The 144,179-nt window shown below is 39.2% G+C and overlaps 1 protein-coding gene, 2 long non-coding RNA genes and 1 pseudogene across 3 annotated transcripts; 3 read left to right on the top strand and 1 right to left on the bottom strand.

Moving 5' to 3' along the window:
• Window positions 1-28,884: 28,884 nt before the first annotated feature.
• Window positions 28,885-32,083, top strand: LOC139438359 (testis-specific Y-encoded protein 2-like). The gene is made up of 6 exons (XM_071213439.1): window positions 28,885-29,545; window positions 30,484-30,561; window positions 30,690-30,798; window positions 30,897-31,042; window positions 31,151-31,233; window positions 31,890-32,083. The coding sequence occupies exons 1-6, from the start codon at window positions 28,991-28,993 to the stop codon at window positions 32,032-32,034; spliced, it is 1,116 nt and encodes a 371-aa protein (XP_071069540.1). The 5' UTR covers window positions 28,885-28,990; the 3' UTR covers window positions 32,035-32,083.
• A 13,523-nt stretch (window positions 32,084-45,606) lies between these two features.
• LOC139438358 (uncharacterized) lies at window positions 45,607-46,672 on the top strand. Its single transcript, XR_011648041.1, has 3 exons — window positions 45,607-45,722; window positions 45,833-45,918; window positions 46,557-46,672. It is a non-coding gene; the product is annotated as an uncharacterized lncRNA (long non-coding RNA).
• A 15,023-nt stretch (window positions 46,673-61,695) lies between these two features.
• LOC139438284 (lysine-specific demethylase 6A-like) lies at window positions 61,696-120,693 on the top strand (annotated as a pseudogene).
• A 9,448-nt stretch (window positions 120,694-130,141) lies between these two features.
• LOC139438357 (uncharacterized) lies at window positions 130,142-131,207 on the bottom strand. Its single transcript, XR_011648040.1, has 3 exons — window positions 131,092-131,207; window positions 130,896-130,981; window positions 130,142-130,257 (listed from the first exon to the last, which is right to left on the bottom strand). It is a non-coding gene; the product is annotated as an uncharacterized lncRNA (long non-coding RNA).
• Window positions 131,208-144,179: the final 12,972 nt, after the last annotated feature.

The raw sequence follows: 144,179 nt of genomic DNA, 5'->3' as shown, positions 1-144,179 counted from the left end.
TGAAGATGTAACTAGAAAAAGACCTTGAATAAAAGGGTCAACTCAAATCAGCAGATTATCTCAGCCTTCATGTAATATCTGATGTTACAAACTGCTTTTTGACCTTGAATAAAAGGGAGAAATAGAAAAGACAAAGGAGTTTATATGGCTATGAGTCTCCAAAAAAGAATTGGGAGGTCATCAGAGGGGCCACAGTTATGCATGCCCCAGCAGGGTCCTGGAGACAGCCAAAGTAGATACAACCCCATGTATTGGTTCTTCTGAGAGCTACAGAGACCCACATGTTCTATGGTCATGACAGATGGCTCTGGAGTTCAGTGCCATGTCAGTTAACCCTCTTTGGAGTTTGTGTTCATGAGTGTGATGGAGTTGGATTCTGATGTAATCTTTCTACACATGTCTCTTCTGTTACTTTTATAGGACCTGTGTTTGGTGCTGGGGTTTGTGTATACTCAGGTGCGGTGGCTTGCTCGGTCGGTAGAGGTGGGGTCTGGCTGTGGACAAGGGGTCGGTCCAGCTCAGGACAAGGGGTCTGTCCCGCTTGGGACGAGGGTTCGGTCCGGCAGCAGACGAGGGGTCAGTCTCACAGGGGTTGTGCGGTTCGGCTGACGGGGTCGCCCGGCGAAGCCGGCGACGAAGGGGTCGCCCGGAAAAGCAGGCGATGAACTGGGGACAAGGGAGGCCAGGCCCTTGTCAGGGGCTCTCAGGACTGGAGGGCGCACGGCAGAAGAACTACTGCGGAGACAAGGTAAACACGCAAGTCCACTTTATTGAGGGAGAGGCAACAGTTTTATAGGGGCTGGGGAAGGCTGATTGGTCGAAGCCAAGCCACACCCTGTTCTGATTGGTTGCCGGTGAAAGGTCAGTGGGAGGTACTGGACGGGGGAGGGGTGGTGATTAGGGATTGGCTGTTGCTGTTTCTGCGGGAAGTGGCAGGGCTTAGTGATTGGTGGCTGCTGTTGCTGGGGTAGAGGGCAGACTTGAGTTTCCCGCCCACGCCTGGCTGTTGCTGCTGATGGGGGGGGGGAAAGGGCAGACTGGATTTTTCCACCCACGCCTGGCTGTGGCTGCTGTCGGGGGGAGGGGAAAAAGGCAGACTGGATTTTTCTGCCCACACCTGGCTGTTGCTGCTGTCGGGGGAGGGGAAAAGGGCAGACTGGAATTTTCCACCCTGCGCCTGCGCAGGGAGAAAGAAGAAGAAGGGTGCTGCCCCACAAGGCATCGTGTGGCACCATCCGGGAGGAGGGGCAGCCGTGGAAGCATGGCTGCCGAGAAGGGGAGACCCGAGGGCACTCTACGCCCATGCCGAGCTTCCTTCAGGGGTGGCGGTGGGCCCGACCAACCACCCTATTATGGGGGCAGCAGAATTAGGCCTACCGCGGCTGCTCCCCTCGCCAGGCCAGCAAACCACACTACAGCCCGAGGGGTGACCGCATTTCCCCCTTCTTTTCAAATAAGGGCCAGGATGGCAGCAGTAGCAAGTAGCCGAGGCCCAAGAGGCAGCAAGCAATGAGAGAAGCAGGGCTGAAGAGGGAGGTGAGTATGCCGGGGATATAAATGTACAATTTGGGGGGTGGTATCTTGCCATTGCAAACAAGGGTGGCCAATGTCCAATTCTCGTTGATCTCAGCGGCTATAAGGTCCATCTGCTGTTAAAAGTCCAGGGTGACAGCGTGTTACAGGTTGTTGATCTCTTCTTGGTGGCGAAGAGCAGCAGGGGCAGACTGTGTGATGGTCTGGAGGATCGCAGCGGTAAGGACAAGTCGCGTCAGGGCACCAGCAGCGGTGGTGGCGGCAGCATCATGAGTGGTGGAGATGTAGGCGAGGACAACAAGAAGGCCAAAGTATCCACTGGCTCGAGGGAGGCTGACATTGACGGGGCGGACCGACATGGGGCGGCCCAATCTGCAACGCAGTGGGGGTTCAGGCAAAAAAAAGGAGGGGGGCAGCGGACGAGAAAGGACGCTTTGGATGGCTGAAAAGAGGAGTGAGGTCGAGACAGGAGGAAGCTCCACAGAAGTATGGGGAGGCAAAAGCAGAAACGTTATTAGATGCTAGAAAGCAGGCCACGGGCTGGGGAAAGCGGGTTGCTGACTGTTTAGTGGGGCTGGAGCTGCTTGAGAGCGATGGCGGCATGGGGGGCCGCGGTTACCGAAGACTTTGGGCTGTTTCAAAGAGATCTTACACCAGTGAGTGTCTAGGAGACCGGCAAGGGCCTGAACTTGTGGGGCTTGCTTAGCAGACAGGATGTTACCCATTGCTAATGGCCTTTTGGAGCCGATAAGAAAAGGGGCCCTTACCTGGAGAGCACGGTGATGGGAGCCAAGGTGTGCGGTGAGACGAGGGGTCAGAGGCGGTGGGGCTCCGACGGTGGTCGCAGGCCAAAAGAAGGCCCCGACGAGGGGAGGGTGGAACGACGAGCAGTGAAGCAAGGCAAAGGGGAGCAAGCGTGGAGGGGAGGAGGCAGAGGTGAAGGCAGGGGTGGAGGTGCTCAGGCACGGGCTCCTGAGAGTTTTATTGGTGCCTCTTAATCATAGCGGGTCGGTATAAGCCCCCGACATGGAAAGAGAAAGCCATCCAGCGATTCTCCCAGACCGCCGTGGATCGTATGAGGTCACCAAGGTTCAGGAGCAGCAATGCAGAGTGAAAAGATAGGGGTGAGAAGAGAGGAGAGCGTAGGGCTATGGTAGGGTTACTTCAGACGTGCAAGGGCACGCTCCCGAGAAATCCAAGGCTCCTCTTAATCATAGCGGGTCGGTATAAGCCCCCAACATGGAAGGAGAAAGCCATCCAGTGATTCTCCCAGACCGCCGTGGATCATATGAGGTAGCCAAGGCTCAGGTAGCAGCAATGTTGCACTAGAGAAGCCCCATGGTGAGAAGGGGGGGGGCCGCCAGGTTATGGAGTGAGGCTGTGGTGGAGTTGCCAAGCCCCATGTTGGGCGCCAACTGCGGTGGCTTGCTCGGTCGGTAGAGGTGGGGTCTGGCTGCGGACGAGGGGTCAGTCCAGCTCAGGACGAGGGGCCGGCCCCGCTTGGGACGAGGGGTCGGTCCGGCAGCAGACGAGGGGTCGGTCTCACAGGGGTTGCACGGTTCGGCTGATGGGGTCACCCGGCGAAGCCGGCGACGAAGGGGTTGCCCAGAGAAGCAGGTGATGAACTGGGGACAAGGGAGGCCAGGCCCTTGTTCGGGGCTCTCAGGACTGGAGGGCGCACGGCAGAAGAACTACTGCGGAGACAAGGTAAACACGCAAGTCCACTTTATTGAGGGAGAGGCAACAGTTTTATAGGGGCTGGGGAAGGCTGATTGGTCGAAGCCACACCCTGTTCTGATTGGTTGCTGGCGAAAGGTCAGTGGGAGGTACTGGATGGGGGAGGGGTGGTGATTAGGGATTGGCTGTTGCTGTTTCTGCGGGAAGTGGCAGGGCTTAGTGATTGGTGGCTGCTGTTGCTGGGGTAGAGGGCAGACTTGAGTTTCCCGCCCACGCCTGGCTGTTGCTGCTGTCAGGGGGAGGGAAAAGGGCAGACTGGATTTTTCCGCCCATGCCTGGCTGTGGCTGCTGTCGGGGGGAGGGGAAAAGGGCAGACTGGATTTTTCCGCCCACGCCTGGCTGTTGCTGCTGTCAGGGGAGGGGAAAAGGGCAGACTGGAATTTTCTGCCCTGCGCCTGTGCAGGGAGAAAGAAGAAGAAGGGTGCCGCCCCACAAGGCATCGTGTGGCGCCATCTGGGAGGATGGGCAGCCGCGGAAGTATGGCTGCCGAGAAGGGGAGACCCGAGGGCACTCTGTGCCCATGCTGAGCTTCCTTCAGGTGTGGCGGTGGGCCCGACCAACCACCCTATTATGGGGGCAGCAGAATTAGGCTTACCATGGCTGCTCCCCTCGCCAGGCCAGCAAACCACACTTCAGCCCAAGGGGTGACCACACTCAGGAGACCAGAATCACTGGACTGTCCATGTGACAGCCAGGCCCTGCACCTCAGCAGACTTGCAACTCCTACCCTCTGGTTTATTGGACTTAACCCAGCCAGGGAACAGGGAGGTGAAGAAGGTCAACCACCACACCATGGAGCCAAGAGTGCCTACAACTGCAAGTAGAATTGCATCCATCATCCATGTAGAATATAAGCCCCATCTCAATATAGAGGTGGAGTGGATATAACCGTCCCTGGGTCCACAGGATGCAGGAATACAGTACAGATTAGAGTGGATTTAATGATAATTTACTGTGGAATTATTGTGATTAGTAATGGAAGAAATTGTAGCATTTATGTGGAGAATGTGGCCACAATAGCTGCTGAGGAGAGGGAAGAAGAGATATGATGTGGGGCATTTTCAGGGCTTTGAGTTGTTCTGGGTGGTACTGCAGAGACAGGTGCTGGACATCATATGTCCTGCCATGGCCCACTGGGTGGACTGGGGAGAGTGTAAAGTACAATGTAAACCATTATCCATGTGGTACAGCAGTGCTCCAAAATGTAGTCACCAAATGCAATGATGATGTAAGAAGTTGTTGATTTGGAAGGAGTGTGGTGAGGGGGATGGGGGTGTGTGTGGGGACCTCTTATTTTTTTTAATGGAAATTTTTTAAAAAATAGAGAGAAATAGATACTTTTCTGTTCATCCATCCTATTGTTGACAGTTAACATTTGTTGTACTTTGTTACAATTGAGGTGAGAATGTTAAAATATTAGTGCTACTATAGCCCATACTTTGCTTTTGGTGTATTTTTCCATATATACCACCCTATTATTAATACATTGGGTCAGTGGCATATTTTAGAACCTTCTTGTGCTTTTATTATTAAGCACAGTCATCCACAAGAGGGTTCACTGTGTTATATAATCCTATGGTTTGTCCCCTAGCTTTCCTTGTAATTATAGCCATAACCAAAAACTTGTGTCAACCACATTCACATAAATACTTCATCACTGATCATTTCACTCACAATAATGTGCTACCATCACCTCTGTCCATTTCCAAACAGTTTCTGTCAACCTACTTGTAAATTCAGAAGCAGTTAAATATCAGCTCCCATTTTCTTCCTCCATTCTATCTCCTGGTAACCTATCATCTAGGTCCTACATCTAATAATTTATGACAATTAGTTCACTAACCATAAAGTTTTTGAGATTCATCCATGTTATATGTGTTAATACTTTGTTCCTCCTTATATCTGAACAATATCCCATTGTATAAATATATACTCCATTTTGTTTATCTATTCCTTTCTAGATAGACACTTGGGTTCCTTCCTTCTTTTGGCAATTGTGAATAATGCTTCTATGAACATTAGTGAGATAATAGTTTCCTGAGGAAGTGCCAAACTGTCTTGCACAGCAGCTGAATCTTTTTGCATTCCAATCAGCAGTGAATGAGTGTTCATATTTTTCCATATCTCCTCTAACATTTGTAGTTAAATGGGACGCATGAATAGTCAGCCTTTGTGGCACTACTCACCGCTTTTCCATTAGATGACCTAAGTAAGTGAAAGGAAAGTATTTTTGAACATTTTCTGGAGCAGTTTGCAATCCCCACTGTGTAAGCAACTGTTGGATATCTGCAAAAAGTGAAAGTTCTATATTTAGCTTCCTTAGGAACTGCTAAACTGTCTTCCACAGAGGATTGCACCGTTTTACATTCCCATCAACAGTGAAGGAGTGTTATTTCTTTTTTTTCCAAATTCTACTCAATTTATTCATTTTTTAAAATATATTACATTAAAAATTATGAGGTCCCCATTCACCCCCACCGCCCCCACCCCACCACTCCCTCCACAGTAACACTCTCCCCCATCATCATGACACATCCATTGCATCTGGTGAGTACATCTCTGGGCATCACTGCACCCCCATGTTCTGTGATCCACACCATAGCCCACACTCTCCCACGTTCCAACCAGTGGGCCATAGGAGGACATACAATGTCTGGAAATTGTCCCTGGAGCACCACCCAGGACAACTCCAAATCCCAAAAATGCCTCCACATCTCATCTCTTCCTCCCATTCCCCGCATCCAGCAGCCACCATGGCCACTTTTTTCCACACCAATACCACATTTTCTCAATTATTAACCACAATAGTTCATGAATAGAATATCATTAAGTCCACTCTAATCCTTACTGTATTCTTTCCTATGGACGTTGGCTTGGTTGTGTACATTCCAAATCTATGTCAAGAGGGGGCTTCGATTCCATATGGATACTGGATGCAATCCTCCTGCTTTCAGTTGTAGGCAACCTAGGCTCCATGGTATGGTGGTTGACATTCTTCAACTCCATATTAGCTGAGTGGGGTAAGTCCTATAAATTAGAGTGTAGGAGCTGAAGTCTGTTGAGGCTCAGGGCCTGGCTATCATATTGTCAGTCCAGAGATTCAAATCCCTTAGATATATCTTAAGCCCCAGCACAAACTACAATTCCAGTAAAGTAGCAAAAGTGATCCCATCTGAGTCCAGCTCCATGATGCAGAAACGCCAGCTCCAAAGAAGGGCCAACTGACATGGCAGTGAGCTCCATTTGCCATTTACCATGACCATAGAACCATGGGTCTTTTTAGCCATCAAAAGAACCAATACCTGGGGTTATATCTACTTTATCTGTCTCTGAGACTCTGCTCTGATGTGCATAAAGGCAATCCTTCTGAAAACCTCCAGACTCTTTTTTAGAGACTCATAGCCATATAAATGATTTGTCCTTTCCATTTCCCCCTTACTTTGGGTCAAAAAGCATTTTTAACTCCTGTTATTGTATGTAGACAGGGATATTCTGCTGGTCCATGTTGAACCTTTAATTCAAGGTCATTTTCTAGTTATGTCATCAGCTGGTACTTGGTAGTGATCCCTCGGTGCCAGGGAGGCTCATCCCCAGGTGTCATGTCCCACGCTGGGGGCAAGGCATTGCATTTACATGCTGAGTTTGGCTTTGAGACCAGCCACATTCGAGTAACACGGAGGCTGTCAGAAGGGAACTCTTAGGCACAGTGCTGCTCTAGGCCTTGTTCTTATTTCAGGTGTATAGGCTCACAAGCATAGTCATTAGTATCAGGGGCTCACTGTTGGAACCTCATTCCTTCCTGGTCCTTACAGTTGCACCTGGGGGAATTCTGCTGCTCCCCTAGGGACCATGACAGAGCCCCCCCCCCTGGCCAGGAACCCAGTACCACCCCAGCTGTTGTTTTTAATTGTTTCCACTATGAGTATATCCAAATATTTCCATGCACCCTGGACACATGCCCTGTATAACTCCCTGTCAGCCATATATCACCTGTCAATAGCATTCCATACCAGTATTCCTCCGCTGCCATTGTTGAACCATTCTGTGATCCAAAACTTCCTGAAAAGTAAAGCTCAATATAATGTCATGTCCCTTACTAGTAAAATGGAATATAGCGATGAGTTTAAAGGTTAGATATAGAATACATACTGATTTGGAAAAATTCTACATCCTATTTTTTCTTTCCTTTTTTCCTCTAATTATTGAGCTTCTCTTCACAAGAGCCTTAGATCACAGTAATTCATATATACAATATACAGAATTCCCACATATCCAATATAAAACCCTTTCCCTTCCACAGCAATAATCTTTTAACTTATTCATATCATATTTACTGAAACTGATGTACAGATATTGAGACAATAGCTTTCAAACAAGTAACATTTGTGTTTACCTTGTGGTTTATACTTTAGGCTATACAGTTTTCTAGATTTTTTAGTTATCCTATGTTTTACATTATGGTTTTCATTATTAGTCTGTCATCCCCTATATGTTTTTGGTGTAATATTATATGTTTTATATCCATCCTTATGTACTCTTGTGAAACACTTCTTTTGCCCTCACATTTACTTCAGTTCCATCTATTCAATACCTATTTCCCCCTCCCCTTGGGGACCACAGTGACAGTCAATCTTCATTTCTTGAGGAGCCATGTTCAGAGATACTTGCAACAGTGTTGAGGGCTTGACTTGCTCAACTGCCCTAATGCCCTGGGAGCCAAACTTTCTCTTGAGAGATACAGTTCCCTCTATTTGATGGCATTAGTCCTCCCCAGGATGTGGATATACCTTCACTCTCATTATATGGGTCTCTACCCAATGGTATAACCCACTCTGGCAAAATGAGCAGGAATCTGTCCTGCGTCAGATTATCCCCTTTGAGTATCTTAAACATTTAACTTTCCTAAGTATATTTTGAAAAGGTTTTCTAAGCATTATACTCTCAACTAACACCTGACAATCTCCTATGTTTGTATTTTGCCCCACCCTCCCCCTAATTTCTTGGGCAATATTACACATCTGCCCACCCCTAGCCACCCTCAAACCCGCAAAGCCCCAACCAAAGGTAACCCTATGCCCCATTTTATCTCTTCCATGTGCACATACTTACCGCCAGCTTATCATAGATTTCACCCATGTAGATGTCAGCTTACATCCTTCCTCTACCCCCCGATTTCCTGTAAGCCTATCTTCCAGTCTCTAGCTCTCTGAGGCAGCTTGCTTATTTCATATTATTGAGGTCTTGTAGTATTTGTCCTTCAATGCCTGGGTTACTTCACTCAGCATAAGGTTCTCAAGATTCATCCATGTTATCACGTGTGTTTGTAGTGTATTTGTTCTTACAGCCGAGTAGTATTCCATTGTATGTATATACCACATTTTATTGAACCATTCATCTGTTGATGGGGACCTGGGTTGATTCCAACTTTTGGTGATAGTGAACAATGCTGCTATGAACATTAGTGTGCATATATTGGTTTGTGTCCTTGTTTTCAGTTCTGCTGGTATATACCCAGCAGTGGTATTGCTGGGTCATATGGCAAATCTATGGTTAGTTTTTGGAGAAACTGCCAAACTGTCCTCCAGAATGGTTGGATCCTTCTGCATTCCTACCAACAGTGGATGAGTGTTCCCATTTCTTCACATCCTCTCCACCATTTGTATTCTTCTGTTTTTTTCATAGCTGCCAATCTTATGGGAGTAAGATGGTATCTCATTGTACTTTTGATTTGCATTTCCCTGATAGCTAAAGATTTGGAGCATTTTTTCATATCCTTTTTAGCCATTTGTATTTCTTCTTTGGAGAAGTGTCTGTTTAAATCTTTTCCCCTTTTTTTAAAAGGGTTGTTTATCTTTTTATTTTCAAGATACAGGAGTTCTTTATATATGCAAGTTATAAGTCTCTTATCAGATATATGGTTGCCAATATTTTCTCCCATTGTGTACGTTCCCTTTTTACTTTCTTGACAAACTCCTTTGAGCTGCAGAAGGCTTTAATTTAGAGGAAGTCCCATTTATCTATTGTTCTTTTGCTGCTCGGACTTTTGGTGTGATGTTCATGAAGCCATTCCCTATTACAAGGTCCTGTAGATGTTTCCCTACAGTGCTTTCCAAGGTCTTTATGGTCTTGGCTCTTACATTTAGGTCTTTGATCCATCTTGAGTTGATCTTTGTATAAGGTGTGAGATGGCAATCCTCTTTCATTCTTCTACATATGAATATCCAGTTCTCCAGAACCATTTGTTGAATAGGCCATTCTCTCCCAGTTGAGAGGGTTTGGTGGCTTTATCGAATATTATATGGCTATATATATCAGGTTCTGTATCAGAAATTTCAATTCGATTCCATTGGTCTGTGTGTTTCTCCTTATGCCAATACCATGCTGTTTTCACTCCTGGAGCTTAGTAGTTTGTTTTGAAGTCCGGTAGTGTGATTCCTCCAATTTTGTTTTTCTTTTTCAATATGTCTTTGGCTATTTGGGGCTTCTTTCCTTTCCAAATAAATTTCATAGTTAGTTTTTCTAGTTCCTTAAAGAAGGCTGTGTTGATTTTTATTGGGATTGCATTGAATGTGTAGATCAGTTTTGGTAGGATAGACATCTTAATAATATTTAGTCTTCTTATCCATGAACAGGGAATATTCTTCCATTTATTTAGATTCTTTGATTTCCTTGAACAGTCTTGTATAGTTCTCAGTGCATAAGTTTTTTACATCTTTAGTTAAATTTATTCCTAAATATTTGATTTTTTTATTTGCTACTGTGAATGGTATTTGTTTCTTGATTTCCTCCTGGTCTTGCTCATTATTGGTGAACAGAAATGCTACTGATTTTTGCACATTGATATTATAACCTGCAACTTTACTAAACTCATTTATCAGTTCTAGAAGTTTTGTTGTAAACCTCTCAGGGTTTTCTATGTATAGGATCATGTCACTGCAAATAATGAGATTTTAACTGCTTCCTTTCCAATTTGAATGCCTTTTATATCTGGTTCTTGCCTCAGTGGTTCAGCAAGTACTTCTAAGACAATGTTAAATAGAAGGGGAGACAGTGGGCATCCCTCTAAAGTTCCTGACTTTAGAGGGAAGGATTTTAGGATTTCTCCATTGTAAACGATGTTGGCTGTAGGTTTTTCATATATACTCTTTATCATGTTCAAAAAATTTCTTTGTATTCCAATCTTTTGGAGTGTTTTTATCAAGAAACGGTGCTATATTTTGTCAAATGCTTTTTCTGCATCTATAGATATAATCATGTGATTTTTTTCCTTCAATCTGTTTATATGGTGTATTACATTGATTGATTTTCTTATGTGATCCATCCTTGCATACCTGGAATGAATCCCACTCGGTCGTGGTGTATAATTCCTTTAATGTGTTGTTGAATATGATTAGCAAGTATTTTGTTAAGTATTTTTGCATCCAGGTTCATTAGAGATATTGGTCTTCTATGATGTCAACCTTACCCTAGTAATGCTTTGGTACTAGGGTAAGGTTGACATCATAGAAGGAGATAGGCAATGTTCCTTCTGTTTCGATTTTTGGAAGAGTTTCAGTAAGATTGGTGTTAGTTCTTTCCAGAATGTTTTGTAGAATTCACCTGTGAAGCCGTCTGGCCTTGGGCTCTTCTTAGTTGGGAGGTTTTTAATGACTGATTCTATCTCTTTACTTGTGATTGGTTTGTTGAGATCATCAATGTCTTCTTTTGTCAATATAGGCTGCTTATGTGTTTCTAGGAATTTGTCCATTTCCTCTGAATTGTTATTTTTCTTGGAATATAGTTTTTTAAGTATCCTCTTATGATAGTCTTTATTTCTGTGGGGTCAGTGGTCATATCTCCTTTCTCATTTCTTATTTTATGTATTTGCATATTCTCTCTTTCTTTCTTTGTTAGTCTCACTAAAGGTTTGTCAATTTTATTGATCTTCTCAAAAAAACCAGCTCTTTGTCTTGTTTATATTTTCAAGTGCTTTCTTATTTTCTCTTTCATTTAGTTTTGCTCTTATCATTGTTATTTCCTTCTTCTTCCTGTGGGATTACTTTCTTGTTGTTGGGTTGGGTTTTTTTTGTAATTCCTCCAAATATGCAGTTAGTTCTTCAATTTTTGCTCTTTCTTCTCTTTCCCTCTCAGTACTGCTTTGCTACATCCCACAAATTTTGGTATGTTGTGTTATCATTATCATTTGTTTCAAGGCAGTCATTGGTTTCTTTTGAGATTTCCTCTTTGACCCACTGGTTTCTAAGAGTGTGCTGTTTAATTTCCATATCTGGGTGTGAAATCTGGGCCTCTGGCCCTAGCAGATTTCCAGCTTCACTCCACTGTGGTCAGAGATATTACTTTGTATGATTTCGATCTTTCTGAATTCATTAAGCCTTTCTTTGTGGCCTAGCATATGGTCTATCTTGGAGAATGATCCATGTGCACTTGAGAAAAATGTAAATCCTGCTGTGTTTGGGTGTAATGATCTGTATATGTCTATTAGATCCAGCTCCTCTATTATATTGTTCAAATATTTTGTTTCTTTAGTGATTCTCTTTTGAGGTGTTCTGTCCAGAGTTGATAGTGGTGCATTAAAATCCCCCACTATAAATGTAGGTGCATCTATTCTTTCACTTAGTTTTTGCAGCATTTGCCTCACATATTTGGAGGCATCCTTGTTAGGAGCATGAACATTTATGGTTTTTCATTCTCTTGACAGATTGTCCCTTTCACTAATATGTAGTATTCTTCTTTGTCTCTCACAATTGTTTTGCATTTAAAGTCTATTTTGTCTGATATTAATATAGCTACTCCTGCTTTTTTTTTTTTTTTTTTTTTTTTGGTTATTGTTTGCTTGTAAGATTGTTTTCCAACCACTCACTTTCTGCCTGATGAATCTCTGGGTCTAAGATGTGTCTCTTGTAGACAGCATATAGATGGGTCATATTTTCTTATCCAATGTCCCAGCCTGAGTCTTTTGATAGGTGATTTTAATCCATTGACTTTCACTGTTATTACTTTCAAGGAATTGTTTGCGTTAGCCATATTTTGATTGGAGTTGTGTTTGTCATATTTTGGTGGGTTTTTTTTTTTTGCCTTTTTTTCTTCTCTCTTTGTCTTTTTTGTTGCTCTTACACTCTCCTCTAACTCTGATTTTCCTGTTTTTCCTTTCTTCCTGCAGAACTCCCTTTAGAATTTCTCGAAGGGGAGGTTTCTTGTTGGCATACTCTTTCAATTTCTGTTTATCAGTGAATATTTTGAACTCTCCATCATTTTTGAATGCTAGTTTAGCTGGATAGAGTATTCTTGGTTGGAAATTTTTTTTCTTTTAGTACCTTGACTATATCATACCACTGTCTTCTTGCCTCCATGGTTTCAGATGTGAAATGAGCACTTAATCTTATGGAACTTCCCTTGTATGTGTTGGTTTTCTTTTCTCTTTCTGCTTTTAGAATTTTCTCTTTGTCTTGAGCGTTGGATAATTTGACAAGTATATGTCTTGGGGTGGGCCTGTTGGGGTTTATGATGTTTGGGGTGCACTGTGCTTTTTGGATATGTACATCTGTTTCTTTCAGTAGATTTGAGAAGTTTTCAGCCATTATTTCCTGCAACACTCATTCTGACACCTTTCCCTTCTCTTCTCCTTATGGGATGCCTATAATACGTATGTTTGTGTGTTTTGCATTGTCATTCAGGTCCCAAAGTCCTAGCTGGATTTTTTGTATCTTTTCATCAATCAATTCTACTGTTTGATTTCCGATGTACTGTCTTCCACATCAGTAATTCTCTGCTCTGCCTCTTCTAATCTACTGTTATTTGCTGCAAATGTATTTTTGATTTCTTGAACTGTGGTGTTCATTCCCATCATATCTGTTATCTTTTTGCGTATGTCTACAATTTCCACTCCAAGTGTTGTCTTCATATTGTTAACCTCTTCCTTTACTTCATTAAATTTGTCTGTCATATATATTCTGAAATCTTTAATTACTTATGTGAAGTTCTGCTCCCCTTCTTGGTTTTTACTTTGTTCATTGGATTCAGCCATGTTTTCCTGATTACTGGTTTGGTTTGTAGATTTTTATTGCTGTCTGGTTATCATTTTATCGTGATGGCTTTAATCAGTTCCTTAGCTTCTTTGTCTATTCTTGGGGATTAATTAGCTGTTGCTTTTGCATATGTGTTATATCTTCTCTTTGTCACTTTGTTCTTCTTATTCTAATTTCTTATTGCTGGCTGATTTCACTTTGAAGCAAGTATTAGGCCAGGGAATGGCTATTGTTTAAGAAAGGAAAATGTGTAAAGTAGTATTGGTAAAAAATGTTAACAGAGCAACAATATGAGACCTGGGAGGATGGATATTAGATTCATGTAAGTTGTGTAGGGTTATAGCAGTAGGTAGAGTACCTATAATGAGGTAGTTGACCTAATATGGGAGGATATGGTATGAATTAAAAAGCTATTTTTTTCATGAGAGAGGGAAAGAGAAAAGAAAGGCAATAGTTTCAAGAGTGGGTAAAAGACAGAAAACAAAACAAAGGTATTAGAAATTAAGAGTTAGACAATGGGGGTCAAAGAAAGGGAGGTAGAATATACAAGAGACAGTAGTTGATGTATGATATCAAAATGTGGGGGAAAGGGGATAGTGTAGGTAGCCTAAATCAATTCACACAGAAATGAGGCAATGGAGGATAAGGAAACCCAGCAAATGTGAAGTGTTCCCTGCATCACCTATTTTATAATTAAGATAAAATAAAATAAGAAGAGAATGATCAACAAGAGTAAAAAAAAAAGGGAAGAAAGAAAGAAAGAATAAGGAGATGGGTAAAGGGATGGGAACAAGTAAGAAAAAGAAGAAAAGATATAGAACAATCACAACAGCAACAACAACAAAAAAACCCTAAATAACTGAAAAAAAAAAAAAAGACATTGTGAGATACAATGGGGGAAAAGACTAGGAGGTAATACAATGTTAGCAATCAGACAACAAAACAATAAAATAAAAATTTAAAAAAAACAAAACAAAAAAAGAAAAAACACAAACTTTGAGGGCTAGGATATTCAAGGACCTCAGATGGACCTCAGGGCATGATGGATTCAGGGATGAAAAGTCTGTGATATTGCAGATTCAAGAGGTGTGAGTCTCTGGGGTGTGGGCCACCAGGGTTAGGGGACTCAGACCTGGCACCCTCAAATCTGATTAACAGGGAGTCTGGGAGCACTGCAGTGCAACACAGCCTTCACGGATCCCCACAGCTGGGTGCCAGCCCTATGGAGGAGGTCACATCCGCAAACTCTGACCTATGTGTCAGAATCCCACAATTCACCCTCTCACTTGGGTCTCTTCTGTGGCTGTATCACCAATTCCACTTCAGGACACCTCCCACCCTGTAAGCCCCCAAAATGGGCACCTGGGGGTGCCTCTACCCTGCAGCCAATTTAATGACTCTGCAGATCAGTAGCCAGGCCCAGGGGGTTGGTCTCCAGCCAGAAATGCTGATATCAGAGTCCAAAACTGAAATTCCAATGGTTCACAAAATATTCCCCTAATCGGCTTCCAGATGACTCCACCCTGCCAGTCCCTGAAACAGCCTCCTGGTGATGTCTATTTATTGTGACCAATTTAAGGCCACTGCAGATTGGCAGCTGGCCTTACAGGTGGGGCTCTAGCCAGAAGCGCTATTATTTTTGTCCGCAATCAAAAATTCCCCGCCTCGCAATAAAACTCCTGTCTGTCTCCCCAAATCAGTCTGTGAAGGCCTCCTGCCCTATTAGCCCCCCAATAACCCACTCAGGGCTTATGAATTCCCCAGTACCACAGTGCCTCCAGGAATCACCGCAGCGGTGCTGGTGCCGTGGCTCTGCCCACCCCAGGAGGGAGCGTCCCACACACAGCCCCCACCTCCGTGTAATAGAACCTCAATTTTATCTTATACACAAATTTTCTCTGTTACCTTCCCACCAAATTGATGTCCAGACACCTCCTGCCCTGCAAAATCCCAAAACGGCCTGGTCCCGAAGAGTTTCCAATGCTGCCCAGCTCCTTCTTTGCAGGAGAAATTATCAGGTGCACTCACTCAACCACCATCTTGCCCCGCCCCCATCATCATTTTTGTTTATGTGGAGTCAATTGTAACTTCTCCACTTTCATTTCTGATTGTATTGATTTGCATCTTCTCTCTCTTTTATATTCTAGCTAAGGGTTTACCATTTTTATTCATCTTCTCAGAGAATCAGCTTTTGGTTTGGTTGAATTTCTCTACTGTTGTTTCTTGTATTTTGTTGTTGTTGTTGTTCTCAATTTCATTTATTTCTGCATTATTCTTTATTATTTCTTTCCTTCCATTTGCTTTGGGATTGGTTTGCTGTTCTTTTTCTAATTTCTCTATAGTTGTTCAGTTAAATCTTTGAGTTTAGCTCTTTCTGCTTTTTTAAGATAGTCATTTGGGGCCTATAAATTTCCTTCTCAAGATTGTCTTTGCTATATTACATAAGATTTGATAAGTTGTATTCTCATTTTCAGTTGTCTCAATATATACACTGATTTCCCTTGCAATTTTTTCTTTAAATCACTGATATTTAGGAGTGTGCTGTTTAACCTCAACACATTTGCAAATTTACCTTTTTCCTGTCTATTCTTGATTTCCAGTTTCATTCCATTTTGAAATAATAAAGTGCTTTGTGTAATTTCAGTCTCTTTATATTTATTGAGACCTGCATTGTGCCCTAACATGTGATCTATCCTGGATAAAGATCCCTGGGCACTTGAGAAAGATGTATAACCCAGTGAATTTTGATGTAGCTTTCTCCATAGGTCTGTTAGGTCTTAATTCATTTATCATATTGTTCAAGTTCTGTTTCTTTGTTAATGTCCTTATTGTTCTGTCTAATGATGTGAATGGTGTGTTGAAGTCTTCGCTGATTATTATAGAGATTTGTATTCCTACCTTTAGTTTTGCCAGACTTTGTCTCATGTATTTTGAGGCACCCCAGTTAGGTGTATAGATATTGATGAGTGGTCCATCTTCCTGGTCAACTGTCCATTTTATTAATATATAATGACCTTCTGTATCTCATTACTTTTTCCATTTAAAATCTGTTTGATCTGATATTAGTATAGCTATATCTGCCCTTTTTTTGGTTACTATTTGCAATGGAGTATCTTTTTTCAACCTTTTACTTTCATCCAGTTTGTATCCCTAGGCTTAGGTGAGTCTCTTTAAGCAGCATATGGATGGCTTATATATATATTTTTATCCATTCTGTCAGCCTGTATCTTTTGATTGGTAAGTTGAATCCATTCACATTCAGTGATATGACTGTAAATGCCTTATTTACTTCCACCATTTTATTCATTAGTTTTCTGTCATGTCATATTTTTGTCTGTGTTTTTACTCTTTTATTATGCTTTTACTCTTTTATTATGCTATTTTTTCTTCTATACTCTCCTTCAGCTGTATTTCTCCTGTCTTTTTCTTCCAAGTCCTAAACCTTCCTTTAATACTTCCTGCAAGGCGGATTTTTTTTTTTTTTTACAAACTCTCTTAGTTTCTGTTCATGAATATTTTATACTTATTTTAATATATGAAGGACAATTTTTTTCTGGATAAAGAATTCTCACTGGCAGTTTTTCTGTTTCAGTGTTCCAATTGTGTCATATCACTTTTCTTGCCTCCATAGTTTCTGATGAGAAATCCACATTAAATCTTACTGGGCATCCCTTATACGTGATGGTTTGCTTCTTCCTTGCTGCTCTCAGAATTTTTCCTTTGACATCAGACATTGAGTAGTATGTCTCTTGGATGAAGACTATTTGGATTTATTCTTATTGGGGTACAGTGCACTCCTCTGACATGTAAGTTCATTTTTTTTATGAAAATGGGAAATTTTGTGCTTTTATTTCCTCTAATACTTTTCCTGCCCCCTTTCCCTTGTTTTCTACTTCTGGAAATGGTAAGAAACACATGTTGTACTGTTTCATGATGTCATTCAACTCTCTGAGCAATTGCTTAATTTTTTTCCATTCTTCTCTCTCTCTGTTCTTTTTCCTCTTTAATTTTTGCTGTTTATCTTTAGTATCACTTATTCTTTCTTCTGTCATTTCCAGTCTGCTCTTATGTTCCTTTAATGTGTTTTTAGTATTTTACTTTTATTTTTTATAGATGCTTAGATTACATAAAGGTTGCATTAAAAGGTAAGAGATTCCCTACCCCTCCCATACTTTCCCACATTAACAACATGCTTCATTAGTGTAGTACATTTGTTACAATTGATGAACACCTATTGGAGAATTGCCACTAAATGTGGATGATAGCTTACATTATAGTTTAATCTCTCTCCTGAACATTTTTGTAGGTTATCACAAGATATATAATAACCTATATTCATCACTGCATTGTCATTCAGGACAATTCCAAAGTCCAAAAAAAATGCCACCATATTACCTCTATTTTTATTTTAAAGTTTCTTAGTTTGCATAAATGTTACATAAAAAAATAGGAGATTCCCATATGCTCTGCTCCCCACACCTCCCACATTTTCCCACATTAACAACATCCGGGGCTGTGCCCGGGCCTGCCTGGGCCGGCACGCTAAGAAGCCCACAGGGTCAAGCAGCCGGGACAATTTCTGGGATGGAGAGTCCTTCGGGCCACCAAAAGACATATTGGACAAGACATATGCTTCCAGAATGTGAACGTGGGTTCCTGTGCTTCCTCCAGAACCCTGCCCAGGGAGCCACACTGGAAGGGCAAGCCAGTGGAACTTACAGGAGGTAGAGTTCCCAGGATGTTGACAATATCCAAAAGAGGAATTCTGTGAAAATGATATGCTCTGTGAAAGAGTCTCTATAACAGCCTTTCCATTTAAACACAACAGTTTTTCTCCTCCTGTACCAGACACTTTCATGCATCTGCTCTCCAGGAGAGAATGGAGTGCCCTCGCTTGGGGGGCCCATGCAGAGGAAGGCAGATTACCCATGACGAGGGTCACTCACCCGAGCTGGACACACAGCGTCGATGCAGCAGGTCCCTGTTTGGGCACCACTTGTTGAACTTGAAACCTGCTGGGGTGAGGACAACAGAGATAAACACACTCCGGAGACTGGTTCAGGACATGAATCTACTTTATTGAGGAAGACCAGCAGCTTTTATAAAAGCACAGCGAGGTGTCAGCTACTGGCAATAGCGCAGTGTGGCTTATGTGTAATTTTTTAATTGGACAATATGCTAACAGGAAAGGGCAGGGGGGTGGCACTTGACAGCTTCCACTCTCTGCTGGTGTGCCATCTTTAGGGTGTGCCCTAACGTGTGTACACCTGAGAGTTTGCTCATCTGGCAGTGCACAGCATGGCAAGGCTGCAGGTCTCATCAGCAGCTCTATTCATAGGGAATTTGTGAATGCTCATTTTGACAGAGTGGGTTATATCATTGGGTAGAGACCCTTATAATGAGAGTGAAGGTATATCCACATCCTGGGGAGGACTGATGCCATCAAATAGAGGGAACTATATCTCTCAAAAGAAATGGTGGCTTCCAGGGCATTAGGGCAGTTGAGCATGTCAAGCCCTCAACACTGTTGCCAGTATATCTGAACATGGCTCTTCAAGAAATGAAGATTGACTGTCACTGTGGGCCCTAAGGGGAGGGGGAAAGAGGTATTGAATAGATGGAACCAATGTAACTGTGTGGGCAATAGAAGTGTTTCAAAAGAGTATGCAAGGATGGATATAAGACATGTAAAATTACACCAAAAATATATAGGGGCTGATAGGCTAAATTGTAAATCATAATGTAAAACAAGATAGCTAAAAATTTAGAAAATTGTATAGTCTAAAATATAAACCACAATGTAAACACAAATGTTACCTTGTTTGAAAGCTATTGTCTCAATATCTGTACACCAGTTTCAGTAAAAATGGTATGAATATGTTAAAAGATTATTGCTGTGGAAGAGAAAAGGCTTTATGTTGGATATGTGGGAGTACTGTATATTGTATATATGAATTACTGTGATCTAAAACTCTTGTGAAGATAAACTTAATAATTAGAAACAAAGAAAAGAACGAGATAGGATGTAGAATTTTTCCAAATTAATATGTATTCTATATCTAACCTTTAAACTCATCGCTATATTCCATTTTACTATTAAGGGAACCTGGCAATATATTGGGCTTCACTTTTCAGGAAGTTTTGGATCACAGAGAGGTTCAACAATGGCAGCAGAGGAATACTGGTGTGGAATGTTATTGACAGGGGACACATGGTTAACAGGCAGTTCTCCAGGGCATGTATCCAGGGTACATAAAAATGTTTGGATATTTTCATAGTGGAAACAATTAAAAACAACAACTGAGGGAGTGCTGAGCTCCTAGCCAGGGGAGCTCTATCACAGTCCCTAAAGGAACAGCAACAATCCCCCAACTGCAACAGCAAAGACCAGAAAAGAATGAAGGTCCAACAATGAGCCCCTGATACAAATGACTATGCTTGTGAGCCTGTGCACCTGAAATAAGAACAAGGCCTAGAGCAGAAGTGTGCCTAAGAGTTATACCTGAGTGCTTCTGTGTTGCTCAAATGTGGCTAGTCTTGAAGGCAAACTCAGCATGTAAATTTGTTTCATTCCCCCCAGTGTGGGACATGACTCCCAGGGATGGACCTCCCTCATGCCGAGGGATTACTACCAAGTACCAGCTGATGATGTAACTAGAAAATGACCTTGAATAGAAGGTTCAACTTGGACCAGCAGAATGTCTCTGTCTACATGTAATAACAGGAGTTAAAAATGCTTTTTGACCTAAATCAAGGGGGAAATGGAAAGGACAAATGAGTTGATATGGTTATGAGTCTCTAAAAAAGAGCCAGGAGGTTATCAGAGGGGTTGCCCTTATACACACCTGAGCAGAGTCCCAGAGACAGATAAAGTAGATACAACCCCAGGTATTGGTTCTTCTGAGGGATACAGAGACCCACAGATTTTATGGCATGGCAGATGGAGTTCAGTGCCATATCAGTTGGCCCTTCTTTGGAGTTTGTGTTTCTGTGTGATGGAGCTGGACTCAGATGTGATCTCTTTTCTCAAGGCTTTCCTGTTACTTTACCAGAATTGTAGTTGGTGCTGGGGCTTAATATATACCCAGGGGATCTGAATCTCTGGACTGACCATATGATAGCCAGGCCCTGATCCTCAACAGACTTTAGCTCCTACACTCAGATTTATTGGACTTACCCCACTCAGCTAACATGGAGTTGAAGAAGGTCAACCACTGCACCATGGAGCCAAGAGTGCCTACAACTGAAAGCAGGAGGATTGCATCCAGCATCCATGTGGAATCTAAGCCCCCTCTTGACATAGATGTGGAATAGACACAACCAATCCAAGGTCCACAGGATGGAGGAATAGAATATGGATTAGAGTGGACTTACTGATATTCTATTCATGAACAATTGTGATTAGTAGTTTAGTAGTCGAAGAAAATGTGGTATTGTTGTGGAGAAAGTGGCCATGGTGGCTGCTGGGTGTGGGGAATGGGAGGAAGAGATGAGATGTGGAGGCGTTTTTGGGACTTGGAGTTGTCCTGGGTGGTGCTGCAGGGACAATTATTGGACATTGTAGGTCCTCCCATGGCCCACTGGATGGAATGTGGGAGAGTGTGGTCTATGAAGTGAACCATTGACCATGGGGTGCAGCAATGCTCAGAGATGTATTCACCAAATGCAATGAATGTCTCATGAAAAAAAAAAAACAAAAAAAAAAAACATCCTTCATTAGTGTGCTACATCCATTGCAATTGATAAACACACTTAATTCATCTCTGCTCTAACCTTTGCTTTTCCTTTTTTTCTGCATCCTTTGGTTTCATTTCTAGTCTTTCCAGTGGGCAGTTAGGTCTTTGATTGTAGCTCTTCTTTTTTAATGTAGACACAGGGTTATAAATTAACCTCTTTGCATTCTTTGTTCTATCTCATAAGTTTTATATCTTGTGTTCTCACTTTCATTTGTCTCTAGATATTTACTAATTTCTGTTACAATATCTTCTTTGACCCAAAGATTAAGAGTGTGTTAACCTCCATGTGTTTGTGAATTTTCCAATTCTTCTCCAAATATTGATCTCCAGCTTCATTCTGCAGTGTTCAGAGAAAGTGCTTTGCATAATTTCAGTATCTTAAATTCACTGTGACTTGTTCTGTGTCCTCCTATGTGGTCTATCCTGGAGAATATCCATGATCCCTTCCAAAGAGGATATATATGCTGATATATGTTTCTGTATATGTCTGTTATGCCTAGTTCTTCTATCGTAGTATTCAGTTTCTCTGTTTCCTTTTTGATCTGGCTAAAGGTTCTGCCTATTGCTCAGAGTTGTATACTGACATTTCCCACTATTACTGTAGGTATTTCTATTTCTTCTCCCTATTTTGCCAGGTTTTGACTTACGTATTTTGCAGCACCCTAATTAGGTGCGTAAATATTTGTATTTGTTCTTTCTTCTTGGTAGAGTGTCTCTTTTATTAATATGTAGTGTCCTTCATTAAAAAAAAAAAATCAAGTTTGCCATTTAAAGTCTATTTTGCCTGATATTAAGCATAGTTACCCCAGTTCTTTTTTGTGTTTTTCAGTCTAAAGTGAATCTCATGTAGACAGAATATAGATAGCTCTTTTTTTCCCTTCTATTTGCTAATGTGTCCCTTCATGGGAGAGTTCATGCATTCACATTCAGTGTTCCCAGTTTACAGGCAGTACTTCCTTCAGCCATTTTATTCTTAGGCATTTATATATCATAAGTCATTCTTGTCTCTCTTTCTATCTTTTTAGTTATCCTTACTGATAATCGTGATTTCTCCACTCGCCTTGAAACTTTCCCTCTTGTTTTTCTGTACATTCCGCAGAACTCCCTTTAGTATTACCTGTAGGGAAAGTCTCTTGTTGATCAATTATCTCAGATTCTGTTTTTCTATGAATATTTTAATCTTTCTCATTTTTGAAGAACAATTTTGCTGGATTAAGACATTTTAGCTGACAGTTTTTTTTTTCTCTTTCTGTTACTTTAGAATGTCATACCACTGCCTCCTCATGACCATGGTTTCTGATGAGAGCTCAGCACTTAATTATATCAAGAATCCCTTGTATGTGATTGATCATTTTTCTCTTGCTGCTTTAGGAATTATCTATATATGGCATTTGACAATCTGATTAGTATATGTCTTGGCATAGTTCTGCTAGTATTTATTCTGTTTGGCGTATGATGCACTTCCTGAACATATACGTCCATGTCCCTCATAAGAGCTGGGAATTTTTCAGCCATTATTTACTCAGATGCTCCTTCCACCTCTTTTCCCTTCTTGTCTTCCCTTTGAGATTCTTATCATGCACTTCATATTATCACTCAAGTCTGTGAGACTCTTGCCAAACTTTTTCCATGTCTTCCTCTATCTCTTCTCTGTATTTTCAGAATCTTATCTCCTATTTCACCAATCCTGACAGTTTGGTCAGTTCAGATCTGTTGAGGTATGACTGGAGTGTGCTTGTAATTCAAATCTGCTGAGGTATGACCAGATTGTATTTTTAATTTCATGTATTGTACCTTTCATTTTCATTATCCTAGCTTGTTATTTTATTTTTCTTTGCATGTTTTCAAATTTTTCTTTATGCTCACCCAGTCTTCTTAATATCCTTTATCACTTTCACCTCCTTGAATTGGTTTTGGCAATTTGTTTGGACATCTTTAATGGTTTCCTTTATTTTTGATCTGTTTCTTTGGCTAGGAAATATATTCCCATTTCTTGGTATGGCTTATAATATTTTGCCGATATCTAGGCACCGATTCAATTGTCTTGAATTTACTCTGATGGTCAATTTCTCTTTCTTAGGATTTTGTTTTGTATGTGTGTTAAGGTTCTTCTTTGACACTTAATTCAACTAATTCCAAATCTTTAAAATTGCCTGGGTTTAACTGATCAAAACTATGCCAGGGACCCATGATCTTCTAAAGGGACTTTTTCTTCCTTTTTACTTGCCTAGTAGTTCGTGCTTTTTGTCCAGCTGTTCACCACTGCCTTAGCAAAGGGAGTGTTTTGCTGTTATTTTTTCTTACTCTACAGTATCCAATCTTATTAGGATTGGTGTTCCAAAAAATGGCAACAAGGAGCTTTGACATGGCCATGTGGAATTGCAATTCAGCTGAGACCCAGGGTTCAAAACATCTGATCAGAAGCCTGGCTTGGCCCTTGTCCCTGCCCCAACCTGTTTCCAGGGAGGAAGGTTTCTCTGCCCGTTTCAGCCCATGGCAGCTAGCCATCACCAGTCTGTACCTGAGGCTGCTTGTCTCAAGTGTTGGGGATGGGCACCAGGCTGGAAAGCAGTTGACTCATACTTGTCCTGATACCCGTCCTGCTTCTTCCTAGATGCTGTACCAGGTTTCCTAACCTCCAGAGTTTGAACACCACCACCTCAGGGATTTTCTGCCTATATTTTTGCCATTTCTCAAGGAAGAATGTGCCCTGCTGTTACTTATTCTGATATCTTTGAACACCTAAATTACTTTATATAGCAGTGTGAAAGTGAAAAATAATCTAAGTAGGGCATGCAGAGAAAGAACTATGAAGGGTATGTCAACCTCATCTAGATTATCAAAAGGAGTACAATGTGTATGAACTCTTCAGGGAGAGAGTAGTGTATTTAAAGCCTCAGACAAAATAAAAGAGGATATTCCAGTTTTGTATTAGTGTAAGGGAAGATTATAGAAGGACAGAAAGAGAACCATTGCTCATGTACTTTTAAGTGTTGATTTCTGAAGGTCAACAGGGAGAGTAGAGGATTACTTAACCTCAGATTGTGTCTAGCTTTAAGATACCATTGTTTTAAAAATAATTCATGTCACCATAACTTTTTGCAAGGAAATTTACCTTCTCTTATTAACCAAAATCTATAGAAGGGGAAATTGAATAAAAGTTATTATAAAAATATGATCACAGAGAAAAAAAGGTCATCAAGTGATGGGGCATTGATACAGGAAAATATGAAACAATGAGACAGAGAAAACTAATTTTCTAATTTCTCATATATATGTGGTATGTGGAATTCAACATGAGACTTAAGGTCTTCATACTTACATTACATGATGACAACATTATATGGTGCCAACACAAAAAAAGATAATTTAAATGTAAGCATTTAGATAAGTGAGCAAAATAAAATTGGGAAATAAAGTGTAACAAGATTTATTAAGATAGCTCCCCTATCATCAAGCAAAACAGACTTTATATAAAGAAACATTGGCATAATATGGGATTCTTTTATTTATACTAAAGTCAATCCACTAGGAAGACACAACAATCCAAGCCATAACATTGCTTCCCATCCTATAATGGAAAAGCAATCAGATGTAAAGAAGAAATGGGCAGATGACAGTAATATTCTGTGTCCTTTACTGATAGAACAGACACTAAAGAACATAAGCCGGGATACAGAAGTGATTGATCAAATTAACAGAATAAAACAAATTAATATGTACAAAACAAGAAATCTCAGAAGATAACAGAATTTACCTTCTTATCAACTGGATAACATGGGAATTTATCCAGTAGACGCCAGTAGGGAATTAACAGGCTTTTTCCACAAGTAAAGGAAGGAGAGGATGTATTCATTTTCTGTTGCCACATAAACAATTTATACACATAGAGTGGCTTATAACAACACCTGTTTACTATCTCATAGCTAGAGTAGTTAGTATTTTGGGCAGAACTTAGCTTGGTCCCCAGTACAAGCTCCCATTGAACTGTACCCAACCTGCAGGGCAGCTCTGTTCTCATTTGAAATCTTCTGGAAAAGGAATGATTTCCAATATCATCCCAGTTGATGGCAGAATAAATTTTCTTTCACACAATAAACTGAAGGCCTGGGTTCTTGCTGGCTAGTGTCCGAAGGCCTCAATGGTACTCAGTAAGTTGTTCAAGTCAACAAAGAAAGTTCCTCTTTCTCTGGAAGAAAAAGAAGGCACTAAGAGTTGACATGTTATAACTCCAGTGACATCTATTATACTTGCCATATTGTATAGGTTAGAAGCAAATTAGATATCCCTCCCACATTTGAGAATGTGGAATACACAAAGGCATGGGCAAATAGAAGGAGATAATTAGGTGTCTTCTTTGTGTCCCTCTAGTACTGAGGAAGATAGGTCCTTACTTTCCTGGCAACATGAGCTTATCAGAGAAGGTATGTTATTTCTTTACAGCCTTTCCCTCCTAACAGTAACAGAGAAAATCTTTCTTTAGAGTTTTCTCCTCCTAAAAAGGAAGTTCCCTCTAGCAAGAGAAAGACATTCTCCTAGCAACCTGAGAATGCCACAATGTCTCTCTCCTGAACACTGCAATAGCCATTATCACTGGATAGTTTAAATTGTACCATTTTGTTTCCTTTAATATTTTGTGTATTGTACCCATGAGTCAAAAATAATTTACTATCCTAGTATTTACTTTGGTGGTGGAACTTCCTTTATAGCATTGCTAAAAATACTGAGGAGAAATGAAATCTTCTAAAATATGTTGTCAGTCGTTTTTACCTGATAAATATACCACCGTCATAAACATTATTCAGAACATGTATACAGTGTTCTGAAAAACTCCTAAAGTTCTCTCAGCCCTTTCCTAACAATTGCCATCACCCAGTACTATTTATTTTCCATAGTACACAAATAAACAGGCACTTGCCATGAACAACTTGCCATGTTTACGCCTTATTCCCCACCAATTTTCTATATACAGAAAGGACATGCCAGTGAGCAGCCAAAGGTTTTACTATCAAAAAGAGCTGGAAAGTGTCCCAAAACCTGCATTTGGTTACATGCTATAAATGGTTACTTAGCTTTTTCCTTTTACATTTCTCCATTCACTAACGCAGAGACTTGAAGAAAACTAGGAGGGGGGAGATGAGGCAGCAAACTATAACTTCCCTATGATCACAACCCACAGGCACAGAGACATACATTAACTATGTAAAGACCAATTTCCTTGATGATTTACTTTTCATAAGCTAAAAAAAGGGGTCACCAACTAAAAAAAACCGTAAAGAATTGATGTGTAAAGAGAAAGAAAGTTTTTTTTTAAAGTAAGAGAGAAAGGGAAAACAAAAAGTCAAACAACAAAAAAGTAATGAACATAATTTTTTTTTTTTTATTGAATGAACATAATTTGAGAAAAAGCATGAATCTTAAATTCTAGAGAGGATTACTGAAATCCTGAGGATTGTGTTTAATGTTCCTGAGTATACTTTTCTGAGGATTTTCAGATGTGGAGACCCAATATTCAAAATTGTTCCAAAGATAGATCTGACAAACACTTCAAGTGCCAACTTCTGGGATTTGAATAAATTGTTTTTGAGTTTATCATTTTTATTTATTCCTATGATTTTTATAAAGAGAGTAAGAGGAAGGTAAGGAAATGAAAATGACTTGTTTTTCCTCCTTAGATGCAAAATAGAATCGATTATTCCTTGCAGATTTGACGGGCTGCTTGCTCCCTGAGGGGTCGGGGGTCAGCGGGGGTAGACCGAGGGGCTGGCACGGCCCACGATGATGCTCTAAGACCCAGGCGAGGAGTGGGCCAGAGCGGGGCTTCTAAGGCGTGGGAGGATGCGTGGTAAGGAGAGACCACGGAGACAGTCTGGAGTGCAGAGCAAGTCTAATTTATTACGGAGGTGCAGGGGTTTATATAGAGAATGAGGGGGGCGGGGGTAGAGCAGGAGGAGTGATGGTTATGGGGCGGCTGGGGGTTGGCAGAAACTCGTGGGCGGACTTGTGGTCTTGTGCCGTTAGCTGTTACTAGGGAAGTGGGCAGAGTTTAGGTTAGGATACAACACAGATTTTATTGAAGTACTCACATTTTTCACTTTCTTTGCCCACTAGTTAACTAGCTCAAACGTGATAGTGTTTTACATTAATAAAGATGTGTACATTACAAAGAAAAAAAGAAAAATTGAAAGATGTTTTATAGTGTGGATAAAGTATATTACACAAATTGCTTCTAGAGAGTATTGAGCCTAAGCCCTAAAGCTCTTCCCAAAGTTTCCTTCTGGTGGCCTTTACGCTGTCTGCCTGGATGAAAATCTGAAGGCAAGTGGAGACAGATAAGCCTCACCAGTCTCAAGGCTGTACACTGTGAGCCCACACTTGTGGTTCCTATTGGTGCAAATCCTCCATAAATCTGGCCCTCATGCCTTGGCTGGAAGAGGCCAAGAAGAAAGCTGCTTAAACAGCCAGCCGCCATTACCACTTTCTTCAATAATGATTACTGCAACACAATGGATATAGCTGGTAGAGCTAAACTGTTGACATTATGATATACACAACACAAAACATCACAAATACAAGTGATACAATACTGAACAGGATCTCACTAGCTATTCCCTTAATAAATACTTTCTCACATTGACTGCTTTCTCCTTATTTCCTGAATTAATTAATGTAAACCCTTTCTATTGTGTTTTCATATTTCAGAGCATTCAAATGTTTGAATTTCTTAACACAAAAGTGACATCAGATTTCTGTTAACTAATAATTGAATTTTTGTGAAATTTTCTTAATTTTTAAATAATCATTTTGATCTTGAAAAACGTGGGTGCATAAGTCTTAAATTGACTGTCACAGTATTCAGAAGACCTAAAAATTTTATATTTACAACCACTTCCCCACATACAATCTATTAATATCTTTAAATATTTGCAAGATTAAGAAATCTTGACAGCAGTAACATCAAATTTGAATTTTAGCACGGCTTCTGCTTCATCACATGGAAGGAAACACGTTTACTTCCCGACCACGGGAAAGGAGGGAAATACTCTCTTGGGAGAAAGAAAGTATTTTATTAGCAAGCCTTACAAGATATGTACCGCAAAAGGAAAAATAATAAGGAAAGACGGTAAGTATGGAAAAGCAGAACAGACGCTCCAGAAGAACGACTTCCAGGAAGTCACGGACCTGTAAGTCCACACACCGTGATGAAGGAGACCCTCTATCATGCACGTTCATAATCGGATGGGATCGAGATTAAGACCCACCTTCCTCTAGGTTGGGAAAGGCTTTTTTTCCCCTCTTGCCATCCTCCCTGCGTAGGAGCGAAGGTGTTTCAGGTAGGCGGCCTAGCGCCCCCAAAATGAAACTTAGGGGCAGAACAGGGCGCCTTTCCGGGCACCGGTGCTCGGCTGCCAGGGCGCAGTTTTCCCGGCTCCGCTTAGGTTTTGTGGGCGGGATAATCGCTGCGGGCAGCCAGATCCTGTATGGCGGGGTCTGCCTCCATGGCTTAGGAAATTCCGCCCCAGAACCAGCCGGGGTCCCCGCGCGGGCCCTGACCTGACCTTCACTGAGCGCCACGCACGTTCCCCACCAGCCTGCTGGAGGTGAGCAGCGCCCTGCAGACTCGCTCCCTCGAAGGCTGGGCTGCGGGTTGCAGGCGCAGGCTTTGCTCCAGCCCAGTGTGAGGGCGGGGCAGGAGCGGGGAAGGGCAGGAGCGGGAGGGGCCAGGGCTCTGCGCCGCCGGAGGGGTGGGGGGGGGGGGAGCGGCGTGGGGCGTGGAAAGCGCGGCTTTCCCCGTCACTGGCCGTCGTGCCGTCACCAAACGCTGCGCATGCGCCCAGGACGTCTCCAACGCCACAGGCTGCCGGGGCCCACCCGCGTAGCTAGGGGGCGCTGCTGTACCCGCGGGCGTGGCCTGGGGAGAGCGTGTGCGGGGTCTTTCCCTGCACCGGCCCGGGCCACATGGCGAGTGAAGCGGGTCCTGGCGAAGGCCCGGCTCCCCAGGCACGCTCAGAACACCTCGTTGGCCTGGCAAGCGGCCCTCTGGTAGGAGAGTCGCTGGGGCCTGCCGGCGAGCGGTCCCCACAGAGCTGCAGGGCAGGGCCGGAGGCACAGGCCCCAGCTGGAGGGAAGGAGTCGGGGGAGGCCCCGGTATGTGGGGAGGTAGCCTTCCAGGCAACCGAGATCCGGGGAAAGAAAGACGAGGCAGAGGTGGGGAAGGATGTGGTAGTGGAGAATATACTGGAGGTGGCGGTTATAGTAGTAGAGGAGGAGCGAGAGGAGAAACTAGCGGAGAGGCGGAAGCAAAACAGGCAGGCACGGCCAGAACGTGGACCCACCAGTACCCGACCCTCCTTGGAGCAGCTGTTAGCCCTTCAGTTAGATCTGGAGCCAGTGAATGCCGAAGCCAGCAGGGCCTTCTTTCGGCTGAAGCGTACCCTGTGGCAGAGGCGCAAAAAACACATGGACAACAGAAAAGCCGTCATCCAGGGTATTCCTGGTTTCTGGGTCAAAGCCGTATCCTTCCTATTGCTCACACGTGGTGGCCTCCATGGGGTTCACCTAGGGAAATGGTGGTTAGAGAGGGCACTGCCAGTTGGCGAGGGGTTACTCACAGCTGGGGTGGGTACAGTTGGGAACCAACGGGCCCAGGGATGAGACAACGGCCTTTCTTGAACCACACTCACGCAAATCCTAGGCAAAAGGTGCCTGAAACCTTTGGGCTTATGCGTAATGTGGGGAAACTTCGTGGGTGTTTACGTATGTGTGGAGATCTGTATGCAGCATTAAAAACAGCATAAAGAAACTTTCACACACAGCAGGTACGTGTAGCACACTTTTTCGTGGAAAATAACCGACCGGATGTTGTGCAAACTCCCATCCTGTCATGTACGTGCTGTGTTGTCACTGCCACTATTTCCTTGCCAAACACCACATTTTCCAAATAGTGATTTCCTTTGCACTACAGCTGCTGTCCCTTGCTTGGCACTATCTTCACTGCATGCACTGTTCCTCCAAATATATATGTCATCTCCTTGTACTGTGTGATGCCAGCAGAGCTCCAAACATAGCCATGTAGCTCATGTTAAACCAGAGGACATTTTTCAGGTCATAGCCTTATGTGAACATCCCCATGTCCTCACTGAGAGCCCAGAGAACACACATCCAGACCCAAGAAGGATCAGGGCAGAAGAGACAGGAGGGCACATAGGAGAGAGAGGGATCAAGAGCTCCTTAGAAACAAACAGTCCATATGTGAGTACAGACAGCCACAGAAAACCGAGAGGACCATAGAGCCTAAGCAACCTCTCATGAAGGATGGCGATTGAGAGAGAGCTCTACAATGGCAGATTATCTGGTAGATGTCCTGCCTTATGTTGGTTGCATGCCAGATATGCTTTGCCTGCTTTTAACCCTTTCATTCCTAGCTTTGAAGGCTCCTTGACTCAATGCAGATTCTGAACCATCCCCAGATATCAGCCATGATCACTGACCAAGATGAAGACATGCTTAACTACATGACCAATCTGGAGGTGAGGCAGGGAAGACTGAGGTGCTAGAGCTGGGTGGGGGCCAGCAAGGGGAAATAATTCATCCATGGAAACAGGCAGGGGTCTTCTAGGAAGAGATTGTACATGTCTACTCCATGTCGTCATGGCAGGTGGAGAACACCCAAGCCAAGAACCACTGCAAGATCACATTTTTCTTTAGGAGAAACCCGTATTTCCAGAATGAAGTAATCATTAAGGAGTATGACATTAACATCACTGGTAAGAGATGGCTTTCCAGGTGGATCATGGCAGATGGTAGGGGTGGGCCTTAAACCGAAAGGATCCAGTCCCTGGATGACATTTTCCTCTTTCTACAGGATATAGGGCCTCTCATTCCACTCCAGTCCAGTGGTTCCGGGATTATGGACGCCAGGCCTCCCGTCGCAGGCATCACAATGATAACCTTAACTTCTTCAACTGGTTCTCCGACCACAACTTTGCAGTGTATAACAGAATTGCTAAGGTGGGGCAACTCTGGGAATCATCAGAAGTGGCCTTTGTTGGCCTGCCCCTAGCTGCTTGGGGAATGAGGTTCTTACCCTGGCCTAACCCTACCTGTTTCCTCTATCAGATCATCAATGAGGACCTGTGGCCCAATCCCCTGCAGTACTACCCAAGGGAGGAAGGGACCAGCACAGAGAACGGAGAGGATGGGTGAGGATAATGGGCAGTGGGGACTGAAATGCAGTGGTCACTTGCTGGGAAATTCATTTCTGTGGTGGAGGAACTGAGGTTAAGAGTAAGACTTTATGCACCCCAGGTCAGGCAGGGAGTCATTGTGAGACAGGAACATTGGAGAACTGTTTCAACACAGGTTCTGAATGGGGAAGTTTAAGCCTAATAAAGGCGCATGACCAGCCCAGGCCACTCAAATGGATGGAAGGCTGAATCATTAGCTCCATTTCCCTGAAACATCATTCCATGGGTTTCATTTCCACAGTCAAACTCCTACATTAAGGTTTGGCTCACCCTAAGGCTTTATAACCACCTTCTCCAAAAATGACTACGCATCTCTATGGAATTACTCACTAGAGTCTTCCATCACTTTTCTATTCATATAATCAGTCTTTTAATTGTCATGTCTATCTCCTGACCCCTCCCACAGCAATACAGATAATATAGGCATGCAGGGATTATATGAACTCATGGGGGAGAAAGTTTAAGAAATCACAAGTGATGAAGGAATAGTCTCCAATACAGGACCTGTAGGAATTAATTTAATATTTTAATATTGCCCAGAAAAAATACAGCTTTTAATGTTTATATATATGTGTGTGTGTGTAATACTTTTTTATGTGTTCACGTTTCAGGGCTCTTGGAGCTTTTAAAATGGAAATGATAGAGCATCAAAGTTTATGTCAAATATCACAAGGCATAAAAAGCTACTTCAGAAACATGAAATGGTGGCAAGGTGCTTCTCCTGGGCAGGAGAGAAATAAAGAACTGGGTAATTAAAGAAGGGCACACTGGAATGATAATAGTTAGAAATAAACACAAACAAGTATTTCTGTCTTTGTGTGTATTTATATGATTGCTGAAGTAGATGGAATAAATAGAAATCCTTGTTTGGGTCTTCTTAATATTCTCCAGGAAATTCCTAGTCTGGAGAGAAGGGGCCGCGAAAAAGGGCTTGGCCTACAGATGTGGATCATATGTATTATGCTTTGGATTTCTAAATGAGGACACAATTATTCCTACTAGTAGAGGCACTGGGGAGGACAAGAAGTAGAGACTAGTTGCTAGAGGTTGCTGCTTTTTATTTATTAGGAAAGTTCTGGATTTACAGTGAAATCATGCATAAAATGCAGAATTCCCATATACCACCCTAATAACAGCTTGCATCAATGTGGAACACTTATTACAATTGGTGAGAGCACATTTAAATAATCATAATATTAACTATATTCCATGATTTAATTTGGTGTTTACTGCCTGTATAGTGTACTTCTGTGGATTTAAAAGTTTATTCTGTTTTCAAACATATGATCTAATATTTCCATTTTAAAAATCATTATAAACTTTAGAGAAAGTTTAACTTACAGAGAAGTAAGGGGATTCCTTACAAAAGTATAGGGGATTCCTGTGTGACCTATACCCACCCTCATACATATTTTCCCATTAGTGATGAACATTTGCTAGTCTTGATGAACTAAATGGAAGCACTGCTACTAATCAAGGTCTATAGTGTGTCTTTTGCACTTCACACTGTATAGTTTTGTAGGCTTTTACAAACGTCTAATGCCATGTGTCTGTCATTGCAATAACATGTAGGACAATTCCAATGCCCTAAAAAGAGTGTTCTGCCTGCTTATCATTCCTTCTCCCTCTGAAACTCTGGTAGTCACTCTCTTTTTATCAATGTTAAAAGTTCATTGTTACCACATGATACCAAAAACAATAAGTCTACCTAAGTCCATGATTAACTGTTTTGCTTGTAACTATAGATTCTCCCCAGTTGGGGGATGGACTTGCCCACCATCATCATGTTGTTGTCCTGGACAAATCTGAAGAACTGGAGAGTAACTGTTGGCCACGACTCTCCTGGGATTCAGGGCTCAATTGGCATATGAACAGTTTGAAGATTCACATCTCTAAGACATATGTTTGATGGTTGTGAAAACTACAGATGGAAGTAAAAAGGGTAGAAGAATCACATGTAGGGAATTCCTGTATAGGGCCAGCTGAACAGGTGTGGATTTCATGGAGCTTTGTGCTTTGCCTATAGTGTAGAGATGTCTGTAGGGCTTTTGTTTGAAGTTTTTATAGTGTGGTAATTAGTGAATTCCCCCAGAGGATCTGCATTCATTATCTAAAATTTTTCATAAATTAAACATTTTCCTTTTAAACATAACTCTCCATCATTTTTTCCCAGCCTTCTAATCTACTTTCCATCTCTAAATTTTTCTAGATTCTCCCTAAAGGGTAATCAACAGTATTCATCTTTTTGTGTGTTGTTTCATTCATTACAATGTTCTAAAGATTCGTGTCATGGCTTAGGAACTTTATTCCTTTTTATGACTGAATAATATTTCATTATTTGCCTATACTACAGTTTTTTTATCCATTCATCTGACACTTGAGTTTTCCACCATGACATAATGTCTGGGATGAACTCTCTGCTCATTTTGAACTCTTTTGGTCATAAAAAATATTTAATGCTCCCTCATTTCGGTCATAGTCTACTTCCACATGCATATTTGGTTGTTTGTGCTTGGTCATAATCTCTCAGTACCAACAAGGCTCATCTCTGGGAGTCATAACATTTTCCTTTTAGTAGCACTCAAATACATATATACACTTGGGTGTTAATAGCATCCATAGTGTTGTGCTACCATCATCACCATCCATTACCAAAAAGTTCCATCCTTCCAAATAGGACAGAAGATATCTTAAATTTTAGTTCATTATTGAAGAAAACATTCACCAAAGAATTTTGAGTGCAAGAACCCTTTGCAGTGACTACCAGCCATCCTGTGAGGACCACTCTTCAAAGTTAGAGTTTTGGAACTTGATGTGAAATGTATTCACAAGAGCTTTGGGAAAAGGAAACTTGCATGTGGAAGATTCAGATTTTCCTGGGTTTCTGAAGCTGGTGGGTACAGGAAAATCAGAACTGCAAGAAGGAAACATTTCTCATAATTAAAAGTGCATGTGATACCTTTCCTTTCTTTGCATTTCATTTTTGGTGCAACATGGATATAGTCAGAGGTAATGAGATCTAAGTGTGCATGCTGGTGGTAAACAAGTGTCAGACTACCCATGTACACTCCTTCCATGATGACCCTAAATGTAATCACTTTGTTTTTAGCCCTCTTCTGACAGCCTTGAATCTTTTGTCCAAAAGCAGCATTGGATGACTCTATCACATATAGCTTTGCATTTTCCCACAAACCTTCAAGGTCTTTCCCCTTCTAGTCGCAGCAGCCTTTCACTTCTTAATAGTTCCATAGCAAACCTTGAGAAATAACCCTTTGTGAGCTCATGACTGATGGGTTTAATCTGTATGCTTAGACTTCTCTCCCAGAAACTAGGAATAATCTGACCTTTGAACTGCTTGACTATTTTTGTATCAGTTGCCCCTATATGTAATGACTGTAAAGATGTGACGTCAGCCCCACTGACAAACATTGAAAATGCTCATTTTGTATAATCATTCTGAAAGTGTAACTTCTGCCCTGTTGAGAAATATCGTCAGTGTCCAGTCCTCGATTATCTGTCCAGAGCACTACATTTTTAAATCATTGTTCCCATACATATGCCCTCCCTATCTGCACATAAACGTAGTATAAAAGTACTCTCTTGCTTTGTGGCAAGAGTGCCATGCTGTCCAACCCCCACCACAAAAGATTTAGGCCACGACCATATATTATGCTAGAAGATACATCTAGGACCATTGAGGGTGAGGCCCCTTGTAACCCCCTTATTTACTGCCCTTCGCTAGCTAGGTTGGACTTCTCCAAGTCTTTCCTTTCTCTGATGTATCCTCAGGGGAAGCTGTCATTTTACATGGCTCCCTACTATACTTAGAAAATGGCAGACGCAAAAGTGTCACAAAATGAGCAACACATCAGCTCTATCAAGGATGAAGATTGGATAGTGTTCAGGAATCCTCCCCCCTTCTTTCCAATACGCATTAGCCATCACTTCATTTGTGGATTTGAAACTCTATGGCAGTTTTTCTCCTTCATGAGGAAAGGCAGCTAAGGCTTTAGAGATGAAGTTTTGTCCTGGTCTGACTGCTGATGACACAATCACCCCATAACTGGATTGAAGCAGACCTTCCCACCTCCATGAGTGAAACTTGAAGGGAATCCTTGCAGCTCCTGCATGCCAGTTCCTAGGACTTCTGGGCATTGGCAAAGGAAATTAGATCCCAATAATCCTTCACCTGGGTATAAAGCTTCTTTTGGTCTGGCCAAGGATTTAAGAAAAGGAGAGGTTGGGCCTGGATCCTCTGACTGCTTAACATCAAATAGCCAGCTATTTGATGCATGGCTTGATCTGCCCTGGTGGTAAGTGAGGGAAATACTGCCTGGATCCAGGTAGTGAATCTCTCCAGTTCGGATTGTTTCCTTGAGGGCTGCTGGCTGTTGAGAGCTTATTGATTCCTTCCTGGATCACAAAACTTAGACCTGGGTGGAATTCAGCTTCCTATGCAGCACCTTCTCATTAGCCCCAAATTTTCTATCTTTGTCAAAGGAAGTACCCACGTATACTTTTTGTAAAATCTGAGCCCCATGGTCCTCTAAAATCACAGGTCACTGTTCTGTTTTGAGTGTTAGGTCTAAATCTCTCTGAATCTCCCCCCCCCCCCCCCCCCCCCAATAACAGGATATTTTGTTATTCTCATTTTAAAGTCCCTGTGATCAGTTTTACTTGTATTTCTCTCTTTACAAGTGTGAGTTTTTAATCTCCTTCCCTGATACCTTGCATAGCTTTATCTCTGATGTCTTTCATTGTTGCCTGTCTAGATTTGTACACCATTATTTCCATAACTGTCTCTGTCTACACCATTAAGGTCAAGCTATGGCTGTCTGTCCATTACTGTTTTGTGACAGTTTCTGTGTCTTCAGTGGACCATTTTTGCTTTTTTTTTTTTCCTGGAACTATTTCTTTTCTCTCCTTTAACCAATATCTTTTCATGGGATTTTTTTATTCAACACTCTTTATTTTGAGCATGGCTAATAAAGACAGAATTTCAAACTAATAGCAGAGTACTTCCTGGAAATCATTGAGATAACTGATTTCTCCCCTGCTCTCTTAGGATGTGAAAAAAGAGAGTGGCTTACAGAGGAATGAATAATTGCTTTTGTTGTTATTCAGAGAAAGAATGTGAAGGCTGTATCTAATAGCAAGATTCCCCTGAGGGGACACTCTTATAGTGGACCATAAGTAGGTTTTTTTTTTCTCTCTCTCCACTTATTTTATTTTAATTATTACATTCAAAAAATATAGTAGGTCCCCACACCCCACAACCTCTTACATCATCGTGGCACATTCATTGCATTTGGTGAATACATTTTGGAGCACTGCTGCACCACATGGATAATGGTTTACATTGTAGGTTCTTAAGTGTTTTGTAATACCCAAAGCAGAAATAAAGGCAATTCATTGGACTTGTTCCCTGAAGTTTATTTGACTTATTCCTTTAATAAATGACTATCTTCAATTTCTTCATGATCTTTTAGCAAAAATTTGTGATGGCAGTTTATATTTGGCTCTGTCAGAATGTGAGAAGATAGGTATTTAGATAACCCTTATCCTCTGCAACATCCTGTGCAAATAAAAGAGGAAAGAGAAAGTCAATAAGAGTATACAGAGAAAGGGCAAAGAAAGAGAGCATAGGGCCTTACCTAAAGCATCAGGTAGCATCAAATCTTTTTTATGAAGAGTAATATTATTAAGGAACTTCTTGACCAAAGAACACTTAATATTACAGTTTAAACATACTGCAGTGGAACACTCTAGAAGGAAAGAAATGAAAGAAAAGTGTTTAATTTACAATGCTAAATTAAATTGTCAAAGGTAAAAGGAGAAAGGAGTGAAGAGGCATGAAAAACTTTGTCTCAGACTGTTATTAGTTTTAATGCCCATTCTTTAAAAAAATATTGCAGGAACATACTTATCTGTTTTGAATACCACATATAGTAGAATCAGTTACATTTATAATGTGCTAAATCACCACCATTCAGTGTAAAAGTTTTTCATAAGCCTTAACAGAAACGCTGTCTTTATTTAACATAACTCTCCATTCTTTCTTTTCCCAGCCCATATTACCTTCTAATCTACTTTCCATCTCCAAGAATTTATTTATTTGTTTCTTCATAGAGGGTAATCAAACAGTACTCATCTTTTTGTGTTTGTGTTCCATTAATCAGGATTTCATTCCTTCTTACATATGAATAATAGTCCATCATATGTATGTACCATGTTTTGCTTATCCATTCACCTGTCAATGGACATCTGCATTGTTTCCAACTTTTACAATGGTTAATAATGCCAATATCTTCCTGCGATATTTTACAAAATTGTACACACATTCATATGCCTAAGAGGCATGCCTCAGGTGTACCCCTCCGCACTTCCCCCATTAGTGACACTGTGCACCAGAAATCCCCTCTTCCAGAGTTGTGACCTATGATCCAAAACCTCACCAAAAACAAAGCCAAGAAAATTAAAATATGAAAATAAAATAAGAAATATAAAAATAAAATATTTTTTCATTGTCTTTTATCATAATAAGATTAAATTACATCTTTATATTTTGTGTGTACAATAATACATATTTATATGTGATTATTTTTACGCATTTATGTAAGAAATATGAAGTAGATTTATAAGACTCCATCAATATAGAGCATGAACTGATTCTTGATCCCTTTCATTCTTTCTTCGGTTTTTATGAATTCATAATTTATTTTGGAGACTGTTTAATATATTTGATTTCTTGTTCCAATGTTGTACTTTCCCTGTTGTTTCATTTTATTCCTTTGAATGAGCCATTTTCCTAATAATTTATGTGCCTTCTGGTATTTTGTTGAAGTCAGGGAATTTGAATATTGTGATGTGCTCACCTGAAAGTCAGATCCTCCATTTTTTCCATGTTTTTACTGTATATTGCCTATGTTGAGATTCCTCTTTTCAGCATCTTTTCAACAGTTAGTGTCTACAGAGCTCTTTCTTTTTTTTTTTTTAAGATTTATTTATTTATTTATTTCTATCTCCCCCCCCGGTTCTGTTCTCTGTGTCTATTTGCTGCATCTTCTTTGTCCACTTCTGTTGTCAGCGGTACAGGAATCTGTGTTTCTTTTTGCTGCATCATCTTTTGTCATTTCTCTGTGTGGGTGGCGCCATTCTTTGGCAGGCTGCACTTTCTTTGGCTCTGGGTGGCTGTCCTTGTGGGAGGCACTCCTTGTGCTTGGGGCTCCCCTAGGCGGGGACACGTCTGCGGGGCGTGGCTTCCTTGAGGGCATCAGCACTGCACATGGATCAAGGAGGCCCAGGGTTTGAACCGCAGACCTCCCATGTGGTAGACGGATGCCCTATTCACTGGACCAAGTCCACCGCCTACAGAGCTTCTGACCCTGTGTGTTCCGGGTATGTGCACCACATTTCAAGAATTGCCAAGCATATTATCTGTTTCCCCTCTGGAAAAGGAGTTTCTCTCTGCTTTGTCTCAACCATAGTTTTTCTCCCCAGACTGCTTCAGTCTGTTTGGCTTCTGTCCATTGCTCTGTGCCACCTTTCCACACTCCTTTCCTGCCCTAGGCAAATTCTAGATAGGTGACTGAAATGTGTACACGGAGTCAAAATCCAATCAACAGACTGGGACTGACACCAGATATACAAAGACATAAATTTATTAGCTATAGCACTGTTGTGGAAGCAGAGAGATTCAATAATTGTGTATGGAAGTCCAGGATGCATTAATAGTTTTGAGAAAGACACATTTTTATTAATGACTGGTTGACTCAGGAACTCTTGTTGAAAACCTCCAAGCCCCAAGTAAGATTTTTGGGTTCTTTCCATACAGAGGAAGAGCCAAATGGTGCTTTGTTTGAATGCGCCATGAGTTTGATTTAACACATATTTCCCAGGTAGGCTTGAATTAACATATTTAGTGTGTATCCTCCCTGAATAGTCAAAGTCTATAGAGCATATATTGTTTAATTGGCTTTCCAGGACTGGAGTGGTTGGCCTGGTTACGAAAGGTGGGGCTGCAGTTTATATTGTCTGATTCCCACAGCCCAGGTTATACATGAAGAGATGCACAACCCCCACCCTTAGCCCATATCAGCACCAGGAAATTGCACTTGAGCATGTGAGCCACCAAGCATTTGCCACACATATGCTGCACTGAGCCCATGAAGAATCAGGGACCAGGAAAAGGAAATGCTTCCAACAGCTTTTTTTAGAAATTTTAGGCTTTCTTTGTTCAGCATTTTCTGTGCTGTTGTCTATCCACATTCATTTCCAGAGTCTTGGAAAAGTTTCTTCTGATATATTGTAACTTTCTCTTTTTCTAATCAGGGCCACTCACTTAGGGATATCTTCCTCCAACCTTCTGCTGTATGGTGTTCTTGTTTGACTTCCTTTTAAGATTTCTATCTCTTTATTGCATTATTTCTTTTTTTCATTTACTCTTTTCCTTTAGTTCTTTGTCAAAGCTTGCCTTCAGGTCATTGAGCATATTTGTGAGAGTTGACTTAACATATTTAATTAGTCATTGCAATGTCTGGGCTTCTTAAATGCAGCTTTTGGTCACTTGATTTTTTTCATTGTTTGGGGCATTCTTATTTACTTGAATTTCTTGTGATTTAATGTTTAAATATGATTTTTCAATATAATGCATTAAACTGGAAGTCTGGTTCTCCGCTTTCCATGGCTTCCCTTTTTGTTTATTTCAAAGACTGTGGTGGTTTATTTCTTTAGCCATTTTCCACAATACTTTGCAAACATAGTATTCTTCGTCCTGTATCACTGCTGAAAACTGTTGTTTTTACTTGATTTCATGTTGCTGATGACAGAGATTTCCTGAAATCCAGGAGTTTGAAAAAAAAAAAAAACAGCTCTCCCATTCTTTGCAAATTGGCTCTGTGCTGAAGTCTTCTTCAGCATTTAATTAGACTTGTACAGACTCTAGAAATCAGCCTAGAGTGAAAATTTAGGTCTCCATAAGTCTTTCCTGAAGATAGATTTTACCTCAGGTAGGACATCATTTCTAACCATCCCCCTATACATGGTACTTCATAATATCCGAACTTCTGAAGGACATTTCACTGCTTTTCCTCCCAAGACATAGGTGCTCTTTTGTGTGTCTCAATCACAAAATTATAACTAAAGCCTCTGATTATTCCTTTACAGCATTTTCAAAGAAATGCCTGCTGGCAGTTCCTCAGGAAGCTAAGTATAGAATTGCCATATGATATACCAATCCCATTATTCACTGTATATCCAGAAGAACTGAAAGCAAGGACATAAATTCAGATATATGCACACTGATGTTCATAGTGGCATTATTCACAGTTGTTAAAAGAGGGAAACAACCCAAGGGTTCATCAGCAGATGACTGGATAATCAAATTATGGTATAAACATATGAGGGAATGTTATTCAGCTCTAAGAGTGAATGAAGTCCTGATGCATTCAAAATCAGGGATGAAACTTGAGAATACAACTATAGACCAAGGTAGACTTATTCAAGTAAAGAAAGAACTTGTAACATTGACATAAACACAATTGTCACCCAAGATTGTGAGGGGAGGAAGAGGGAAGAACTGGAATAACATGAGGCATTTGGGACATTGGAATCGTCCCCCATGATATTGCAATGACTGATACAAGCCATTATACATTTTGTCATAACCTATGAAATTGTGCAGTGGAAAATGTAAACTATATGTCAACTATAGTCCACAGTTAGTAGTGCTTCAATATGTATTCATCAATTGTAACCAGTGTACCATACTAATGAAACATGTTGTTAGTGGGGGAAAGTGTGGGAGGGGCAGGGGATAGAGTATACGGGAATCCCCTATACTTTTTGTGTAAACTTCATGTAATCTAAAACTTCTTTAAAAATAATTTAAAAAATATTTTTTAAAAAATTCAGAGCAGGGACTCCAAAGAGTAATTTGTGATGGGAAGCAGATTTGGCTCAACTGACAGAGCATTCACCTACCACATGGGAGACCCAGGGTTCAAACCCAGGGCCTCCTGACCCATGTGATGGGCTGGCCCACATGCAGTGCTGATGCACACGAGGAGTGCCATGCCATGCAGGGGTGTCCCCTGCGGAGTAAAGTCCCACACACAATGAGTGTACCCCCACAAGGAGAGATGCCCTGTGCAAAAAGCAAAGCCTGCCCAGGAATGATGCCATGTTCACGGCCAGTGACACAGCAAGATGACGCAACATAAAGAGACACAGATTCCCAGTGATGCTGAAAAGAATGCAAGTGGACACAGAAGAACACACAGCAAATGGATACAGAAAGCAGACAATGGGGTGAGGTGAGGGAAGGGGAGATAGATAAATACAAGCTTAAAAAACAATAATTTGTAACAAGAACAAGAGAAGAGGGATTAGGGTATAAAAGCAGATTATGTATATGGTATCAACTCAAACTAGAAGTTTATAGTTTTTTAGGATCTCATAATTTTATTGTGACATTCATGAATTGGGCAGCACCTCATTCAGAATGTAGAAGGGAGATCTACCAAAGTTGTGGAAAGGGGAAACTCAAATAGGATGGGAAAGGAAAGGTCAATATTATTGGTTGACATGAAGTTTTCATTTTACATGGGGGTGTCTTACAAATGGGAGCAGATATACATTGATTAGGGGTGTCTTACAAATGGGAGCAGATATACATTGATTAGCAGATATACATTGATTAGACTAATTTTGGTCTCTACTGGACCAAAATTAATTTGCTCACCAGATTTTGCTTATTAGCAATCCAATAGTGTGTATTCATTTTCACTGAAAATCCCTTTAGACCAGTTGTCTTCTGGAAAATCTTCGCCCTGAAAGATGTCTTCTTCCAGGATGGGCCAAAGCAAGTGGGCATTTTATCTTTATTTTTGAAAATTTTAACTTTATTTTTAAAAAAGTTTTAGATGACGGAATAGTTACATCACAAATACAGGGGATTCTAATTAGTCCGTGTCTTGTTTGTGCGCTATTCAAAACTGCCACAAGGGGGAAGCAACCCAAGTGTCCGTCAGCTAATGAATGGATAAACCAAATTTGGTATATACATGCAATGGAATACTAAGAAATTAAATTGGGATACATAAGCTAACATGGATGAATCTTGAAGATATTATGCTAAGTGAAATAAGCCAGATTCAAAAGGACAAATATCTCATGGCCCCACTAATGTGAACTATACATGAAAAATAAAAGCATGAATGTGGTACATGTGTTACTAATGATGAATAATCTATCGTTCACATTATGGACTATAGTTTACATTATGGTCTACACTTTGCACTATAGAATTTTATTTTATAGGTTTTGACAAAATGTGTAATGAACCATATCTATCATTACAAAATCATGCAGAACAATTCTAATGCCCTAAAAATGCACTATGTTCCACCTATTCTTACTTCCCTCTCCCCTCAGAACCTCTGAGAACCACTATTTTACTTAATGTTGTCCCGCATTTTGATCATCTTTCCCCACGATTGGCATTGTCTACTTGACTAAAACACTGTAGTCACTCCCGTTGATTTCTGTACTTGTCAGGCATTTGAGTATGCTCAATCAGTCATTTTTCCCCCACTTCTTCTTTGCCTTTTTTATGAGTGTTTCCTGTTGTGATTGCAGTGAGATTAATTGGCTGGTTGTTTAATTACAGTAAAGACCCTTGGAATGGATTTACATATTAAGTTGTGTGGATTATGGGTAAGGCTCTTTTTCTGAGTCAGTCTATCTTTTAATTTTCTGTTTAGTCTCAGTTCACTAGAGAGACTCACAGTTCTATCACATTTTCCTTTTGGCTTGTTACATTGAATAGAATCATGAATCAAAATTTGTATAAGATATAAAAATAATCATAATTGAACGCATACATCTAAAACATACTGGCTTTATACAACTAAAACATACTGGCTTTTCTCACATTTCATTAAACCATGAACCTAGGTGATTAAATGGGTCTGATCATTGAAATATTTGAACCTGGCTGATAGGATGATATACCTTAACTTGGCCCATTAATTAATTAATTAATTAATTAATTAATATTCTTGTTACTTCTTATGGTAAGAAATATTAATATAATGCAACATTGCTCATGGGCAACAGTTTAGGTAGAGACTACTTTACAAGAAGACTGATGCTCAGGTATCAGCTTAACCTGAAAGGCTTAAAGAAAAGTGAAGGTGGAAGTAATGGACCACGTGCTCTGCACCCCTGGCACGCGGGCCGCGGGGTGGGGACTGGGAGGAGTGGTGTGGAGCATGGAAAGCTCCACTTTCCCGCCAGGTCGGCCAGGTTGGCGTCACCAAACCCTGCGCATGCGCCCAGGACGTCTCCAACGCCACAGGCTGCAGGAATCCACCCGCGTATCTAGGGGGCGCTGCTGTACCCGCGGGCGTGGCCTGGGGAGAGCGTGTGCGGGTCCTTCCCTGCACCGGCCCCGGCCACCACAGGGCGAGTGAAGCGGGTCCTGGCGAAGGCCTGGCTCCCCGGGCACGCTCAGAACACCTCGTTGGCTTGGCAAGCGGCCCTCTGGTAGGAACAGTCCCCACAGAGCTGCAGGGCAGGGGCGGAGGCACAGGCCCCAGCTGGAGGGAGGGAGAGGGGAGAGGCGCCCTGCGAGGAGGCCGCGGTGCTCTGGGTGGAGGAGCTGCGGGGAAATGGAGATGCTGGAGTGGAGAGCGGAGCTGGACATCTGGAGATGGGGGGACGTGGTGCTGTAGAATGTAGTGGCGGTAGTGGAGGGAGTGGCCTAAGAGCAGGTGCAAGAGCAGGAGCGAGAGGCGGAGCAGAAAAGCCTGGAGGAGGGGCAGGAGGAGTGCGGGCGGGCCCAGCCAGGGTGCGATGCCGCGGAGGCCAGGACATCCCTGCAGGCGCTGGAGGTCCTGCAGTTAGAGCTGAGCAGCCTGCAAGCCCGAGCCAACCGGGCCCTGTGCCTGCTGAAGCGCAAGCTGAAGCGGAGGCTTAAGCCGCACCTGCAGCGCAGAAGCAGCATCATCGAGGGTATTCCTGGCTTCTGGGTCAAAACCGTATCCTTGTGCAACTGCGTTTAGCTAAAGTCCAAGCGCAGGCAAAGCTCCTTTCTGGTGGTAGAAAGCGGTTTCTTAAGTGCAGGGAGGGAATTTGACTGAAGACACACAAGGCGGTGATAATGTACCAAATCCTGTTTTGAGTGGTGATTATGTGGGTTTGTACAGTTGCTGAAACTTAACATATTAAGGGCTGTACATTTTATTATATATTGTTTATGTTTTAATGCAAAAAGTTCAGAAAAGCCCTCCCCAACAAAACAAAACAAAACAAAACCAAAAAAACGTACCCTTACTGCAGTTCCAAGGGGAATGGCCGCGGGCGAGGGTCGTGGGAGGAAGTCATAGCTAGGGAAGGAGGCAGTCCTAGTTGTGAGAGGGAGTGATGCAGGAGGAAAGAGGTCCTGTTGAGGAAAAGGGATGGGTGCAACCACACACAGAGGTCTTGGGTTAATATTGATTCTATTGGTAGTTTTGTCATCCTTCATACTGCTTACTTAGGTGGATACATTCAGCACATGAAGTCCTATGTACACTTTTGCACCCTCACCGGGAACTCAGAGACTGCCTTTCGTGCATAATTAGTAGCATACAGACCCCCACACACATTTGTAAGGTAGAGCTCAGGATCTCAGGAAACAGATTTTCCAAGTGTAAGAGCAGATAGCTATCTGGGAACAGAAAGCCAAGGAAACAGTAGACGAAAGGTAGTCTATGATGAAGGATCTTGATTGAAGGAAACCATCCAGCAATGCCAAGAAATCTGGGAGGTGCACTACCCACTTCTCATTGTTCTGTAGATGTACACTGCTTGCATCTATCCCTTCCATTCCTAGCATGTTAAGGCTTCTTGACCCAGTGCAGATTTTGAACCACCGTCAAATGTCAGCCATCATCACTGACCAAGATGTGGACATGCTCAGCTACATCATCAATTTGGAGATAAGTCTGGGAGCATCAGCCCTCTCGGATGAGCTAGCTCTTGAGGGCAAGTAGTACTGATTCAGAACCAAATCAGGAAAAGGCTTGTTCCATAGAGAGGGGTCACCTTTCTCTACCTTTCCCTGTCAGGTGGAAGACTTCAGCTATCCCAGGAAGAGCTGCAAGATCACATTTTCCTTTCGGAGCAACCCCTACTTTGAAAATGAAGCAATCATTAAGATTTACGACATTACCATCACTGGTAAGAGGTGAGTTTCTGGATGGGACAGGCACGGAGGTGTTCAGGATCTTTTCCCACATCTTCCTCTTCTTCCAGGATACTGGGAATTTTACTCCACTCCAGGCCAATGGTTCCACACTTTTGAACACCAGGCCTACAACCGCAGCCACCATAGCACCAACTTTAAGCTTTTTAACTTGTTCTCTGACCACAACTTTGCAGAATCTAATAGGATTGCTGAGGTGAGGCCATCATGGGGAGCATAAGAAATGGCCTTGGAGGGCCTCCCAGCTACTTGGGTAGTGGGAATAGGGTCCATACCCTGGTTCCACCATGCTCTTTCCACTACCAGATCATCTGTGAGGATCTCTGGCTGAATCCCCTGCAATACTACCCAAGGATGGAAGAGGCAAGAAGAGGGAACAGAGAGGCAGACAGGTGAGAATGGGATGCAGTGGGGGTTAAATCTGTGTGCCAGCTGCCTGGAACCCTCGGTTCTCTAGTGAAGGAATTAAGGGTAAGAGAGAAACGGTGAGTAACCCCAGGTCTTCAGGGAGGTATTCCAAGATAGGAACAGTGGAGTAGTGTAATCCAAACAAAGTTGTCACTGGAGAAGCTTAATCCAGCTAGAGAGCATGTCCAGCCAAATACACTTAGATGCAGAGATAATCTTCTCCACTCCTAAGCGTAGTAACATGGGCATCAGCCCCAGCCCCAGCTCCAACATTTTGGTTTTGCTCACCCTAAGATTCTTCAGTAGCCTTCCCTTAAAAGTGTATAAATCCTTAGGGAAGTACTCCCTCCAGTGTCCCATCAGGTATGTTTTTTAATCTTCAGAGTATTCCTGATTTTCATATCCATTTCTTTGTTGTGAACAGCCATACAAATACAGGTCGTATCACATGGACAGTGAGGGCCATTTTGAACTTAAGAGTTAGAATTTAAAGACATCACAAGTAGTAAATGGAATAGGCATTGCGTGATCTAGAGAGTTAAGACCCGCTCTTAAACATCATTTAATAAATTCCATTTTTTATATTTCTTCGTCTGTGTGTGTGCATGTGTGCGTTTTCCAGGGAACTCTGTCCTCTTGACCTGTAGACAATCGAGCAGCAAACTTAACACAAATAGGACAAGACCACTTCAGCTATAGGAGATGAATTGACAACTTCGTTCTTTTGCAAACCTGAGACAGGAAGGAAGGAATAAATGGTGAAAAAACAAAGAATGAGTTTGGATAAAATTGGAATGACACTAGTAAAAGAGAAATAAACACTGCCAAGTGTGTCACTCTGCATGTGTGTTTGTATGCTAGGTGAGAAGTGCCCTCAATGACAGCACAGCTCGTCAGTTTAGGCCAGGGGTTCTTAATGAGGGGTTCTTAATCAGAGCATCCATGAGCTTGAACTTATCTTTATTTTCTCTGACCTGTACCTGAAATTCAGCATTTCCTTCACTTTTGAATATATGCAGTAGATTACAGTAGTGTTCATCTCATGTCACATGACAGGTGTTTCATAAGTTGAAAAATCACTAATAATTGTGCTTACTTTGAAATTACCATAGTTGTTAGACATGACACTTGTTGAGTGTCTTAAAACTCTCTGATGCTACATTTTGAGGAGGCGTCCATGATTTTCACCTGACTGGCCAAGGGGTCCATGGAACACAAAAAGTTAAGAATTCCGTTTTAGTCTTTTTTAAATTGCTGCATAAAAATAGCTTATCTGTGGAAAGCAGAGTCTCTAATGTTGGAGTGACGGGGTATAGCAGCCATGGAATTATAATTTGGGGCATAGTGGTTCCTACCATTTCATGGATTAGGAATGATGAGAGAAGAGAGAGGCCAATTAATTTTGGGTTATCATTTTTACAAGGGGAAGAGCAGACAAAAGCTATAGTGAACAAGCGGCTCACAGGTTGTTAAAACCTTTATGTGCTTAATTGTTGATGTTTCACCTAATATTCTTTCATCTTGAATATTCTTATGAAAATGAACAAAATACAAGATGGAGGAAATCTTAAAACTTCACTTCTAAACAAAATGTTTTCCAAATCTATTAATAACATAGTTCTAAATAGGGCAAATTGTCAAGATCAGTGTTCCTGAACAATAGTTTGGGCAATTCAATGTATTTAAAGATTACCGAGTCAGTCTCTGAAATTTGGATTAATGTGAACACAGGTAGATTTTGTTAATTAGTTATTTCTGAAATATTGTTGCATAACAAACAACTTCAAGAATGTCAGCAGCTTACAACAAAAATACGTTACGTGCTAATGATGCATTTTTATTTATGTGGCTGCATCAATAGGTGATAATAGGTGCATCAATAGTGTGTCAGCATGTATGTGTTAAGTATAGCAAGTTCATTCTCAAAACTGAGTCTGATCTCAAATACCTGGATAAAATGCATACTGCTGAGTGCCACCTGCAGAGATACTGACTCAGTTCAGCTGGCGTGAGGCCCAGCACTTTATTGTTATAATGAGGTGAGTATAATGCAGGTGATTTATGCAGAGCAGACTTTTAGAAACAATGGGATAATTGCTGGAATATGCTCTGGGGCCAGGCTACTGGTGTTTCAGTTCTAGGCTTAGGCAAGTAAACTTGCCTCTCTCTTTATTTTTTTTAATGTTACATTCAAAAAGTGTAAGAGGTCCCCAAAATTCCCGCAACCCCCTCACGCCACTCCTCCCACATCAACAACCTCTTTCATCACCATGGGACAGTCACTGCATTTGGTGAATACATTTTGGAGCACTGCTGCACCACATGGATAATGGTTTACATTATAGTTTACACTCTCCCCCAGTCCACCCAGTGGGCCATGGCAGAACATATAATGTCCAGCATCTGTCCCTGCAGTACCACCCAGGACAACTCCAAGTCCTGATATATCATATATCTTCTTCCCTCTCCCTACCCTCATATATCTTTTTCCCTCTCCCTACCCTCAGCAGCTACCATGGCCTCTCTCTCCACATTAATGCCACAATTTCTTCCTTTACTAATCTCAATATTTCCATAGTAGAATATCAGTAAGTCCACTCTAATCCACACTCTGTTCCTCCATCCTGTGGATCCTGGGATGGTTATATCCACGCCACCTCTGTATCAAGATGAGGGTTAGATTCCACATGGATGCAGACTTGCAACTCCTACACTCTGGATTATTGGACTAAACTTGCCTCTCTTAAACTGAGTCCTCTCATCTCTGAAAAATGAACCATAATAATACCTGCCTTGTGAGGTGGCTGTGAGGATTAAATGAGTTCATGCATTTAAAATGTGTCTACAATGTAAACTTTAATCCGTGCATAGTGGCAATGCTCCAAAGCATGTTCATCAATTGCAATGAATGTACCACACTAATGAAGGACATTGTTTATGTGGGAAAACGTGGCAGGTGTGAGGAGTGGGTCATATGCCAATCCCCTATTTCTTATGTACCATTTATGTGACCTAAGTATCTTTTAAAAAAAAGCAGTTGTAATATGATGGCCTTTTCAGGACATTGGAATTGTCCTTAATGATGTTGTAGTGACAGATACAGGCCATTTTGCCATAACTTATAAAAATGTGTGGCAGAGATTTTAAACTATGATGTAAACTATAAACCACACTTAATAGTGTCCTCCAGTATGTGTTCATCAATTGTAAGAAAAGTACCACGCGAATGAAGGATGTTGTTAATGTGGGAAAGTGTGGGAGGGGTAGCGACTGGGAAATATGGGAATTGTCTGCATTCATTCATTTATGTAACATATATGTAATCTAAGTATCTTTTAAAAGGTATGTCTCAAAAAATGCAGGAAATGTAGATTCCTGAGAGGAGGTGGTAAAGGTGCCATTGATCTTGGTAACTAATGGAAAGGGGATCTATAGGAAAGAAAGAGATTGGCTCATAATTGCCTGGGCTCAGCTGAATTCCTTGTTTTACTCAGGCCTCTCCATTGGGGATAGAAGGTGGAATGGCAAGTATGCAGATGCAAGGTTGTCCCCAGGGTATTCCTAGTGATGACACCAGGTATTTTACCTCTGTTAATAGCTCTCTTGTCTACAGGCAGGCTTAAGTGTTGTGCCAAGCCCAGCAGTAGGTGGTTCATAGGAAAATGTGGGGTCTCTATGCCCTCTGTGAATACACTTCTTGGCCATGAAACCCTCTATTAGAAGTCTCCTACTTATTGTACGGTGCACCACACAGTTGCTATCACAACCAGTGCTTGTGCATCTGGTGGTCCTGTCCTTTCCTATGTCGTCATTTAATAATGCATTAAATTCAAAGAATGGGACGGTCTCCTGCAGAAAGACCCACACCTGGGAAAACTCCCTCAGCAAGGGCAGACACTTCAGCTCTTCCTCCCTGAGAGTGTAATATCCTCCCAGAAGCAACTCTAGTCCATGGGAACAACAAAGGGGAGACCCTGCCCATAACTGTAAATGGATATTCATTGTTTCACCCAGGAACTCCTCCCCATGATCAGGTAAGAGTCCACATGAGCATCTCTGTCATCGCCATAACTATATTGACATTGCTGGCTCTATATCGACTCTGTCCCCCCTGCTAATTTTATGGCAGACTTAATGTTGTGTATCACAGCAGCACTGTCAAGGCACAGGATTTGATATCAGAATTCATGGATCTTCCCTGCCCCTCAAGCATTAGATATCACCTCCTCTATGGATTTGACATTCTAGAAGATGCCGTGGCCCCCTTTTTAAGGGGGGAAGCTTAAACTCTAGAAAAGAAGCCTAGATCAGCTTTGGCTGCTGTTCCTATCACTCACCCCACAGATGGGACTGACAGAGGCCTTTCTAGTTCCAGAACTTTAGATTTCAAGGGGCCCTTACAGTTCTTATCATGCTACTGATATGGGCTATGTGTGGGGGCTGTGTGTTTCTTCATGAATATCTGGGCTGTTTGTGTAAACTTGCTAAAACTTAAAATTCCAGCAGAAGCCATGTGTGCATGCAAAGAATAAGAACTGCAGCCCCGCCTATGGCCAATGGTTCTGGTGCTGTACAAAGGACAAAGAGACTAGAGTTCATATGCTTGGTATCTGCCCATCCATTTCCATTATTACAAAAAAGAAAAAGAAAAAAAAATGAAAAGAAATAAAAAGAAAGACCAAAACACCCATGACTTATACTGCCAAGAAATTCCAATTCACATCCCTTGAAGCATAGAGGGGGTTGAGGGATTATTCAAGCAGAACCCACTTGTCTGTTCAGGGACAAGAAGTCTGGGGTTTAAACAGGCAACGAGTGCACATCCTAGATAGGGAAGGATGCCTGGAAAAGGATATGAGCTAAACAGGGTCCATATAACCGGAAAGTTGTGGCCATATACATGCAGAAGGATTCCAGCGTTTTTATACTTGGAAAGCCCACGTAGATCTATACTTTAGGGAAAAAGAAAAGGATCACTCACACATGTCAAATATGCAGCTTCTCTAAAAACAGTCTTCTGTTAAATGTGTTAATATGCAAACATCATACAACCCAGCAATTGCAGCCTGGAGCTTACCCTGGAGATGTGAAAACCTGTGTTTCCATCAATCTGCACAGGCATACCATAGCAACTTCTTCTTTAAAAGCCAAACACTGGAAAGAACTCCAAGATTCTTGAATGGTGACTGTTTAAAAGTGCCACGGCACCTAATGTCATGGAAGAGTAATCAGCAAGGAAAGGGATTAACATATTGACCCCTTAGTCCCACAGCCGGCAACCTCACTTTGGAAATTCAGTTAAGCAGGTGAGCAGAGCTTAAAGTGGCCATTTGTGCTGCGTCTCCAGGGGCTGAGGATGACTCTGCATAGAACAGTGCCAAGGGACCAGATGAAATGCCCCATGTTACAGATGATGCGTGACTCCATGTTTATTAAATCCTGTGTCGGGCAAAATTATGGAATTTAGATGTTTTCATGTCCCACTGTTAAGGGTAGGACGGGAAGCAGGTGATACGGCTCTTTGCTGCGGTATGTGCCACGTACCACAGCACTACTGTAACCTACTAATAGTAGGGGAATCTGTGTGTGGGTGTGTAAGGAGGATGGGGCAGCAATTCCCGGAATTTCCAGTGGAAATTTTCTGAAAACGTTTCTAAAAACAGCTTTTATGTCTAAGTCGGGGGTGGGGGTGGGGGGGCTTGAGGTGGTGAAAATGTCCTGTGGTTGTGGTATTGTGCTAGAGTTTTTCTTTTAACCAGATATTACCTGTGGGAGACAGTAACGGGTCCAACGGCTTTGGATTCGCTCACTGGCGCACGTGAATCCACAAGGAGGTGACTATAGAGTTAATTAAACGAAAACAATACATCTGAACTGCTGGCGTTCGCTGAGGCTGCAGTGTACTTCCCATCGCTGCTTGGAAATCCTGGCAGCAGACGGGAACCCAGTCAGCGTTCCCCTTAACAAAGACAGTCCTCCCTCAAGCTCCAGGACAGCAACTCGTGGCTCTGCAGGAGAACCAGGCAACAAGAGAGCAATTCCCCAGAAGAGGAGGCAAGCGCTCCAGGAGCAGCCTGCAACAAGGAAGGCACTGAGACCTAGGAGTGGGCCTCGCCCTTCCCGCGTCGTCTAACCTCGCCCTTACTTCCTCGCCTCAGCGGTCAGACCTCCTACTGCGAGGCAGGCTGGGCGCAAGGCCATCCGCCCTCAGCCTCCGTGGCCTCCCTACGAGCCTGCGACGTCCCGCAGCTGCTGTATAACAAGTTTGGGGTGTAACGGGCGACTCGGTCCAGAGTCAGTGTACAAGCACCCGGTAACGGTGCTCCTGCTGCAGAAGGACTGCCTGCTCTCTCAGGCAGCTGGAGGCCAAGGGCGAGCGGAGCTTTGAGCCGGACAGGCGGCTGGAAGGCTGCAGGCGGGGCCGCTTGCACCACGGGACCCACTACCGCGAGGTCCGCCAGGTCCGCTCTGGCCGCCACCGGGTACGCTTCTTCTTCCTCACCGCGTGTGCGCCCGGTGCGCGGAGAGCGTCCTGGACCACCTGCGACGGGGCGAGCACGCCCCCGACGTGGCCGTCATGAGCGCCTGCCTCTGGGACCTGTCCAGGTACGGCCGGGGGTCCTGGCGGAGCTACAGGGAGACCCTGCGGAGGGTGTTGGGTGGTCTGAGCCGCGTGCTGCCCGCGCCCTGCCTGCTGGTGTGGACACCGCCGAGCCGCTGGCTCAGACCTTGTCCGCGGGCTTTCTGCCGCGGGAGCGCTAGCCCGGGGCCGCCCGCCTGCGTCGTGGGAAGGCGTTGTGGAGGCCAACTTCTCCAGCGCCCTTGAGGCCCGCAGACGAGGATTCGAAGTGCTGACTTCCGCTTCCACTTCCCGCAGACCGCGCAGCACCGGCAGCAAGCCGGCGTGCGCTGGGACCAGCGAGCTCACGCCATCTCTCTCAGCTGCTGCTGGGCACCTGGCTGACGCCTGGGGCGTGGACCTCCCGTGCCGCGCGCGTGCGGGCAGGTGGATCCTGGACGGCGCGGCGAGGGGCCGTCGAGAAGGCGCAGCCGGCAGGGAGCCCCTAGACAGCCGACATGGACGCAGTGAACGCGCTGCACCTCCCTTGCCGTCCAATCCCAGGTCTCTGGGCTCCCTGCGGCGCCCGGGCCGCCCAGGCCCCAGGCTAGACCAGGAACCCTCCACCCAGGCAAGGCACCTCTCTAACCTCCCACCTAATCCGCAGGGTCGGCCTGCATCTGGGGTCCTCATCACGCCGCACAGATGAAGCACGCGAATCCAGCTGCATGACTGGAAGACACACCCCAGCAGGCCAGGTTCCCACAACTTCTGGTCCTCACAGCGACCGCCGAGTTCACAGGGGATCCCCAGGTGATCGCCCGCGTCCCTCGCCCTCCTCATGGAGAGGACGCGGCAGGCTTTCAGAGAGAAGTCCTGGGCGGGGCCAGAGGCAAAGCCTCGGAAGCCACACTTAGTCCAGTACCCTCCCGAAGTTGACAGGGCGTGCCTGCTGCCTGCCCTTCCCCTCCCCAGACGTTTTCTGAGTATCTGATGTTGTGGCCATTACCAGCCCTGCCACGACGGGGACCTTTTGCCCCTTGTTCTCACAAGTGGGCAGCCTGGCCAATCCTGTTTGCCGGTTGCCGTCCTCTTCCTTGAGAGAGGATGGGACCTGCCTGGATCCCCACTGCCTTTCTCTTAGGATGCAAAAAATGAAAACAAAAAGCTCTTGCTGAAACACTGTGGCTGGCTTTGGGACGCCTTTCTGGGGCTGCACCCTGGGGCTTTGTCTCTATTTCATGGAAACTGCTTTGCTTTTCCATGGGCTTGAATATCCATTAGGCTTAGGACTAGGTGGGGCTCAGAGCAGTGCTGGGGTACCCACTAAATACGATGTCCAGAATGATTGCTGGGCTGGGGGTGTGGGCAGGAGCTACATAGAACGTGTCGTTCTCTGTGCAAACTAGCAGGAGCTGAACCTCTTGGCCTCGTGGTTTCCTGGGGCTCTCAGAGCATCGCTGACACATCTAGGTATGCAGAAGACATAAGTTTCAGTCTTCAGGTTGCAGAGAAGAGAGGAGAGGCTGAGAGGTGAGTAAGTCTTGTTGATGGTCAAATAGCTGACCAGCAGCTCCATCAGGGTGTGTACCGTGGACTAGAAGTCCCTGCCTCCAGGTTACACTCGCCAATTCTAACAACACAGGGGTGTGCCCTGAGGAACACAATACCATGAGCTGAGGGTGGAGTCTGGCAAAAACCTAGGCAAGCCAGGTTTTTGATGGGTGACGCCTCTTGCAGATTACTCTAGCTTTTCAGTAATATCTGAACTGTGGAGATGGGAGTACTCCAATTCTGATGCTTTGGGATGGGTGTCCTAGAAAGACAAATGCATTTTATTGGTATACCCATTAATATTCTGCATGTACCTACACAGTTGCATGCCCACTGTGCTTACCAGCCATGCAGATAAGCTGTCAGTACCCTTTTGTTTGCCTCTGTGATTTGGCCTTCTATAAGTGTGCAGGCCAGGATGCTATGAGCATCCATGATACAGGAGCCTGGGATAGAGCATAGCCTCTAAAACTCACATCTAGATACAAGGCAAAAGCAGCCTGTGTCTGTACCACAGGGAGTGCCCAGGTCCACCCAAAGAGGAAATTGCTTAGAATAACAACATAGACTACCTCACTCAGAATCAAGAAATAAAGGTCCAGGGATTATAAAGTTTAGGAAGATTGCATTCATATGCAGGAGAATAGGTTCTAAGGGAACATCTTACAATGATGAAAGAAACGAAGCAATATTTGTTTTTAATTTTTTAAAAATTATTTTATTTTATTTCTTATTTGGCCTTGTTTTGGGGGAGATTTTGGACTGCAGATGGGTTGCAAATGTGCAGGGGAGGATTACTGGTGGGGGGCGGTGGTGGGGGCATGCCCCTATGGAACATGAATGTGTTCAAGTGCTCATGGGTTGTTGTCTTGGTGGATGAGATCCTTACAATAACTGAAGGGATATTGGATGCCCACTCTGGGTACTTCTGCTTCTCTCTCTGATAGTGTGGCAAGAGTCCCTAGAGTACATGGGCAGTGCCTAGCAAAGGAGGACAGACCAATACACCAACCTCTTGATATTGACGCTTGCAGGGATGAACCTTTTCTTGTGAAATGGAAACTTAGCCAGTGATACATATTGCCTAAGAGTTACCCTCTGAAAGCCTCCTTGTTGCTCAAATATGGCCTCCTGTTTGGCCAAACTCAGCATATAAACTCAGTATCTTCCCCCAGGCTGGTGCATTGTTGCAAACTGAGGCATAGTGGTCTCACAGGGAGACACTGCTGTTTCCATGGCTACGCTTGCAACCTAAGGAATGCAGTAATTAAGAGTTCCTGGCAAATAGGATGAAGCTGTTAAAGGCTGAAAGAAAAGATGAGCACATACCTTTTGAAGTAAATAGAACACTTAGACTTTGTACCTTGAGATAAGATTTTTTTGAATTCCTTAGACTATGAGTAATGCTGATAGTTAAGTGCCTGTTGCTGCTTATTGTCATGTAGGCTAAGTGTTGCTGCTTGTCACATAGACTGGGGTATATAGACAGCCCCTTGTAAACAACAAATTGTCTGATGAGTCTCTACTAGCAGACACCCTGCTCCTAGCTCTCTCGTTCGTTCTTTTTCTTCCTTTCTTTCTTTTTATTTCACTCTCTTTTTTCTCTTTCTTTCATTCCCGATACCCTTCCGGTTCAAATCTCCAACAGTGAATGGTTCCTGGTGGTGAGTCTCCCTGGCACTGAGAGATTATAAGCAAGTGACTACTAGGAATGCTTGGGAAAAAGACTGTGGAAGGGGGAAATATTAAATGCATATGAGTTTTTTATATGGCTAAGGTATTATTTCAAATGGAATCGAGAGTTCATTCCAGAGCTTATGGTTATGCATGTCTTAGGAGGCTCTCACTGAATGTCACAGCAAACTGTGCCCAAAGCACAGGAGCTCCTGAAGGTTCTGGAGACATCTTGACACTATAGGCAGGGCAGACAATCCCAGAGAATTGGCATGCTGTTGTTGGGCCTTTCCTTGGAATATATGATGGCCCATTTGTCCAGGGTTTCAGAATTAGACTCACTTATAGTTTTCCTATATGGTTCTTCTACCCCTTACACTTGAACCCACAGTTAGCGCTATACCCATTTAATCTATGTCCCAGAGACTTAAACCTCCTAGTTGTTCATAGGTTGAGCCCTGAATCTCAGCAGAGTTACAGTTCATTGCACTCACCAAGGACAGCTAACACAAGGTGAATGATGGACAATGCCCACCTACAATTGTGAGCAAGATGGTCCCCTTCATCTACCCCACGGGATCTAAGCCCCCACAATCGGAAGGAGAGTGGGCATCACCATCCCCAAATCCTGAAGATTGAGGAACAAACAGAACATAAGATGGGAATGCATCTATGGACTAGTCATTACTATTCCAGAAATGGAAGAACTTGTAACAGTGACATAAAGACAGTTGTCACCAGAGGTTCAGAGGGAAGGGAGAGGGGGGAATAGATGTAACACTGGGCATTTGGGCAACATTGAAATTGTCCTGCATGACATTGTAATGATGATAGAGTCCTTCATATATTTCATCATAATCTATAAAACTATGCAGGGCAAAGTGTAAACTATGATGCAAACTGTAGTCCATGGTTAGTAGCAATGCTTCTATATGTGTTCATCAATTTTATCAAATGTTCCACACTAAGGAAAGCTGGTGTTAATGGGGGAAAGCATGGGAGGGGAAGGAGTAGAGTACATGGAATCCTCCAGATTTTTGATGTAACATTTATGTAATCTAAAGCTTCTTCAAAGTAAAGAAAAAGGAAAAAAAAAAAAGAATACTAGTTTAGGAAATACAGAAGCCTGCATTTGAGTAGCTGGAAGCTCACAGCCATATACAAAAAGGTAATTCAGGGTTTATATATTCTGGAAGTCTATGTCAAATAACAGTGATCAATATTCAAGACCTCATCAGCCTAAGAAGCTCGCACTTGAGTATAAGGTTCATTCAAGTTAGGTTTATATAGCAGGAAAACTAGCATTATATCCAGTTAAGAAAAAAGCCTGAATTTATGTGCTCACATTCACAGGCAAAGAATTGGAATGCAGTTATATTCAAGAATAATGGAACCCCAGAAATATTCAGCTAGGAAGGTACACCAAATGCACAGAAAGAAACATGATTTGTTTACCTAGGAAGATCATACCTATGTGCAAGAAGGAAGTAGGCCGGGGTTTATACACATGAGACCTTTCAAACTTACTGAAATGAGAAGGAGGCCAGGGCTACACAACTGAGAAACTTATACAAATATCCAAAGAAGTGGCTATGGACATTTGCTCCAGAAATTTGAAACCCATATTTTACACCGAGACCTCTTTTCTTTGCCTTTTTTCCTTTGGTATTGCGTGCATCTCCACCCACTGAGACAACAACCAGTGACCACATGAACACATTCCTATTCCCTAGCAGCATGTCCCAGGTGCACCCATCCCCACACATCCCCCCGCGATGGGCACCCTGTGCTAGGGACTCTCACCTGCCACTGTTGCCAAAAGAATTCCCCCACAATGTTTTCTAAGCCACAGTCGTCCGCTGACAGAGTTCACCTGGGAGTGGGTTTCCTTCAGCCATCCCCCAGGTGTACAGAGAGCCAGCCTAAGGCTTCCCTGCTCGCTCTTGGGAGTGTGAATGGTCTAAACCTCTTTGGTGTTTGGAATCCTAAAAATCCATTTATATTATTTGAAGCAAACATACATTGAAAAAAGAAGAAACAGAGATAAATGGGTTAGGCACAATTTGGAAAAAAAAAGTCAAACACAATATACTGACAGTATTAATAATGTATAAGTCACATTTCATAAGCCCAAAGTATTGAGTGAGAAAAAGAGGAAGAGCATAAAATGCTAAAATACAAAATAAAATACCTGAAATATATACTTCTTCTGTCACAAACATAGAAGAGATGCAAAGGGTGTGAATTAATCAAATTTAAATTATAGTTGGAAATTTGGATACACAGATTCAGCAATCAAAAAAAAGTCAACTACATACTAATACCATTCCATACAAACTAATAATATCATCTTTTCAAGATAAAAACATTTATCAGATATTCAGGTTTTAGTGCACTCATTTCTTTATACTTTATTTACTTCTTTGGTATTTTTAAAAGAAATTATGAGTTTAGAAAGCAATCATACAAAAACAGATAGGATTTCCATACATTACCACACCAACAATTCCTTGCAATGTTGTAGAACATTTGCTACAATTGATAAAAGCACAATTTTTAACTATGGTGTTAGCTTAACTTAGGTATGATTTCCCCATAAAGCATCCTATTATTAACAGCATGTATTTGTATTGGATATTTGTTACAATTCATGTGAGAAAGTTCACATAATTATATGGTAAACCACAATATATCTTCCACCACAGGATTTACTGTGGTATATAGTCCCATGATTTGTGCAATCCATCACAGGTGTATACTCAGTGGCTCTCATTTTCATTACAAAGTTGTGTTGTCATCACCTCAGTCCATTTTAGAACATTTTCTTTACTCCAGAAAGAAAAATTCCTTACCCCTCCTCCCCAAATCCACAAATGTGGATGATACCTACCTTTTAATTTTAAATTTGACTTCCAAAAGATAAAGGGGTCAAATGTTTCAAAGCTGAGGAATCTTAACTCCTTGAAAATGTAAAAATAATCAGGCACCTTGAGCTTCACTGTTCCCATTAGTGTTTAACAAATAAATTTTATTGTAGATACATGTTAATACTCCATAAATCCATATAACGTGTACAATCATTGGTATTCCATATAATGACAGTCATACATTCTATACAATCACTTAAATCGTTTTCAGAGCATTTTCAGTATTCCAGTAATAATAATAACACTAACAAACAAAAACAGAAGTAAAAAACTCATCACCAATTGATCTTTCTTTGCTTTCACACCATACATAGTTGCTATTCTGTTTTCTTCTTTCTAGTTGATATGTATAAATGGAATATCATCCATATGTTTATTTGACATGAGGTTTCACCATGTTATACAGTCCCATGTTATGTTTTTAGCTTTCCTTCTAGCAATATACATGACCTTAGACTTTCCCTTTCAACCACTGTCATACCCATGTAATAGCTCTGCTAGTCACTAACACTATGTTGTGCAATCACCATTTCCATTCATTTCCAAAGATTTACAAAGAATATTTTAACCTATTCTGCACAGATTTACCGTCAGCTTTCCATTCCTTACCTCATTCTAATTTCTGGTGACCTATGTTCTAATTATTATATCCATGAATTTACATAATGTATTTAATTCACATAGTGCAATCCTACAGTATTTGTGCTTTTATGTCTGGGTTCCTTCACTCAACAAAATATCCTCCAGGTTCATGCATGTTGTCGTTTGCTTCACAACTTCATTTCTGCCTACCACTGCATAACATTCCACTGTGTATGTATTCCACTGTTTATGACTCCTGGCTTGTTTCCAAATTTGACTATAGAGAATAATGCTGTTATGAGCATCAAAGTGCATATACATATTACGCCACTGCTCTCATACCTACATTCTTTTCTTTTCTTTTCTTTTTGAATTATGATGTATATTTTATTGAAAACTTCAACTAGAATATAAGAAGAAATTTTACTATGCATAAACCAATGAAATGAAAAAGAAGTCCCAGAAATACACGAATTAGCCAACTGATTTTGACAAACTTGAAAGTAACATCAGTGGAAAGAATAGTGTATATTTAAAGAAATGATACAGTAATAATTGGGCATTCCTATAAAAATAATAGAAACAGACACATAAGGTACACCTGAAAACTTAAAAATACAGCTCTTAAAGGGACATGGAAGTCAATGCAACATATAAAACAATAAATTCAAGAAAAATATACTGAAAATATTGTCCCAACCCAAGTGGTTAGTATTTTTTCCCTTTTATACAGAACTTCATTCACTCTCCCGGGTCCCCAAATATTTCCTCCCCACTAAGCCCAGGAAGCCCTTGGCACTTGTAGGGTCTGGGATTAGACATCAATAGGACCAGCTGGAGCCTTCCTCGCTCACTAGCTGATGGTCTCTCTCCTCTCTCAGGGGAGAGCAGGATGGGGAGAAGGCAAGACTCCCTCACTCTCTAGCTCTGAGCCCCTGCCAGACTAATTGCCAGGGCATATGCCCAGGGTATATAGTAATGTCTAGATATACTCATAGTGGAAACAATTAAAAACAATAGCTGGGGGGGGGGCAGTACTGGGCCCCTGGCCGAGGGGTCACTGTTGTGGACCCTGGGGAGCAGCGGCAGTTCCCCAGGTGCAACAGCAAGAACCAGGAAGGAAGGAGGGCCCAACAGTGGGCTCCTGATACTTATGGCTATGCTTTTGAGCCTATACACCTCCAATAAGAATAAGGTCTAGAGTAGCACTGTGCCTGGGAGTTTCCTCCTGACGGCCTTCATGATACTCAAATGTGGCCACTCTCACAGCCAAACTCAGCATGTAAATGCAGTGCAGTCCCCCCAGCGTGGGACATGACACCCGGGGATGAGCCTCCCTGGCACCGAGGGATCACTACCACATATCAGCTGAAGATGCAACTAGAAAAGGACCTTGAATTAAAGGTTCAACACGGATCAGCAGAAAATCCCTGTCTACATATAATAACATGACTTCAAAATGCTGTTTGACCTAATGTAAGGGGGAAATGGAAAAGAGAAATGAGAATATAAGGCTATGAGTCTCTAAAAAAGAGTCTGGAGGCTGTCAGAAGGAATGCCCTTATGCACAAATGAGCAGAGTCTGAGAGACAGATAAAGTAGATACAACCCCAAGTATTGGTTCTTTTGAGGAATAAAGAGACCCACGGGTTCTATAATCATGGCAGATGGGGTTCACTGCCATGGCAGATGGCCCTTCTCTGGAACTGGTGTTTCTGCGTGATGGAATTGGACTCAGAGGGGATCTCTTTTCACAAGAGTTGCATGCTACTTTAATGGAATTGTAGTTGGTGCTGGGGTTTTAGATATATTTAGGGGATTTGAATCTCTGGACTGATAATATGACACCCAGGCCCAGAACCTCAACAGACTTCAGCTCCTACACTTTGATTTATTGGACTTACCCCACTCAGCTAACATCGAGTTGAAGAAGGTCAACCACCACACCATGGAGCCTAGAGTGTCTACAACTGAAAGCAGGAGGAGTGCATCCAGTATCCATGTGGATTCTAAGCCCCCACTTGACATAGATGTGCAATGGACACAACCAATCCAATGTCCACAGAGAAAATGTGGAATGGGTGTGGGAAGGGTAGCAATAGTGACTGCTGGGTTTGGGGAATGGGAGGAAGAGATGAGATGTGGAGGCGTTTTCGGGACGAGGAGATGTCCTGGGTGGTGCTTCACGGAAAATTACGGGACATTGTAGAGCCCCCCAGGGCCCACTGGATGGAACATGGGAGAGTGTGGGCTATGATGTGTACCATTGACTAGGGGTGCAGCGATACTCAGAGATGTACTTACCAGGTGCACAATGAGGGAAGAGAGTGTTGCTGTGGGGGGAGTGGGGGGTGGGGGCGGTGGGGTTGAATGGGACCTCATATTTTTTTAATGTAATTTTTAAAAATAAATAATTAAAAAAAAAAAAAAGAAATGCTGAGAATTCATAAAGCCAGATGCTCAAGATGGAGGAGATAGACCTAGGGGTAGTCAGGTGGGAAAAAGTATCAGAGGACTGGCCTTTTCTTCTACACTGTGCAAATGTGCAGGAGCATGGTCCCAGTGCCTGAGCCTGACATTCAGCAGGCCAGCCCCAACCCACACCTGAATCCCAATTCTACTCTGATTGTCCTGATATTACAGGCATTGTCACTGGGCAGAGGGCTAGCAAAGAGTCTTGATTTTAGGGAGCTTTCAATCACTAGCCTGACCATCCTGCCCTTCTTCAGGGGCGCATAACATACCCTCTATCTGTCTTTCCTTTTTTACTTTATTTATTTTAGTTTATTATTTTTTTAATTATCTTTCTTAAAATTAAAAAGGATCATGCAAAATGTAACATTAAAAAGCATAAGAGGTTCCCATATATCCCACTCCCAACCCTCCATCCCTTTCAATTTTTTAACTGTATATTTTTGAAGATACCTAGATCATAGAAAATGTTACATTAAAAAACATAGGAGCTTCCCATACACCCCACTCCCCACCCGTCCAACCCCAACAAATTTTTAAATTGTATTTTTTGAAGATACCTAATCAGAGAAAATGTTACATTCAAAAGTATAACAGGTTCCCATATACTCCCCACCCCCTCATCCCACTCCTCCCACGTCAACAACCTCTTTGATCATCATGGCACATTCACTGCATTTGTTGAATACATTTTGGAGCACTGCTGCTCCACATGTAAAGTGGTTTACATTATAGATTGTACTCTCACCCAGGACATTCAGTGGATTATAGCAGGATGTGTAATGTCCAGCATCTGTTCCTACAATATCATTTAAGATGACTCCAAGTCCCAAAAATGCCCCCATATTACAACTCCTCTTCCTTCTCCCTGCTCTCAGCAACTATTGTGGCCACTTTCTCCACATCAATACTACAATTTCATCCATTGCCGGTCACAATAGTCCCATAGCACAATATCAATAAGTCAACTCTAATCCATATTTTATTCCACTGTCCTGTGGAAACTGGGTTGGTAATGTCCACTCCACCTCTATATTGAGAGGGGGCTTAGATTCCACATCGATGTTGATTGCAATTCTGCTTGCAGTTGTAGGCACGCTCGGTTCCCTGGTATGGTGGTTGACCATCTTCACCTGCCTGTTAGCTGACCTGGGAATGTCCAACAAACCAGAGGAGTTGCCCAGAGGCTCAGGGCCCAGCTGGCATATGGGCAATTCAGAGATTCAAGTCTCCTGAGTATTCAACAACCCTAGCAACAACCACAGGTTCAGTAAAAGTATCAGAAGAGGCATGTGTAGAAAGGACACGTTGGAGTCCAACGCCATCAAACTCAGGCACATGAATTCCAAAGTAGGATCCACTGACATGGCACTGAACTCCAGAGATGAAAGACAAATGTCAAAGACAAAGCTTTATAATATTCTTCATTTTTTAATACTGGAATTTATGGCAGATGGCTCATACCTTCTTTTAAAAGTTATTTTGGCTATTTGGGGCCCTTTACTCTTCCAAATAAATTAGATTATTGGAATTTTGATTTATGCAAAAAGGATTATTAAGATTTTGATTGGAATTGCATGGCTCTCTAAATCAGTTTGGATAGAATTATCATCTTAACAATATTTAGATTCTAGTCCATGAATATGGAATGTCCTTCCATTTATTTTAGTCTTCAGTTTCTTGTAGCAAAGTTTTGTAATTTTCTGAATACAGGTTCTTTATGTACTTGGATAACTTTAATCCTCAAGATTTGATTCTTTTAGCCATTATTAAAAATGGATTTTTTTTCTGATTTCTGCCTCAGATTGCATTTCAGAAGCATATAGAACAGCTATTGATTTTTGCATATTAATCTTATATCCCACCACTTTATTGAACTCATCTATTAATTCTAGAAGCTTTGTTGTGGATTTTTAAGGATTCTCTAAGTATATGATCATATCGCAAGGGAATAGTGAAAGTTTTACTTCTCTCTTTCCTATATTTGTGCCTTTTTATTTCTTATCTAGCCTAATTGCTCCCATTCAATTTTCTAGCACACAATGCAATAATAATGGTGAGAGTGGGCATCCTTGCCTTGTTCCTGATCATGGTAGGAAAGCTTTCAGTCTTTCTACGTAGAGTACAATACTAGTTGTAGGTTTTTCCTACAAGCCCTTTCCTTTATTGAGAAAGCTTCTTTTTATCCCTATCTTTTGGAGTGTTTTCATCAAGGAAGTGTGCTATATTTTGTCAAATGCCTTTTCTACATCAATTGAGAGGATCATATGTTTCTTTTTCATCAAATTTTCAGTGTGGTTAAATACACTAAATGATTGTCATGTGTTGAACTACCCTTACATACCTTGGATAAAACCCACTTGTGATGTGTGATTCTTTTTAATGTGCTTTTGGAGTCCGTTAGCAGATACACTTTAATTTATACTTCCTAATCTTCATTTTTAAACTCTTCTCCAAGTCTCTGGTCCATGTTTGTTTGGTTTTTTTTTTTTTTCCCTTTCTGACTGCAGAACTCTCTTTAGTATCTTTTGTATTTCTTGTCCTTTAGTAAGATATTCTGTCAGTTTTTGTTTGTCTGTGAATTCTTTGAACTCACCCCCCAGTACGTGGAAAAATTTTAATGAGTAAACCTAGAAGTGAAAAATCACGCAGAAGGCTTTGTTAATCAGGACTCCAGTGCCTCACTGGTCGGTACTTTTCATATTTCAGAGGGATTAATGAGAACTAGAACAGTGAGCACATTGCCAAATGTGTTTTCTGACAAATAACAGATAGGGTGCACTCCAGGGAATATTGTGGTCTTCCCTGGGAAGGCTGGACACTTTCTTGAGGACTGGCACATAGACCTTGCAAAGTAGTGCCCAGGGAGAATTGTGGTCTTCCCTGGGAAAGCTGGACACTTTCTTGAGGACTGGCACATAGACCTTGCAAAGTAGTGCCCAGGGAGAATTATGGTCCTCCCTTGGAAGGCTGGACACTTTCTTGAGAACTGGCACATAGACCTTGCAAAGTAGTATCCAGGGAGAATTGTGGTCCTCCCTTGGAAGGCTGGGCACTTTCTTGAGGACTGGCACATAGACCTTGCAAAGTAGTGCCCAGGGAGTATTGTGGTCTTCCCTGGGAAGGCTGGACACTTTCTTGGGGACTGGCACACAGACCTTGCAAAGTAGTGCCCAGGGAGTATTGTGGTCTTCCCTGGGAAGGCTGGACACTTTCTTGGGGACTGGTGCACAGACCTTGCAAAGTAGTGCCCAGGGAGGATTATGGTCCTCCCTGGGAAGGCTGGACACTTTCTCAGGAATTAACACGTGAACCTTGGGAAGTACTGCCCAGGGAGTTTTGTGTTCCTTCCTGGGAAAGCTGGACACTTCCTTGGGAACTGACGCAGCCCCCTCAAGTTGGCATCTATCGTATCAATTTCATTGATTATGAGCCAAATGAAAGGGACAGGCCCTGGTCAGGACAGTGAAGTCCACCCTGGCAGAGGGTGCTCTGCACAGGTGTTGCTTTCACTCAAGACTCTGGTTTTGGCTGCTGACTTGGGGCTTCCCAGCCTGAGATAGATGTTGGGGAGTTTTTATTAAGACTCTTCTATTTCTCTCTTATTTTGTGAGTCTCTTCAATGATGATTTCATCTTTTCACTGATTGTGGAATTCTTGTCTCTCAATCTAATTGTCAAGATAAACTTATTAAACTAGATATGTATATACAAATTTATTTTTCATCCATTTGGGACTCTGGCCAGAGGTGGGCCAGGTATGTTGGTGTGTCCCCTGGAGAGCCAGGTATGTCAGTGGGTCCCCAATTTGGTGAGCTCATATCTACATCATAAAGGATTATGATGTAGCAGTTGGACCCCTGTTTGTAGACAATCCTTTCCCTATTTTATATGCTCCCAAATATTAACCAAAGTTTATAAATAAATAAATAAATGTCATGCATGTCTTTCTTATGCTTGAGTTAATTGAATAATTATATCAATCTCTCTCTCTCTACTCATATATCTATATAGAAAGCTTTTATCTAGCAGAAAATTATGGCATAATTGGCAGGATTCAATTACTATTACATTAGCAGGATGACTCTTTTCTAGCACTCTCAGGTAACAGAGGGAAATCATGTTGAACCACCTGTGCAGGGAAAGGTTAACTCACAAATCAACATACTGCACTTGCAGAAGTGCTGAATAAGGTTGCACCAAGGAAGTCTTTGTTCTGGATAACAGAGTCTTGGGGGTGGGGGTCTTCCAGCAGCCATCTTGGGGGTTACTGATGTCCACGTGGACTCTTTGCCAGGTTCCAGTTCTATCTATTAATTCCCTATCTTACCAGCCTGCTTCATTCCCCCCCTCAGAGAGTTTTGCTGAAGGAAGATGCTCTTTCTTCTGTAGCTACTTCCTGCTGATTAGGGGCTCACAGACCCTACCTGACAAGGTGTAGAACTCTCCTGCTTCTCTATCTTGACTGGAGGAAGACGAATCTGGTATCCTGTATGAAGATGGATGAAGTCCCCATATGGCTAACAAGATGTTGATCCTGGGAAAAATAAACTTAATTAGAATTTTGAGCATATGTGGTCCTACTGAGAGGACACCGGACCACAGGAGTAGAAAAGGCCAGGTGTTTATAAAGGCTGCATTTCCCTGACATCCTTGGGTTTATTTTCCAGGTTTTGAATACTGTTTGGGACTATTTTAGAGTAATTTACATAGAGATTGCATTTTTCCTTAAGGAAAGGACAAACCCTTCCCTGTGCTGCAGTTAGCATTTTAAGTGTCCTATGATTTTGCATCACCATAGCTGCAAGAGAGTTTGCTTGCTGTTTTAGAGCTTTTAAGGCATGACTGGTTTCATTTATGCTGTTAGTTATTTCTAGGGAGTAATTGAAATAGATCATTAGATTTTGTATAGATTGCCAACCCCAATTTTCAACAGTGGCAGTTATGCCTAAAGCAGTTAAGAGAGGGATGAGAAGGGACACTGCCTTTTTCAAAAGAAAACAGGCAAGGATTTTTAAGGGATGTTTGGTTTGTTCTCCCCTAGCAGTAGACTTTGAGCTAGAGTTAGTGGAAACAGCTGATTTTGATACAGACACTATTTAGCTTTTGTTCTCAAAGAGGCATGTCAGGCCATGCAATGACTGGCACTTGTACATTCCACAAGGTGCTTTTGGTGAGCTGGCACTTTCCTGGACCGATGATTTCATTCAGGATTAGTGCACCAAGCTGGATATTCCATTAACTTGAATAAGGGCTATGAGGGAGACCTGGGCTAAGCACATTCATTAGTTACTTAGAAAATGATGTTTACCAGGACTTTTAACATGTTTAATGTCCCTCTGCACAGGATCTAATAGAAAAGATAACACTGTAATCATCAGGCATATATTTAGAACAGGATACAGGTACAATACTTAATGCTAATTAATGTACTACTAAATGCATAAGTTTCTCTTTGAACTCCAATTAATAAATTCAAGTTTCAGATTGGCAATACCTTACATGTTATCTCTCCACAGGAGCCGGCCATAATGCCAATTTGCAATTAAGCTCTACTTGCAGAACTCTGGTTAACTATGGCTTCACTTGATATGTCTTTCACACAGTGAGCAAGCCACAATATTGTTGATCCTAGAGAGAAACTAAGAAGGTAATTTCAGTATTTTACTGGCCTGATACATAGCATTCTTTGACACTATGAAACAGTGCAAGTTTGGAGGTGGTATCCATGGCACGTTTTGCTATATTGAGCCCCCATTGGCTGCTTCAGGAGTTTGAAACTGCAACATAGTTTTCATCAACTTCAGAAGCACAACCAGAGATATAGTAAATATCTTTCTTGTTTGAGGGGTCAGTGACCAATCTAGTGAATAACTCATATAGAGAGGGAACCTGCAATGTATTCAAGGCCTGGTTTGAATGTACAAGAGAGTTTGACAATGCTGAAGTCTATCTCTTGATTTTTGTATACCTTAAACATTTCCAGTGCAATGTGTTACATATCAAATGAACTTAACTTTTTATTACTTTGCTTTTTACTCCTACACTTTTACTAGGAAGATTTTATTTTACTTTAGCAGTAGAAGCAAATTATTTTTTCCATTTTTAAAATGAAAACTGAAGCTACCCAATGGAATTAAGGTAACTTGTTATTATTACCCCTTGAATATGTACATCGAGGAGAATTTTAGGCAGGTTTCATTGCTATGAAGTAACTTTTTGCCATTAATGTCAATCTAGGTTTTAAACTGAGAAGTTTAAGGTTTATGTCCTCATTTCTTTAAGGAGACATGACATGAGGTTCCTGGGCCTCAGATTTATCTGTTTTCTTTTTTTACAGTGATTTAAATAGAATTCAGGATTCTATGCAGAGGCTGCTCTTAGCTATACTGTGGTCATGTGGACCAGCAGTAAGCACAGTTTCTGATTCCTACGAGACTCCTAAGGGGAGTTTGCCAATAGGCTAGAGACTTAGAGCGTGGTGGGTATCTGAAGAGAGACTTCAGTTCCCCTCATGGAAGATACTGATGTGAGTTTTTACAGTACATCAAAAGGTAAGGAAACATTAGTTCATAGGGAGGGGATTAGTGTCCAGAGTACAGTCTTGGGTCAATAAAGGGCTGTAAAAGTGAATTCTTGTGTATGGCTTGGTGGTGTGTTGGACTAGGAGGTAGGATTTTCTTGGAATGCAGGAAGGTTTGATGGCCCAAAAGTAATGAGGGCCTTTATCTACTCCATTCCCACTGTGATATGGCTCATTCCTGGGGAGAGATATGGTACCTTCCACAGGTAGGCAGTTTGCTCAGTCGATCAGAATGGAGCCACAGCATTATGACCTGGTAACCATGAAAAACCTCTAACTGAGGTCTCAATACATCACTCTCAGCATTGGATAGAACATTTGGACAAAGGATCAGTAAAGAAATAGAGAGCTTGAATGGTATGATAAATGGACTAAAACCAATAGATATGTACACAACATTGCATCCCCAAAGAGCAGGATATGCCTTCTTCTCAAGTGCTCATTGTTCTCTCTCCAGGATAGACCATATATTGACTCATAAAGCAGATCTAAATAAACTTAACAGTATTTATACAAAGTTCTTTGTCTGATTGTAATGGAATAAAGTTGGAAATCAACTATAGGCAGCAAAAAGGAAAATTCACAAATATATGGAGGTTAAACAATGCACTCTTAATCAGTTGGTCAAAGAAGAAATTGTGAAAGAAATAAAATATTTTGAGATGAATGAAAATGAGAATACAACATAGCAGAACCTATGGAATGCAGCAAATGCAGTTCTGAGAGGGAAATTTATAGCCCTCAGTGCTTACATTAAAAATAAAAGAGTTGAAATCAGGGACCTAACTACACATTGAGAGCAACTAGGTGAAGAATAGCAAACTATTCACAAAGCAGAAGGAATGAAATAAGAAAGAGCAGAGAAGAAATAAAACTGAGAATAAAATCAATAGAATTAACAAGCCTAAAAGTTGGTTTTTCAAGAAAATTGATAAGCCCTTAGCTAGACTGACAAAGAAGAAAAGAGAGATGGTGAAAAGTCAAATTTGAAATGAAAATGGGGACATTACTATTGACCCCACAGAAATAAAAGAGATCATAAAAGAATACTATAAACTGCTATACACCAACAAAATAGACAATGTAAATGAAATGGAAATTTTTCTAGGAAAATACAAACAGCCTGTACTGGCCCTAGAAGAAATAGAAGACCTCAGCAAACCAGGCCCAAGTAAAGATATTGAAATAGTCATCACCCAACTACCCAAAATGAAAAGTCCATTACCAGAGGGCTTCACAGATGAATTCTACCAAGCACTCTAAGAACATTTAATATCAGTCTTACTCAAACACTTCCAAAAATTGATAAGGAAGGAATGCTACCAAAATCATTCTTAAAGCCAACATAATCTAATACCAAAGTTAGATAAAGACACTGTGCAAAAACCAAATTACTGACCTCTATCCCTAATAAATAATGAGGCAGAAATCAATAAAATGCTCTCTAAACAAGCCCAACAGCACATTAAAAGAATTAGTCATCCTGATCAAATGGGTTTTGTACCAGACATGAAAGGGTGGTTCATCACAAGAAAATTAATCACCATAACATACCACTTTAATAAATCAAAGAGAAAATTCCCATGATAGTCTTGGTTAAAGCCAAAGAAGTGTTTGACAAAAGACAGCATTCTTGCTTGATAAATATACCTTTAAAAATAAGAATTGAAGGATATTTTCTCAACATGATAAAGAGCATGCATGAAAAACCCACAGCTGAACAAGTAGAGCAAGAAAAAGAAATAAAAGGCATGAAAATTGAAGAAGAAATAAAACTTTTACTCTTCACTAATGATACAGTCATGAGAAATCTACAATAAAACTTCTAGAAACGGGCTCAGGAGGATGGAAGATAACATATAAAAATCTGTAGGGTGTAACAAATTAACACCAATGGAAAAATGTTGGTAATGGGGGAAAATGTGAAAGGGCTGGAAGTGGAATATATGGGAATCCCTTGTATTTCTGATGATGTAACATTTACATAATCTAAAGCTCCTTTAAAAATAAGGAATATTAACATTAAAAAATCTGTAATATTGTACACTAGTAAAGAGCATTTTGGGGAGGAAGTCAGGGTAAAAAACTGTGTTTACAATAGTGACCAAAAGAATCAAATATTTAGGAATAACTTAAAGAAGGACATAAAGCATTTACTTAGAAAATCATAATGCATTGCTAAAAGCAATCAAAGTAGATCTAAATACATTGATGAATACTCTGTGTTCATTGATTGGAAGATTAATTATCACTGAGATTTAAATTCTACCCAAATGGTATACAAATTCAACACAATCATGATAAAAATTCCAACATCCTTATTTAAAGAAATGGAAAAGGAAAACCCAAATATCAAATTTATTTGGAATGGTAAGGGGCCTTGAGTAGCCAGAAACATCCTAAAAGCTACAGTGGTAAAAATGTTGTATTTGTATAAAAATAGACAAACCAATAGAACAGAATTGATGGATCAGAAACAGACCCATTCATCTATGGTCAAAAGAATTTTGATAAGGCTAAGCCAACCCAGGTCAATCATAACAGTCTGTTTTAAAAATTGTGTTGGGCGATCTGAATATCCATATCCAAAGGAAAACAAAAGAGGACCTCTATCTCATACATTATACAATAATTAACTCATCTCTTAATTATTACAGAAATATTGAGGGAAAAACAGTAAAGCATTTGCTTTGTCAGTGAAGTGGAATCATGGTTTAACTGATCTGCCTGTGGTTCATGCAGCTATAATAGCTTAGGTACTAGTGATAGTGTACAAGCCACTTTAAGTCTTTGTTTTGTCAAGTAAGTTTTTTAATCAAAACAATTTTATTGTTACATATTAATAAAGTATAAATCCATCCAAAGAGTGCAATCAGTGGTATCTGGTTTAATCATATATTTGTGCGTTCATCACCCCAATCATTCCCAGAGCACTTTCATTTATTCCAATTAAAAAAAAACTCACCTCTCAATCTCTCTATGTCTTGCCTGCCCTCCGTAGCTGCTATTCATTTTCCTTATCTCTAGTATGTTTTTATTTATATTTTGTAAAAAAGAGTTTTATATATGCAATATTCCCCATATTTGTGTTTTACGTGATATTTTACTTTACTATACAGTCCTATGTGATAATTTTTAGCTTTCCTTCTAGTAATATACATGACCTTAGACTTTTCCTTTCAACAACTGTCATACCCATACAAGAGCACTGCTAGTTACAAACATCATGGTACTTTCACCATTTCTATTCATTTCCAACAATTTTCAAACAACCTTTTTTACCAGTTCTGCACAGTAAACCTCAGCTTTCCATTCTCTACCCTCCTATTTTCTGGTGACCTATACTGTAATTAACTCTGTGAGTTTACACAGTACATTTATTTCATAATAGTGCAATCATATAGTATTTTTCCTTCTATATCTGGCTTTCTTCACTTAACATAATGTCCTCCTGTTTCATCCATGTTGTCTTGAGCTTCACAGCTTCATCTCTTCTTACCATTTCATAATATTCCACCCTGTGTATACATCGCAATTTGTTTATCCACTCATCAGTTGAAGGACACCTGGGTTGTTTCCAAATTTTGGCAATTGTGAATAATGCTGCTGTGATGCCTGTTAGTGTCTTTGCTCTCAGTTCTTCCCAGTATATCCCTAGTAATAACACGGCTGGATCCCATGGCAAGTCTATATTCAGCTACCTTAGGAGGAGCCAAACATTCCTCCACAGTGGCTGTACCATTCTACATTCCCACCAACAGTGTAGAAGTGTTCCTAGCTCTCCACATCATCTCCAACATTTACAGTTTTCTGACTACTTAAGAACAGACAGTCAAATAGGTATGAAATGATATTTCATTATAGTTTTGATTGACATTTCCCTAATCACTAGTGATAAGTGTCTCTAACTTTTGAAGGACAGTTTTGCCAGATACAGAGTTCTTGGCTGGCAATTTTTCTTTTTCAGTACCTTAAATACATCTTACCACTTTCCTCTAAGCTCCATGGTTTCTGATGATAAGTCAGCAATTAATCTTACTGACTTTTCCTTGTATGTGATGCTTTGTTTTTATTCTTGCTGCTTTCACAACCCTCTTTTTATCTCTAATATTTGACATTTTGAATAGTTGGTGTCTCATGGTAGGTCTGTTTGGATTTATTCTGTTTGGGGTGCATTGCCCTTCTTGGATACTGATATTTTTGTCTTTTGTAAAGATTGGGAAGTTTTGGTCATTATTTCCTCAAATATTCTTTCTGCCCCTTTCCCAAATTCTCTTCTTCTGCAACACCAGTAATGTAAATATTTCAGAGTTTAGTTTGTCATTCAGTTTTCTGGGACTCTGTTCTATTTTTTCCATTCTCTTTCTCTTCTCCTGTCTCTTCCATTTGAGATGTCCTGTCTTGGAATTACTAATTCTGTCTTTGAGGAGTTCAAGTCTGCTCTTACATGTCTCTAATGTATTTTTATTGTCATCCATTATGTCTTCCTTTCATTCCCATAAGCTGGTTACCTTTCTGTGTTGGCTTTCAAATTGTTCTTTATGTTCACCCAGTGTCTGTGCTCACCAGTGTTTTAATATTATTTATTTCATTAGTGGTATTTTCTTTAAATTCTTTGAACTGATTTAAGGGTTGTGTGATTATCAGTGATTAATTGTCTTAACTCCTATATCGGCTCAGGGTATTTGGTTAGTTCCCCACAACACGCCCCCTCCCCCCGCCACCCCACAGAATTTAAAGAATACTTTATTAGTTTCTATAATAAAACCCATGTAGATAAGACCAAACATATTTAATACAGTACATTACAATGGAAAAAGATTAAATTTAACATCTCTGCATCAATATGCTTGTTAATTTATGTATAATCCCAACTCACCATGTACAATTGGGATAGCTTTTCAAAAGTTGACAGCACAGCTGAAGTTTCCAAATGGCTAGTTCTTTATCTTGGGCCATCTTTTCCTGTTTCCTAGTATGGCTTGTAATGTCTTGCCAATGTCTAAGCAACTGAAAATGTTGGTGAATTTACTCTTATGGTCAATTTCTCTATTTCGCCTATGTATTTTTCCCCACAGCTCTTTGATATTTGGCTCAACTCTGTCTTTATAATTGCACAATTTAAGTTATCAGAATCAGACCACACACTCACTAGTGGTGTTCAGATTTTCTCCTCGGGTTAGAATACAGAGTGAACTGAGAACAGATTTGTTCATGCAATTTCCAGACCATCCAGGAGATGGTGCACGTGAATGCACCTCTCCAAGGAGGTGTTTCAGTCTGGGATTTTCTGTGTGGAGATTCAAAGCAGGCAAACTCTCCAAACTCTGAAGAAAAGCACCTCTATTCCCCTTTCTTTTTCCTTTGAAACTCCTGACAGAAAGAAAGACGTCTCTTCTCTCAGTCAGCTGTGGTAAGCCATGGATTTTACCCCAGTTTATAACTTGGAGATAGAGGAGGGGATCCCTTTCCAGTCACCATGGGGGCTTAGTAGCTCATTTTTGATGTTGTGGCTTCTTTGTCTCTGTCTCTCACCTTTTTGGGAGTTGTGTAATGCTGTCCTGGCCTGCTGAGCACCAAAACATTTCCTGCAGACAGCTTTGGGCTTTCTTTATTGTTTTCATGCGAGCTTTGAGCTCAGCTTGTTAGTTTGACTTCATCTTCCCACACTTTGCCAAGTATACTTTAAAGATAACATTTACCAGGTTTGCTTTTATTAGCTTTTCCTTTGTTTTGGAGTATACATCTTAAACTTTTGCTGTTGCAGTAGTGATTTTTAGTCTTAGTAGCATTTTTTGTTGAGGAAGAATTGTGGATAAATGGAATCATTTCGAGATTTCCTTGTAACCTTAAAAGAACATTCTTAGACCATATCTGTGGGAAATACAACATTTTAAACTCATAAAAGTTTATAAATAATTTCCTAGAATATTTTATTCCACAAAACTGCCTTTTTTCCCAATTTTAATTTTAACTATTTTTGTACCTTCATTAAATTTTGTAAGCTGTCATGGCATGTGTTATAATAATTTTTTTTGAAAGGGTTCTGGACCAATTAAGTATTTGTATAAAGAATACATAGTTTTCTGAATATTATAAAATAGGATGCAAATTAAATTATTTCTTTTGTAACAATAGGATATAGCAACTTATTAAAATGTCATATTCTGATGATACCTTGTGCTCATTGTGTTTTATTAGCTGATAGATATTTGAAACATGGCCTATTACCCATGCCTGATTAGAGTTAAAGAAATATCCAGTGATAAATTAAAATGAGCACTTTTACTATCAGTTATGTTTTTTTAGTGCTTGAAACTTTGATGATCATTATTATGATAATCCAAATTTACTAGCTAGTTCTTTGAAATAATATTCATTTGTTTTATTTGACTTCATTGTTTCACTAAATCATGGCCATGAATTTGTTGGTTTTTGTGTAAAGATTTAAGCATTTTGTTTTTCTCCAATTCCTTCTTTTCTTTCTAATCTTTAAAGGAAATATCATTCTGCAGTGGAAGCCTATAACAACTTTTGATGACAGAAAACCTTCCTTCACAAGTAAAAGCTATGGTATTATAACAGTTAGGTATATAAAATTTACTTTTAATTATACATTAATGTGAGGAGGTTTTTCTTCTGATGAACAATATTTATTTACCCTTCTCCTTCAAAGGCAATTTTCATTAGAAATCTTTTTTTAATGTTTATAGTTGACATTATTTTGCTATTTTCTTTGTCTCTAACATAACATGCATGTCAAATGTGTGATTTATGTGTTATGTTTTTCCATTCTTTATCCATTGTTGGTGTAATTAATCTGAACCCATCAAATATCCATCTACAATGCTTCCTACAGCAAATCCTTTGAAATTCCCAAATTTATCCCCCAACACTTGACCACAGGAGGAATTAAAGTACTTCCTTGAGCTTACCATGCTTGGAAGCTAGAGGTACTAAAATTATTCACATAGCCTTTGTGTGGGTGTTAAATTTTTTTCATAGTTTGTTGAAATGTAAATTATAGGAAACACGACTATAAATTATAAAATATCTAACACTGTAGCTTTTCAAAGCAGTTTGTTCTCAAATGTAAGATAAAGGAGGAATGCTAGCCGTAAGAATTCTCTCTTTATCTGTCAGACGTTAGTACTCATATTCCCAACTGTTTATTTTGTTGCTTAGCTGTCTTGGAGATATTTAATATTTGGGTGCCTTGTTGTTTTTGTTGAGTGCTTTTTATATTTTCTTTTTTCAGTTTTTTTCTTTTTTATTGTTTTTTTTTTAAATGTTACATGAGCTAGTAGTTCATTCATAATTTTTAACCAATTATGGAATTATGAATGTTTTCATAATGTATATATGTTGTTTGTACTTTCAAAAACAGTTAAGAATATTCCTTTTTCTTCATATTAATGTATATCAAATGAATGATTTTGATGTAAGTATTATGATATGAAATGGAGGAATATCTTAAGTTTTTTTTCAATTAAACCTCTAGAAATGTTTATTAGGACACTAGAAACATTTGTATGTTCATTGTTAGTTAAGGAAATGAAGTGTTGACTGTAGAATAGACAGGTCATTCATTCTAATAAAATTTTAATGCAAATTATTCTTTTAAGTATTTATGAATTCCTGCTTTACTGAAAAAAATGTGTCATAAGAAAAATGCACATACCTTTGAAACTAAAGAAATAGATTGAATGATTTTGGTATCATCTGTGTCTGAATATCCATTATATTAGACTATAAACTATATTTCAGAGCATATAAAAGGAAGCTTTTGGTGCTTTTATAACTACATTCTTTGATGAACATAAGTATACTTTCCTACTTGATTTTATTTGTATATTGAGCCTCTTTGGCTGTTTGCCAATGACACAAACATTTCCCTTTAGGTCTCAGTCTCATCAGGTCTTTTTCTTATTAATAGTAACAAGAGAATTAAAGGAAGAGCAAGGAAGAATACAAATGTATTGTTGTCTTACTAATATATAGTTTCATAATCCATGTTTTCTGTAGCATAGCTACCATTTTAAAAATAGAAATAAGGGATATTTATTTTATATATCCTATATAATTAGAGGTGAAATTTAATTTATTCACAACTGAAATATTGCTTCTTATTTAATTTGATGGTTTCATATATACTACTACATCATCCAGTCTTTTGATTGACCATGTAGTATAGCCAGAATTGTAAGTATTTATTAAGCAAAAATTTGGGCACTTTCCTATAACTTTGATAGTTTCCAATTTTGGCTTTGTAATTCAAGCTAAATTAATAAATTCACTGAAATATTTTAATTTTACTGCTTCATATTCTTAAAACTAGAACAATATTTGTATCAGGGATAATTGCTTTTAATGTTTTTATTTTAGATTTGATGCATCATAGATCTACTAGGAGACAAAGTCACTAAGGAAAGCAATGCTATTCAATATCTGCAAAGGTCTCTGGAGACAGAGATTAATTCTGGCCAATCTTGTTACTTCCTTGGAAGGTGATACTTACTAGATACTGTGTGTGCCTTTGTTTATTTCTGCTTGAGAGTTGATTTTCAGTCTAAAATGTTATGTAGTATAATCTGGCCAGTGACTCAATATTTTAAGTACATTAAAACAAAAGATTTCAGGAGTGGATATTAGGCAAGTGGTTGAGCTTTCCATGTGGAAGATACTGAGTTTAGTTGCTAGTGCCTAAAAAAAGAAAGAAAGAAAGAAAGAAAACAACAAGCAAAAAATAACCGGAAAAAAACCCAACAACCTAGGAGAGCTGATGCGGCTCACTAGCAGAGTGCTGGCTTCCCACATATGAGGTCTCAGGGTCAGGTTCAATCTGATATCTAAATAAATAAATAAATAAATAAATAAGATTTCTGGGAGGTAAAATTGATACCAGCTTTGTTTGTACTTTCTAATAGGATGAATTGCTTTTAGTGAGTCATTTCTTACTTTCCTCATTAAATTTTGTTTTCATCCTACTAGAATTGCTGGTTTCTAAAAAATCTTTGTCCTTTCAGAAATCACTTGTATGATTTTTCTATTAAATAATTACATTCACTCTGATTTCTATCATTTCTTAATATATTTACATAAAAGAAAAGAGAATTGATTTCTTTATAGCCAGAAGACTGTTAGTAACTTGAAGAAACTTGTTTTTTAATTGTGATTACCAGTTTTGCACCTTACTGTGGAAATACGTGCATTAAGCATATATCTCAGCCACAGTTCTACTTGAAATCTTAAATTGAGAAAATGGGTTTGCAGGGAAAGTTCATGTAATAATAGATTTTTGCAATCCAAAATAACTTGGCCTTTCCTTACTTGGAGTATTGAAGTAAGAATCCTAAAGTTTCAGTCTTCTCAGATATCACTATTATTATTTTTTTCTGCTTGTATACCTGCATATATAATGTAGATGAAGCTGATAGATTATGTGTTTTATTACCATCAGATTGTATTTTGGTATGGTGGAAAGATCAGTGCCTGAGAGCTAAGATTTGGATTCAAGTTATGAGTTTACCACAGACTATTTGTGTAATTATTGATTTTCCATATAAACCAGTTGATATCTTAATTTTCATTAACCTATTAAATGAGAAAATTAGATTTAATCTCCCAAGTTCCATTGTACAAGTTATTAAGGTGAATTTTAAATTCCCCGGAAGTTGCCTCAGCTCCCAAACACCTATCCAATTTGAACATATTTCCAACTTTGCTATTTCTTTTGACGTTTTGCCACAAGTGCTATATCTATTTATCCATCCATCCATCCATCCGTCCATTTTCTAAACATTTGAGAATGGATTGTGTACATTATGCTCCTTGAAGATATAATACTCTCATATGGAACAAATATCTTCAATTATGTAACCATCCAAGTGCATTTAATCAAGTTGAAGTAATTTAACATCGATATAAACTTTACAGGGTTTTTTAAATTTTTAATTTATTTTTTTAAAAGAGATATAGATCACACAAAATGTTACATTAAAAAATGTAAGAAATTCCCATATACCTACTCCCCACATCCCCCACTCTTCCAACATCAACAATTTCTTTCATTAGGACTTTACAATCTTTATATGCCACTGATTTCATTTGTCCCAATAATGTTCTTTGGAACCTTTCCTCCTCCTTTCTTAGTTTCCATCTAGGATCAAGTTTTGCACTTAATTGTCATTGTCTCTTTAATTGCTGTTTCCTTTTCTTTTATTGTGAGAACATACATATAATATAAATGTTCCTATCTCAGCCACTCCCAAGCATACCATTCAGTGGGATTAATCACATTTGCAGTATTGCTAAAGCCTCACCCTTTCATTCCTAAAACTTCCCCTTCTTCCCTGATGGACATCCTGAATCCCTGTGTGTTAACTCACCATTACCCCTGACTCTCATCCCTAGCACCCATTCTCTCAATTCTGTCGCTCTAAATGTATATAATAATTTATGTAGTTACTATGGGCTTAAATTTAACATCCTAAATCTTTTAACAAACACTTGTTTAGATACCGCCTTAATTTCAATAATTTATGCAGTGTTTCTGTACCTCTCAATTCCCCCACCTTTATGAAGTTATTATCACAAGGCACATGTTTTTATACATTATGACTTACCTTACAGTCATATATTTACTTTTTAATTCATTTAGGAAAAAAAAGTGAAGTTACAAACCAAAAAATACTATCAACCTGGTATTTACATATACCCATGTTGTTACCCTACAGGAAATCTGAAATCTCCATTTCTTCATGTGGCTTAATTTTATTGTGTAATATCTTTGCCTTTCAACGTACATATTCATCTGCACTTTGTATATGGCTGATCTCCTCTAGTTTTTGCTTATCAAGGTGTCTATCTTAAATCTCTCCCTCTTTTCTTAAAATAAATTTTACTTATTTTTCATTGTGTAAAATATGTAAAACTTATATTAACCATTTTTCATTGGTCAACCCTTAGGTAATAAGTACGTCAACAATTTTATGTAACTTTTACCACTCTGTTTCTAGACTGTTTTCATCATACCAAATTGCTATTCAAGTTTTAGAAAGGTTCAAGATGACTTCATATCTTGCAGGCAATCTATTGATCAATCAGAAGCAAGTGTAGATACCTGGTGTTCAATAGGGTAAGTCTATTTAAGAAGTTTAGTTGATAGACAAGGAATATTCACTGATAATACTATATAATTTGTAATATAAAATCAAGTAGTCATATTTAGTCAGCTATTCTTCATTTCTCTTTCCACTGTACTGTATCAGCAGCAAAACCAGCCTATGGATGCCCTACAGGCACCTATTTGTGCTGTACAATTAGATTATGGGCATTCTGCAGCCTGGATGGATCTCAGCATTCTGTATGCATTCTGCAGCCAACCTCAGGATGCCATTAAATGCCATTTAAATGCAAGTAGAAGCAAATATTGTCATAATAGCTTTGCCCTTGCAGGAAGATTTAAATATTTACAGGTATTATTTTAAAATAGCTTATTTTAAAAGACACATTTTTCTCCATGATACACAGTCAGGAGGAGGGTGGCTGGAATATTTGTTTAGCTGTGCTTTTATTTCAATAACTTGTTTTCTTATTTTGTAATAGTTTGTGGTATTATTTTATTTTTATATTTTAAATAAGATATGGTATTTTTTTAAAATACATTTTTCCACATTTACATTTTTGCTGGGTAAGAATTTACTTAATTTGTCTGTACATTGTTTACTTTTTAAGTTGTGATAATTTTGTTCTTTTTTCTTTTATTTACTTATTTTAATGTTATATTAAAAAAATATGAGGTCCCCGTATAACCTCCACCCCACTTACCCCAGCCCTCCCACATCAACAACCTCTTTCATTATCATGGCACATTCATTGCATTTGGTGAATGCAATGGTTTACATTGTAGTTTACACTCTCACCCGGTCCACCCAGGGGCCATGGCAGGACCTACAATGTCCAGCAACTGCCCCTGCAGTACCACCCAGGACAATTCCAAGTCCTGAAAATGCCCCCACATGATATCTCTTCTTCCCTCTCCCTACCCATAGCGGCTACCATGGTTGCTTTCTCCACATCAATGCTACATTTTCTTCCATTACTAATCACAATAGTTCCAGAATAGAATAACAGTAAGTCTACTCTAATGCATACTCTGTTCTTCCATTCTGTGGACCCTGGGATGTTTATGTCCGCTCCACCTCTATAATCAAGAGGGGGTTAGATTCCACATGGATGATGGGTGCAGTTCTCCTGCTTGCAGTTGTAGGCACTCTTGGCTCCCTGATGTGGTGGTTGACTTTCTTCACTTCCTTTTAGGCGGCTGGAGTAAGTTCATTAAACCAGATGGTAGGAGTTGCAAGTCTGTTGAGGTTCAGGGCCTGGCTATCACATGGACAGTTGAGAGATTCAGGTCCCCTGAGTATACACTAAACCCCAGCACCAACCGCAGTCTGGTAAAAGTTACCAGATAGGCTTGTGAATAAAGATCACATCTGAGTGTTCCATCACACTCAGGAACACATTTTAAAGAAACAAACACAATTTGTTACTTGTGCTTGAAATTGTGTGAAGATGCCTGTGAGAACTCTGTAAAAGAGTTCAGCTTTGTTCTCATATTCACAAAGTATATTCTGCCTGGTCTTTATACTATCATCTTTCTCAAAGTCCCAAAATTAGAATCTGTTTCTTTTTGAACAAAATAAGCAGCTAGATTCTTGACGGAGATTTAGTTCACTTGCTCTTACTCAAATGGGCTTGTATTAATTTGCTTTTTACATAAATTTTCCTAGGGTCAGTTGTGTAACCTTCCACAATATAAACAAAATTACTTCCTAGTATAGAGGAGGTATGGAGCCTACCAATCCCCACAAAGCTTTCCTCCAGGCAGGGTGCCTTGAACACAGTACAGCAGGTGAGAAGTGACATAATAAGTTCTGTAGGTGCCCAGCTTTAAGGGTTTTTTTCATTCTCTAGTGGTCAACCTACTTTACTAAGTCTAGAAAATCTTTTATTTAAGTGAAGAGATAATGAATTCAAAATAAAATTCCCTCCAATATGGGAGGAAATTTGAATACAAGTTTAAAAGCTTTTTTATTCTCATGCATTTGAAATTAAGGTTTCAATAAAAATATTTTAGGGGTTAATTAAAAAACAAAGCAAAATGTGGTTTTCTAAGTAGATAACATTCTTCCATTGGTGATTCCTTTGATTTTGATTTTCAATATTTACAATCACTTATGTCCACATCCCTTTGAAAAGTATGCAGCTTATAAGTGTCACAAGTTTAAAGGAATGAATTAAGAATATCCAGAACCAGGTTTTTGTCTTCCCCTGTGATTCTTAGGATTTTAAACCTCATCATCCAAATACTGAACCTGTATTAGGCCTCAATCATGCGCCAATTTCACAGCACTCCTTGCCAGTACACATGATGACTTCTAGCCAAGTAGATGTCCTGTGCAGTCCTGTCAAGAGGAAAAGAACATTTAGTCCAACAAAGGTATAGGTGCACTTTAGAAAAACTAAAAAATTCCAGTCAATAAAGAAGCTCCAACACTCCTGAGGTTATGTACTAGATAGTAGATAGTGTAGTAGACAACCTGTCCTGTGCTTTAAATTTGTGGACATTAGGGAGTGAAAAGATTTTAAACTAACTTGCTTCTTTTTTAAAAGGTTTTCTATCCCGGAATCTTAGCATTCTATTAAATAAATAAAGTAGGGGATAAGTTTATCAAATAATTATTTATCTTCCTGATTTTATAATCCTAACATACTTTTCACTATAATTTATAACAATGAAATAAAATGAATGTTGGAGTTAATGGACAGCCTCCTTAGATACATTGGTAATGGTTTAGGTATGAACCTTTTTGGGTAGTTTAAGGAATCAATACATGTTTTAAATGTACAATTTTCCAAATTGATTATGTGTATTATCCTATTACTTATTTAAAATAATAAATCCTTTTTACCCAAGTGAATATTAAATATATATACTCAATTCATAGTCATTTGATTTCCCACTAGTCATTACTTTTATTATGAGGATTTAGCCAAATAGTCTTTAATTTTTTAAATAATTTTTCTTTAGAATATTTCTGATACCTGGAGTAGTGGCCATATTGTTTCACATGCTCCAGAACAGCAACAAGTTCATTTGTGGTGTCTGACACCACAGAAATTACAGGTAAGGATATTATTCTGAGTTTTCTATTTCTATGTTAAAGCAGTAGAGGCACTTTAATTCTTTCAGTATTAATTATTAAAATTTGAATGGCAGTAAATTAAGTAAGTGTATACATAATTAAAATGAGCCTCCATTTTCCAGTGTCAGAAATTATGCTTGTTGTGTTTTGTATTTCATAAAGAAGTAATATATTCATGTGTTATTAAGAACTATTAGAAAGTAGAGGATATATAAGGTAGAACCTCTTTAAAGTTCCTTCTCTTAGCCACATATTTCCCTTTGCCAAATACACCTAGTCTTCTTAGTTCCTTATTTTTTTCCAGAGGTATTTTGTGCATGCATAAACATATATGACCTTTTTCCCTCATATATTCCTTTTTGACTTTCTTCTATAAATGAAAGGTAAAATGCCTTATGAGTGTATAGGATAGGACTTTGTTTTTTCCTCAAGAATGTAGCTGTGAGACCTTCCCATGTCTATGTAGAGCATTTCTGCTTTTATTATGTCTATACATTATACAGACTCAGTATGTATATTAATGCATCCATTATTTGGTGAGAATTCTGTTATGGGTCATCCACATCATTTCCATTGTCAGTATTATAAACAATTCTGCCTTAAGCACTTAACACTTAAATCTCTTTCTATGTGAAGATTAGAAATTCAAACTTCACAGTGCACCCTTGTTCAGGTGGTGAATTTTTTCATTTTTTCCTACTTTTCTCAGACTTCAGAAAAGACATGGAAAATTATTGGTCAGACATTACTATCTTTGACCAGAAAAGTTCTGAGTTTTATCAATAAGGGTTTGTTTTATAACATGATATTCATTAGATTTGTTTCATAATATTCTTCTTTTCTTTCTCTAGCATTTGAAACAGCTGCGTGTGAATAGAGATAATTTAAATCCAGCACAGAAACTGATGCTGGGACAGTTAAAAAGTTAGTTTGTCTTAATGCAGCAACACCAAGTGTGTATAGCATTTATATTCTAAAATTTATCCCTGTATGTTAATGATTCATTTTACCTTCTGACAGCGTTCTGTAGAATTCTTTAATCAGAACATTTTAAAATAATAGTGGACAGAGCTTTTTAGAGAAAATTGTCATAAATTAATTTAGTACAAAAAACCTGGGGCACTACTATGTTTTATGTAATATTTGATATGCATTGTAAGCAGTTAGAATTTTTATTTACTTCATAATTAAATATCCCAAATTTAGGAGGAAACATTTTAAGGTTTGTTGGATTAAAGGCTTTGGCAAGTATGTACAATTGAATGGAATTTAGAAATCCCTCATTAGATAGTGAGAAAAGGATTTATAAATTTCTGATTCATTATTTTTAATTTTCAGTTATTTTCTTTTTTTTATTATGTTGTTAATAAATGGTCTTTCCTTTGATTATAAAATTAAACAGATTTCTGCTCTACTCTACAAGTGTGATAGCTAAAAATGAACATAATTTCTTGTTTTCACAGTGTATATATTTTTTAACATAGAGTAATTAAATGTAGAATAAAATTGGAAAGAAATTGGTTATATATTTTTGAAGTCACACAAGCAGGTTTTATTTCTTGTTTTTGAACATGAGACAAACAGGAGTTGCTTACTTACAATCTACTGGAATTCCTAACGGGCCAGTAACTGACTCATCACTGCCTCCAAACTCTATCTCAGGCCAGCAGCCACATGCTGCTGTGACCAGAGAGCCTAGCATCTCTCACCCTGGAGTTCGCCCTGCTTGTCCTGGGCAGCCTTTGTCCAATGGACCTTTTCCTGCAGGCTGTGTTCCTTGCAGCACATCCAAAATGCTAGGGAGTTCAGAAATTATTTTGATAGGCAGTAATTGTATAAAAGGAAATGGAAGTGATGGAAATGTGCCTTACCTACAGCGAAACACACTCAATCTACCCATAACTGCACAAACTTGACCAGCAGTACAGAGGAGCCATGGAGAAAACAGCTATCTAATTCCATTCAGGTAACACCAACACTAGCTGTTTTGTTAGTTTCTCATAGAATATTTCTTCCTGTGATATGTGTACATTTTGGAGGAATAAGAAAAAAATTAGGAACTGATTTTATCTATAAAACTATTTTAAACAATTCATAATTATATGAGAGTTTTAAGTGTTACTATGTGTTTACTCACTATAAAATTAATATACTTATATAATATGTCGGATAATCTGAAATACTTATATATTCACAATTCCCTATTTACCAGATGCTGAGTGTTATGGGTTCATGCTAATAGGTGAAAAACTAATAAAGTTTCAGTTACCGTTAATTACAAGGAATAGTGTAAGTATGAGAATGCTGAGTAATTAGGGGGGCCATGATATTAGTCTCAGAAAATTGAGGGAATTTGGAAGGAGAAAGGAAAGATAAAATGAGGCTAGTGAAGTTAAGAGTATGAAATGTGAGCATTTAGTTTAGAGTCTAGAATTTCATGAATGTCCTTTTTATCAGATATATGATATATTTGCTCCATTGTTACTTTGTTTTTAAACCTTTTACTTCTGTATATTACACTATGATGTGTCATTTTTATGCAGTTGTTCTTCTGTATTTTTTGGGTTTATTTCCATAGTGAGTGCCCAGAGTGGAATTGAAGACTCAGATGGTTAAAATTCTAGCATATTACATGTAGAGACTTTATTATTCAACCATAGAGGAAATATGTAGCTTCTTGCTGGAACACATTCTAAACAGTGTTGTTGTAGGTCATTTAGTAAAAAGTAGATTAAGTATTTTTTTAAATTCAAGTAATTGTGAAAAATCATGTGTAACATATAGGATTTCCAAATAGCACCGTATTATTAATTATCACAACTTGTATTTGTGTGGTACATTTGTTACAATTGATGAAAACACTTTTTCATAATATATTAGTTCATGATTTAGCTTACGGTTCAGTGTGTTATGCTGCTACATAGATTTTGTTTTCCCTAAAACTAAGATTAATTTTATTAATTTTTATGGAGGAATAAGATGGTGTAATCACAGAATTGTGTATTCATCACTACCGTAAATGTTTTGCATTTTCATTACTCCCAAAAGAAAACCCCCTAATGCTTAGCAGTTACTTTTCAATCCTTTTATCCATCCCCTGCCATACATATCTGATAACTTTACGTTTTTTCTTGAAATACAGTCAAAACTTGTCAGAGACGAGAGGTACAGAGTTCTGGACACTGAACATTCAAGAGTTATCATAACAAAGAGCAAGATCAGGAAAGGCTTCACTGAGGTGCTGACATTTGATTAAATACTTCAAAGAGTTGCTGACAAACCAATGAAGATCATTGGGATAACTAAGGAGCAGTGGGTCCTCAGCTGATTTGAGGAGAAACAAGAAAGCCACTTAACTAAATAGTATAAACCAGGAGTAATCTGAGAAAACTGAAGGTTTGGGTAGTAATGTGATATGTAGGATTTGACAGATGGGGATACTCACCACTATACTAATGAGGACACGACTGTAGAATTTGTTTAGCCATGTGAGTCACTATACAGACATTGGATTTTACTCTTAAAAAAGGAAAACTGTAGGAGTGCTTTGAATTGATGAATGGCATGATCCTTTTTTTTTTTTTTTTGCTTAGTTTATTAAGGATAATTTCCAAACTATTAAATTTACCCACTTTCAATGAATAAAGTTATATTTTGACATTGGATACAGTTGAATATCCATCAACAAACTAGTTTTAGAATATTTCCCTAACCCCTAAATGTTCCCTTGTTCTCTTCAGTCAGTTCTTACCAATATCCCTAGCTGAGGCAACACTAATCTGCCATCCATCTCTACAGTTTTACTTTTCAAGGAATTTCATACAAATGGTATGATAAAACATTTAGTCTTTTATACCTATATTCTTCTACTTAACATGTTTTTGATGTTAAATTTCATTGTTATATATAATAATAAATGCTTTTTATAGCTGAGTAATATTCTCATGTATATATAGCAACTTTTTATTTAACCATTTACTAGATTAGAATTTTTTTTTTTTTTTGGTGTTATATGTCATGTTACTGTATACATCCTGAAGTCTTTTGATGGGTTTTATTTCTCTGTCTAGGGGTAGAAACCTGTGCATGGAATTGCTGTTTTGGGTGGTACATATATGTTAAACTTTCAAAGATTCTCCCGAACTCCAATCCAAAGTGGCTGAACAATTTTACTTCCTATAAGCAGTATAAAGTGATTCCTGTCAAAGCAGATTCTTTTCTCCTGGTATATCTTTAAATTCAGTTCCTGGATTTAAAAGACACCAGTCACTCAGAGAGGAAGTGTTCATTTAATTGCACAAACAATGGAACACAGTAGCTTCGTGGCCAAAACTGTCTCCAGATTTGCAGAAATTCTCTATTTAAAACACCAGGATGCCAATGAGTAATTGGGGTGGAGTTTGAACCGGTTCTTTCATTAATAAACATTAAGGGCTGCAAAGGATGGGGGTAGGTGTGGGGGTGGTGGTCTGTGAATCACAAAGGTAAAACCATTATCAGAGATCAAGACATCCAGGAGAGGGGAATACTAAAAATCAGTTACATGATTTTTCATATGGCTATCAACCAGAGGAAGGTGGAGTGGTCACCCTATCAATAGAAATGTTCATATACAAAGGTAAGACTTCTCTAGAGTAACCATTACAATGGTAGGTTTATAGCTGGAAATGGTCACATATAAAGGATAAAGTCACTGTAGACATTTTCAGTAACTTCCTATTGCTATGAACAATGGTGTGTAAATATTCTTTTTTTTTTTAAGATTTATTTTTCTTATTTCTCCCCCCTCCCCGACCTCTTTCCCCCCATTGTCTGCTCTCTGTGTCCATTTGCTGTGTGTTCTTCTATGTCCGCTTGTATTCTCATTAGGTGGTTCTGGGAACCAATCCTGGGACCTTCCAGAGTAGGAGAGAGGCTGTTACTCTCTTATACCACCTCAGCTCCCTGTTCTGCAATGTCTTCTCATTTTCTCTCCTCTGTTTCTCTTGTTGCATCATCTTGCTGCACCAGTTCTCCATGTTGGCTGGCATTCCCCTGTGGGCTGGAACCCTGTGTGGACCATCTCACTGTGTGGGCCAGCTTGCCCTCACCAGGAGATCCTGGGCATCAAAACCTGGACCTCCTATATGGTAGATAGGAACCAATTGGTTGAACCACATCATTTCCCCACATATCCACTTAATCCCTCTTTTGAGGTCTTTGGGTTATATATGTAGAAATGAAATTGCATAACATACTGCTATCTTATTTAATTTCATAAGGAAATACCACATTGGTTTCCACAAGGTCTGCACTATTTTACATTCCCACCACTGATGTACACGGGTTCCTATTTCTTCATATCCTTGCTTTTCATATTCTTTTTTTTTTCCAATAAAAAATAGCCATCCTAGTAGGTGTGAAGTGGTATCTCATTGAGGTTTTGATTTTCATTTTCTTAGAGGCTTATGATTTTGACCATCTTTTTATATGAGTATTGGTCATTTGAAAATCTTTGCAAAAATGTGTATTCAAATCCTTTTCATGTTGTTTAATTAGGCTGTTGTCTGCTTGTTACATTCTAGGGATTCTTAATAAATTTTGGATATGAAGTGCTTATTAGATATATTACTTGCAGTATTTTCTACCTTTCTGTAGTCTTGTCTTTTGCCTAATAAAAGGCCCTGAAGGTTTTACCTTATGTTGTCTTCTCAGAGTTTTGTGTTTTTAGCATTTATTTAGGTCTTTGATATATTTAGAATTAATTTTCCTGTATGGAAACATTACAAAATTGTATTCTCTAGGTGACATCGAGAAATTCCTGGAAACACAGAAACTACCACAGGAGGAAATGGAATAAATAGTTCAATAAACTTTAACTAGTGAAGAGATTGAATCAGCAATTGAAAACCTCCCAACAAAGAAAAGACTAAAACCATATGACTTCACAGTAGAATTTTCCTAAACATCCAAGAATACTTAATTCCAAACCTGCTGAAACTCTTCCAAAAAATTAAAGAGGGTCAACATAAGAAAGTAAATTAATACATTCCATCATCATCCTAAAACCAAATCCAGTAAAGATATCCCATGAGAAGAAAATTACAGACCATTATTTCTAATGAATACATAAATGCAGAAATCCTCAACAAAATACAAGCAAACAGTACTTTAAAAGAGTTATAAAAAAGGAAAAAAAAAATAATTAGACACCATGATTTTGTAGGAATTATCCCAGGTGTGTAAAGGTGGTTCAACATAATAACATATTTAATGCACCACATTAACAGAATGAAAGGGGAAAACATGATCTTTACAATTCATGATAAAAGATATTTGACAAAATATAGCTCCTTTCTTGATTACAAACTTAGAAAACAAAGAATAGAAAGACACTTCCTCACCTTGAAATAGGGCATTTATGTAAAAACCTACAGCTAACAACAAAATAAGTGGTAAAAGACTGAAAGCTTTCCCTCTAAAATCTGGAATAAAGCAAGGAAGCCCCGTGACCCCTGTAATTCAATATTGTTCGAGACATTGAAAATTAAACTGAAGGTGCCACATTTGAAAGAAATAAATGCTTTTCCTATTTGCAGATGACATGATTCTGCAGCAGAACCTTCTAAAAAATCCACAAGAAATTTCCCAGAACTAGTATGAATTCAATGAAAGGGTGAAGTACGAAATCAATATGCAAAAATTAGTAGTGTTTTTAGCACAAAACAATAAGCAATCTGACAAAGAAACCAAGAAACAAATCTAACTAGAGTTATACAGGATTTACACTCAGAAAACTTCAAAGCACTTCTAGGAGAAATCAGGATGTACCTAAATAAATGTAAGAACATTCCATGTTCATGTATTGGAAGACTAAATATTGTTAAGATGTCATTTCTCCCTGAAGCAATGTACAGGTCAATACAAAACCCATTAGAATGGCTAAGATTAATATTTTAAAAACTGAAAATTAAAATTGTTGGAGAGTGCTTCTTTGACTTTTTTTTCCTCCCTCAGTATTCATTCCCGTTAAAGAGGCTCTGACAATAGGATTAAGATGTATTCTGAATGAAATGTATCTCACTTTAAATGAAATTGTCTCATCATAAATGTCCTCCTTTACATGGACCCAGGAATGGATTAAATTTAAGAACATGTTTTTCTAGGTACGTCCAGCTTCAAACTACCACATTCTGTGATCCAATTTCTAGGTAGAGACCTAAAAGAAAAGGACTCAAACACATAATTGCACACCGATGTTGAAATGGTGGTATTGTTCACAATTGCCAAAGGCTGAAGTAACTTTTTTTTTTTTGTCCATCAACCTTGAAGGAATAAAGAAAATGTGGTATGTAAACATAATGGAGTAATGTGTACCCATAAAAAGGAATGAAATTGTGATACAGGCAACATTGAAAATGCTGAACACAAAGAGTACAGTACTGTATTATTTCACCGAATGAATTAAATATAACAAACTCATAAAGGCAGAATCAATACCAGTGGACTGGATGTAGATGTGGAGACATTAATTAAGCCTTAAATTATCCTATTTTCTGTTTGGAAATATGGAAATGTTTTGGTAATAAATTGTGATGAGAGAAGTGCAATGTAATTAATGGCACTGAATTACATATTTAAATATAGTTAAAAGGGGAAATTTTTTGTATTCTATATATTACTGGATAAAAATTTTTAAATTTATGGAATTGCAGAACACAAATAGTGAAGCCTGTTATACACATGGAATGTCATTAAAAGTGCAATTATAGAAATGTGCTTTCATAAATTTTTACAAATTTACATGAGAGCAGTTTTAATAGGATGGGAATCCTAAATTGCATGCATTTTTTTTGTAAACACACATCTTTAATTTAAATTAAAAAAATTTAAAAAGTATGTTTTTTCCAAAATCTTCTCTTAAGAATGTCATTTCAGTTTTTTACTTTAAGTGGGCCATTGTTTTCTGTTTTTTTTTTTTTTGTATTTTTCTTATTAAGTCTCTCTTATTTGTTCATTATAGTTTGTTCCTTAATCTTGTATTCAGCTATTGTTGATAAAGAGCCTTCTCTGCATGCCAGAAAGCAACAAAAAAACAAAACAAAAGAGGAAACTTGCAGATTTGCTCTTCTTGCTTTTGTCCTTCAGCATTTACATAGCCTTTTATAGTACCTAAAGAACTATCCAAGGTGAAAACATATGGGTGTTCTAATTTATTTTCTGTGCAATTTATCTTGTCCTAGCCAGAAGCTCATAGTGTTACCAATAACTGCATTTACACAGACACTTTGAATATTCCAGATTGCCCCTACGAAGTATTCATTCCTTCAGTTCTGGGGTCCTGTACCATATATTAACTAATATCTTGCTTCACACATTTGTGGTTTGGTTGTCTTTTTGATGTCTCACTGCCCTTCCAGACACAAGAACATGTCAGAATGAATTCTCAGATCAGCAATACAGGGGTGAGTGTGATAGATCTGTCCTTCCGGCTGCCACTGACAGCTCTCCTCCCTGCAGAATATGGAACCAGGAAGCTGTAGGTGAATGTGGACTGTTGCCCGCCAGTGTGAGGAGGAGGATAGGGGAAGTACCATTCCAACCCCTGAAGATTTTCTTCTTATTTTTTGAAAAATCTGTTTTATTGATATATGTTAATAATGCATAGCTGTGCATCCACACTATACAGTCTCTGATATTTGGTATGATCACATAGGTGTGCATTCATCACTTCATTTATTATTACTACTATTGGAATAGAGCAATTTCATTGTTTCAGTAATAACAATAAACAAAAACCAAACTCTACCCCTTAATTATCATCCCTTAGTCTCTCTAACCTTCCCTTGCCATATAGCTGCTGTTCTCTTTCCATCTCTCTAATCTATTTGTAGTTACATTTTGTATAGGTGGAGTCAAACAATATGTAGTATTTTTGTCTACTTCCCTTCACTTAATTTATTTCCTTTTTTGATTACCCTTAATCTAAGATTATTAATATATTACTATACACTACTGTCCATAATTCCTCTGGCTATATTTTTGCTTGATATGTACATCTTCTAACAGCTTATTTGTTCAATTTCAAGAAAACACAGTCATATATGCAGTATTATCCATATTCATTCTTCACGTGTGGTTTTGCCATACTATACAGACCCATGTTCCACATTTTTAACTTTCCTTCCATTAATATATGCAACCATAATCTCTCCCTTTTGACCACATTAAACCTCTATATTAGCACAGCTAATTAATGAACTTTATGATGTGCTCTCACCATTTCTATTCATTATAAAGATCTACAGCCTCTTTACCCATTTCTGTACAGAATAAACCTCAATTTCCATTCTGTTCTCTTTCTAATTTCTATATTCTAATATACTCCATGAGTTTTCATTATATACTTAGTCCATAATAGTGCAATCATACAGTATTTGATCTTTTGTGTCTGGCTTATGTAACTGAATGTAATGACCTCCAGTTTCATCCACATTATCAAATGCTTTATTCTTCTTACAACTGAATAATATTCCATTGTATCTGTACACCACAGTTTCTCTATTTGTCAGTTGATGGACACCTAGATTGTTTCCTTCTTTTGGCAATTGTGAATAACACCATTATGACCATTGAAGTGTAGGTGTCTGCTCATCTCACTGCTGTCAGTTCTTCTGGGTATATATTAATACTTTGTAGTGCTATTTCCGGCTCACATAGCAAATCTAGCTTAAAATTCCTTAAGAACTGCCAAACGGTTCTCTATAGTGGCTGTACCATTCCACACTCCCATGAGCAGTGAATGAGCATTCCCATCTCACCCCATCCTTTCCAACACTTGTAGTTTTCCCTCCCTTTAATAGTGGACATTCTAATAGGTATTGAAATTATATCTTTTTATAACATTGATTTCATTTTCTTAATTACCAGTGTTATAGAACACTCTTTGTGTGTTTTTCCAGCATTTGTGTTTCTTCTTTGAACAAATGTGTTTTCAAGTCTTTTCCCAATTTTAAAAATTCAGTTACTTGTCTTTTTATTTTTTCATTATAGCTTCTCTTTATCATGGATATTAAATCCTTATTGGATAAGTAATTTCCAGGTATTTTCTCCCACTGAGTTTGCTGCCTTTTCACCCTTTTAACAAAGTCCTTTGTAGTTCAAAAGTGCTAATTTTGAGCAAGTGCCATTTTTTTATTCTTTCTTTTATTGCTCATGATTTGGATGTAAGGTCTAAGAAACTACCACCTACCACAACATCACTTTTATTCTAGTTGTGTTATTGTCCTTGCTTTTATACTTAGGTCTTTCTTCTATTTTGAGTTGATTCTTGTATAGGGAATGAGAAAAGCCATTGTTTTGGCTATTTCCCAGCACCATTTGTTGAAAAAACTGTCTTATTCTGGGAACATGAACTTGGTAGGTTTGACAGAACCAGTTGGCCAGAGAGGTGAGATTTTATTTCTGGACTCTCAGTTCTTTTCTTCTGATCACTATATACATCTTTACACCAATACCATGCTGTTTTGACCAGTCTCTTCGTAATATGTTTCAAGTGAAAGATCTCTCACACTGCTCTTCATTTTTAGAGTGTTTTTGGCTATTTGGGATGTCTTTACCCTTCTAAATAAATTTGATAATTGCCTTTTGTATTTCTAGTTCCATAAACTAAACTGTTGAAATTTTGATTGGTATTACATTAGTCAGCCAAAGGGGTACTGATGCAAAATACCAGAAATATATTGGTTTTTAGAATGGATATTTATTTGGGGTAGAAGCTTGTAGTTACTAGGCCATAATAAAGCATAAGTTACTTCCCTCACCAAAGTCTCTTGCTACTTGTTGAAGCACAGTAACTTCTGATATCTGCAAGGTTTCAGGCTTCCTGTGTTCTCTTCCTGGGAGCAGGAACTCTACCTCATAGTGACATGACCCAGTCAAGGCTTCTTTCTTTTTTTTTTTTTTCTGCACCCATGCCTTCTTATTTTTATTTTTTACTTTTTAAAAGATACTTAGGTTACATAAATGCTACTTTAAAAATATAGGAGATTCCCATAAGCCCTGCTTCCCACATCTTCCCCACTTTAACAACATTCCTTATTAGTATGGTATATTCACTTACTCATTAGTTTATCAAGTGAAAGTGAAACCTCTGAATCCAATCCAATCTGATATGCCCAGAGGAAAAGATCATCTCAGAATCCCAATTCAGTAGCTATATTTGGAATTCATAAAGAATAACAAACTGCTACACATTGAATCTTTACATCAGTTTGGGTAGAATTATCATCGTCACAACGTCTATGAATATTGAATATCTTTCCATTTATTTAGGTATTCATTGATTTCTTTTAGCATTGTTTTGTAGCTCTCTGAACATAGGTCCTGACATCTTTGGATAAATTGGTTCCTAAGTATTTGAGTTTCTTTGTTATTATTGTAAATGATTTTTTTTTCCTTTTTTACTCCTTAGATTAAGTGCTAGTCTACAAAACATTGATTTTTGCGTGTTGATCATGTATTCTACCACTTACCTGAACTCATTTATGAAGTCAACTGGCTTTATCATAGTCATTTCAGAATTTTCTAAATATAGAAACATGACATCTGTAAATAGAGAGGGTTTTAGTTTCTTATTTTGGATGTTTTTTATTATTTTTTCTTGTCTAATTGCTCTATCTAGAAATTGTAGCACACTGTGGAATAACAATGGTGACAGGGGATATCCTTTTCTTATTCTCATTTATAGAAAGTTTCCAATCTTTCTACTTGTATGATGTTGGCTGGGGGATTTTCATACATGCCATTTATCCTAGTGAGGGTATTTCCTTTTATTCCTATCTTTTGAAAGTTTCTTATCAAGAAAGGATGGTGGATTTTGCTGAATTCCTTCCTACATCGATTGAGATGATCATGTAGTTTTTCCTTCAAGTTGTTAGTGTGATGATAATTATATTTATTGATTTACATATATAGAAATACTATTTGCATACCAGGAATAAATCCCACTTGGTTGTGGTATATAATTCTTTTGATATGCTTTTGGATACTATTTGCAAGTATCTTCTTGAGAATTTTTGTATATATCTTTAGAGAGATTGGTCTGTAATTTTCTTTTTTTGTAGTTTATCTGACTCTGGTATCAGGTGATGTTGGTCTCCTAATATATTTAGTGATTTTTATCTTCCTATTAAGTTTTCTGGAAGAGTTTAAACAGGATTGGTATTAATTCTTTTCAGAATGCTTGTTGGAATTCATCTGTGAAGCCATTTGGCCCTGGGCTTTTATTATTTGGGAGTTTTTTTTTAAAACAAATACTTTTATTGTTTAATATTAACAACGCCTACAATTCATTCAAAGTGTATAATCAGTTGTATTCAGTAGAATCACATAGTTGTGTATTTTTGCTTGTTTTGTTGTTTTATTATTAATATTGAAATAAGGAAAATGCTCTTAATGATTGATGTAATGAAAGCAACAACTATTTTGAGAAATTGTTGATGGATAATAGGTCTCTTTTAAGTGTGATTGGTTTTTTGAGTTCTTGTGTTCCTCGTAGTCATTGTCGGTTGTTTATATATTTCTGTGAATTTGTCCACTGCTTGTAGGTTGTCTAATTTGTTGACATGCAGTTTCTCTTAAAATCCACTTAGGATCCTTTTTATCTTTCTGTGGGCTCACTCATAACTCACCCACCCTTCACTTCTGACTTTATTGATTTGTATCTTCTCTCTTTATTTAAAATTCTATTCTACCTGAGGGTTTGTCAATATTGTTGATCTCAAAGAATCTACTTTTGATTTTGTTGGGTTTTCTCTGTTGATTTATTGTTGTTATTGTTCTCTATTTCATTTATTTCTGTTCTAATATATTAAAAATGTAGAGGATTCCCATATGCCTAACCTCTTACCCCTCCCACACTTTCCCACATTAGCAACATCCTTCATTAATGTGGAACATTTGTTACAATGGATGAATTGGAGCATTGCCACTAAGTGTAGCTTATATTTTACATTACAGTGTTAAACTTTCACACAAGTTTGTAAGTTATAACAAGATACATAATGGCCTGTACCTGTCATTGCAAAATCATGACAATTCCATGGTCCCCAAATGCCTCCATAATACAACTGTTTTTCCCTCTCTCTCCCCTCAGAATCTCTGGTGGCCAGTGCCTCAACATCAGTGATGTAAGTTCACAGTAAGTTTGTGGTACAATAACAGTAACTCTACTCATGTCCATCGTTCATTCCTGAATCCTAAGGATTCTGGGATTGTGATGCCAACTCTGCCTCTAATTGAGAGGGGGCTTAGATCCCATGGGGGCAGATGGACAGATCTATCTTGCTTGCAGTTATAGACTCTCTCTGTTCCTTGGGATGGTCATTGTCCATCATCATGTCCTTGTTAGTTGTCGTAGATGAGTCTAATGAACTAGAGATTAGGTGATGTAACTTTTCTGAGATTCAGGGCCTGATGGGCACATGGAAAGTGGAAAAATTTAAGTCTCTTAGGCATGAACAGCATAAACTATCAACTCTAGTGATGTGGGCTATGGGTTGGAGGCTCTTTTTCTCTTTGGAGATAACCTTAACCTAAGCTGTCTGTCTTGACTTGTGGGTGTGGGATGAGAGGCTGCAGTCCTGCCCTTGGTGACCATGGCAATGACTCCAGTCCCAGGAAACAGTTTATCAACGCAAACTCTATGAACTTTAAATAGTCAGGGGAAATGCAAACCAAATGTGCTAAAAGCTTATCTAGAATATATGAAGTCCATGCTAAAAGCTTAGCTAGGATGTAGAAAATATATGCTAATTCAAGCCTATTGAGAACTGAAACAAAAGAACAATTTGGCCTTTCCTCTCTGTATAAAAGGGACTAAAAAATCTTGTTCGGGGCTCGGGATTGAAACTCCTGAGTCCAGCTGGCTATCAATAAACCATTTTTCTTTCTCAAAATCATTCCTGAGTCCTGGCCTTTCTATATGCAAATCATTGAACCTCTCTCAAATTCTACAGCACTAGTACCAACTATAGTTCAAATATAAGGGGCAGGTGAGACAGATGGAGGGAAATCACCACTGAGTCCATCTCTGTCATACTGAGGTGCATGAATTCCAAAGTAGTGCTCACTAGCAGGGAACGAAACTCCTGAGCTGTGAACCCTATCATCCAGGTTATGGATGTTTCAAGAACCTTCAGGAACCCCACTATTTGAGGCATTATTTACTGTGGTAGTCAATGAGATCCTGTGAATACATACATAAATGTAACTTTTGTAATGGTCTCCCCACTCACTTTGAAGTCTCTTAGCCATATAAACTCATTTGCCTTTCCTTTTTTCCCTTTTTGGTCAAGGTCTTTTTCTAGGTGCATTGCTACTTTGTGCTTGGTAGTAATCCTTTGGTGCCAGGGAGGTTCATCCTTAGGAGTCAAGCTGAGGTAATATGCTGAGTTTGGCTTTGAGAGAGGCCACATTTGAGTAACAATGAGTGTCGGAGTTGACAGACCCGAGGGTATCAGGAATGAAGGGCAAAGAAAGATTGGGTTCAGGGGATCTGCAAGCATTGAAGTCTCAAGCTCATTAGACAAATTTATTAATCTCAGGGGCTTGCTTATATACCCCAACAGGCCATGAGAAGCAGGAACTATTCTAGCTAACTATTCCCATTACCTCATTCTTACTAACACAGTGAATTAGATAGTTACCAATGTTCATAATGTTCTACTATATTATTGAAACAAATATACTCATTAATCTTGTTGCCCAGGTTACTTGAGATATCAAGTCTGGGTTCTGCTGGAATGTTATGTTTCCCAGAGAGATTAGCCACCTGCACGTATATCTGACCCAGAGGTCAGAAAGTAACTTGCTTCCATGGAAACAGCATGCCTTTGTTTCCCAAATTTCCCCCTTTTGTTTTAGTCAGGGTGGCTGTGCCTGCTTTAGGCTGCCCTCCTCTGAGAGTCTTACCTGTCATTGACTACCAGCCAAGTTCTCTGACCATGGGGAACTATATCAGATTTTTTGCAAGTACCAAATTATTAGCTTGTCCCATTGCATCAGCATGGTGCAGGTTTCGGCATATTTCTCATCCCAGGCAAATGACAACAATCAGCAACAAGATTAATACACAAAATCTTATTCCTAAAGCTGATAAAAATGTTGAGACTTCCACCAATCTACTGGATTAAACTTATTAAAATGAGAAATTAAATCATTAAAGATATCCTTATCTTCAGCTACATAAATCTGATTTTGAGACATTTCTAATATCTTTTTCTGTAATTCTTCTATCTCTAATGACATATTACTTTTATGACCTATCAAATGATTTTTAATCTTTTCCCAAACAAATATGGAATTATTATAAGCAAGTGGAGTAATACAAAAGTTACTTTCATTCCAATCACATTTCAATCCCCTTAAGTTTAAATTATACAATTGATCTCCAATATGCAAAACAGCTGATTCTAAATTATTACCTCTACTGTTTAATTCTCCATCAATATATTCTTGACTATGCCATAAGTCACTAGCATTCTTATGCCATTCATGCACGTATTGTTGAGTCTGCACTGTCTCATGCAAGGCTACAGTAGCTGTAGCGGCAGCTGCAGTGAAACCAATCAGTCCTAATATGCCAGCTATTATCAGCCCCACAAATCATTTCGAGTGCTTCAGGATTTCTTGAGCCATATGGAACAGCAGTTGACTCTCAGGTGATGATTGCCAAATTCAGTTCAGTCGCACTGGAATCCATACTCCGCGCCGCCTCTGAGCCATTGTAATGAAATCTCCATTCTGTAAAATGTTCTCAGACAAACAGGTATGCAAAGCCCCACTTTTATAAAATAGAGCATTCTCAGTTATAGTCAATTTTCCAACCACAAACACATAAGGATCTCTTACACATGCCTGAAGATGATAATTTGATCTAAATGCAGATATTGACCCCTCTTACTATTATTCTCAATCCATTCTATAGTAAGAGCTATTCCTAGAAAAACTTTCCAGGGATTCTTTTATGTATAGATGTAATGTTACACTATGAAGAAGGGATCTGTTTCCCTTTCTGTTTCTAAATATTATTATTTTTAGTGAAAATTATTTTTTGTTGTCCTTTACTATTTAGACCATACCAAATAAATCTGTTATTATATTCAATGGGACTTCCCATAGGGGCACTTTCCCACACTATTCCATAGGAATCATTAAAATGACAGCTCCTCTTCTTATATGGCACTTTTGCCATCCTTCTTTATCCCTACTGTCTTTTTGTGGATAATCATAAGTAGGATTTTTGGTCATGAATAAATTGGAAGAGGGAAATAAAGTCACAATAAACTGAGTATTATTATTTTTGAAGATAATTATGGCCCAATTTTTAACATACATACAGGAAGGATGGTTACCAATGCATAAGGGTTGATAATCAAATGATAATATGAGTTTATCAATTCTTTCTTCTTCTTCATAGGGTTTAATTGGCAGTCGATCATCAGTTTGTCCAGGGAATATATGGATCTTCTTCCGATATATATGAAAGAATGGATCTTTTCGGGTTAACACTCTAAGTAATGGGGGGTTAGGTATATACACCCACTAAGTGTAATTACCAGCAGCTTCCTCATTACTTACGATCACCATCATCAGAAGTTGCAGGAGACCCATCTCTTCATTCTGGGGTTTAATCCTCTTCACAGGTAACCAAATTTGTTCTCCATTTTCTGAAATGATAAAGCATAGCCTCACCCCCATACTGTAATCTTGTCTTTTTTTCATTCATTGCTTAAAATATCTTTTCAGAATATTGGTTGATCTTCACTTCCTGCATCCACTGTAGATGTTTGACATTTTCCAAAGTGACATTCCACAGGTGTCAATGAATTATAAACATTAAGAAAATTTAAAGTAAATAAAACTTTTGCCAATTGACCTTTTGGTGTTATAATACCATCATCTCCCCCTTTTTGTTTTAAAAACATAGTTTTTAGAGTATGATGGCTGTGTTCAACTATGGCTTGACCTGTAGGATTATAAGGAATGCCAGTAACATGTTCAATACTATATTTTAAACAGAAATATTTAAAGGATTTACTAATGTAAGGAGGTCTATTATCAGTTTTAATTTTCAGAGAGCATCCCATTACAGCAAAAGCAGACCATAAGTGTGAATGAACATGATGAAAACGTTCACCACTTTGTGCAGTAGCCCACATAAAATGAGAATAAGTGTCAATATAAACATGAACACATTGTAGTTTACCAAAGGATGGTATGTGAGTAATATCCACCTGCCTTAATTGATTAGGAGTCAGGCCTCTGTGATTAGTTCCAGCCTGAAAAGGCACCACTGTTAGTGGTCCACAAGTAGGACAAGTGCAAATAATTTCTTGCACCTGTAGTCTTGTTAACTTTTGATATTTATTTCACAGGCCTTTAGCATTAATGCAAGTTAAAGCATGGTAATCACAAGCACTTTGTAAACACTTTACTAATAAATCAGCTCAAGCATTATTTGCTGTCATAGGACCAGGCAAAGAGGTATTAGAGTGTATATGAGTAATGTAAATAGGATGCTGTCTTAACCTAATGAGACATTGCAAGTTAGTGAAAAGTTGAGATAACTCATCAGTAGCAAAGATATGAGCTCTTTCAATATGCTTGACAGTAAGACATACATATTCAGAGTCAGAGAAAATGTTTAAGGGCTCTCAAAACATTTGTAAAACTTTAATGATGGCTGAAAGCTCTGTGCGTTGAGCAGATGAATAAGGATTTTGCCAAACCTGTTCTTTTTGAGAATTAACACATGCTGCTTATTATTATTATTACTATCAGTAAATACTGTACAAGATGGTTGGGCTGTGCACCTAGTCCTGAAAAGCACTGTAAAAGTTTATTGTTGTTGTTTTTTTTTTTACAGATAGAGGAATGTAGCTGGCTTGATTTGTCTAAGAAGACACTAAAGAAAGAAAGAAAGTCTTAGCAAGTTTTAAAACAAAGTGATAGCAATACAGCTGGACATTAACTTTTTGCAACAAACTAGCAGTGTTTGGGATTGCTGCATACTACAGTGTTGTTACTTTAATCTATGATAAGAGATTCTTTCTGTGACACATACTCTTTTATAATAATTAAAACCATAATTAACCACATTGTACTTCACTTTTATATTATGCTGAAATATTGGCAACTTTATACACTCTTAAGCATTAATAGAAACCTTTTACTCACACAACTTTAATTAACAGAGGGTTAAAGGAAAGAAAAAACTTGTTACTTTTATAACACTTTAAAACACTTTTTAATTTAAATTTTAACATATTAAATGAACTCAACTATTTAATTTTTCTTTCAAGGTAAAAGAACAAATCTCTTATAATTAGTTTGGAATAAAAGGCTACATTTATGATTTGATTTTGAGATAGCAGCTTTGAACATTATGTTTCTTTAAAAGAGATAAGACTTTTCCTTTTTTGAACACTGAGGAAATGATAAGGTTAAAGCACAAGAATCTATTTTGATAAAATAGGCTTTCTTTGTATACTGATTATTGAGGATAAGAACTTTTACCAAAAACAGATTAATGATTTGAGAGGCTTTAAGAAAGAACAAAATTTTAACTTTGCATTAGTATACTACTTGATACTAAAGCCTTTAAAATTTTATAGATAGACCCATCAAATCTTATTCAACTTTAACCATAAAAATTTCTTTTCCATGAACCTTCTGCACTTTCAGTATTCACTCAGGCTTTGTTCCATATTTTATTCTTTCTTAATAACCAATCATTTTATCTTAGGACAAAATTATTTCCTGTTTCCTTAATAATAAAAACATATTTCATATAGCCACATGCAAAGTTATCAAGCAAACTTCTTATAACACTGTCAGCACTAAACAAGCTTGTTAAAATAATAAACTTTTCTTTACTTTAAATACTTAGTAGCATGCAATATTAGAAACAGTTTCTTAGAAGCAAGTTGTCAAGGGAGGCTGGCTGCAGCAAAGCTTTTCTGTTATAAAATTACCTTTTATTATTATTATTATTAATTCAGGTTTGTTTAATAATGACCTTTTGGAATTACCACTTAAACACTTTAATTTAAACAATGCTTCATAAGACTTTTTATAATTATTTATAACCATATAGACTATAATTATATTATTTTAAGACAAATTTTACCTTTACAGAACACATTTCTTTACTTAAAGTTACCACAATACTTTCTACAACTTGCCACATGCATTTAAGTTCCAAGAGTTTATGAAAATTAGCCATCCTGCTTTAGGACAAAACACACTATTTGCAAAAACTTATTAAATTTCAGTTAGCATTCTCACAAACTTTTAACCTTTTAAATATTCATTTAAGTTTTACATCCTTCATATTATCCTGTGAAGAAAAATAAGCTATTCATTTTAATCTAGGCAAGAACAACTTTTTATAAAAGGACTTATAGTAATTTTGTTAATCAAGACATGATTTTTATCATTGCAGAGATCTTATTAACATTTAAACTTAAGTATTAATATAAGCACTTATTTAATTTTTGGCCATTTGAATAGAGCTCTTTTATAAAGTTTTATTAATTTATATTACCATCCGGAGGTATCAAAATATACACTGACATTGAATGAATAGACAAACAGAATAATCACAACACAGTAAAAGAAACATACAGTTTACAATTAACCCATAATTCTTACTTTCTTGGTATAGCTGTTTTTAAGTTCTCTGTAATATCACATCTTAGATTTTACCTTTTAAGATTTCTTCTGGAATCCATGTTGCCTGTAACATGCAAGCTTGTGCTTGGAAACATTTTTATTAGTTATCAGCAATCAGTTAAGATAATTTGAGCAGCAGAAATGTAGCTAAACTCTTATTTAGCAGTTTAGACAGACCGTTAACACACATTTTTGGATTATTGCTCTATAAGACTATACTGAGACTTGAAATTCAGGAGTAAACTATTGATTTAAAACTGAAAATTCCTTTTTAAACCCTGATAAAAATTTTGTACTAATTTTATTATCTTGGTTAAATACGCCCAATTAGAATTAGCATGAAAACAAAACAGAATACCAATGTTGCCACATTTTTCTCTTTTTTCAGTGGCTTAACTCTATTAACCCCAACTAGCCCACAGCTACATTGTCATGTAGACAGCAGGGGGTTTAAAGAGTTGCTGCCAGAACAGTTTCTTTATTTTAGTTAACACTTTAACAGAGCGCTTTCTTACAAGCCTGATTTCACTAACAAGGACTTTATTTAGTATCTTTACCCATTTTAAATCTTTCAATAGTTTAAAAGATATTGGCTCAGGATGAAACTCAATACCCCCTTGCAGATTCTTTGTATCTGGTGGTATCGCATGTAATGTTACAGTGAAAGCAGATAATAATTGTTTAACATAAGGCAAAGCATTGGCAACATCTGAAAACATTTCTAATTTAGGCTTAGTAACAGAAGACAATTCAGTAGGTGCAGAGGATTGTACTGGATACACAGAATATATTTCATTAGGACACTTCACTGAGCTTTTATTGATGAAAGGGTTAATATCAGGATGGGGGAAAAAACCTGATGATTCCCCATTTGTCTCAAGTTCCTGTTCTTGTTCCAATTTACTTTCTTTCATTTCACATTTACTTATGGGCTTAGAAAATATAGTAATTTCATCTTTCTCTCCTTCTTTAGACTGTAAAGGATCTAAGGCTGCCACTATCTGGTGGCATAAGGCCCATGCTGATAATGGAATGAATTCCCTTTTTTGATATGCTCTTCGTAAAGCATTCATTACATGTTTCCACTGTTTCAAATTTCAAACATTACACTCCTGAGTCTGAAACCAGTAACAATGTTTCTGAACTAAGGCAAAAAGCTCAAGTAAATCTGCTGTTTGTTTTTTTAAAATTTAATTTTATTTATTCATTTTTTAGAAAATATAACATTAAAAAAATATGAGGTCCCCATTCACCCCCACTGCCCCCACCCCACCACTCCCCCCACAGTAACACTCTCCCCCATCATCATGAAACATCCGCTGCATCTGGTGAATACATCTCTGGGCATCGCTGCACCCCATGGCCAGCTGTCCACACCATAGCCTACACTCTCCCATGTTCCATCCAGTGGGCCATGGGAGGACATACAATGTCTGGCAATTGTCCCTGCATCACCACCCAGGACAACTCCAAGTCCCAATAATGCCTCCACATCTCATCTCTTCCTCCCATTCCCTGCACCCAGCAGCCACCATGGCCACTTTTTCCACACCAATGCCACATTTTGTCATGAATCTGCTGTTTTTACTGTGATGCCAACTGTAGGTAAAAGTGTTTTTAAAACTTGTGAATATTCTTCCAAGCATCCTGGCTGATTACCCATACCCTGATGCTAGTGGAAACAACATTAAAATATATTAACACACTGCAATGCCAAACCCAGGTTACTGCTGATTGATGCTCTTACCTTAAAGAAGGCTTTTCTGTTTCCGCATTCCTGATACTGTTGTGGAAGAATCTCTGCTGAAGTTATAGCCTTGGGCCCCACATTGGGCACCACTTGTTGGAGTCAAAGGACCCAACAGAATTGGGAATGAAAGGCAAAGAAATATTGGGTTCACGGAATCTGCGAGCATTGAAGTCTCAAGCTCATTAGACAAGTTTATTAATCTCAGGGGCTTGCTTATATACCCCAACAGGCCGTGAGAAGCAGGAACTATTCTAGCTAACTATTCCCATTACCTCATTCTTACTAGCACAGTGAATTAGATAGTTACCAAAGCTCATAATGTTCTATTATATTATTGAAACAAAGATACTCATTAATCTTGTTGCCCAGGTTACTTGAGATATCAAGTCTGGATTCTGCTGGAATGTTATGTTTCCCAGAGAGATTAGCCACCTGCAGGTATATCTCTAGGGACAGCATGACCCAGTAGTCAGAAAGTAACTTGCTTCCATGGAAACAACATTCCTTTGTTTCCCACAAATGAGGCTCTCAGGAGGTATCTCTTAGGTAAAATACAATACTTGGCTAAGATTAAATTTCAAAGGAAAGACTCAAAATCACCCACTGGGGTCATAACTTCTGTCACTTTTATTGAACCTGTCATTGGTGGTAGGGTTGGTGAATACTCAGGAGACTTGACTCTCTGGACTGGCATGTGCTGTCTAGGACCTGAGACTAAGCAGTGTTGCAACACCTATGCTCTGGCTCATTGGGTTTACCCAGTCAGCTAACAGGGAAGTGAAGATGGGTAACCACCACACCAGAGAACCGAGGGTGCCTACCATGGCAAGCAGGAAAATCCCATCCATCAGGCAGGTGGAATCTAAGCCCCCTCTAGATTTAGAGGTAGAATGGACATCACAATCCAAGGGCTGACAAGATAGAGGAATAAAATATGGATTAGAGTGGGCTTACTGATATCCTACTATAGAACTATTGTGACTCAAACAATGCAAGAAATTTTATCCTTGATGTGGAGACAGTGGCCACAGGAGTTGCTGAGGGCTGAGAAGGGAAAGAAGAGATGTGATGTGGGGGCATTTTCGGGACTTGGAGTTGTCCCGAATGGTATTGCAGAGACAAATGCTGGACATGACATATCCTGCTTTATCCCACTGAATTGCCTGGAGGAGAGTGTGAGCTACAATAAACTATAATCCATGCAATGTAGCAGTGCTCCAAAATATATTCACCAAATGCAATGAATGTGTCACAGTGATAAAAGAGGTTGTTGATGAGGAAGTAGTGGGGGGATGGGTGTAGGGTATACAGGAAACTCATATTTTTTAATGTAACTTTTTTTGTGATCTATGTATCTTTAAAAAAAACTAGGGAAAAAACAACAACCCATTTCTGAAAAAAAAAAAAGGAATGATTCATAGTACAATCATCAACATGGACCCAAGAATGGTCCTTCCTCCTTCACCAGTCCCTGCCACTGTACTGAGCATTCTTGCTCTGCCATTAGAAGTTGTGGCAGAACTCCCCAGGATGGGAATTGGATATTCTTTCAGTTATCCTGTAGATCTCCACCCACCATGACAGTGCCCCATAAACACTTGAACACATTTATATGACTTATAGTTACGCCCCAGGTGAAACTCTTCCCATGCCTCCTCCATCACATTTTATATAAGGTGTCAGATAGTGCCTCTCTCTCAATCTTTTGAATATGAATATCCAGTTCTACAAGCACCGTTTGTTGAAGAAGCCATTCTCTCCCAGTTGAGTAGGCTTGGTGGCCTTGTCAAATATCAGTTGAATGTACATGTATCTATAGCAGAACTCTCAGATCAGTTCCACTGATCAGTTAGGCTATCCTTGTGCCAATAACATGCAGTTTTGACCACTGTAACTTTGCAGTATTAGGTCGGTGCAAAAGTAATTACTGTTTTCCATTGTTTATGTTTCTTATTTGATATTGGCATATATTCTTAAATAAATGTGGTTATGTTACATACATCATTTTAATGTGCATTTCTCACTTTATTTTTTGCTAAGAACTTATTACTTGCTGTTGATATTTATTTTAAACTGTGGAAATGATGTTAGCAAATTTGATAAATTTTCTTATGTGAGTTCAGAATGGTTTGTAAAGCAGCAGAGACAACATCAACAACACATTTGTCCAGGAACTGCTAGTGAACGTACAGTGCAATGGTGGCTCAAGAAGTTTTGGAGAGGAGACAAGAGCCTTGAAAATGAGGAGCAAGTGGCCAGCCTACATAACTTGACAATGACCAATTCAGAGCAGTCATTGAAGCTGACGCTCTTACAGCTACATAGGAAGTTGCCAAAGACTCAAAATTGCCCATTCTGTGGTCACTGAGCATTTGAAGGAAATTGGAAAGGCAGAAAAGCTCTATAAGTGGGTGCCTCATGAGCTGACCAAAATAAATTTTTAAAAAGTCATTTTGAACTGTCATCTTATTTTATTCTATGGAACAACACTGAAGCATTCCTCAGTCGGATTGCGATGTATGACAAAATGTGAATTTTATACAAAAACCAGTGATAACCAGCTCAGCAGTTGGACCAAGAAGAAGCTCCAAAGCACTTCATAAGTCCAAACTTGCATCAAAAAATGGTCATGGTCATTGTTGGTGATCTACTTCCAGTCTGATGCACTACAGCCTTCTGAATCTCAACTAAACCTTTACGTCTGAGATGTATACTTGGCAGATTGATGAGATGCACAGAAAACTGCAATGCCTATAGCTGGCATTGGTCAACAGAAAGGGTCCAATTCTTCTCCATAACAGTGCCCAACTGCATGTCTCACCACCAGTGCTTCAAAAGTTGAATGAATCAGGCTATGAAGTATTTCCTCATCAACCATAATCACCTGACCTCTCCCCAGCCACTTCTGGAAGCATCTCAACAACTTTTGCAGGGAACACACTTCCACAACCAACAAAGTGCAGAAACTGCTTTCCCAGAGTTTGTTGAATCCAAAGCATGGATTTTTATGCTTATGGAATCAACAAACTGTTTTCTCATTCACAAAAAATGTTTTGATTTTAATGGTTCCTATTTTGATTAATAAAAATTTTATTTTTATTTCTCCCTCTCCCCCCTGTTGTCTGCTCTCTGTGTCCATTTTCTGTGTGTTCTTATGTCTGTGTTTGTATTCTTGTCAGTGGGACCAGGAATCTGTGTCTCTTTCTGTTGTGTCATCTTGAAGCATCAGCTCTCTGTGTGTGCAGTGCCACTCCTGGGCAGGCTATACTTTTTGGCAAGGAGTGGCTCTCCTTGAGGGGTGCACTCCTTGCATGTGGGGCTCACCTATGCAGGAGACACCCCTGTGTGGCATGGCACTCCTTGTGCACATCAGCACTGTGCATAGACCAGCTCACCACATGGGTCAGGAGGCCCTAGGTTTGAACATTTGACCCCTTATATGGTAGGTGGATGCCCTATCAGTTGAGCCAAATCTCCTTCTCTGAGCCTAGTTATAAGAATTTAAAATTCACAGTCTAAAACTGCAATTCCTTTTGCACTTACCTAATATGTTTTTAAATTAGGTAGTGTGAGTCCTCCTATTTTGTTTTTCTTTTTCAGTATGTCTCTGGCTACTTGGTGCCACTTGCTCTTCCAAATAAATTCCACAGTTAGCTTTTCCAATTCAGTAAAAAATAGTTTGGTAATTTTTATTGTGATTGCATTAAATCTGTAACTCAGTTAGGGTAGGATATACTTTTTAGTGAAGTTTAGTCTTCCTGTGCATGAACAGGCAATATTCTTCCATTTAGGTCTTTTTGATTTCCTTTAACAGGGTTTTATAGTTTTCTGCCTAAGAGCCATTTACATCTTTAGTTAAATTTGTTCTTAGGTATTGGAGACTTTTCATTGCTATTGTAAATGACTTTTTTTCCTTGATTTCTTCATTTTTCTTCTTTCTTAATATAAGTGTTTAGGGTTATTATTTTCCCTCTCAGCCTTTGCTGTAACCCATAAGTTTGTTTTCTATAGTTAATTTTTTTTACTAATTTTTAAAGAAGTTTTGGTCTCATTTTCATTCATCTCAAGATATTTACTAATTTCCCTTACAATTTTTTCTTTCATCCACTATTTAGGAGTGTGTTGTTTAGTCTCCACACATTTTTTAATTTTCTCTTCCCAAATAGTTCTGATTTCCAACTTAATTCCAGCTTCAAGGTGCTTTGAATAATTTCATTCCTTTTATTTCATTGAGACCTCCTTTGTGACCCATTATGTGGTCTATCTCAGAGAAAAAGATCTGTGAACATTGGTTTAATCCACTGATTTGGCATGCAGTGTTCTGTATATGTCTGTTAGGTCCAGCTGGTTTATAATATTGTTCAAATTCTCTCTTTCCTTGTTGATCTTCTGTCTAGTACTTCTATCTAATGATGTGAGTGTTACATGAAATCTCCAACTAATTATTTTAGAGATATCTATTTCTCCCTTCAGTTTTGCCAAGTTTTGCCAGAGTTTACCTCATGTGTTTTGGGACACCTTTGTTAGCAGCATAGCCATTTATGAGTTACTCCTTCCTGGTGGATTGTCCTTTTCTTAGTATATAATGACCTTCTTCTATGTCATATAACACTTTTGAATTTAGAGTCTTTTTTTGTCTGACACCATTAAAACTGCCCATGCTCTCTTTTGGTTGATGTTTGCATGGAATATCTTTTTCTAACCTTTCACCTTCAGATGGTCTGTTTCTTTGGGTCTAAGCTAAGTTTCTTATAGACAGCATATGGATGGCTCATGTTTTTTTATCCATTCTGTCAGCCGATTTCTTTTGATTGTGTGTTTAATCCATATATTCAATTATATTATTGATAAAACATTATTTACTTCCACCATTTTATTGTTGGCTTTTATCTTATTTTCTTCTGTCTTTTTAATCTTTTGGTTTTCCATTCTCCATTGAAGTCCTCCCTTCTATACTCTCCTCCAAGCTTCTCTTTCTTTCCTGTTGTTAATCTCCCTTTATTGCTTGCTACAAAGCCAGACTCTTTTAGTTTATGTTGGTGCATATTTTAAACTCATTTTTCTATTTGAAGGACAAAATTACTAAATAATGAATTCTTCGTTTGCATTTTTTTTCTTTCAGATTGTACAAATCTTTTTATTTCCTTGGTTAAATTGTTCCTAGATATGTATATGGGGATGGGGGGGGAGGAAGGGGAGGGGGGGGAGGGGGGTACTTGTTAAGTCTTGTTCCCCAGAATTTTGCTGAATTTATTAGCTTTAGTAGGTTTGAAGTTTTCTGTGGTAATTGCATAAATCATCACATTATCTGCTTCTTTACCATTTTGGATATTCTTTATGGCATTTTCTTGCCTTGAAATTTTTTCTAGTACTTTTGGTATAAAGTTTATTAACAGTGATGGAAGCAGACATTCTGTCTTTTCACCCTCAAGTGTTATAGTAATACTTTAAATACTCTCTTAAAGTGGTGAGTTATTTTCCTGGGCTGCTTTTGGATATTCCTCTGTCAGCTTTTAGCAGTTTGAATTTGATGTATTAAATGGTAGTCTTTTTTTTGCTTATTGTATGTAATATTGTATTGTAATCCTGGGTCTTTAAAATTGTTTTTTCAATTTGTGTGTTTTTCTTTGTGTGTGTTTTTGGTTTTATTTTTCTGAAATTTATTCCTTCCATTCCTTTTTTTTAGTAACTTGTATAACTTGCAAAAATGTGTTTGTGAAATCTCCCTTACACAATGCACCAATTTTTATCTCTATTCTTTGGTTTTAGCCTTTTATTTTATTTTTTAGAAATAGGTCCCTGAGTTTCTTACATTTGTGCATAGTTTGTGCATAGGTGGTCAGCTAATTATGAGAGCAAGTGGTTGTGCCATTAGTGTACTGTCATCTGCTTATGGAGCTTTGTATAGATTGGGGAATGTATTTGAAGTTGCAGGAAGTTTTCAAGTCTTCCTTTGCTTTAAATTTTCTTTGGGCTCTTTCTACCTTAAAATATTTTTTTGCTAAAGAAATAACAGCAGTGTTACTTTTTCACTTGTCTCCTTACTTGCTAAATGATAACCTCTGAATTGTAATTTTGATGATGTCAGTGTTTGACAATGATGATAAAGAGTGGGTTTTTAATTTTTCTGCCCACGTCCCTTTTTTGTGGTATTTTGAATGTGATTTGAGTACAGCATTTGGTATTTTTATTTTATGGAAACAGTTTATTCAACTGAAGAATTACTGTTAAATTATTTCTGTAATTATTTCTTTACTTTCTTATTCACTAATTAAAAACCAAATTGCATCCTTTTGCGTTCTTACTCATTCTTTTAAAATACCTGATTTTTAAGTAAACAAATTAATCATAAGTAATATTTTTACTTAGAAACATTGTATTCAGAGATGTTTTTTTAAATTATAGAATTGTATTTCACAGGCATCCTGGCTGACTTCAAAAGTTAAAATAGCTTATAAAATAAATTTTTATTATTTTATACTTTGACAAATTTATTTTCATGTGTAAGTAAAATGACTTTATCCTTGCCTTTGAAGCAATCACCAGCTTAAAAAGAACAATTCTAAAATGTCTCTAGGGTTTAAAATTTCTCTTTCATATTCTGAACATAATATTTTAACATTTCCAAGGCAAAGTGTTAATAATGGGGTGTATATGGAAACTTTATGTTATGCATGATTTTTCCATAAACCTACAACTTCTGTAGATATAAAGTACAAAATAACTATATCCCTCAATATTAACTGAATAACTGTTGTTGGAGCAAATTATTCTAGGATATTAACTGAATTGTTTCAAATTTTTAAAAATAGCTGAACTCTAACATCTAAGTTAAATATAGTATGCCAATATTCTAGAAAGCTTAAAAATATATTAATGTTTAAATAATCTTTCAACAGTATTTATTTTTGATATGTTGTTATTAGAATCATGTGGAAACTATTAAATTATTGTTTGCCTATCCCCGTATTTCTTAATTATTATTGCTGAGAAATATGTTTTCTTTTTCAGTAAAATAAAAGAAAGTCTTCTCAGAGCAGTTTGTGACTTTAAGGCTATAATCTAAGCAGAATTATTCATCTTATTTCATTGTGTAATTCATCCCATGAAATAACTTTCCTCTAAATTCAGTACTATGGTAACTTCTCCCTCAAAATACTTTTCCAGTATGATCATATTCTCTAATTAGCTGAATTTGGGGAAACTTACCTCTATATCTCTTTATAAATCCTTAGTGGAGAGATGCTATATTTCAAATGTCTTTAGACATATGAGTGGAATCTGTGGAATCTGTTTCTTGAAATATATTCATAGAGTTAGTAATTTTGCCTTTGATTAAGGATTACTATTGTCTTAACAGTTTTAATGGTGATTTTCCTTTTTAAGTTGGTGCTGGGGATTGAACCCAGAACCTTATTAGAGAAAAGCAGGCATTTCAAACATTGAGCTTCACCTGTTCCCCTTGATGATTTTTAAAGACTAATGAATATATAGTTTACCTTTATTAAATGTATATATCTTGGACCAGTGATTTGGTTCATTTTGATTTGTGTCCTTGGCTTTAAATGATAATGACCATAGGAATGTGTTTCTTCTTTTCATTTTTCAGTTATGATTTTTAATATTCAAATATTTAAATCAAAGTTGAAAATTTAAATTTTAAACCTATTTTTGCTTTCTGTTTCTTTCTAGGAGCTTCAGAGAGATCAGAGTTCACATTTGGCAGACCCTAATGGTGAACAATCTCTGTTTCACTGGACCTCCCCAGAATCTCCAATCAGCTAGCACTAGTATTCAAAATCAGAAGGGACATTCCACCCTGCCTAGTAATTCATTAACAGAGGGATCTGCTCTCAGTCCCTTCACCTCTCACACGGCTACCTCAGGTGGACAACAAGTCATTACTCTTACCAAAGAGAGCAGCAAGCCATCAAGAAATACATCCTTAGTGCCTGATAAGAGCAGGCACAGTGAAGGGTCATCCGATGGCTGTGCCAGTGTCAAGGAACATCCTAATCATGTTCATCAGCTGATACCAGATGGTTCTTTCAGTCCTAACCATGGAGATTCCATGTCACCAAATTTACTAATTTCAGATGATTCTCGGCTTTCCACCTTGATGATTGGAAAGGCCAGTGACAATGTAGATACCAGACCCTGTGACAAATAACATCTTCCCAGCTATTTGTACAAAAACTGGCGATTCTGTTACCTCTTCACCATCTTCAGCCATTTCCACAGCAACTCCGTCTCCTAAGTCAACTGAGCAGATGACCACACAAAGTGTTCCCAGCCTTAATAGTCCTCACTGTGAGCTACATAGAACCAATGGAGAAGGGGTAGAGGACTCACAGAGCCACAAAGAAACAGATTTCCCTCAAATTAGCTACAAACCTAGTTCTCAGATCATACCATCAGTGTCTGTGTCCATATATTCCAGTTCAGCAGAAGTACTGAAAGCATGCAGGTTAACGTGGGTATGTTCCTCACAAAGTGAAATTGTTGACTAATGGTCCCATTAAAAAATCTCATTTATAATTTGAATCACTTAAGAAATGCAAAGTTCACCAAAGGTTGATATATTTACTTATTTAAAATAACAGCTTAATAAGGTTCTTGGTTATGCTTCAGTCTTCTGGTTATACCTTATCAATGTATGTGATGTGACAAGCATTTGGGTAATCTGAGATATGTCTTTGTGTAATGCCATTTCCCTCTTCTGATTTCTAGGATTATAAGTTTCAGTGTGATTGACTTTATTTTGAAGATTGTCACAAAGCTTAAATCATATTTCATAGATAATTGCAAGGCCTGGAAAACCCTACTACTCATTTTCTTTTCTGGAAGTTGTTGGAGTTTCGAGTAGATATGAATCTCATTGATTATTAATATTCCACTTTGTTTATATTTGAAAAAACATTTTGTCTCATTTGATGAGGTAATAAAATGGGCACAGAGGAGGGGAAAACAGAAAGAAAACATGAGAGGTCTGTTAGTCATTCTGAAGAGAACAGCCATGTTCAGCCATTTCTGTGGCTACATGGATTATTCCAGAAAGTGTATTTCTCAGTTTACTAAAGATACCCACCTCCCACCCCAAAAAGGAAGGGGAAGGAAAGAGGAAAGATTGTAGAAAGGAAGGAACAGTTTATGAAAAATTGGGGTAAAAATTATTTTGAGGCTGAGAAAGAACCAGTAAGAAATGGTATTTGTCATGTCAGGTCCATATTGATTCTTTCAATAATATCTGTACTAAACAGAAGTCTGAAAGTAAAAAGAAGTGATAAAGAAACATAGACTTTATGATTTAATGTCCCTGATTAAGAAACTTCATGAGGAAATATAATTAATTGTACATGAGTTTTATCTGTAAAGTAACTTTTCATTTCTCTACCAAATGATAAACTTGGAATTTTAAAGAAAGCTATATTTAAAAAGCACTTTTTAAAAGAAGTTTTAAAATATTGACTAATTTCTCCAATAACAAATAAACTAATGATTAAGAAGTTTTCAGAATGGGTTAAACTGTTAATCTTTTCCAAACCTGAGTTTTTCTTCACCTTCATTTTTTTCTCACTGAATAATTCTGGTGAGGTTCACTATTTTGTCTCCAACAATTTTAGGCATATACATGTTCAAAAAATAGTCTATTTCTCTTGTCAACAGGGCTGTCCTTTTGAATTAGGGTAATAGTATATTTTAAGGGAGAAAGATTGATATTTCCCATAGATTAGTGGCTTTCACAAAAATTCCTAATTTCTGACTTGGCCATAGGTAGTAAATATTTGACATATTAAAAAACTGCTAGATAAGATATAGCACTATTTATTCTGAGTATTCTGTTCCTATATTCCTAGTTTGTCTTTTTTAAACTAGCTCTCATTTGTTTCATCTTGCTTGTGCAGTCAGTGCTGTAAATTGAAAGTATATGAATTACAGCACCTAAGATTCTCACAATATTCAAGTGATAGAAAACTTGAATTTGGCTCCCTTCTATTTGCTACATCTTTATAATACAGACATTTGCACTTTCCATTGATTTAATTTTCTATGTAACCACTTTTTTCTATCACACAAATGTACAAACTGCAGTGACTATACTGTTTATGCTTTCTAGTCTCATTTCTCATATCATGGATGTTGAATAAGCTTCAATTTTGGTAGCACGTAAGTTAGCATAAACATGTTTTCAAGTACAATTTTAACACTGGATCATTCTCAAAATCACTTCAAATAGTTTTTATGATATATTGCATCTTAACTGCTGACTATAAACAAGCTTCATGTAATCAAACAAATGAACCATATTTTGTTTAAAATATAAAAGTGACACGTGTCATAGGCAGTGAAATCAGTTTCTTTATTGTATAAATTATAATTGGCATTTTAATCCCATTAGTTTAATGAAGTTACTTGAATTATTCCTTTATCAGGTACAGTGCAGCATTTTTCTGTTTGTTAAAAACAAAACACCTGTGCAGTTTATAATTTAGGTCCATTATGTATTTAAATTTCAAAATTTAATGTGTATCATACCTAACTCTAAAAATTACATGATCATCATGCATTGTGAAGAGATGTTGAAATTTGGGTAGTGCTTTAGCTTATATTCTTAATTGTTAGTTATAACTTATTTAGTTTAATAAGCAATTTCACACTCTTGTATTTATAAAACAAAATTCAATAATTAAAGTGGTTGAATGCCTAACTCCCACATGGGAGGCTCTACGTTGGGTTCCCCTTGCCTTGCCTCCTGAGAAAAACAAAAAACAAGCAAAATAAATCAAACCAACTCAAGGAAGCTGAGTGCTGGCTTTAAAAAGGTAATAACCACCCAGGACAACTCCAAGTCCTGAAAATCCTCCCACATCATATCTCTTCTTTCTCTCCCTATCCTCAGCGGCTACTGTGGCCACTTTCTCCACCTCAATGCGAAAGAAAGAAAGGAAAGAAAGGAAAGAAAGGAAGAAAGAGGGAAGGAAGGAAGGAAGGAAGGAAGGAAGGAAGGAAGGAAGGAAGGAAGGAAGGAAGGAAGGAAGGAATTTTTATAGTAATAACCATTTAATAAAATATATATGTAGCAGAGCTATATCTAACTTCATGGGGAAAATTAAATATTTCATTGAGAGTTAATATCTAATGAAATTAATGGAAAAAACAAAAAAGGTAATAACATTCTTGAGTCAAAACTTTCAAGCCTTTGTTTTCATTAGCACAATGAAAAAGGGGTAGCAAAATTGACAAAGAGACAAATTTTACTAATGGTAATAGTGATATCTAGACTTTTGGTGCAAGTTATTGTTTAAATATTTATTGGTGAAAACCAAAGGGTAAAAGATATTAAAGGAAAAATTGGGGTCCATATTTGTTCTTTAGGTTAGAGAATAAATTGGAAAATTATGGGTAAAGAGTGTAATTTTGTCATTCATTTATATGAAATGTAGATAATGTATTTTGTTTAATTTTTCTTAAATGATGTAAGAACTCAAATTATTTTAAAAATTATCAAATGTTCTTAATTACGAGTCCAAATATCCTGTAATTACAGTGTATTTGTAAATGCCCTATAATTAAACTGGGATTTAATTTAGGCTTTCTTATTTTTCTCTTAGTTTTCAAAATAAATATACAGCCCTTGTTTCTTCTAATTTTTAAAAAAGGAATCTTGGTAAAAACAGTTTGTCTAACAGCAGCATTTTGTTGGATAAATGTCCACCTCCAAGGTTACAGTCTACACCATACTCATCCTTGCCAAAGGACACATTGAATCTACTCACACCTGGTATTTATGTGAGCCCCAGTTTCTTAGAAATAAATGAAATCAGTGTTGGAATTTAATATCTTTAGAAAATAGAATACACTAATTATATATGTATGTATTTAAATCAGAGAGTATGCATGGACATATCTTGAAAGTTTTGGGGTAAATATGTAGTATTCAAGGGATGAGAATACCTGTCATCAATCCTCAGGCAAAATTCCTAATTGTATTTTTTAAAAAAGATTTATTAGAACACAGGCATGTATTTTATTTTAATTTACATGGAGTGTGTATGGTTGTTTTCATTCAAAATATAATGGAAGTCTACTTAAAGAACTCTCTGAAAATACTTAAAACAGTTAAAAATTTTAAGTATAACTTTGTGAACCATAATATTATAATGAGAGATGGATAATACCATTTAAAAATAAATCTAATTTTAAAATGAATTTATTCACCAGAGACATTTTTAGGCCTATTATATCATAATGATGAAAGTAAAGTCTCTTAAATAGTGTCTCTTAAATCAAGAGATAATGATAAAATATTAAAATTTATACCAATAAAATATCAATTGTTAGCATTCATTGTAGATTTTACAATGCCAGATGGATGAGAAAATGAATATGGAGTTGCTATTAATAATTAAAGAGTCATTTTTCTGAGATCTAACAAAATATTTAATTTTGCAGTTGGAAAATAAATGTGATGCTTTCTTTCCTCCATTACATCAATTTTGTACAAATCCTAACAACCCTGTTACAGTAATCCCTGACCTTGCTGGAGCTCTTAAGTTAGGTAAGCTTTTAAAAGTGATAAAAAGTTTGTATGTTTTCTCTATTATCTTTTTTCTATTAAATATTTTTAAATTTACATATGCCATTCATACATGAACATAATTGTATAGTAAAAATTGTGAACTTAAAAGAGAGTCACGCATATCATCATACAGGACTTTTTTTCCCCCAGGATTTTCAGTTTTTATTTTGATGGTGTCTCCCCACACCCCTCTTCCCTTATATATATAACATTTTAAGCATATGATATAAATAGAAAAAGGTGAAATTATTGCTGAAATTTTAGAGGCATTTAAAATGTTTAATTTCGTATAAACTATGCAAAGTTAGTGCTTTTTATCAGATAATAGAAGTTTTGAACATAGGAAAAAGATGAAATTAGACCCTACTTATAAATACTATACTTCTTCAGAGTACTGAAGCATTATGGTTAGATCCAGGGTTTCAAGGGATTGTTTTGCAAATTTGAGCATCACATGATTCAGTGAAATCTTTTAGGAAATGTCTGGAGCTCCATGAAGTGTTATTTCTTTTTTATTTTTTTAATACTTTTGAAATACATTTACAAATTTAATTGTAGTTACTAACAACACTTATTTATCTATGAAGATCTTGGACTTCACCAAAACTTTGGTAGGAGCTAACAATGAACATATGGTAGAAGGACACAGTTGCTGCAACCAGTAGATGAAAACTGGGACCCTACTGGAACAAAGAAAATATGGTGTTGTGAAAGTAATAGATCTCATACTACAATTGCTGAATATGTACAGTACCAGGCTGCCTCATTTCAGGAGTCTTTGAGAGTAAGTATTCAATATGGAGATTTTTATTGGAGTTGTAAAAGGGCACATGACCGCTGCAATATATTTGTTTTATGCATATAAATTATACATAAATTTTATAATTTGCAAACTTATTAAACAAGACTTTCACAAACTTTAACTTGATTAAATACACATGATTATATAGAAATAAAAATTAGTCTTAACAAGGCATCTCCCTCATTTGTGTAATATTTCTATTTAGATGGATAACCCATTTCTATTTAATATTTGCTGAATATCACTTGTAATTATGAAAGGAATTATGTGTGCATCTCACACATACAGGCATGTTTCCATTGTTTTTAATCTGAAAGACACTTCACCAAAAGCATTAGTATCGTAAGATGAATCTCAGTGGGAAAAGTAGAAATTTTACAGAAATGTCTCATAATTTGTGGGGAATAAAAATTATCAAAAAAGCATAACCATAGGATTGTTATTAAAGACTCAATAGACAGTAAATAGGTTTAGAATTACGAACCTTGTGAAATCTTTTGCAAGTAAAGTATCTATTGTGATTTTCCTATTAAATATATTTTAGTTTGTTTTTTCAGATCTCTATTAAACTATGAAACAGAACTTCTGAATAGTATCACAGATTTAAAGTTGCAGAAATGTTATTTCTTAAATGCTCATCTTTATTGTTTTAAACTTCATCAAAATTTTATAACTGAAATGATTAAAACCTTTAAATTTTTAATCTGCTACTAGTTTATGTTTAGAAAATGTTTGAAAGTCAACCCTCAGTTCACATTTTTTAATCTGGTTGAAATAATTAAAGCAAATATTGTGTTCTTTTCTGAGTGATACTTAATAAAAGCTGTTAATGTAATTTTTTGTGAGTGGTAGAGTTCCCATTTTTTTAAAAAATGTTAATTGTTCTACTTTTGAGGTGCTTCAACTACAGGATTATGTATTGTCAGAAAAGAATAAGCAGCTAACAGAGATTAAGGTAAATTGTTTTACAATATTTGGAACTGAAAAAAGAGAAAAAATATTTTATTATCTTTTGCAGCAATCAACATTTAATGTGAAAAACTTCACAGATATTAAGGAAGTATACATTTTTTATTTTTTTTTAATTTATTTCTTCCACACCCTACCTCCCCATTGTCTGCTCCCCTGTCCATTTGCTGTGTGTTCTTCTGTGTCCTTGTTAGGCCTCAAAGCAAGGCCTTTATGGATAACCAGAGATGGCATGAAGTAAACTTCAACATGAGAGCTAGGCAAACTCACATTTATTACATCCGCAGAGGTAAGGAGCCAAGGCCAGTCCAAAGTGACTCAGACCTGACTCCCCGTGCTGCAGTTTCACCCTTGCTTAAATATCCAAGTTATTACTTAGCATTTGCTTTATTAATTAGTTTTTATACATATGAATGAACACACATAGTTGGTATATAATTGTGTGATTAGTATGCTCAGGAAATCATGCTTGCACATACATTCATGATCAAGAAAGGGGTGGATAACTCCTCCCCTGGGTGGGAATTTTACTATGTTAATTAAGCAAGTTGAAGTGAGGACAGCAAGGGGCTGTTTCTGTGCAGGTCCGGCCAACTGGTTGAAGCTGATTTTCATACTTCAATGCTTCAACAGGATATTCTTGACCACCAAAAGTGGAATTTGGCCCAAAGAGAGGGTTGCATTTCATTACCTTCTGATTTACATACAATTCTTTTCTTTGTATCATAGTAACAGGGAGAGAAACAAGTTACTTTCAGGTATTTGGTCATCCTACATCCATCATCCTCTTGCATTCTCAGCAACACCGTAATCTGTGTCTCTTTTGGTGCGTCATGTTGGTGCATCAGATCTTTGTGTGTGTGACACCACTTCTGGGTAGGCTGGGCTTTATTTGCATGGGGTGGCTCAATGTGGGGCACCCTCCTTTTGCGTGGGGTCCCCCCTATGTGGGGGACACCCCTGCGTGGCACAGCACTCTTGTGCACATGAGCACGGAACATGGGCCAGCTCCACATGGGTCAAGGAGGCCCGGGGTTTGAACTGCAGACCTCCCATGTGGTAGGTAGATGCCCTATCCATTGGGCCAGGTCCACTCCCCAAGTAATATGCTATTACATATAGCATAATCTTTTTTCCCCTTAATTATTTTTACATTTCTCTTTCTTTTCACATACTGTTTTCATTTTTCATATCTTCTTAAATTTCACTTGCTATCACTGTAAAGAAAATTGATGTCATTTAGAAAACTTTTTCAAAGTAAATTTAGAATAGGCACATACTTCCCTTATAAATTATCCTATTACCTGAGGTTTATATTAACTTTATGACTGATGGGAAAGTTTAAGTAGTATGTTATTGAGCTTTGAGTTTTCTTGAGTTTTTCTTTAATGTGACCATTAAAGATATTTTCATATGAAATCAGCCTATAGAAAATTAGTTTCTGAACAAACACTACTCATGTAGAAATCAGCATTTATTCATGTGAATTAGGAAATGATATAATATTCTAAGCAGGAATATTTTTGCTTGAACTATAGGAAGAAAATGAGAAAAGAACTCATCAAAAAGACTATTTGGATAATGAACCCACATCTTCACATAAGTATGTAACTTTTGGGGTCCATCATGATTTCCATTAAAAGGCATGAATTTAATATTTTCTCTCTCTTTTTTTAATATCTGGGAAGAGGAATATAGAACCCTTTAAAACAATAAAGTCTGGGACCAACATTGACCTTTCAAATGATAAAAAGTAAGTAATTTCATCAGTAATATTTCCTTGAACTAGAGCAAAGAGAATTAAGGACTGGAAATTGTCTAGTTTCATACTCTTTCATTCCCAGTCATTATTCTTTCACTTTATAAAGCTTTATCTAAAAGTTGTTGTAGTCTTAAATTATTTTAAAACATTCTGCAATTAGGCTTTTTCTTCTTTCTTATGAATATAAAATCCCTCATTATATGTTAAGTATAAAATAAAATATAAACGATTTCATCCATTTACTACATTCCTTTTTAAGTAATTATTTTTACACAGTATTTGTTAGAAATTTTTCTTGGGAATATATTGAATAGTCCAGTACTTTGTGAAACTGCAGTAGTAAAATATTTATAGATTTAATTGCTTTTCTGATTGGAACATGAGATTTATGAGGAAATGGCTACACTGTATCTCACAGATGTTTATGCCATGATTTTACTTTTAATCTACTATTTAATTTCAGCTAGAGAATACAGCTACATGAGTTGACCAAATTTCTTGCTGTTGTTCATGTGGTGCAGCAGGAATGTTTTAAGCCATGTGGGTCATACCATACTGTGTGTGAATACAGTTCAACTCTTCATGAAGTTCCAGGGAGTCAAACACCAGGTGATTTTTGAGCTAACATATCTTGTACAATTGAAAAATTAGTTTATCAAACGTGAAATATGCAGGGAGAAAACAGATTCTTTCCATTTATAGTGAATGAAGTTCTTGTAATAGCTATATTACTTAACATATGTAAAAATGTTGAGTTAGTTTTGTAATTTAGGTTAGAGTGTGCTTTTATCCTTTTTACATATAATGACCTGAAACAGAAAATTGTAAACTAGAAATGGGTGTGTCATTAGGGTACTGACTGAATGAAGCCACTTATGACTTTATAGAACAAATCTTCTTCCTGTTTATTGCAAGATAATTGTTTTTCCAGAGGTTTTCCATCACATTTGAAATAATTTATTGTGTATAATCACAATGTCATGACCAGCACTTAAAATCTGTGATATACTTATATTTTGTTCTCTATTATGTTTCATTTTTCTAAAAATGTAATTCACAATTCCCTAATGTGTAAGTTAGCAAACTTGTTCCGTAAAATCATATAGTAAATTCCTTAAGGCTTATAAGGCAAGAGGTTAAACTGAGGGCATTATGTAAGTCCTAGCATGTAAAACAAGAGAAAAATCTCATTTCCTGAATTTGTATTGGTGAGTATCAAAATACAATAGTTGAGTGTAGTTTTTCTGGTAAAAGTTCTTGTTTAACTTTAAACAGCATAGGAAGCATACCAGGCAGGTTCATGTTACTTATACTAAAAAATGTCATGTTATGATTTTGTGTTGGGTACTTTTTTAGGTTAGTTCTAACTTGCCTAGTAATTTGTGGTTGAATTGATTAAGAAACATTATGAAGCATGTCACAAAAAAAAGGTCAATTAGTGGATAGTGACATGGTGAATTTTGGGTCTTCTTATTCAGAAAAACTAGATTCTCAGTCCACAGCTCAGAAAATTGCAATAAAATGTCACTGTTGCTGTTTTTGATAGGGCAAGTCAGGTTATTAAGCTTCACATTTCTGATAAAAAATCATGGAAATAATGGATAAGTCCATAAGAATGACATAAGAATTTTTTGGCTAATGAATAATATGTATAACAATAGGCTTTATATTTTGTAAAAGTTTTATAAATGCTTCCATTAAGGTTTTTTCACCATCAGTTGTAAAATATCTTTAGACTCTTGCCACTCTATTAGAGAAAGAAGCAAGACTACCCAGAGTGGGCATCCAGAATTCCTTCAGTTATTGAAAGGATCTCATCCACCAAGACAACAACTCATGAGCACCTGAACACATTCATGTTCCATAGGGGCATGCCCCCACCACTGCCCCCAGCAGTGACCCTCCCCTGCCACAGATGCAACCCTTCTGCAATCCAAAACCTCCCCCAAAACAAGGTCGAATAAAGAAATGATATAATTTTTAAATATTAAAAACAAATTTTTGCGTCGTTCCTTTCATCATTGTAAGATCCTCCCTTATGAACCTATTCTCCTGCATATGAATGCAATCTTCCTAAACTTTATAATCCCTGGACCTTTATTTCTTGATTCCGAGTGAGGTAGTCTATGTTGCTATTCTAAGCAATTTCCTCTTTGGGTGGACCTGGGCACTCCCTGTGGTACAGACACAGGCTGCTTTTGCCTTGTATCTAGATGTGAGTTTTAGAGGCTATGCTCTATCGCAGGCTCCTGTATCATGGATGCTCCTAGCATCCTGGCCTGCACACTTATAAAAGGTCAAATCATAGAGGCAAACAAAAGGATACTGACAGCTTATCTGCATGGCTGTTTAGCACAGTGGGCATGCAACTGTGTAGGTACATGCAGAATATTAATGGGTATACCAATAAAATGCATTTGTCTTTCTAGAACACCCATCCCAAAGCATCAGAATTGGAGTACTCCCATCTCCACAGTTCAGATATTACTGAAAAGCTAGAGTAATCTGCAAGAGGCGTCACCCATCAAAAACCTGGCTTGCCTAGGTTTTTGCCAGACTCCACCCTCAGCTCATGGTATTGTGTTCCTCAGGGCACACCCCTGTGTTATTAGAATTGGCGAGTGTAACCTGGAGGCAGGGACTTCTAGTCCACGGTACACACCCTGATGGAGCTGCTGGTCAGCTATTTGACCGTCAACAAGACTTACTCACCTCTCAGCCTCTCCTCTCTTCTCTGCAACCTGAAGACTGAAACTTATGTCTTCTGCATACCTAGATGTGTCAGCGATGCTCTGAGAGCCCCAGGAAACCACGAGGCCAAGAGGTTCAGCTCCTGCTAGTTTGCACAGAGAACGACACGTTCTATGTAGCTCCTGCCCACACCCCCAGCCCAGCAATCATTCTGGACATCGTATTTAGTGGGTACCCCAGCACTGCTCTGAGCCCCACCTAGTCCTAAGCCTAATGGATATTCAAGCCCATGGAAAAGCAAAGCAGTTTCCATGAAATAGAGACAAAGCCCCAGGGTGCAGCCCCAGAAAGGCGTCCCAAAGCCAGCCACAGTGTTTCAGCAAGAGCTTTTTGTTTTCATTTTTTGCATCCTAAGAGAAAGGCAGTGGGGATCCAGGCAGGTCCCACCCTCTCTCAAGGAAGAGGACGGCAACCGGCAAACAGGATTGGCCAGGCTGCCCACTTGTGAGAACAAGGGGCAAAAGGTCCCCATCGTGGCAGGGCTGGTAATGGCCACAACATCAGATACTCAGAAAACGTCTGGGGAGGGGAAGGGCAGGCAGCAGGCACGCCCTGTCAACTTCGGGAGGGTACTGGACTAAGTGTGGCTTCCGAGGCTTTGCCTCTGGCCCCGCCCAGGACTTCTCTCTGAAAGCCTGCCGCGTCCTCTCCATGAGGAGGGCGAGGGACGCGGGCGATCACCTGGGGATCCCCCGTGAACTCGGCGGTCGCTGTGAGGACCAGAAGTTGTGGGAACCTGGCCTGCTGGGGTGTGTCTTCCAGCCATGCAGCTGGATTCGCGTGCTTCATCTGTGCGGCGTGATGAGGACCCCAGATGCAGGCCGACCCTGCGGATTAGGTGGGAGGTTAGAGAGGTGCCTTGCCTGGGTGGAGGGTTCCTGGTCTAGCCTGGGGCCTGGGCGGCCCGGGCGCCGCAGGGAGCCCAGAGACCTGGGATTGGACGGCAAGGGAGGTGCAGCGCGTTCACTGCGTCCATGTCGGCTGTCTAGGGGCTCCCTGCCGGCTGCGCCTTCTCGACGGCCCCTCGCCGCGCCGTCCAGGATCCACCTGCCCGCACGCGCGCGGCACGGGAGGTCCACGCCCCAGGCGTCAGCCAGGTGCCCAGCAGCAGCTGAGAGAGATGGCGTGAGCTCGCTGGTCCCAGCGCACGCCGGCTTGCTGCCGGTGCTGCGCGGTCTGCGGGAAGTGGAAGCGGAAGTCAGCACTTCGAATCCTCGTCTGCGGGCCTCAAGGGCGCTGGAGAAGTTGGCCTCCACAACGCCTTCCCACGACGCAGGCGGGCGGCCCCGGGCTAGCGCTCCCGCGGCAGAAAGCCCGCGGACAAGTCTGAGCCAGCGGCTCGGCGGTGTCCACACCAGCAGGCAGGGCGCGGGCAGCACGCGGCTCAGACCACCCAACACCCTCCGCAGGGTCTCCCTGTAGCTCCGCCAGGACCCCCGGCCGTACCTGGACAGGTCCCAGAGGCAGGCGCTCATGACGGCCACGTCGGGGCGTGCTCGCCCCGTCGCAGGTGGTCCAGGACGCTCTCCGCGCACCGGGCGCACACGCGGTGAGGAAGAAGAAGCGTACCCGGTGGCGGCCAGAGCGGACCTGGCGGACCTCGCGGTAGTGGGTCCCGTGGTGCAAGCGGCCCCGCCTGCAGCCTTCCAGCCGCCTGTCCGGCTCAAAGCTCCGCTCGCCCTTGGCCTCCAGCTGCCTGAGAGAGCAGGCAGTCCTTCTGCAGCAGGAGCACCGTTACCGGGTGCTTGTACACTGACTCTGGACCGAGTCGCCCGTTACACCCCAAACTTGTTATACAGCAGCTGCGGGACGTCGCAGGCTCGTAGGGAGGCCACGGAGGCTGAGGGCGGATGGCCTTGCGCCCAGCCTGCCTCGCAGTAGGAGGTCTGACCGCTGAGGCCAGGAAGTAAGGGCGAGGTTAGACGGCGCGGGAAGGGCGAGGCCCACTCCTAGGTCTCAGTGCCTTCCTTGTTGCAGGCTGCTCCTGGAGCGCTTGCCTCCTCTTCTGGGGAATTGCTCTCTTGTTGCCTGGTTCTCCTGCAGAGCCACGAGTTGCTGTCCTGGAGCTTGAGGGAGGACTGTCTTTGTTAAGGGGAACGCTGACTGGGTTCCCGTCTGCTGCCAGGATTTCCAAGCAGCGATGGGAAGTACACTGCAGCCTCAGCGAACGCCAGCAGTTCAGATGTATTGTTTTCGTTTAATTAACTCTATAGTCACCTCCTTGTGGATTCACGTGCGCCAGTGAGCGAATCCAAAGCCGTTGGACCCGTTACTGTCTCCCACAGGTAATATCTGGTTAAAAGAAAAACTCTAGCACAATACCACAACCACAGGACATTTTCACCACCTCAAGCCCCCCCCCACCCCCACCCCCGACTTAGACATAAAAGCTGTTTTTAGAAACGTTTTCAGAAAATTTCCACTGGAAATTCCGGGAATTCCTGCCCCATCCTCCTTACACACCCACACACAGATTCGCCTACTATTAGTAGGTTACAGTAGTGCTGTGGTACGTGGCACATACGTGGCAGCAAAGAGCCGTATCACCTGCTTCCCGTCCTACCCTTAACAGTGGGACATGAAAACATCTAAATTCCATAATTTTGCCCGACACAGGATTTAATAAACATGGAGTCACGCATCATCTGTAACATGGGGCATTTCATCTGGTCCCTTGGCACTGTTCTATGCAGAGTCATCCTCAGCCCCTGGAGACGCAGCACAAATGGCCACTTTAAGCTCTGCTCACCTGCTTAACTGAATTTCCAAAGTGAGGTTGCCGGCTGTGGGACTAAGGGGTCAATATGTTAATCCCTTTCCTTGCTGATTACTCTTCCATGACATTAGGTGCCGTGGCACTTTTAAACAGTCACCATTCAAGAATCTTGGAGTTCTTTCCAGTGTTTGGCTTTTAAAGAAGAAGTTGCTATGGTATGCCTGTGCAGATTGATGGAAACACAGGTTTTCACATCTCCAGCGTAAGCTCCAGGCTGCAATTGCTGGGTTGTATGATGTTTGCATATTAACATATTTAACAGAAGACTGTTTTTAGAGAAGCTGCATATTTGACATGTGTGAGTGATCCTTTTCTTTTTCCCTAAAGTATAGATCTACGTGGGCTTTCCAAGTATAAAAACGCTGGAATCCTTCTGCATGTATATGGCCACAACTTTCCGGTTATATGGACCCTGTTTAGCTCATATCCTTTTCCAGGCATCCTTCCCTATCTAGGATGTGCACTCGTTGCCTGTATAAACCCCAGACTTCTTGTCCCTGAACAGACAAGTGGGTTCTGCTTGAATAATCCCTCAACCCCCTCTATGCTTCAAGGGATGTGAATTGGAATTTTTTGGCAGTATAAGTCATGGGTGTTTTGGTCTTTCTTTTTATTTCTTTTCATTTTTTTTTCTTTTTCTTTTTTGTAATAATGGAAATGGATGGGCAGATACCAAGCATATGAACTCTAGTCTCTTTGTCCTTTGTACAGCACCAGAACCATTGGCCATAGGCGGGGCTGCAGTTCTTATTCTTTGCATGCACACATGGCTTCTGCTGGAATTTTAAGTTTTAGCAAGTTTACACAAACAGCCCAGATATTCATGAAGAAACACACAGCCCCCACACATAGCCCATATCAGTAGCATGATAAGAACTGTAAGGGCCCCTTGAAATCTAAAGTTCTGGAACTAGAAAGGCCTCTGTCAGTCCCATCTGTGGGGTGAGTGATAGGAACAGCAGCCAAAGCTGATCTAGGCTTCTTTTCTAGAGTTTAAGCTTCCCCCCTTAAAAAGGGGGCCACGGCATCTTCTAGAATGTCAAATCCATAGAGGAGGTGATATCTAATGCTTGAGGGGCAGGGAAGATCCATGAATTCTGATATCAAATCCTGTGCCTTGACAGTGCTGCTGTGATACACACCATTAAGTCTGCCATAAAATTAGCAGGGGGGACAGAGTCGATATAGAGCCAGCAATGTCAATATAGTTATGGCGATGACAGAGATGCTCATGTGGACTCTTACCTGATCATGGGGAGGAGTTCCTGGGTGAAACAATGAATATCCATTTACAGTTATGGGCAGGGTCTCCCCTTTGTTGTTCCCATGGACTAGAGTTGCTTCTGGGAGGATATTACACTCTCAGGGAGGAAGAGCTGAAGTGTCTGCCCTTGCTGAGGGAGTTTTCCCAGGTGTGGGTCTTTCTGCAGGAGACCGTCCCATTCTTTGAATTTAATGCATTATTAAATGACGACATAGGAAAGGACAGGACCACCAGATGCACAAGCACTGGTTGTGATAGCAACTGTGTGGTGCACCGTACAATAAGTAGGAGACTTCTAATAGAGGGTTTCATGGCCAAGAAGTGTATTCACAGAGGGCATAGAGACCCCACATTTTCCTATGAACCACCTACTGCTGGGCTTGGCACAACACTTAAGCCTGCCTGTAGACAAGAGAGCTATTAACAGAGGTAAAATACCTGGTGTCATCACTAGGAATACCCTGGGGACAACCTTGCATCTGCATACTTGCCATTCCACCTTCTATCCCCAATGGAGAGGCCTGAGTAAAACAAGGAATTCAGCTGAGCCCAGGCAATTATGAGCCAATCTCTTTCTTTCCTATAGATCCCCTTTCCATTAGTTACCAAGATCAATGGCACCTTTACCACCTCCTCTCAGGAATCTACATTTCCTGCATTTTTTGAGACATACCTTTTAAAAGATACTTAGATTACATATATGTTACATAAATGAATGAATGCAGACAATACCCATATTTCCCAGTCGCTACCCCTCCCACACTTTCCCACATTAACAACATCCTTCATTCGCGTGGTACTTTTCTTACAATTGATGAACACATACTGGAGGACACTATTAAGTGTGGTTTATAGTTTACATCATAGTTTAAAATCTCTGCCACACATTTTTATAAGTTATGGCAAAATGTCCTGTATCTGTCACTACAACATCATTAAGGACAATTCCAATGTCCTGAAAAGGCCATCATATTACAACTGCTTTTTTTTAAAAGATACTTAGGTCACATAAATGGTACATAAGAAATAGGGGATTGGCGTATGACCCACTCCCCACACCTGCCACGTTTTCCCACATAAACAATGTCCTTCATTAGTGTGGTACATTCATTGTAATTGATGAACATGCTTTGGAGCATTGCCACTATGCACGGATTAAAGTTTACATTGTAGACACATTTTAAATGCATGAACTCATTTAATCCTCACAGCCACCTCACAAGGCAGGTATTATTATGGTTCATTTTTCAGAGATGAGAGGACTCAGTTTAAGAGAGGCAAGTTTAGTCCAATAATCCAGAGTGTAGGAGTTGCAAGTCTGCATCCATGTGGAATCTAACCCTCATCTTGATACAGAGGTGGCGTGGATATAACCATCCCAGGATCCACAGGATGGAGGAACAGAGTGTGGATTAGAGTGGACTTACTGATATTCTACTATGGAAATATTGAGATTAGTAAAGGAAGAAATTGTGGCATTAATGTGGAGAGAGGGGCCATGGTAGCTGCTGAGGGTAGGGAGAGGGAAAAAGATATATGAGGGTAGGGAGAGGGAAGAAGATATATGATATATCAGGACTTGGAGTTGTCCTGGGTGGTACTGCAGGGACAGATGCTGGACATTATATGTTCTGCCATGGCCCACTGGGTGGACTGGGGGAGAGTGTAAACTATAATGTAAACCATTATCCATGTGGTGCAGCAGTGCTCCAAAATGTATTCACCAAATGCAGTGACTGTCCCATGGTGATGAAAGAGGTTGTTGATGTGGGAGGAGTGGCGTGAGGGGGTTGTGGGAATTTTGGGGACCTCTTACACTTTTTGAATGTAACATTAAAAAAAATAAAGAGAGAGGCAAGTTTACTTGCCTAAGCCTAGAACTGAAACACCAGTAGCCTGGCCCCAGAGCATATTCCAGCAATTATCCCATTGTTTCTAAAAGTCTGCTCTGCATAAATCACCTGCATTATACTCACCTCATTATAACAATAAAGTGCTGGGCCTCACGCCAGCTGAACTGAGTCAGTATCTCTGCAGGTGGCACTCAGCAGTATGCATTTTATCCAGGTATTTGAGATCAGACTCAGTTTTGAGAATGAACTTGCTATACTTAACACATACATGCTGACACACTATTGATGCACCTATTATCACCTATTGATGCAGCCACATAAATAAAAATGCATCATTAGCACGTAACGTATTTTTGTTGTAAGCTGCTGACATTCTTGAAGTTGTTTGTTATGCAACAATATTTCAGAAATAACTAATTAACAAAATCTACCTGTGTTCACATTAATCCAAATTTCAGAGACTGACTCGGTAATCTTTAAATACATTGAATTGCCCAAACTATTGTTCAGGAACACTGATCTTGACAATTTGCCCTATTTAGAACTATGTTATTAATAGATTTGGAAAACATTTTGTTTAGAAGTGAAGTTTTAAGATTTCCTCCATCTTGTATTTTGTTCATTTTCATAAGAATATTCAAGATGAAAGAATATTAGGTGAAACATCAACAATTAAGCACATAAAGGTTTTAACAACCTGTGAGCCGCTTGTTCACTATAGCTTTTGTCTGCTCTTCCCCTTGTAAAAATGATAACCCAAAATTAATTGGCCTCTCTCTTCTCTCATCATTCCTAATCCATGAAATGGTAGGAACCACTATGCCCCAAATTATAATTCCATGGCTGCTATACCCCGTCACTCCAACATTAGAGACTCTGCTTTCCACAGATAAGCTATTTTTATGCAGCAATTTAAAAAAGACTAAAACGGAATTCTTTACTTTTTGTGTTCCATGGACCCCTTGGCCAGTCAGGTGAAAATCATGGACGCCTCCTCAAAATGTAGCATCAGAGAGTTTTAAGACACTCAACAAGTGTCATGTCTAACAACTATGGTAATTTCAAAGTAAGCACAATTATTAGTGATTTTTCAACTTATGAAACACCTGTCATGTGACATGAGATGAACACTACTGTAATCTACTGCATATATTCAAAAGTGAAGGAAATGCTGAATTTCAGGTACAGGTCAGAGAAAATAAAGATAAGTTCAAGCTCATGGATGCTCTGATTAAGAACCCCTCATTAAGAACCCCTGGCCTAAACTGACGAGCTGTGCTGTCATTGAGGGCACTTCTCACCTAGCATACAAACACACATGCAGAGTGACACACTTGGCAGTGTTTATTTCTCTTTTACTAGTGTCATTCCAATTTTATCCAAACTCATTCTTTGTTTTTTCACCATTTATTCCTTCCTTCCTGTCTCAGGTTTGCAAAAGAACGAAGTTGTCAATTCATCTCCTATAGCTGAAGTGGTCTTGTCCTATTTGTGTTAAGTTTGCTGCTCGATTGTCTACAGGTCAAGAGGACAGAGTTCCCTGGAAAACGCACACATGCACACACACAGACGAAGAAATATAAAAAATGGAATTTATTAAATGATGTTTAAGAGCGGGTCTTAACTCTCTAGATCACGCAATGCCTGTTCCATTTACTACTTGTGATGTCTTTAAATTCTAACTCTTAAGTTCAAAATGGCCCTCACTGTCCATGTGATACGACCTGTATTTGTATGGCTGTTCACAACAAAGAAATGGATATGAAAATCAGGAATACTCTGAAGATTAAAAAACATACCTGATGGGACACTGGAGGGAGTACTTCCCTAAGGATTTATACACTTTTAAGGGAAGGCTACTGAAGAATCTTAGGGTGAGCAAAACCAAAATGTTGGAGCTGGGGCTGGGGCTGATGCCCATGTTACTACGCTTAGGAGTGGAGAAGATTATCTCTGCATCTAAGTGTATTTGGCTGGACATGCTCTCTAGCTGGATTAAGCTTCTCCAGTGACAACTTTGTTTGGATTACACTACTCCACTGTTCCTATCTTGGAATACCTCCCTGAAGACCTGGGGTTACTCACCGTTTCTCTCTTACCCTTAATTCCTTCACTAGAGAACCGAGGGTTCCAGGCAGCTGGCACACAGATTTAACCCCCACTGCATCCCATTCTCACCTGTCTGCCTCTCTGTTCCCTCTTCTTGCCTCTTCCATCCTTGGGTAGTATTGCAGGGGATTCAGCCAGAGATCCTCACAGATGATCTGGTAGTGGAAAGAGCATGGTGGAACCAGGGTATGGACCCTATTCCCACTACCCAAGTAGCTGGGAGGCCCTCCAAGGCCATTTCTTATGCTCCCCATGATGGCCTCACCTCAGCAATCCTATTAGATTCTGCAAAGTTGTGGTCAGAGAACAAGTTAAAAAGCTTAAAGTTGGTGCTATGGTGGCTGCGGTTGTAGGCCTGGTGTTCAAAAGTGTGGAACCATTGGCCTGGAGTGGAGTAAAATTCCCAGTATCCTGGAAGAAGAGGAAGATGTGGGAAAAGATCCTGAACACCTCCGTGCCTGTCCCATCCAGAAACTCACCTCTTACCAGTGATGGTAATGTCGTAAATCTTAATGATTGCTTCATTTTCAAAGTAGGGGTTGCTCCGAAAGGAAAATGTGATCTTGCAGCTCTTCCTGGGATAGCTGAAGTCTTCCACCTGACAGGGAAAGGTAGAGAAAGGTGACCCCTCTCTATGGAACAAGCCTTTTCCTGATTTGGTTCTGAATCAGTACTACTTGCCCTCAAGAGCTAGCTCATCCGAGAGGGCTGATGCTCCCAGACTTATCTCCAAATTGATGATGTAGCTGAGCATGTCCACATCTTGGTCAGTGATGATGGCTGACATTTGATGGTGGTTCAAAATCTGCACTGGGTCAAGAAGCCTTAACATGCTAGGAATGGAAGGGATAGATGCAAGCAGTGTACATCTACAGAACAATGAGAAGTGGGTAGTGCACCTCCCAGATTTCTTGGCATTGCTGGATGGTCTCCTTCAATCAAGATCCTTCATCATAGACTACCTTTCGTCTACTGTTTCCTTGGCTTTCTGTTCCCAGATAGCTATCTGCTCTTACACTTGGAAAATCTGTTTCCTGAGATCCTGAGCTCTACCTTACAAATGTGTGTGGGGGTCTGTATGCTACTAATTATGCACGAAAGGCAGTCTCTGAGTTCCCGGTGAGGGTGCAAAAGTGTACATAGGACTTCATGTGCTGAATGTATCCACCTAAGTAAGCAGTATGAAGGATGACAAAACTACCAATAGAATCAATATTAACCCAAGACCTCTGTGTGTGGTTGCACCCATCCCTTTTCCTCAACAGGACCTCTTTCCTCCTGCATCACTCCCTCTCACAACTAGGACTGCCTCCTTCCCTAGCTATGACTTCCTCCCACGACCCTCGCCCGCGGCCATTCCCCTTGGAACTGCAGTAAGGGTACGTTTTTTTGGTTTTGTTTTGTTTTGTTTTGTTGGGGAGGGCTTTTCTGAACTTTTTGCATTAAAACATAAACAATATATAATAAAATGTACAGCCCTTAATATGTTAAGTTTCAGCAACTGTACAAACCCACATAATCACCACTCAAAACAGGATTTGGTACATTATCACCGCCTTGTGTGTCTTCAGTCAAATTCCCTCCCTGCACTTAAGAAACCGCTTTCTACCACCAGAAAGGAGCTTTGCCTGCGCTTGGACTTTAGCTAAACGCAGTTGCACAAGGATACGGTTTTGACCCAGAAGCCAGGAATACCTTCGATGATGCTGCTTCTGCGCTGCAGGTGCGGCTTAAGCCTCCGCTTCAGCTTGCGCTTCAGCAGGCACAGGGCCCGGTTGGCTCGGGCTTGCAGGCTGCTCAGCTCTAACTGCAGGACCTCCAGCGCCTGCAGGGATGTCCTGGCCTCCGCGGCATCGCACCCTGGCTGGGCCCGCCCGCACTCCTCCTGCCCCTCCTCCAGGCTTTTCTGCTCCGCCTCTCGCTCCTGCTCTTGCACCTGCTCTTAGGCCACTCCCTCCACTACCGCCACTACATTCTACAGCACCACGTCCCCCCATCTCCAGATGTCCGGCTCCGCTCTCCACTCCAGCATCTCCATTTCCCCGCAGCTCCTCCACCCAGAGCACCGCGGCCTCCTCGCAGGGCGCCTCTCCCCTCTCCCTCCCTCCAGCTGGGGCCTGTGCCTCCGCCCCTGCCCTGCAGCTCTGTGGGGACTGTTCCTACCAGAGGGCCGCTTGCCAAGCCAACGAGGTGTTCTGAGCGTGCCCGGGGAGCCAGGCCTTCGCCAGGACCCGCTTCACTCGCCCTGTGGTAGCCGGGGCCGGTGCAGGGAAGGACCCGCACACGCTCTCCCCAGGCCACGCCCGCGGGTACAGCAGCGCCCCCTAGATACGCGGGTGGGCCCCGGCAGCCTGTGGCGTTGGAGACGTCCTGGGCGCATGCGCAGGGTTTGGTGACGCCAACCTGGCCGACCTGGCGGGAAAGAGGAGCTTTCCATGCTCCACACCACTCCTCCCAGTCCCCAGCCCGCGGCCCGCGTGCCAGGGGTGCAGAGCACGTGGTCCATTACTTCCACCTTCACTTTTCTTTAAGCCTTTCAGGTTAAGCTGATACCTGAGCATCAGTCTTCTTGTAAAGTAGTCTCTACCTAAACTGTTGCCCATGAGCAATGTTGCATTATATTAATATTTCTTACCATAAGAAGTAACAAGAATATTAATTAATTAATTAATTAATTAATTAATGGGCCAAGTTAAGGTATATCATCCTATCAGCCAGGTTCAAATATTTCAATGATCAGACCCATTTAATCACCTAGGTTCATGGTTTAATGAAATGTGAGAAAAGCCAGTATGTTTTAGTTGTATAAAGCCAGTATGTTTTAGATGTATGCGTTCAATTATGATTATTTTTATATCTTATACAAATTTTGATTCATGATTCTATTCAATGTAACAAGCCAAAAGGAAAATGTGATAGAACTGTGAGTCTCTCTAGTGAACTGAGACTAAACAGAAAATTAAAAGATAGACTGACTCAGAAAAAGAGCCTTACCCATAATCCACACAACTTAATATGTAAATCCATTCCAAGGGTCTTTACTGTAATTAAACAACCAGCCAATTAATCTCACTGCAATCACAACAGGAAACACTCATAAAAAAGGCAAAGAAGAAGTGGGGGAAAAATGACTGATTGACCATACTCAAATGCCTGACAAGTACAGAAATCAACGGGAGTGACTACAGTGTTTTAGTCAAGTAGACAATGCCAATCGTGGGGAAAGATGATCAAAATGCGGGACAACATTAAGTAAAATAGTGGTTCTCAGAGGTTCTGAGGGGAGAGGGAAGTCCAAGAATAGGTGGAACATAGTGCATTTTTAGGGCATTAGAATTGTTCTGCATGATTTTGTAATGATAGATATGGTTCATTACACATTTTGTCAAAACCTATAAAATAAAATTCTATAGTGCAAAGTGTAGACCATAATGTAAACTATAGTCCATAATGTGAACGATAGATTATTCATCATTAGTAACACATGTACCACATTCATGCTTTTATTTTTCATGTATAGTTCACATTAGTGGGGCCATGAGATATTTGTCCTTTTGAATCTGGCTTATTTCACTTAGCATAATATCTTCAAGATTCATCCATGTTAGCTTATGTATCCCAATTTAATTTCTTAGTATTCCATTGCATGTATATACCAAATTTGGTTTATCCATTCATTAGCTGACGGACACTTGGGTTGCTTCCCCCTTGTGGCAGTTTTGAATAGCGCACAAACAAGACACGGACTAATTAGAATCCCCTGTATTTGTGATGTAACTATTCCGTCATCTAAAACTTTTTTAAAAATAAAGTTAAAATTTTCAAAAATAAAGATAAAATGCCCACTTGCTTTGGCCCATCCTGGAAGAAGACATCTTTCAGGGCGAAGATTTTCCAGAAGACAACTGGTCTAAAGGGATTTTCAGTGAAAATGAATACACACTATTGGATTGCTAATAAGCAAAATCTGGTGAGCAAATTAATTTTGGTCCAGTAGAGACCAAAATTAGTCTAATCAATGTATATCTGCTAATCAATGTATATCTGCTCCCATTTGTAAGACACCCCTAATCAATGTATATCTGCTCCCATTTGTAAGACACCCCCATGTAAAATGAAAACTTCATGTCAACCAATAATATTGACCTTTCCTTTCCCATCCTATTTGAGTTTCCCCTTTCCACAACTTTGGTAGATCTCCCTTCTACATTCTGAATGAGGTGCTGCCCAATTCATGAATGTCACAATAAAATTATGAGATCCTAAAAAACTATAAACTTCTAGTTTGAGTTGATACCATATACATAATCTGCTTTTATACCCTAATCCCTCTTCTCTTGTTCTTGTTACAAATTATTGTTTTTTAAGCTTGTATTTATCTATCTCCCCTTCCCTCACCTCACCCCATTGTCTGCTTTCTGTATCCATTTGCTGTGTGTTCTTCTGTGTCCACTTGCATTCTTTTCAGCATCACTGGGAATCTGTGTCTCTTTATGTTGCGTCATCTTGCTGTGTCACTGGCCGTGAACATGGCATCATTCCTGGGCAGGCTTTGCTTTTTGCACAGGGCATCTCTCCTTGTGGGGGTACACTCATTGTGTGTGGGACTTTACTCCGCAGGGGACACCCCTGCATGGCATGGCACTCCTCGTGTGCATCAGCACTGCATGTGGGCCAGCCCATCACATGGGTCAGGAGGCCCTGGGTTTGAACCCTGGGTCTCCCATGTGGTAGGTGAATGCTCTGTCAGTTGAGCCAAATCTGCTTCCCATCACAAATTACTCTTTGGAGTCCCTGCTCTGAATTTTTTAAAAAATATTTTTTAAATTATTTTTAAAGAAGTTTTAGATTACATGAAGTTTACACAAAAAGTATAGGGGATTCCCGTATACTCTATCCCCTGCCCCTCCCACACTTTCCCCCACTAACAACATGTTTCATTAGTATGGTACACTGGTTACAATTGATGAATACATATTGAAGCACTACTAACTGTGGACTATAGTTGACATATAGTTTACATTTTCCACTGCACAATTTCATAGGTTATGACAAAATGTATAATGGCTTGTATCAGTCATTGCAATATCATGGGGGACGATTCCAATGTCCCAAATGCCTCATGTTATTCCAGTTCTTCCCTCTTCCTCCCCTCACAATCTTGGGTGACAATTGTGTTTATGTCAATGTTACAAGTTCTTTCTTTACTTGAATAAGTCTACCTTGGTCTATAGTTGTATTCTCAAGTTTCATCCCTGATTTTGAATGCATCAGGACTTCATTCACTCTTAGAGCTGAATAACATTCCCTCATATGTTTATACCATAATTTGATTATCCAGTCATCTGCTGATGAACCCTTGGGTTGTTTCCCTCTTTTAACAACTGTGAATAATGCCACTATGAACATCAGTGTGCATATATCTGAATTTATGTCCTTGCTTTCAGTTCTTCTGGATATACAGTGAATAATGGGATTGGTATATCATATGGCAATTCTATACTTAGCTTCCTGAGGAACTGCCAGCAGGCATTTCTTTGAAAATGCTGTAAAGGAATAATCAGAGGCTTTAGTTATAATTTTGTGATTGAGACACACAAAAGAGCACCTATGTCTTGGGAGGAAAAGCAGTGAAATGTCCTTCAGAAGTTCGGATATTATGAAGTACCATGTATAGGGGGATGGTTAGAAATGATGTCCTACCTGAGGTAAAATCTATCTTCAGGAAAGACTTATGGAGACCTAAATTTTCACTCTAGGCTGATTTCTAGAGTCTGTACAAGTCTAATTAAATGCTGAAGAAGACTTCAGCACAGAGCCAATTTGCAAAGAATGGGAGAGCTGTTTTTTTTTTTTTTCAAACTCCTGGATTTCAGGAAATCTCTGTCATCAGCAACATGAAATCAAGTAAAAACAACAGTTTTCAGCAGTGATACAGGACGAAGAATACTATGTTTGCAAAGTATTGTGGAAAATGGCTAAAGAAATAAACCACCACAGTCTTTGAAATAAACAAAAAGGGAAGCCATGGAAAGCGGAGAACCAGACTTCCAGTTTAATGCATTATATTGAAAAATCATATTTAAACATTAAATCACAAGAAATTCAAGTAAATAAGAATGCCCCAAACAATGAAAAAAATCAAGTGACCAAAAGCTGCATTTAAGAAGCCCAGACATTGCAATGACTAATTAAATATGTTAAGTCAACTCTCACAAATATGCTCAATGACCTGAAGGCAAGCTTTGACAAAGAACTAAAGGAAAAGAGTAAATGAAAAAAAGAAATAATGCAATAAAGAGATAGAAATCTTAAAAGGAAGTCAAACAAGAACACCATACAGCAGAAGGTTGGAGGAAGATATCCCTAAGTGAGTGGCCCTGATTAGAAAAAGAGAAAGTTACAATATATCAGAAGAAACTTTTCCAAGACTCTGGAAATGAATGTGGATAGACAACAGCACAGAAAATGCTGAACAAAGAAAGCCTAAAATTTCTAAAAAAAGCTGTTGGAAGCATTTCCTTTTCCTGGTCCCTGATTCTTCATGGGCTCAGTGCAGCATATGTGTGGCAAATGCTTGGTGGCTCACATGCTCAAGTGCAATTTCCTGGTGCTGATATGGGCTAAGGGTGGGGGTTGTGCATCTCTTCATGTATAACCTGGGCTGTGGGAATCAGACAATATAAACTGCAGCCCCACCTTTCGTAACCAGGCCAACCACTCCAGTCCTGGAAAGCCAATTAAACAATATATGCTCTATAGACTTTGACTATTCAGGGAGGATACACACTAAATATGTTAATTCAAGCCTACCTGGGAAATATGTGTTAAATCAAACTCATGGCGCATTCAAACAAAGCACCATTTGGCTCTTCCTCTGTATGGAAAGAACCCAAAAATCTTACTTGGGGCTTGGAGGTTTTCAACAAGAGTTCCTGAGTCAACCAGTCATTAATAAAAATGTGTCTTTCTCAAAACTATTAATGCATCCTGGACTTCCATACACAATTATTGAATCTCTCTGCTTCCACAACAGTGCTATAGCTAATAAATTTATGTCTTTGTATATCTGGTGTCAGTCCCAGTCTGTTGATTGGATTTTGACTCCGTGTACACATTTCAGTCACCTATCTAGAATTTGCCTAGGGCAGGAAAGGAGTGTGGAAAGGTGGCACAGAGCAATGGACAGAAGCCAAACAGACTGAAGCAGTCTGGGGAGAAAAACTATGGTTGAGACAAAGCAGAGAGAAACTCCTTTTCCAGAGGGGAAACAGATAATATGCTTGGCAATTCTTGAAATGTGGTGCACATACCCGGAACACACAGGGTCAGAAGCTCTGTAGGCGGTGGACTTGGTCCAGTGAATAGGGCATCCGTCTACCACATGGGAGGTCTGCGGTTCAAACCCTGGGCCTCCTTGATCCATGTGCAGTGCTGATGCCCTCAAGGAAGCCACGCCCCGCAGACGTGTCCCCGCCTAGGGGAGCCCCAAGCACAAGGAGTGCCTCCCACAAGGACAGCCACCCAGAGCCAAAGAAAGTGCAGCCTGCCAAAGAATGGCGCCACCCACACAGAGAAATGACAAAAGATGATGCAGCAAAAAGAAACACAGATTCCTGTACCGCTGACAACAGAAGTGGACAAAGAAGATGCAGCAAATAGACACAGAGAACAGAACCGGGGGGGGAGATAGAAATAAATAAATAAATAAATCTTAAAAAAAAAAAAAGAAAGAGCTCTGTAGACACTAACTGTTGAAAAGATGCTGAAAAGAGGAATCTCAACATAGGCAATATACAGTAAAAACATGGAAAAAATGGAGGATCTGACTTTCAGGTGAGCACATCACAATATTCAAATTCCCTGACTTCAACAAAATACCAGAAGGCACATAAATTATTAGGAAAATGGCTCATTCAAAGGAATAAAATGAAACAACAGGGAAAGTACAACATTGGAACAAGAAATCAAATATATTAAACAGTCTCCAAAATAAATTATGAATTCATAAAAACCGAAGAAAGAATGAAAGGGATCAAGAATCAGTTCATGCTCTATATTGATGGAGTCTTATAAATCTACTTCATATTTCTTACATAAATGCGTAAAAATAATCACATATAAATATGTATTATTGTACACACAAAATATAAAGATGTAATTTAATCTTATTATGATAAAAGACAATGAAAAAATATTTTATTTTTATATTTCTTATTTTATTTTCATATTTTAATTTTCTTGGCTTTGTTTTTGGTGAGGTTTTGGATCATAGGTCACAACTCTGGAAGAGGGGATTTCTGGTGCACAGTGTCACTAATGGGGGAAGTGCGGAGGGGTACACCTGAGGCATGCCTCTTAGGCATATGAATGTGTGTACAATTTTGTAAAATATCGCAGGAAGATATTGGCATTATTAACCATTGTAAAAGTTGGAAACAATGCAGATGTCCATTGACAGGTGAATGGATAAGCAAAACATGGTACATACATATGATGGACTATTATTCATATGTAAGAAGGAATGAAATCCTGATTAATGGAACACAAACACAAAAAGATGAGTACTGTTTGATTACCCTCTATGAAGAAACAAATAAATAAATTCTTGGAGATGGAAAGTAGATTAGAAGGTAATATGGGCTGGGAAAAGAAAGAATGGAGAGTTATGTTAAATAAAGACAGCGTTTCTGTTAAGGCTTATGAAAAACTTTTACACTGAATGGTGGTGATTTAGCACATTATAAATGTAACTGATTCTACTATATGTGGTATTCAAAACAGATAAGTATGTTCCTGCAATATTTTTTTAAAGAATGGGCATTAAAACTAATAACAGTCTGAGACAAAGTTTTTCATGCCTCTTCACTCCTTTCTCCTTTTACCTTTGACAATTTAATTTAGCATTGTAAATTAAACACTTTTCTTTCATTTCTTTCCTTCTAGAGTGTTCCACTGCAGTATGTTTAAACTGTAATATTAAGTGTTCTTTGGTCAAGAAGTTCCTTAATAATATTACTCTTCATAAAAAAGATTTGATGCTACCTGATGCTTTAGGTAAGGCCCTATGCTCTCTTTCTTTGCCCTTTCTCTGTATACTCTTATTGACTTTCTCTTTCCTCTTTTATTTGCACAGGATGTTGCAGAGGATAAGGGTTATCTAAATACCTATCTTCTCACATTCTGACAGAGCCAAATATAAACTGCCATCACAAATTTTTGCTAAAAGATCATGAAGAAATTGAAGATAGTCATTTATTAAAGGAATAAGTCAAATAAACTTCAGGGAACAAGTCCAATGAATTGCCTTTATTTCTGCTTTGGGTATTACAAAACACTTAAGAACCTACAATGTAAACCATTATCCATGTGGTGCAGCAGTGCTCCAAAATGTATTCACCAAATGCAATGAATGTGCCACGATGATGTAAGAGGTTGTGGGGTGTGGGGACCTACTATATTTTTTGAATGTAATAATTAAAATAAAATAAGTGGAGAGAGAGAAAAAAAAAACCTACTTATGGTCCACTATAAGAGTGTCCCCTCAGGGGAATCTTGCTATTAGATACAGCCTTCACATTCTTTCTCTGAATAACAACAAAAGCAATTATTCATTCCTCTGTAAGCCACTCTCTTTTTTCACATCCTAAGAGAGCAGGGGAGAAATCAGTTATCTCAATGATTTCCAGGAAGTACTCTGCTATTAGTTTGAAATTCTGTCTTTATTAGCCATGCTCAAAATAAAGAGTGTTGAATAAAAAAATCCCATGAAAAGATATTGGTTAAAGGAGAGAAAAGAAATAGTTCCAGGAAAAAAAAAAAAGCAAAAATGGTCCACTGAAGACACAGAAACTGTCACAAAACAGTAATGGACAGACAGCCATAGCTTGACCTTAATGGTGTAGACAGAGACAGTTATGGAAATAATGGTGTACAAATCTAGACAGGCAACAATGAAAGACATCAGAGATAAAGCTATGCAAGGTATCAGGGAAGGAGATTAAAAACTCACACTTGTAAAGAGAGAAATACAAGTAAAACTGATCACAGGGACTTTAAAATGAGAATAACAAAATATCCTGTTATTGGGGGGGGGGGGGGGGGGAGATTCAGAGAGATTTAGACCTAACACTCAAAACAGAACAGTGACCTGTGATTTTAGAGGACCATGGGGCTCAGATTTTACAAAAAGTATACGTGGGTACTTCCTTTGACAAAGATAGAAAATTTGGGGCTAATGAGAAGGTGCTGCATAGGAAGCTGAATTCCACCCAGGTCTAAGTTTTGTGATCCAGGAAGGAATCAATAAGCTCTCAACAGCCAGCAGCCCTCAAGGAAACAATCCGAACTGGAGAGATTCACTACCTGGATCCAGGCAGTATTTCCCTCACTTACCACCAGGGCAGATCAAGCCATGCATCAAATAGCTGGCTATTTGATGTTAAGCAGTCAGAGGATCCAGGCCCAACCTCTCCTTTTCTTAAATCCTTGGCCAGACCAAAAGAAGCTTTATACCCAGGTGAAGGATTACTGGGATCTAATTTCCTTTGCCAATGCCCAGAAGTCCTAGGAACTGGCATGCAGGAGCTGCAAGGATTCCCTTCAAGTTTCACTCATGGAGGTGGGAAGGTCTGCTTCAATCCAGTTATGGGGTGATTGTGTCATCAGCAGTCAGACCAGGACAAAACTTCATCTCTAAAGCCTTAGCTGCCTTTCCTCATGAAGGAGAAAAACTGCCATAGAGTTTCAAATCCACAAATGAAGTGATGGCTAATGCGTATTGGAAAGAAGGGGGGAGGATTCCTGAACACTATCCAATCTTCATCCTTGATAGAGCTGATGTGTTGCTCATTTTGTGACACTTTTGCGTCTGCCATTTTCTAAGTATAGTAGGGAGCCATGTAAAATGACAGCTTCCCCTGAGGATACATCAGAGAAAGGAAAGACTTGGAGAAGTCCAACCTAGCTAGCGAAGGGCAGTAAATAAGGGGGTTACAAGGGGCCTCACCCTCAATGGTCCTAGATGTATCTTCTAGCATAATATATGGTCGTGGCCTAAATCTTTTGTGGTGGGGGTTGGACAGCATGGCACTCTTGCCACAAAGCAAGAGAGTACTTTTATACTACGTTTATGTGCAGATAGGGAGGGCATATGTATGGGAACAATGATTTAAAAATGTAGTGCTCTGGACAGATAATCGAGGACTGGACACTGACGATATTTCTCAACAGGGCAGAAGTTACACTTTCAGAATGATTATACAAAATGAGCATTTTCAATGTTTGTCAGTGGGGCTGACGTCACATCTTTACAGTCATTACATATAGGGGCAACTGATACAAAAATAGTCAAGCAGTTCAAAGGTCAGATTATTCCTAGTTTCTGGGAGAGAAGTCTAAGCATACAGATTAAACCCATCAGTCATGAGCTCACAAAGGGTTATTTCTCAAGGTTTGCTATGGAACTATTAAGAAGTGAAAGGCTGCTGCGACTAGAAGGGGAAAGACCTTGAAGGTTTGTGGGAAAATGCAAAGCTATATGTGATAGAGTCATCCAATGCTGCTTTTGGACAAAAGATTCAAGGCTGTCAGAAGAGGGCTAAAAACAAAGTGATTACATTTAGGGTCATCATGGAAGGAGTGTACATGGGTAGTCTGACACTTGTTTACCACCAGCATGCACACTTAGATCTCATTACCTCTGACTATATCCATGTTGCACCAAAAATGAAATGCAAAGAAAGGAAAGGTATCACATGCACTTTTAATTATGAGAAATGTTTCCTTCTTGCAGTTCTGATTTTCCTGTACCCACCAGCTTCAGAAACCCAGGAAAATCTGAATCTTCCACATGCAAGTTTCCTTTTCCCAAAGCTCTTGTGAATACATTTCACATCAAGTTCCAAAACTCTAACTTTGAAGAGTGGTCCTCACAGGATGGCTGGTAGTCACTGCAAAGGGTTCTTGCACTCAAAATTCTTTGGTGAATGTTTTCTTCAATAATGAACTAAAATTTAAGATATCTTCTGTCCTATTTGGAAGGATGGAACTTTTTGGTAATGGATGGTGATGATGGTAGCACAACACTATGGATGCTATTAACACCCAAGTGTATATATGTATTTGAGTGCTACTAAAAGGAAAATGTTATGACTCCCAGAGATGAGCCTTGTTGGTACTGAGAGATTATGACCAAGCACAAACAACCAAATATGCATGTGGAAGTAGACTATGACCGAAATGAGGGAGCATTAAATATTTTTTATGACCAAAAGAGTTCAAAATGAGCAGAGAGTTCATCCCAGACATTATGTCATGGTGGAAAACTCAAGTGTCAGATGAATGGATAAAAAAACTGTAGTATAGGCAAATAATGAAATATTATTCAGTCATAAAAAGGAATAAAGTTCCTAAGCCATGACACGAATCTTTAGAACATTGTAATGAATGAAACAACACACAAAAAGATGAATACTGTTGATTACCCTTTAGGGAGAATCTAGAAAAATTTAGAGATGGAAAGTAGATTAGAAGGCTGGGAAAAAATGATGGAGAGTTATGTTTAAAAGGAAAATGTTTAATTTATGAAAAATTTTAGATAATGAATGCAGATCCTCTGGGGGAATTCACTAATTACCACACTATAAAAACTTCAAACAAAAGCCCTACAGACATCTCTACACTATAGGCAAAGCACAAAGCTCCATGAAATCCACACCTGTTCAGCTGGCCCTATACAGGAATTCCCTACATGTGATTCTTCTACCCTTTTTACTTCCATCTGTAGTTTTCACAACCATCAAACATATGTCTTAGAGATGTGAATCTTCAAACTGTTCATATGCCAATTGAGCCCTGAATCCCAGGAGAGTCGTGGCCAACAGTTACTCTCCAGTTCTTCAGATTTGTCCAGGACAACAACATGATGATGGTGGGCAAGTCCATCCCCCAACTGGGGAGAATCTATAGTTACAAGCAAAACAGTTAATCATGGACTTAGGTAGACTTATTGTTTTTGGTATCATGTGGTAACAATGAACTTTTAACATTGATAAAAAGAGAGTGACTACCAGAGTTTCAGAGGGAGAAGGAATGATAAGCAGGCAGAACACTCTTTTTAGGGCATTGGAATTGTCCTACATGTTATTGCAATGACAGACACATGGCATTAGACGTTTGTAAAAGCCTACAAAACTATACAGTGTGAAGTGCAAAAGACACACTATAGACCTTGATTAGTAGCAGTGCTTCCATTTAGTTCATCAAGACTAGCAAATGTTCATCACTAATGGGAAAATATGTATGAGGGTGGGTATAGGTCACACAGGAATCCCCTATACTTTTGTAAGGAAT

Source organism: Dasypus novemcinctus, chromosome Y (genome assembly GCF_030445035.2).
Source record: "Dasypus novemcinctus isolate mDasNov1 chromosome Y, mDasNov1.1.hap2, whole genome shotgun sequence".
NCBI classification, from domain to species: domain Eukaryota; kingdom Metazoa; phylum Chordata; class Mammalia; order Cingulata; family Dasypodidae; genus Dasypus; species Dasypus novemcinctus.
This window is presented reverse-complemented; position numbering and strand designations above follow the sequence as displayed.

What these genes read in the sequence shown, in the direction of transcription:
- LOC139438359 (XM_071213439.1), top strand. Translation starts at nt 28,991, where the DNA reads ATGGCGAGTGAAGCGGGTCCTGGCGAAGGCCCGGCTCCCCAGGCACGC. An exon ending in GTATGACATTAACATCACTG is followed by an intron (nt 30,799 to 30,896) that starts GTAAGAGATGGC and finishes CTCTTTCTACAG; the next exon opens with GATATAGGGCCTCTCATTCC. An exon ending in TGTATAACAGAATTGCTAAG is followed by an intron (nt 31,043 to 31,150) that starts GTGGGGCAACTC and finishes TTCCTCTATCAG; the next exon opens with ATCATCAATGAGGACCTGTG.